At 45.7% G+C, this 143,645-nt stretch overlaps 4 protein-coding genes and 1 long non-coding RNA gene across 6 annotated transcripts; 2 read left to right on the plus strand and 3 right to left on the minus strand.

Moving 5' to 3' along the window:
* The first annotated feature begins 6,305 nt into the window (after positions 1–6,305).
* Positions 6,306–23,298, plus strand: LOC119781446 (proenkephalin-A-like). The gene is made up of 3 exons (XM_038281924.1): positions 6,306–6,439; positions 6,518–6,664; positions 22,571–23,298. Exons 2-3 carry the CDS (start codon positions 6,521–6,523, stop codon positions 23,147–23,149), a joined length of 723 nt encoding a protein of 240 aa, XP_038137852.1. The 5' UTR covers positions 6,306–6,439; positions 6,518–6,520; the 3' UTR covers positions 23,150–23,298.
* A 4,104-nt stretch (positions 23,299–27,402) lies between these two features.
* On the plus strand, positions 27,403–69,439 carry LOC119781487 (epidermal retinol dehydrogenase 2-like). The gene is made up of 7 exons (XM_038281974.1): positions 27,403–27,551; positions 36,241–36,570; positions 36,678–36,809; positions 36,974–37,073; positions 40,135–40,279; positions 50,673–50,798; positions 68,425–69,439. Exons 2-7 carry the CDS (start codon positions 36,250–36,252, stop codon positions 68,519–68,521), a joined length of 921 nt encoding a protein of 306 aa, XP_038137902.1. The 5' UTR covers positions 27,403–27,551; positions 36,241–36,249; the 3' UTR covers positions 68,522–69,439.
* Positions 69,440–80,978: 11,539 nt separating this feature from the next.
* Positions 80,979–113,240, minus strand: LOC119781495 (potassium voltage-gated channel subfamily B member 2-like). The gene is made up of 3 exons (XM_038281985.1): positions 113,049–113,240; positions 97,833–98,564; positions 80,979–83,229 (listed from the first exon to the last, which is right to left on the minus strand). Exons 2-3 carry the CDS (start codon positions 98,415–98,417, stop codon positions 81,439–81,441), a joined length of 2,376 nt encoding a protein of 791 aa, XP_038137913.1. The 5' UTR covers positions 98,418–98,564; positions 113,049–113,240; the 3' UTR covers positions 80,979–81,438.
* Positions 113,241–123,224: 9,984 nt separating this feature from the next.
* Positions 123,225–124,465, minus strand: LOC119781454. The gene is made up of 2 exons (XR_005280569.1): positions 124,305–124,465; positions 123,225–124,083 (listed from the first exon to the last, which is right to left on the minus strand). It is a non-coding gene; the product is annotated as an uncharacterized LOC119781454 (long non-coding RNA).
* A 1,111-nt stretch (positions 124,466–125,576) lies between these two features.
* Positions 125,577–140,171, minus strand: exoc3 (exocyst complex component 3). Of its 2 annotated transcripts, XM_038281997.1 has the most exons (16): positions 140,125–140,171; positions 139,800–139,950; positions 136,353–136,572; positions 136,109–136,281; positions 135,707–135,919; positions 133,354–133,532; positions 133,168–133,284; positions 132,979–133,096; positions 129,611–129,736; positions 127,069–127,169; positions 126,887–126,997; positions 126,611–126,752; positions 126,404–126,526; positions 126,171–126,332; positions 125,912–126,033; positions 125,610–125,814 (listed from the first exon to the last, which is right to left on the minus strand). In XM_038281997.1, exons 2-16 carry the CDS (start codon positions 139,941–139,943, stop codon positions 125,610–125,612), a joined length of 2,256 nt encoding a protein of 751 aa, XP_038137925.1. In that variant the 5' UTR covers positions 139,944–139,950; positions 140,125–140,171. The 2 variants fall into 2 exon arrangements, with proteins under 2 accessions (XP_038137931.1, XP_038137925.1); XM_038282003.1 differs by lacking the exon at positions 140,125–140,171 and having other exon boundaries at positions 125,577–125,814; positions 139,800–139,943.
* Positions 140,172–143,645: the final 3,474 nt, after the last annotated feature.

A 143,645-nucleotide genomic window follows, 5' to 3' on the forward strand; every position in this document is an offset into this window, starting at 1 on the left:
TTTCTTCTTCCTCTTTGGTCATTGGAAGGTTTTCCTCTGCAGAGCTGCTTCCTGGAACACAGTGGAGCTCCAGTTGGTGTCAGCACCAGATCCCAGACAGACTGACAGACAGACAGACAGACTGACAGACAGACAGACAGACAGAGACAGACTGACTGACAGATAGACAGACACGTACTGACGGCCAGTCAGAGAAAGACTGACAGACAGAGAAAGACAGACTGACAGACAGACTGACAGATAGACAGACAGACAAAGACTGATGGACAGAGACGGCGGACAGACAGACAGACAGACAGACAGACAGACAGACAGACAGACAGAGACAGACTGACTGACAGATAGACAGACACGTACTGACGGCCAGTCAGAGAAAGACTGACAGACAGAGAAAGACAGACTGACAGACAGACAGACAAAGACTGATGGACAGACAGACACCTTTTCAAAACATAAAAACAACCAAAAACCACCCAGATGATGATGATCAGTGACTGACAGCATTAGGGCGGAGCTAATGCCAAAGGCCAGAGGGATTAGTGGAGATTATGTGTGATTTTGATCAATTAGAGGTTTTATAAGTAAAGACAATAAATTATACAAATGAACCACAGAGAGGAATGAGAATGATAGGAGAAAAAAAAAGAGAATATCTGCAAAATAAAAAATATTGGTCAAGAACAGGAAGTCACTTTAAAAATCCAGTGAAGCGATAGACTGGTTAGTGTTTTTACTCTGGACAGATTGTGGATGATAATATTTACTGACGGTCTGCAGGCAAACAGACCAAGAGGGACGACGGACTCCATAAGCCTGATCCTCTTTATTGAGGTCTGAGATAATAAAAGCTGAAATAAAGCCAGCTGCCTGCAGAATAACACCTTTTCCTGATTAAAACACGTCAGGTTATTCCTCTGCTGATAAGTGACAGGAACCAGGATGCTGGAGCTCAGATAAAGAGTTATATAGTTTCAGTTATTATCTCATTTTAATGCATATTCAATTCAATTCAACTTATTTATTCATGACACATCATCTCATGGCAGAGACAGATCACCGGAGATCCTTTGATTGGTTTGGATCTCAGGAAAACCAGCAGAATGCATCCAGTCATTGACCTTGTAGGACGCGCTCTTCCAGGTGGAGTGAGTACACACCAGAATTTACATCAATCCCTCCCACCAAGCATGCATGCAGCAACAGTGGAGAGAAACAGCTCAGTTTTCACAGGAAGAACCCTCCAGCAGAACCAAAAAAGCAGTTAACAAGTTAACTTAAGTCTGGGGGCGGGGCCACACCTACAACACTGCAAAAACAATCTAGAAATAAGTGATCGAGTGTATTTACCCTCAATCTTGTTTTCAATCAATTTATTTACTGGGTAAATAAGATGGTTTGGCAGTTGAATGAGTATTTTACTCTTAAAATAAGGTAATTAGATGTAATAAGACAATGAAGTTGCTTTTTTTAACAGTGTCCTGTCTGGCAACGTGGCAATAAGAATAATTGTCTTGATGCCAAAAAGAGTCCAACATATTTTACTTTCACCAGTGGAGCAGTACGGCTATCGCCATAGGGTTCCTCTGGTTTATGCATATAAATATCTTTATTATGATTCATGCGGGGAGTCTAACAGATTAAATGGACACTGCAATGGAAGTAGAACAGGAAAGGAAAAACAGGAAAAAAAGGAGAAAAGATGAAAGAAAGAGGAGATAAAACGCAGATAATGATGAAACATCTTCAGTCTGCTTCATCACCTGCAAAGAGATGGAAAAAGAACAGAACAACCAACAGATACAAGAGATACAATAAATTAACAGTTAGATACAATCGCTGAAGTATAAGTAGTATTATTCAATCTGACATGTATAGTATGGTAGCTGAAGATCAGAATATGGGCTTTCTGTCATGATCTGGCCTGTTTGCTCTCCCTTAATTAGTCATTCCTTTCACCTGCCATTTTTCCCTCCCTGCCTCAATTATAATTTATTCCTCTCACCTGTTTCCTCTAGTTAATATTCAGTTCAGCCGCAGCATTCAGGGCCAGATCATTACTTGTCTTTTTGTTAGTCCGTTCAGTTTTTCATTTCATGGTTCATGTCCTGGATCCTAGCTGCCAGTGGAAAGAGGGTTTTGTGTTTGTCTCGTCTCCTGATTGTCCACTGTTCCTCCCCCGCGGAGTCCTCTGGGTTTTTGGCTCAACATGTGGGGAGGTTCAGTTTTTATCCAGTAAGCCTGGCTCCAGGGAGGAGACCAGTTTAAAGTCCTGCTTCAAGTTCTGGTTCCACGTCCTGTCTCGGCTACCCTCTTCCACTGACCGTCTGGTCATGCTTCAGAACTCTGTCCGACTCTAAACCTGTCCTGGAGCTCTGTTATAGCCTGGAAGCCTGGATCCTGCTACCTGTTCTGTTCCTGCCTGATCTGCATCCCTGATCAGGATCAGCTTCCTCTAACTCCTCCGGAGCTGCAGCACCGGGGACACTCTGGGTTCTGCATCCCTGATCAGGATCGGCTTCCTCTAACTCCTCCGGAGCTGCAGCACCGGGGACACTCTGGGTGACGGGAGCCGCGTTAGCTGTCAGCCCATCGGCTGGATTGCACCCCCCAAAGGGGTATGGACTGAACTGCTAAACCAGGTAAGTGACTCACTGAGAACATCATCTTCAGTCAGATGATCGTGGTCACTTACCTGTGTTGCTGTCTCTCCTTGAATACTGGGTCCCTCTGTTCGCCCTTCATGACACTTTCTGTGTGGAAGTGAATCTCTGAGTACCTGGAACCAAGCACCTGTAGTTGATTGTGAGAGAGCACTTGTGCATTTAAAGTTTATCCAAATTAAAAATGCTCAATAGTGGTTGTGAAGAGCCAAAGAGGCGCCCCTTCAGAGCACCGAGGCGAGCGCCGGGAGAACCAAAGCCCCAGATGCTTAAGGGACCCCAAGAGCAAAGGTGCCTAGGAGGGGCCAATCCAGGAAATCCCCCCCCCCACCAAGGGAGGAGGAGACACAGCCCCGAGAAAATGCCCCAACCACCGCAATGTCGGAGCCCCCAGGAGCCATGGAGACAAGCCAACGGGCTCCGCCGGTAGCCAGCCACCCCGAATGTAGAACTGTGACTCAGTAGAGTGAGATATTTGTCCTGGTAGTCTGAGGTGTTGAGGACCGCGGTGCATCTTCCTTTGTCTGCTGGTAAAATGGTGATGCTTTGGTCCTGGCTGAGGGATATTAGGGATTTGAGAGATTGGAAGGAGGTGGTTTGGTGCTGGACAGGGTAGCTGTTACTTTCATTCTGAGTTGCTCTGCCTCAGTTTCAGCCAGATTGTTGTTCCTGATGACAGATTCAGTGGCTGTGATCAGTTCCACAAAGGGGATTTATTGTGGAGAAATGGCAGAATTCAGGCCTTTACTCAGAACATCCATCACTGGCTTGGTTTGTTGACCTTATCAACAAACCTGGAAACTTCTTCAAAGTTTTAGGGAGAAGGTTGGACAGCTTCTGCCTTGTCTGATCTATTTTGTGAGAGAGAGCTTCAATGTTGAAGTAAGTCTGTCTTATCTTCTCACTAAGCAGCTTGTTGTGCGCAGTCCTAAGAATGTCTCCTGCCATGTGTCCTTTGATAGTAGACCTCAGCCTTAAGCTGTTAGGAACAATTCTTTGCTGTCTTTATCTCAAATTGAAACCAAGATGGTTCCTATAATCTGCAGGTTCCCTAAGCAACTTCTTATACGCACGCATTATTCCGAGGGTGTCCTTTCCAAAATGGAGTGCAATATGCTGATGAAGATTCTGTCATCCAGATAAAAGTCATTCCAAAAAGTTGAAGAATAATCCACTGGACTTTGTTTACCAAGTTGAAGACGTTTTGCTTCTCATCATAGAAGCTTTTTCAATTCAAAATGTCTGGATTAATCTCTTGTTATGGCTTAGAAAACATGTAATTCAACCGAAAGAAAAGGTCCATCCTTAGTAACGTGGAGTCGTAGAGGTCATTGTTGGCCTGCAATACCCGATACTGGCCTATGCCTCTGAAAAGGGAGTCGTTAGGAGTACTGTTGACCTGGATGACCTGTTGAGATGTTTTGGTACTGGGGCTTGAGATAATACCATTGATTTTTCTCCCTTAACATAAATGGCTTCCCTCGCACCCCTTTCAAACCACCTGTCTTCTTTGAGACAGGAGACTTGGTTGCAGACTGGAGACGATGGGTTCTTTAACCAGCCTTTGGAAGCACTTCATCATGATGGGAGTCAGAGCGACAGGCCGCTAATCATGGAGGGAGGCGACCTGAGGCTTCTTTGGGACTGGAATAATGGAGGCAGACTGGAAGCATGCTGGCACTATGGATTGGTCCAGCCAGGTGTTAAAGATGTCTGTGAGGACACCAGCCAGCTGATCTGACCACTCCTTATACACCTGCCCAGGTGTGTTATCCTTGGGTTGACTCTCCTCAGAGTTTTCCTCCCTTCAGCTACGTCCAGGTTTAGTGCCTCCTGCCCCTGGTGTGGAACAGCTTTCACTGCTGGAGGCTGTTTAGTGCCTCAAACCTTCAAAAGCATCTACCGGGGGGGGGAGGGTGTGTTGTAGTCTGATCACCCGAATGCCTTGCCACATCCTCGTGGTGTTAATGCACGTTTCAAGTTGGCTCTCGCTGTTCTCAGAGCCTCTCTGTCACCGAACCCCGTTGGGTCGTCGATTAGCCAGGGTGGTGATGTTCTTGGGGGAGCTGATATCCTCAGTGCATTATGGGGGGGTGGTGGCCTTGTGGTAGAGAGAGAGATTTTCCCCTAATGACCCACCTTTCAGAGCCATAGACAGGTAATGGGTATTGCTGGCCAACAAAGAACCCAAACTACTGTCCATTTCTAAGGGGCAGATCTGTTCTCTGTGGTTCTATTTGCATGTTTTCTAAACTAAAACCAGGCTTTGTTGGGCTGCTGGATAAAACCTGGAACTAAACGCTATTTCTGACATTTTGAATTGAAAAATCTTCCTGGATGGAAGAGAAACGTCTTCAAACTTGGAAACAAATTCCAGTGTTTTTTTTTTTTTTTTGCGTTTTTTTTTTCCGTAAAGTTCAGTAAAAGTCCATCAAGTACAGTGAGAGTGTCTCTATGTGGCCAATACGTTTTTATAGGGCCATTAGGAAAGCTGTAGTCTGGCCAGCCTCCCAAAATAACATAACTTCATAAGTTCTTCTTTCAGCAGTGTGATGTAGACCGAACTAGCATGTAGGCTTCTGATTATTTCATCCAGATACTGTAGATGTTTGTGTCTACCAATAATGCAGTATAGTGTGCCGACTCTGTTGACAGAGGGACCTACCAAAAGCTTGTGTTAGCACCTAGCTTACTGAAGACTTTTGCTCCTGCCAAGGATCCAAGTGTCTGTTTGACAGAGGGCATGGCATTTTCCCTGCAAACTGCTCCATTAAGGTGGGTGAGGTCCACACAAATGTGCACTGAGCACTGCGGCTGAGGGAGGACTGACCCGCCTCGGGGGAGGATTATGGTTAGTAGCAGGCTGTAACTGATCCACATGAAAGGAGATTTTTTCTGTAAATGTTAACACTAACTTACTCCGCTGTGCATCTAGTTGGAACATTTCTAGTTGCAACAATGCCGGCTGCTCCTCCTGTTTGTTTAGCCGTCCCTTCCGGGCGCCCAAAACTGAGACCAAGTCTGCTGGTTTCTGGCTGGTTTGAAGGAACCAAATGCAGACACTGAAGCTGAAGTGTCTTCTTCAAGATTTAATAACAATAACGATAACAGAAGCAAAAATCCAAAACATAAATCCACAAAAACTGAGAACCAGGAATCCTCACAACAATGATGACAGACCTGTAAAGAGTGACTGAACAGGAGAATATATGGGAGAGAGAAGATCAGGCTAATCTGCCGATTGGGAGCAGGTGAGGACAGAGGAGACTAGAAGGGAGCTAGAAGGAGGAGACTAACACTAGAGGGCAGCAGAGAGCAAACAAGAAATACCTAAGAACTCAAATACAATAAAATGAATAACTAGAACATGAGATCAATGAAAACTCAGAGATTTGAACAGAACCAGAACCAGAACCAGGACCAGGACCGGCGGAACCTCAGAGAACTTTAAAAAACACTAAACCTGAATCTGAGCCCTTCGTGACAGGAGAGTGGAAGGGTGGAGGTGTTGACTCCGTGGGTGGTGAGTGGGCTGCCTTGTCACGGACTGCACCCCCCCCACTCAGCCTTTCATCCTGTGACGTAGGACCGAGGCAGAAGTTTAAAAAGCTGGCGCCCCCCCCCAGCAGCACTGCATTGGCTCTTCGTGGGGAAAAGTTGCAGCTCCGTTCGTGTCCGTGGATCTGCTGCTTCTGAAACACCTGTGGAAAAACAGAGCCGCGTCCTTCTCCCTCCGTTGGTCAGAAGCAGAGAAACAGACTGTTTTCAGTCTATTGGAGGTAAGAGTCAATCGGTCTAAACATTTAATTCCACCTCAATCATTAGAAGTTGATTTAAAGGTGATTTCTGCTCCTCAGCCAATGGCTGTGATCGCTCTCAGCTGCCTGTGGATGCTGCTGCTTGCGGGCTCATGCGTGAGGCTGGCGGCAGCCGCAGAGTGCGGGACGGAGTGCGCGCGCTGCGTGTTCAGTCTGCGGGGACAGAAATCTGCTTTCTCCACTCTGGTACTGTCATCATTCCCTTTAATATTCGCTCTGCTTTAAACTAAATGACAAGTTTGCTTTTCCTTCTAAACTGGATCAATGAACAGAAACAGCAGCTTAATCTGGATTATTTAATCCTTTAGAAAACCAACATCCTGCTTTTATAATCTCCATTTATCACTTTATGACCTTTTTCTCTTCTCCTTTTTAATAAACATGCATCTATATTCATGTAATCCCATCATTTCATGATGTAAAACAACCAGATTAGATCAGCCATTTTAAGGATTATTTAAACATTTCAACAGTTTTTCAAATTAGCTGAATTATATCGTTACATATTATACTAATTTATATTTAGTTACTTTAACTGATTTTTTTCATGTCAGCATAATAGAAAATAAAACAGAAACGCAATATTAAGGTGATGCAAAAATAAAAACGGTTGCATAAAAAATATTTAGTTATTAGTTATTTATCTTCATTGTGTTTGAAGTTGTATATATATATATGTATATATATATATATATATATATATATATATATATATATATATATATATATATATATATATATATATATATATATATATATATATATATATATATATATATATATATTAGTGCTACAGAGTGAATTTTCTGCCAAGTTGTTGCACACAGATAAACTCAAATAAATCTTATTCCCAGTTTTACAAACTGGACTCTAACTTTACACTGAAAGTATAATTTATAAATTGTCACTGAGCACCAAATGATCTCTGCTCAAGTAACAGACTAATTTCTGCCAAAGATCACGTGATATATGAAGAATGGTCGTTCCTTCGAGGCGACAGCAGGGGGCGCAATCTTATCAAAAGATCTGCAACTCACAATTATTTTGCTAAACGAATAATCTGCGATTATTTTTTTGCAATTAATCAATCAGTAATTGGATAGCTAAAGGTTCATCTATCTATCTATCTATCTATCTATCTATCTATCTATCTATCTATCTATCTATCTATCTATCTATCTATCTATCTATCTATCTATCTATCTATCTGGATATATCTAAAGATATAGATAGATAGATATCTATCTACTGCATGTCAGCAGCTAGTTGAAGGTAAAAATCCAACCTTTCTGAAGCTTTAAGGTTTTTTTTGGACCTGGATTAGAATCAGAAGGTGAATAAATCTGCAGATCAGCCAAAGAAGAAGAAGGATCATTAATTTAAATAATTTCTTTAAAGAAAGGGTAGATGATGGAAAGCATTGACTGTTTTACAGGTTCTTTATTTCTAAACACTGGTAATTCAATTCAATTCAATTCAGTTTATTTATATAGCGCCAAATTCACAACACATGTCATCTCAAGGCACTTTACAGTTCAAAGTAACCTTTCCTTCTCACACATCCAACAACCACGGATCTTCTTTGCAGGAGATTAAAAATCTAGTTTTAAACATTTCTTCTAATAGAAAGAGTCGCCATGATCGGTCCGTACCATTCGTTTTGATCCTGACCTGCTTTTCTTTTCTCTTTCCTGTCATCCCTTCAACCCAAAGCCTCATTAATCAATGGATATTAGTAGGGATGAATCTAACGACTCTTTTGCAAATCATTTAATCTGTTGATTATTTTTTTTTAATTAATAATCTGATGGTGAACGTTTCCTTAAAGGAGATTTATTTTATGAAATTAAACCAGGTGAAAGAAAAGCTTTTCCACCTGAGCAGTTCTGGATTGATAGATGAAAAATTTACATATTTATAAAAGATATTTGATCATTAAATCAAAATGTTTAAATATTTTTTACAATCTTGGTAAAATTCCTGCTCTAACTGGAACTTTCTGTCAGATAAAAGCAGGTTTTAGTTTCTATACTATAGTTAATGACTTACTAAATTAGTTAACAATTAGTTCAACAATAGATTAATTAATTATAATAGTTTCAGCCCTAAATATCATGTTTAATTAGGAGTGTGATTCTTTATTAGTGTCGTATAAATAAAATGTTATCCTTATCAAATAATAATCATGATTTGGTCAAATCTTTCTGATTTCTTTTACATTAGTATAATTCTAAATAATTTTTTTCTGTAATAAAAACTGATTTTAACATAAAGTAGTTTTATTTCTGTGTCAGCAGGATTTTTTTCTAGGCAGCCTGTAGAATAAAGCTGTTAAATGAATGTTTTCCTGCAGGTATCCGTTATCCTCTCCTCCATTTTCCTCTCCATTAATTCGCTCTTCATGAGCCTGCAGCTGTGAAAGCTCAGCAACGTTTCTTCTGGGTCATCAAACCGATTATTGCACCTTTAAGTCAGATCCAGTCGTGGTTTAGATCCTGTGCAGCCGTCGGGGTTTAGTGGTTTCAGGTGCTGCTCTGGTGTAACGCAGACTGTCGCTGTTAAAGACCTTCTGAAACCTTTTTACTGAAATCAACAATAATAAACTGATAAACCTTCAACTGTTTGATTCTTTCCTTTTCTCCTAATTTTCTACTGAAAAAGGAACTAAATATTTTCCAACTCCAGCTTGGCGTCCATATTGGTTGGTACAATAATCTGATTTCCTTAAACCTTTGGACATGAAACCGCTTTAATGGAACGGCTGCTTTCTTACAGCTGATTGGCCAATAATGCTCCTAATCAGTCTCCAGACCCGCCCACAGCATGTCGGTTTAAGCAGACATTAAAAACCAGCTCATGTTTCCCAAAGTTGGCAGAAAAATTAATCTGCTAAACAATAAATTAGCTGCTCTATTATTTACTAGCAGCTGTGCCACTGAATCACATTATGAAGTTTGCCACAGTTTAACATCTGAAACCTTAACTTTCACTTTCTATTTATCTACTTTATTTACAGCATAGAAAAATACATTTTAAAGCTTTACTTTGAGTCATTTCCATGTTTTATTCACTCGGATTTAATGTGGTGTTTAACTCGGCTGACAGATTATTCAGGTTCTATTTGCATGTTTTCTAAACTTAAACCAGGCTTTGTTGGGCTGCTGGATAAAACCTGGAACTAAACGTTTTTTCTGACATTTTGGATTGAAAAATCTTCCTGGATGGAAGAGAAACGTCTTCAGACTTGGAAACAAAGTCCAGAGGATTGATTTGAACTTATTTGGAATGAGAGACATATTGATCAAATTTCTTTTTTTTTTTTACAATAGATGGAAAATAATTGAAATTATGTTCAGATTACACATAAATACTTGAATCAGTTCTGCAGTTAAAAAAGGAATTATTTAAAGATTAGGATTCATTCATTGATAACGACCTGCTTTGTTTCCACAGCATTTTATCGTCATTCCACTGTGACAATGAAATGAAATCAACAAAATGAACCCTCTGCATCTAACCCCTCCCCCTGGGGGAGCAGCAGGCTGCCATGGTGCGGCGCCTGGGGGGCAGGAGGTTAAGGGTCTTGCTCAGGGACCCAGAGTGGCAGCTAGTGGGATTGGGGCTTAAACTCAGAGCCTACTGACACAATGAAGCCGTTCTATAGGACTGATAGCCTCTAATAACAACCATTTAAAGGGGAACGCTGTTTCTTTTTCATTGGTTCTTGATTTTCCGTTATTCCATCATGTTCTACTCACCCATATGAGTTTAGTGTCATTTGGAGCCGTTCTGAAGATATTCCGTTAGGTATATCCAGTATCGTCTTCCTATGGGCAACGACTTGAAGGCACAAACTAAACTGTTCATCATTTATTCTTTATGGTACGCCAGCATTCAGAACATGGAGGCCAATCACTGGCCCCCCGATCCACGGTTACAACTTTTAAAAACAAAGCAGCGTGTGTATGACGTCATCAGCGTGCACCGGCTACCATTCCTTCATCCTGTCCTGAACTGCTGCTAGTTTTCCTCACATGCCTGGAAGATGTCTAGTGCTGCTACCACAGATGATCTCGCTCTCCAGATGAACGATTCAGATGAGCTAGAATGAATAGAAGGGGTAGAGCGTAGCCGCCTGTGGCCCAGGCTGCCTGTCACAGCTCCAGTCCGGCGCCGAGATGGCGTTCCCCTTTAATAGGATGATAACATCAGAAGAGGCGGGTCTAGGGAACCCCGGCACTGATCAATGTCTGTAGATCCCTGAAAATGTTCCTCTTCTTCAACAAAGTCGTTTTCTCAGTTATTTGTTTCAGTTTGGTTGCTGCAGTGAGAATCTAATATAGAAGCTCTTCTCCCTTAAACCAGTGATGATGAGATAAACGCAGGCGTGGAGCCATGGTTGGCGCCTCGGCTGTTGGATCAGGTTCATCTGACACGTCTTTTCTCTGGCGCTGTACTCAGCCAACGCTGTGGGGGACATGCTTCTAGCAGCAGCTCAGACACATTGTCCTGTAATGACTGGACTGAATGGAAGGTAATGCATAGATCTACGCTGACTGGCTGAACAGAAGGACCCACATTTGGACCCATTCTAGAATAGAACTCCTCACACTGCATAGTGCAGCAATTTCTGAACATTTTTTCTTTTTTTATCTGGAGCTTACATTTGTTCCTCCTCAGAGATTTCTCTGAAGGATTTTTAGTGACATCATTTCTGCGTAGTCCTTCTGTGGCGTCTGAAGGAGTCGACCATCTCATGCCTTTTAAAGCTTCTATCATTTGCTTCCAGGGTTCCAGTCCAGCTGTGTTTATCTGTGAAAAACCTTTTATAATAAAGCTTTAGATCATTTAAACAAAACTCCAAACCTGTTCAGTTTCTCCTCAACAGTTTCCAGTGATTACGCCCACGAGGTTTAATGAGTGAGCATGAGGTAGAAGCAGGCATTAGGGAGACGGACCCTTTGGCTGAACACCCCTATATGGAGCAGATCTATCTGAGTCATGTCTAGGACTGAATCTGCACAACATAACCAAATATTTAGTTATTTTCATGCTGCTTATTTCACTGACTGCCCTTTCTCCCATTAGCTGTATTACCTCGTTGCAAATGCTTTTCCTGTTCCTGAATTTCCATGTTTTTCAATCAGTTTTTAAAAAGGGGTCAAACTGGCGGATTAGCTCCATATAGACCAGTTAGTTTCCATTGTTTTTATCAGCGAAGCCTGGGCTGCTGTGTCAAAGTCGACGTTTGACCAACGCTCACATTCCTCATTGAAATAATCTCCATGGTTCCACATTCTGCTGACTGGTTAGCATATGCTAAGATGGCCACGCTGCGACGCTGGCTGCAGTTTGTGGTATATTTCCAATCTAAACAGCCCAAGTTGGCAAAGGATGATAGCTGATGGATGCTTTTATCAAATCTGTTTAATAATCAGAAATAATTCCCTGTAGCTGTGAGTAACATCGCCAAACTTTGTCAAAAATATCTCTCTCTTTCTGTAAAACAGGATTAAAAAACCTGCAGCAGTATGTGGTGGAAGTTTAAGGCTCTTCATAGAGCCGGGTCCGCCCTGACCCCCACATCCCTCCGTCGCTATATATGGTGGGGTCTGCCCTGACCCCCACATCCCTCCGTCGCTATATAGGGTGGGGTCCGCCCTGACCCCCACATCCCTCCGTCGCTATATAGGGTGGGGTCCGCCCTGACCCCCACATCCCTCCGTCGCTATATAGAGCGGGGTCCGCCCTAACCCCCACATCCCTCCGTCGCTATATAGGGTGGGGTCTGCCCTGACCTCCACATCCCTCCGTCGCTATATAGGGTGGGGTCCGCCCTGACCCCCACATCCCTCCGTCGCTATATAGGGTGGGGTCTGCCCTGACCCCCACATCCCTCCGTCGCTATATAGGGTGGGGTCCGCCCTGACCCCCACATCCCTCCGTCGCTATATAGGGTGGGGTCTGCCCTGACCCCCACATCCCTCCGTCGCTATATAGGGTGGGGTCTGCCCTGACCCCCACATCCCTCCGTCGCTATATAGAGCGGGGTCCGCCCTAACCCCCACATCCCTCCGTCGCTATATAGGGTGGGGTCTGCCCTGACCCCCACATCCCTCCGTCGCTATATAGGGTGGGGTCTGCCCTAAACCCCACATCCCTCCGTCGCTATATAGGGTGGGGTCTGCCCTGACCCCTACATCCCTCCGTCGCTATATAGGGTGGGGTCTGCCCTAAACCCCACATCCCTCCATCGCTATATAGGGCGGGGTCCGCCCTAACCCCCACATCCCTCCGTCGCTATATAGGGTGGGGTCTGCCCTGACCCCCACATCCCTCCGTCGCTATATAGGGTGGGGTCTGCCCTGACCCCCACATCCCTCCGTCGCTATATAGGGTGGGGTCTGCCCTAACCCCCACATCCCTCCGTCGCTATATAGGGTGGGGTCTGTCCTGAACCCCACATCCCTCCGTCGCTATATAGGGTGGGGTCCGCCCTGACCCCCACATCCCTCCGTCGCTATATAGGGTGGGGTCTGCCCTGACCCCCACATCCCTCCGTCGCTATATAGGGTGGGGTCCGCCCTGACCCCCACATCCCTCCGTCGCTATATAGGGTGGGGTCTGCCCTGACCCCCACATCCCTCCGTCGCTATATAGAGCGGGGTCCGCCCTAACCCCCACATCCCTCCGTCGCTATATAGGGTGGGGTCTGCCCTGACCCCCACATCCCTCCGTCGCTATATAGGGTGGGGTCTGCCCTAAACCCCACATCCCTCCGTCGCTATATAGGGTGGGGTCTGCCCTGACCCCTACATCCCTCCGTCGCTATATAGGGTGGGGTCTGCCCTAAACCCCACATCCCTCCATCGCTATATAGAGCGGGGTCCGCCCTAACCCCCACATCCCTCCGTCGCTATATAGGGTGGGGTCTGCCCTGACCCCCACATCCCTCCGTCGCTATATAGGGTGGGGTCTGCCCTGACCCCCACATCCCTCCGTCGCTATATAGGGTGGGGTCTGCCCTAACCCCCACATCCCTCCGTCGCTATATAGGGTGGGGTCTGTCCTGAACCCCACATCCCTCCGTCGCTATATAGGGTGGGGTCCGCCCTGACCCCCACATCCCTCCGTCGCTATATAGAGCGGGGTCCGCCCTAAACCCCACATCCCTCCGTCGCTATATAGAGCGGGGTCCGCCCTAACCCCAACATCCCTCTGTCGCTATATAGAGCTTGGTCCGCCCTAAACCCCACATCCCTCCGTCGCTATATAGAGCTTGGTCCGCCCTAACCCCCACATCCCTCCGTCGCTATATAGAGCTTGATCCGCCCTAACCCCCACATCCCTCTGTCGTTATATAGAGCTTGGTCCACCCTAACCCCCACATCCCTCTGTCGCTATATAGAGCGGGGTCCGCCCTAAACCCCACATCCCTCCGTCGCTATATAGAGCTTGATCCGCCCTAACCCCCACATCCCTCTGTCGCTATATAGAGCTTGATCCGCCCTAACCCCCACATCCCTCTGTCGCTATATAGAGCTTGGTCCGCCCAAACCCCACATCCCTCTGTCGCTATATAGAGCGGGGTCCGCCCTAAACCCCACATCCCTCCGTCGCTATATAGAGCGGGGTCCGCCCTAACCCCCACATCCCTCCGTCACTATATAGAGCGGGGTCCGCCCTAAACCCCACATCCCTCCGTCGCTATATAGAGTGGGGGCCGCCCTAAACCCCACATCCCTCCCTCGCTATATAGAGCGGGGTCCGACTTAACCCCCACATCCCTCCGTCGCTATATAGAGCTTGATCCGCCCTAACCCCCACATCCCTCTGTCGCTATATAGAGCGGGGTCCGCCCTAACCCCCACATCCCTCTGTCGCTATATAGAGCGGGGTCCGCCCTAAACCCCACATCCCTCCGTCGCTATATAGAGCTTGATCCGCCCTAAACCCCACATCCGTCTGTCGCTATATAGAGCTGGGTCCGCCCTAAACCCCACATCCCTCCGTCACTATATAGAGCGGGGTCCGCCCAAACCCCACATCCCTCTGTCGCTATATAGAGCTGGGTCCGCCCTAAACCCCACATCCCTCCGTCACTATATAGAGCGGGGTCCGCCCTAACCCCCACATCCCTCCGTCACTATATAGAGCGGGGTCCGCCCTAAACCCCACATCCCTCCGTCGCTATATAGAGTGGGGGCCGCCCTAAACCCCACATCCCTCCGTCGCTATATAGAGCGGGGTCCGCCCTAAACCCCACATCCCTCCGTCGCTATATAGAGCTTGTTCCGCCCTAACCCCCACATCCCTCTGTCGCTATATAGAGCGGGGTCCACCCTAAACCCCACATCCCTCCGTCGCTATATAGAGCTTGATCCGCCCTAACCCCCACATCCCTCTGTCGCTATATAGAGCGGGGTCCGCCCTAAACCCACATCCCTCCGTCGCTACATAGAGCTTGATGCGCCCTAACCCCCACATCCCTCTGTCGCTATATAGAGCTTGGTCCGCCCAAACCCCACATCCCTCCGTCGCTATATAGGGTGGGGTCTGCCCTGACCCCCACATCCCTCCGTGGCTATATAGGGTGGGGTCTGCCCTGACCCCCACATCCCTCCGTCGCTATATAGGGTGGGGTCCGCCCTGACCCTCACATCCCTCCGTCGCTATATAGGGTGGGGTCTGCCCTGACCCCCACATCCCTCCGTCGCTATATAGGGTGGGGTCTGCCCTGACCCCCACATCCCTCCGTCGCTATATAGGGTGGGGTCTGCCCTGACCCCCACATCCCTCCGTCGCTATATAGAGCGGGGTCCACCCTAACCCCCACATCCCTCCGTCGCTATATAGGGTGGGGTCTGCCCTGACCCCCACATCCCTCCGTCGCTATATAGGGTGGGGTCTGCCCTAAACCCCACATCCCTCCGTCGCTATATAGGGTGGGGTCCGCCCTGACCCCTACATCCCTCCGTCGCTATATAAGGTGGGGTCCGCCCTAACCCCCACATCCCTCCGTCGCTATATAGGGTGGGGTCTGCCCTGACCCCCACATCCCTCCGTCGCTATATAGGGTGGGGTCTGCCCTGACCCCCACATCCCTCCGTCGCTATATAGAGCGGGGTCCGCCCTAACCCCCACATCCCTCCGTCGCTATATAGGGTGGGGTCTGCCCTGACGCCCACATCCCTCCGTCACCCCCACATCCCTCCGTCGCTATATAGGGTGGGGTCTGCCCTGACCCCTACATCCCTCCGTCGCTATATAAGGTGGGGTCTGCCCTAAACCCCACATCCCTCCGTCGCTATATAGAGCGGGGTCCGCCCTAACCCCCACATCCCTCCGTCGCTATATAGGGTGGGGTCTGCCCTGACCCCCACATCCCTCCGTCGCTATATAGGGTGGGGTCTGCCCTGACCCCCACATCCCTCCGTCGCTATATAGAGCGGGGTCCGCCCTAACCCCCACATCCCTCCGTCGCTATATAGGGTGGGGTCTGCCCTGACGCCCACATCCCTCCGTCACCCCCACATCCCTCCGTCGCTATATAGGGTGGGGTCTGCCCTGACCCCCACATCCCTCCGTCGCTATATAGGGTGGGGTCTGCCCTGACCCCCACATCCCTCCGTCGCTATATAGGGTGGGGTCTGCCCTAACCCCCACATCCCTCCGTCGCTATATAGGGTGGGGTCTGCCCTGAACCCCACATCCCTCCGTCGCTATATAGGGTGGGGTCCGCCCTAACCCCCACATCCCTCCGTCGCTATATAGGGTGGGGTCTGCCCTGACCCCCACATCCCTCCGTCGCTATATAGGGTGGGGTCTGCCCTAACCCCCACATCCCTCCGTCGCTATATAGGGTGGGGTCTGCCCTAACCCCCACATCCCTCCGTCGCTATATAGGGTGGGGTCTGCCCTAACCCCCACATCCCTCCGTCGCTATATAGAGCGGGGTCCGCCCTATACCCCACATCCCTCCGTCGCTATATAGAGCGGGGTCCGCCCTAAACCCCACATCCCTCCGTCGCTATATAGAGCGGGGTCCGCCCTAACCCCCACATCCCTCTGTCGCTATATAGAGCTTGGTCCGCCCTAAACCCCACATCCCTCCGTCGCTATATAGAGCTTGATCCGCCCTAACCCCCACATCCCTCTGTCGTTATATAGAGCTTGGTCCACCCTAACCCCCACATCCCTCTGTCGCTATATAGAGCGGGGTCCGCCCTAAACCCCACATCCCTCCGTCGCTATATAGAGCTTGATCCGCCCTAACCCCCACATCCCTCTGTCGCTATATAGAGCTTGGTCCGCCCAAACCCCACATCCCTCTGTCGCTATATAGAGCGGGGTCCGCCCTAACCCCCACATCCCTCCGTCACTATATAGAGCGGGGTCCGCCCTAAACCCCACATCCCTCCGTCGCTATATAGAGCGGGGTCCGCCCTAAACCCCACATCCCTCCGTCGCTATATAGAGCGGGGTCCGCCCTAACCCCCACATCCCTCTGTCGCTATATAGAGCTTGGTCCGCCCTAACCCCCACATCCCTCCGTCGCTATATAGAGCTTGATCCGCCCTAACCCCCACATCCCTCTGTCGTTATATAGAGCTTGGTCCACCCTAAACCCCACATCCCTCCGTCGCTATATAGAGCTTGATCCGCCCTAACCCCCACATCCCTCTGTCGCTATATAGAGCGGGGTCCGCCCTATACCCCACATCCCTCCGTCGCTATATAGAGCGGGGTCCGCCCTAAACCCCACATCCCTCCGTCGCTATATAGAGCGGGGTCCGCCCTATACCCCACATCCCTCCGTCGCTATATAGAGCTTGGTCCGCCCTAACCCCAACATCCCTCTGTCGCTATATAGAGCGGGGTCCGCCCTAAACCCCACATCCCTCCATCGCTATATAGAGCGGGGTCCGCCCTAACCCCCACATCCCTCCGTCGCTATGTAGATCGGGCCCATGAACCGTGGTGCCGGCTTCCTGCATTCCACCCCTAAAGGTGGGTCGACCTTCTTACCCTCCTGATATTCAGGTGCAGTGACCATCAGGCGGTTAGCAGCCTTGGTCTGGCTGTCTGATGTTCTACAGATAGCTCTCCTAGCCCTCCTTCAGGCACGTCAAAGCGGATAACTGGCCGGCAAAACCTTCAAATCTTTTTCCTGGATGGTCAACACCGGTGGCTGAACACAAAAAACCAACATAAAACGGAGAGAGCCCATTGGCGCTAGAAGGAGCAGAATTCAAAGCTTATTCAATCTATGGAAGTTGGCGAGACCACTTAGCCTGATGACAGGCTAACAGAGATCCCCAGCATAGCACAGTATTCTTAACCATCATAGTCACCAGAAGCAGGAGATCTGGAGAAAGAGGGAGTCTGGTGCAGCTCAGCAGAGTTCTCCCCTCCTCTGCTGAGCCTGTCCTTTTACCAGACAGGTCTGCCTTAGTGTTCCTCTCCGCCCCTGCTGAGACACAGGTTCAGATGGTGACTTTGGTCCTCCTCCTTGGAGAAGTTTGTGCATCACAGCTGCATCGGTTCGTAATCTGGTGTTCGGGCGGGATCAGGAACTGCTGCAGGTGCAGAGGGAGCGGCTGAGGAGCTGGTCGAGGACTCGTTGAGGTCAGAGCTCTTCGTTCGCTGCGATGTTCCGTGAGACGTTGATGTATTCGTGTGGCCATGTCCTCCATCTGCGTCAGAGTCTGAGGGTAGTGGCGGGTTGAAAGTTCAACCTTAATCCTTTCATTAAGGCCAAAAATGAAAACGTCCATGAGGGAGTCCTCATTCTAGGTACTCTCAGAGGATAATAGGTGGATAGACAAATGGATGGTGATCCATCCGTGGACAATTAGACAAACTTTACTGTCATCATACACGGAGAGTTTACAAAACGAGATTTCATTGCATAAAGCTTTAAACACTGAATGAGCAGCTTAAAACAATGAAATGTTATTAAACAGTTCAGAATACAGAGCGACCGGAAAGCTGCTGGACCAGATTCTGTTTCTCCCCCCACCTTGAAGCTTTGTGCTGATCAGCCGTCTCCAGTGTTTAGACATTTTACAGACACCTTACTGGTGACATGTCACGTACCAACCTGCCTCAGATCCTCCGCTATTATCCCTGTTCCTAAGAAGCCAAGGTCCACACCTGCTTTCACACCTGAATGAGGTCACTGACCCCCCCCTGGACCCCCTACAGTTTGCCTACAGGCCAACAGGTCCGCAGACGACGCCGTCAGCTCGGTCCTTCTCTCCATCCTCCAGCACCTGGATTCTGCAGGTTCCTGCTCCAGGATCCTGTTTGTGGACTTCAGCTCTGCCTCCAATCATCCCAGCTCAGTGTGTCTGACTCCACCTGCAGGTGGATCACAGACTTCCTGTCTGACAGGAAGCAGCAGGTGAAGCAGGGAACACCTGTCTCTGACCCCCAGCTCATCAGCACTGGTTCCCCCCGGGGGCAGTTCTTTCTCCTCTGCTCTTCTCCCTGAACACCAACAGCTGATTGCTGAAATTGATGTCTAGTAACTGACTAGATGACATCTTCATCAGTTTTGGTGGAATTCTTTCACTTCATCCACATTCTGTTATCTCAGCCTGTCATTGCTGATATAAAAAGCTGATAACTTATTTAAAGTCTTTTGATGTCGGCGTTTTGGGATTTCTTGTCTACTTTGTTTCTAATTCTATTTCCAGAATTTCCAGCTATATGTTGAATTTTAGCCTAACGGAATGTTTCACAGTATTTTTCCATCTTAAAATTGAAACTGTTGAGAAAATGCAGCTTTCTGTGATCCTGGATCCCTTAGACCAGAATGAGGGATGATTTTACCTTCGGAGTACACAGATATTCTGCAAACCCAGAATCTTTGCAGGAAATTTTTCAACAAATCCACGTTTTTATCCTGTGAGGATCATCCTCCCCTTCATAAGCAGCGTCACCTCAGCTGGATGCGAGTTCCACCTTAGAGGATAAAGTAGGAAATAAGGAGCCTGGGATTCACTGAGCGAAGTGGAAATTATTTTCTTATTTGACTCGACTGAACGTTCATTACTCTCTGCTTTTATAACCTTTAAAGCTGCTTTCTGTGGAAACTCACTGATATCTAGAAATGAACAAAGCTTTCTTTTCCTTTATGGATCTTCCTTGAGCTCATCTGCAGATTACACATGGTAATAAAGATCTTCATTCTGTAGAATAAAGCAGGAAGAGTTTCCACTCCAGAAAATAGAACAATAGAGATGAATCACCTTTATATAGATTTCCAACCTGTTTTATTTAGATTTGTGGGGTTTATTCCAAACAGACTAATATTCCTGGCAGCGTCTGATTTCAATAATTCATTTTTTGTAAGATGTTTGTAGGTAGAGCGCTATTTCCTGCAAGATCCAATGCATCAATAACGTCTGACGGCTGAAGCTAATGTCAGATTAAATAATCCTAAATACTCACCGTCCCGGTGGGAATTAAAAACAGATGAACAGAGAAATGAGATATTTTAGAAACAGGGGGGCCTTCCAGGGTTAGAGTCACATACTTTGCTCTATTAGTGACACTTTATGTGGAGTGAAGATATGGCAAGATTTTTATCCTACATGAGGATGAGTCAAGGTGAGTTTATTTCTATAAAACATTTCAATACAAAGACAATTTAAGTAATTTACACAAATCCCTCCGTTTGGCACATTTGCAAGGAAATAACTGCAGCCTGTGATTTTTGGCAATGTTTACAGAAATGTTTGTGAGTTAGGTTGGTGTAATTTACGCCTGAAATTATACATCTGATCAAATCAAATGTAGCTCCAAAGCTATAAAGTGGAAATGTGTAAAATAATGTTGGTATGACACAAACTCATGGAAGAACATTATAAATGCAATAATTTATGATTTATCGGTGATCAAAAACAGATGCAATCTAAATTTTTGAGCCCTGCCAAATTCTTATCAAAATAAACACCTTGGAAACCGATTTGAAACTCTGAGTAAAGCCTCACTGTAAAGAACCACATCTTGACCATAACTGCTGTAAATTTGGACTGAATTGGTTGAAGAATATTTCTTCCAGAAAGGTTTAAGTGGAAAGAGAGTCAGGAAGACCTGTTGCTGAGTTTTTCCCCCCAGGGGGGTCGGCCTCTAGACCCTGGAGGATACAGGATGCATGAGGGTCTAAGAAAATGTTTAGTGTCTGCCCCTGTGTGCATCGCTGGGGCTGCCACACTATGGCCCCTGGGGTTGGGCTCCTCAGGCACTGGGTCCCTTTGGGATTTGGACCCCCGGGAGCTGGGCGGTGAGTGCTCTCGTCTGACCTTATCTGGTCGGGGTGTCTGCCCTCCTTGTGTCCCAATGAACTGTGGTGCCTCTGAATATCTGGGGCTGGCCTTGCCTCTTTCGGTCATGGGCCCTGTAGGCTGAGTCTGGGGCCTCGCACACCTGCTATTAAACATGCTCTCCTTCTAACGAAGCTTTGTGAATTCTTTATACAGGAGCATGCTAATGCATAAATACCCCAGGAGTTTGGTTCCAGGTGTTACAGCTACAGATCTATACCATCTATAATAATATTAAAGAAACAACACAGGTTCTGTCTTCCACCAATGGATCCAATGAGGATGTGGGATGGATGCTGTCTCTCTGAATCAGACCAGATTTCCCCATAAAGTTGCCAATTATGGTACTGATTGAACCAGACGACCCAAAGACAACAGATAGAATGAAACTGTTTATCTGAGGCGGGCTGCAGTAGTTCAGGAAGAATCACCAGTGTCAGAGGCAGGAACCTCTGGAAGTGGAGACATCTGGTTAGTGACCAGACAGAGTCTATGAGACAGTTCAACAGACATAACAGAGGTCCCTAACCTCACAATCCAGGAATCGACTTGTAAGGTGAGCCTAAACTTGGGTTATGTCTCTAATGATAATCTCCTTGATCAGGGTGGAATCAGGGACTGAACGCATGGCAGGCAGATAAGCAGCAGTAAAGCAACATGCACAGTCAGAGGCGGGTGATGAGAATATCCAGGAAAATCTAGAGCAAAGTATGTTGGTGTGACTCTAAACTATCAGGTCTGAGGGGGGTTTGGAGGCTCAGAGAATCTGGAGGAGAAACGGGTCAAGAACAGACGAACTAAGCTCTCTGGACTCACTCAGCAAACAGGTTTGAATAATCTGGCACCGAAGTCTGAGGACAGGTTACTTAGCGGCTGGTGCAGGTGGATCTGACGGGTTAATGAGAAACATGGTGGATTGATGGGGGTGCAGGATGAGGGATCCAGTCAGCATCAGATCAAAAATGATTAATGTAGCCCTCGTTTCCATGACACCAATTAGACAAGCGTGTACAGTTACCCAATCGCCTGGCTGCTCAGGCACCGTTGGAGGCCTTAAACTTCATGGATCCACATCTTGACTGGACTGAATCAGTTGATCACGTTTTTATCACAAAGCTTTTAGTGGCTTTGCTCCACCCTGTGCCCATTATTTCTAATATGATCACCCTGTTCCTCCTCCTATTTAAGCCACCTATTCCCCCCAGTGGCTGACGAACAGCAGCACCTTGTTTTAAATAAAGGCTTGTTTCTAAAACTGATCTGTCTGCTTCTATTCTGGGTCCAACTTTCAGAGTCTTCTAACAAAGAGATGCTGATGGATCTGGGATTTTGGCTCAGTTGTGCCAAAGGTGTTTTTTTACCTCATAAAAAATTTGTTTTTTTAACTGCTGATTTCCATGGATGGATGGATGGATGGATGGATGATAGATGATGGATGATGGATGATGGATGATGGATGAATTCTCTAAAACAACATTGTTAATATTAAAAGGTTTCTCTGATTGTTGCTGCTCCATGAATGTCTGCAGCGATCAGTGATTGAAAGGCAGGGAACTTTCTAGAAAGGCCCAGAGATCAACATGACAAACCAGCCTGGTCTCACTGACAGAGAAAGCAGCAGAGTACCCAGAGAGAACCGACACATGAACAGAGAGAACTTTCTAAATCCAGGATGAAGACGTTCGTCTGTCTGGTTGCTGCTCCAGTAGCCTGTGAGGGTCGCTGCCATAATGCCGTTTTTATTTGTGTTTCCTTCCAGAGTTGCTCACTGGAGTGCGATGGTGTGATGGATAGCCAGAGACTTCGCCTCTGCAAGGACTTTTTATTTGAGACTGATGAGGATGTTTCTGTGGACGCCGAGCTCCAGCAGCAGCCCGATCAGCTAGCCGTGGACCCGGCGATGGCCGACGAGGCCGCTAGCCCTCCTCAACACCTGATTGCCAAAAAGTACGGCGGCTTCATGAAACGTTATGGCGGTTTCATGTCTCGGTCGCTGTCTGCCCAGACGGAACCAAGAAATCTGAACGAGGAAGAAAACATTCGACTTGGGATCTTAAAGATGATCAGTGCTACAGAAGACCAGGGCATGGAGGAAGGTGATGATGACAAAGGAGCGGCGCAGAGGTACGGGGGCTTCCATAGGGTGGGGGAGGTGGTGAGAGGCAAACTGCTTGAGGCGGTTTTGGGTCATGGTCTTAGAAAGCGTTACGGGGGGTTCATGAGGCGCGTGGGGAGGCCTGAATGGCTGGTGGACAGCAGCAAGGCTGGTGGGACTCTGAAGACGTCCTGGGAGAACGGCAGCGGGCTGCAGAAGCGCTACGGCGGCTTCATGGATTAGAAAGCAAACCTAACATTGCTTCCCGCCATGTTGGACTGTGAACATGTTTATGCTTGCATTAACGTCGTAAACCGCTGCAGTGTAACTTTATGGTTTGTAAAATGTGTTCTGTAGACTTTATTGATTTTATTTCTGGAGTGTAATAAAAACAAATAAAAATATACACAAAATATTCTCCATTTTTCATGTAGATATACCAGCAGTCTGTTTTTATGATGAATATGACTTTAAAATGAGTAAGACCTGCTGTCCTATCCTCAGGGTTGTGTGCAGTCTATACGTGTGCATCTATGTCCTCCACTGATCACAGGTTGGGACTGAAGGATTCTCTCAGGCAGATGCCAGATTGTATCGTTGACTTTAACCAGGGCCGTTTCTCAGGTCACTAGAACACGAGTACGGACTCATCTTCTCGCCAAGTCTGTTCTCGCTAAGAACGAAGGAAAGTCGGAGAACGCAGAATAAATCTGGGTCACCTGGAACAGCAGCGTACTGATGAAATCACCACATTCAAAGCTCGTCTGGAGCCGCATTTCACCTCCTGTTATTAATAGTCTCTAGATAATAATAAATTATGACTTTTTTTCATTTAGTGGAGGAATAATGATGAACACTAAATGAAACCCTAACCCTAACCTCAGATAAACACACATCAAATTAAGATTTTACCAAATAAATCTAAAAAATCGGCATCAGAACCAGCGGTGCTTCACACACGGCTATGCAGAGAGAGGGCTGCTACAGACGGGCTAATGTTAGCATTAGCTGCTGCAGACGGGCTAACGTTAGCATTAGCTGCTGCAGACGGGCTGCTACAGACGGGCTAATGTTAGCATTAGCTGCTGCAGACGGGCTAACGTTAGCATTAGCTGCTGCAGACGGGCTGCAGCAGACGGGCTAACGTTAGCATTAGCTGCTGCAGACGGGCTGCTGCAGACGGGCTAACGTTAGCATTAGCTGCAGCAGACGGGCTAACGTTAGCATTAGCTGCTGCAGACGGGCTGCTGCAGACGGGCTAACGTTAGCATTAGCTGCTGCAGACGGGCTAACGTTAGCATTAGCTGCTGCAGACGGGCTGCTGCAGACGGGCTAACGTTAGCATTAGCTGCTGCAGACGGGCTGCTGCAGACGGGCTAACGTTAGCATTAGCTGCAGCAGACGGGCTAACGTTAGCATTAGCTGCTGCAGACGGGCTGCTGCAGACGGGCTAACGTTAGCATTAGCTGCTGCAGACGGGCTAACGTTAGCATTAGCTGCTGCAGACGGGCTGCTGCAGACGGGCTAACGTTAGCATTAGCTGCAGCAGACGGGCTAACGTACCGCTATAGATTGACACTCTGAGCTCTGTGAGCGCTAACCTGGAAGCTGCCGCAGTGCATGCTGGGACAGCTGTCAGTCTGCAGAATGGTCTGCTCTGATGCATGCTGGGTAAAGAGGGAGGGGCCAGAACATCATCCGGGGGCTTTGTCTGTTCTCGGTCTGCTGTTCTAGTGAATTGGAACAGTGCTATAGCTGAGGCTGATGACTTTTCACGAGGACGCACGAGTACACCTAGTGAGAAACGGCCCTGGCCTTCTTCATTATAGTTGCTGCATTCATCTGCTTCCTCTTTGCTCTGTTTTTAGGAAACTGATTTAAAATGTGACACTCTGCTCTAAATTCTCTTCCTCCTTCCCCTCATTTTGTTGAGGAAATAACTTCCAGACTTTGTCCATGACTCCTCCCACTTCTCCTCTTCCAGCTCCTCTGCTGTCAGGAGAACCTCAGCCCATCATTATTCACTCCGTCCCTCCTCCAGCTCTACAGGGCTTCTAATATTTTCTCCTGTAAGAACGGAGGAGATAATCCATTGGTTTGATCCTATAGCGCCTCAGTGCTGTCCTGGACTCTGACCCTGAAAGAACATCCATACTTCATCCACTAACTGTTCAAAATGCTCTTTGCTGCAGTCAAATCTTCAAATTGATGTTGTTGATTGATGACCAAATGTAATATTTTATGTCTTTTATTTCTGATAAAATGCTTCATATAAAGAGGCGCATTAACAGAGAGCCACGGAAATGTTCACACATAATTATTCATTCCTCTGCTGGGAGAAACAATCTGTCTGCTTCTCCCACAACCTCCAGTCAAAATGTCATTTCTTCTCTGGCTTCTGTAGCCGACGTCCTTCCTCCTTATTTGGATCTTTTTCAGTTGTGATAAAAAGTTAGTTTTTAAACTGAATTTACATTCTTGATTGTTTCTGAACAAAATCACAGAGCTAAAAAGCAGTGGAACTGGTTGCCTTTTGTTTCTACCTCTCCTCGCCACTCGGGTCCATATTTATTTCAGCGCTTTCTCATCCTTGTGTTTTATTGGTAATATTTCATGTTAAATGAAGTGAAAGGTAACTGAATTTAATTTTAACACATTCCCAGTTGATTCCCCGATTTAAAAGCAACTAAATAGAATTTAAAATGAGTTCTAAAATATATGTTAGGCAGTGGGTTGAGGCTAAAATGCGGGAGATGAGCTCATAGCAGCGTGTTCCGGTTAAAAGGCGTCCTGCAGCATTTAGAACCATCTGGAGACGGGAGATGGAGGAGGTTCTAACCCCCCACATAGCGGTATTGCAATAATAACAGAGGCCTGGATCAACATTACAAACTGTTGATTTAAAAGAATTAGCTTTATTCTGGCCAGCCGCCTCAAATGATAAAAACTTGTAACGTCTTTAGATCTGCCTCCATTTTTACCCCCATAGGTTAATGAGGCTTTACGGCTTTTCTTTCTGCTCCTCATTCTCCGCCTCAGCGTATTCAGTTATTTTTCTTTTTTCATCTTTTTTTTCCATGTAACTTTTTATATCAAACCAGCTCAACCAATAATCTTTCTAAATAGAATAGAATAGAAAACCCCTTTATTGTCCCACCGTGGGGAAACTGGTGCTACACCAGTAGAAGGTTATAGCAGCATTGGTCACACAATGAGGACCTTAGAAAGTATAAAAAATAACAAAATAAGTTAATCCCCATATCATTATAAATGGATATTAAGATTTATTTCCTATTTATAAAATGATTTGGATCCAGAGAATCTCTGTTCTGGGATTCCTTTTTTATTTCATGTTTTATTAATTCTATATTTCTTTCCCTCCTCTGAATAATCAGCAAAGATTAAAATGGTAGAAAAATGGTGAATAAATCAAATGTAGACAACAAAAACGGAATTTAAATGTTTGAGTTTAAAATAACATTTTCATGAATATAAACACTCAGATTTAGGAAATGAAAACATAGCGATGGAATGAGACGGAAAGGGAAAAATTAGTGACACAATAAATTAGCTTGTTTATTATCTCGTAAATATGCTTGTTTTTTTTTCAAGTAAATTTGCAGGTTTTTACTTGTAAAAATGTCACTTTAAACTCAACAATGTAAATTCCTTTTTTTTTATTACTCTAATACCCCGTCCAATAGGGCAGACCGTTATGACATTTATTACCTTGACTCAGTATTTAATCCAGATCTGAAATGCATTTCTTTCCAGTCAAAATGAACATTTTAGATTTCTACTATAAAATTCTTCCTGTCTAAAAATGAATTGTGACGAGGATGAATTCTAATTTCCCATCTCTATAGTAGAGTTACTGCTAGTCATAATTACTATTTCAGATATCAGAAATTATTATAATATTCTAGATATCCACAAATCCGATTCTTGGCATCTAACATTTATTTCTACTAGTAGAAATAAATTGGAAATTAGAATTCAGCGTCGTCAGATTTCAGTTCTAAATAGGAAGAACGTTTATTATAGATATCTGGCAGTTAAAGCCCAATACACATGAATGGGAAACATGACGTCATTGGAACCAGTAGGAATTACATTTCAGATTTCTGGAATGTTCATTCTGACTGGGAAGAAACGCATCTGAGACATCTGGAATATTTATTCAGTCAATCTAATACATGTCAAAAGGGAAACTTAAAATGAACAATAAACAAAAGTTTATTCTTGTTAGTACAATTATAATTTTGCAGCCTGAAATTTAATTTTGCTGAAAATAATGTAATTTAGGATCTATATGAACATTTCAGACTAGTAGAAATGTAGTTTCTGTAGATCAAGCAATGGAAGAATAGAGTGGACTGAGCTTCTAATAAATGTCTAAACGGCCTGCCATACTGGAAACACAGAACCGCTTCATGCATTGGCTGGGGGGGAGGGGGGGTCGACAGGTTTCTGACTAACAGAGGTGTATTGTTTCCGGACTCAAAGTACCGTGATGCTTTGCGTGCATCCGGCCCCTCCCCTGTGAGGCTGGATGTGATGACAGTCCTGTTTTTACGCCCCTGGGCTGCAGAAAACGCCTGGATCGGAGCAACAAAGTCCAGACTGAGGCTGATCCTGCTGCGCGGTATGTCCGACTTTCCTTTCATCTTATTGGGGGGGGGGGGGATCAAAGCACTTATTAAAGCTTTGATCCAGTACTTGAGGACCTGACTGCAGGTCTGCGCTGTGAGTTCCGGATCAGTTTTATTAGTTTGGCTGCAGGATCCAGTCCTGAGCGGCTTCTGGTTTGGAAGCTCTAGAACCTTCAGCCGGTCCAACTTTCCTCCCCAGGAAAGAAACCTGGGAGGAAAGTTCTGCTCATCCTGTCTGATGCTGAGTCTCTGTCTGTTCTGGTTCCGGACCGGATCAGCAGGTCCAAACCTCTGAGGAACCTCCAGAACCAAGAGTTATGTCAGCGTATAACTGTGAGGGTGACGTCAGAGGAGAGTCACGTGACGGAGAACGCTAATAACTTCCGGCCATTAATGGATCTTTTATCTGTAAAGTCTCCTTCCTCCCAGCCAGCAGCGCAGAGAGCTGCCCTCTGAGGTTCCTGCTGGGGCCCCTGAGGGCCGCCGGTCCTGCTGGGGCCCCTGAGGGCCCCCGGCCCGCTGGGGCCCCATTAGTCCAGCCTATGCTTTACAAACCTGCAGCCCAGAGCTTCAGGAGGAAGAAAACTGAACCAGAAGTGAAAACTTGCTGCAGCTGTGAGAACATTTTAAGGAAAGCAAAATGAAACCAATGAAATTGATCCAGTTTCTTCAGCTAAAGCAGCATCAGGCTGCATGTTTTACAGTTTGATGCTTTAATGAGATAAAAGATGAAAGTGAATCAGGTTTAACTTCACTATCTGACGCATCTATAAAGTGATGGGATGTTAACCGTAAACCTTCCTGTTCTGCCTCCGTTTCATCAAGCAGGTTTACGGAAAACTCTTAAAGTTTTCTAAACCTGAAATCAGAGAAACTCTGACTTCCTGTTTCCTCCTCCTCTGTTTCTGTTGCCATGGTAACAACCTCCCAAAACTAACCAGCTCAGCAATCTCCTCTGTCTCAGCTCTCCTTACAGCCAATCATAATGTTTTACTTCCTGATTTAGTCCAATTTTTGTCATAGTTTTGTGCAAAAAATTATATATATATATAATTAATATATATAAATATATAATATATATAAAATTTTATTTATTGTGCCGATTATTCTTTTATAAGATCCTCATCAAACGGACATGAAATGTTTTAAGTATGTTTTAAAACACACACACATATATATATATATATATATGTGTGTGTGTGTTTTAAAACATACTTAAAACATTTCATGTCCGTTTGATGAGGATCTTATAAAAGAATAATCGGCATTAATTCAGAGAATTAAATATTTATAGGGAGAATAAACTCTGAGAGGAGATTACTGGTTTCTGGTTTGTTTAATATGAGCGAGATGCGGATCATTTTATTTTTATTTAGTTATATTTACAGTATATAAATAACTACTGAGATTATTTTCAGATTACACATAAATAGATTAATTTCTTCTGCAGGGGAAACGGGTTCAGGATTATTATTCACTCGATGATAACAACCTGCTGAACCTGCTGGTCCAATCAGAAGCGCTGATAATAACGAGCATTTATTGGGATGATGAGATCTGAAGCAGCTACAGTCACTGAGTAAAAGAGACTGAATCAACCTGAGGAGGAACCCATCAGACGATGAACAGGTTCTATAGATTAGAACAACTTCTTTATTCTTCATCTTCACCTGCTGACAGAAGTTTTCACCTGAATAGATCCATTGATCTACGACCATTCAAGAAATAAACTGTAATCTTATCGCGGTAACTACAGGATATGGCAAGCCGTTATGATATTTATCAGTTTGACTGAATATGTATTCCTGATCTCTGAATAAAATGTTTTCCTTTTTATAATGAACATTTCAAACAAAATACACTCTTTATATCTAGAATAAACATCCTGGATGCTTAGAAATTAATGATAGATCTCCGTATTCCTGTTACTGCTCAGCATTAATATTATTTTCACTAAGAAGAAATATATTTCAGATATGAATACATTTTCAGTGAAGCTAATAAATGAGAAGGGCTTTCATTCTTGATACGCACGGGTTGATTTAGTTCCCAGCAGCTTTGAGGAAAGTAGAGCTCAGTTTCCACCATCAGGCCGCATCAATGTAGAGTTGAAGGTTTGAATCTGAGGATTCCAGGTCTGTAATCGTTTCTAACTGAAAAACATGGTCAGCAAAGTCCAAAAACCTCTGCTTCAGCTGCAGTCGATGCCTCTGAGGCGTGTCTGTTGGCACCGTTGTCATGGTTACCAGGGCAGGTGTTTTGCATGAATTTTTCCTGCTCCACCTGGGCAGCCTCACAGCTTCTACCTGCCATACATCTGTGCCTCCTGGTTTAGATCTCCCCGTAAGATGTTTGCTGCCCCGCACCCAGATCTATGTAGATAGAGTTTCTCCAGCTTTCTGCTGGAATCTCATTAAACTGGAACCCAGTGCTGAGTCTTTCTTTCCACCTCATCTGTTTATGGTAAACAGTTTGATGAAAAACACTCTGAGGGAAAGAAACACATTTTATTGGTCCAACATAACTTTAGAGGCATTAATGCTGATACTGACATCTTTTAGTTTATAAACCTAAATATAATTATTAACTAGACTTAATAACTTTTTAACTTTTCAATTTACTTTTTACTTTTTAACTTGTTAACTTTCTTCCAACTTAATTTCCAGTAGATAATCTATCGTTCATGTTCATCTAATTGGTCAAAAACCTAAATCAGATGTGCAGCCATGCAGCAAGATCTTCTGCTTCTAGATCTCACTGAGGGGGGGGGGGGATGCTAGTGATCAAAAACGCTAACTTGAAGAAGGCGTGTATCCAAGGGAGGTTCAGGTTCATAGAGATCCAGTTAAACATCACCTGCTAGAACAGAGGAGTGACGCGGCCGCTAGCATCACTCACACCTTTTAAAGGTGAGGCGCTGCAGCAGCCTGCAGAAGGAGGCGGGGCTTAGGAGAGACAGGTTTCTGAATACAGCTGGAAATATGATGATGGACAGCATGGTCTCTGTGATGGAGCAGCTTCTGTTTCCTGGTTAGCCGCTATTGGTCCAGTGTTCTAAACAGGGTGGGGCTGGTTATGCAGCAGGGCTGGAACAGACGGACACTGGATAAAACCTGGAACTAAACGCTATTTCTGACATTTTGAACTGAAAAATCTCCCTGGATGGAAGAGAAACGTCTTCAAACTTGGAAACAAAGTCCAGTGGATTGATTTTAAATGTTTTTAATATTACTGATATGGTATGTGGTGTAACCTTGCTGAGGACTCCTGGGTTTTCATTGTTTATTATTAACTTTCATGCTACAGAAACATCTGATTTAATCCAGTCAATGGAGATCTCTCTCTAAGGGTTAGCTGTTGTTGCTAAGCATCCGATCACCTAGGCAACCCAGTTTGCTGTGATTTAGTCAGCTGATGGTTCTGCTGGGGCCTACTGGAAGCTGTGGTTCCTTTAATGGTGGCCTTTAGGTTGGTTCTGCTGGGGCCTACTGGAAGCTGTGGTTCCTTTAATGGTGGCCTTTAGGTTGGTTCTGCTGGGGCCTACTGGAAGCTGTGGTTCCTTTAATGGTGGCCTTTGGGTTGGTTCTGCTGGGGCCTACTGGAAGCTGTGGTTCCTTTAATGGTGGCCTTTAGGTTGGTTCTGCTGGGGCCTACTGGAAGCTGTGGTTCCTTTAATGGTGGCCTTTAGGATGGTTCTGCTGGGGCCTACTGGAAGCTGTGGTTCCTTTAATGGTGGCCTTTAGGATGGTTCTGCTGGGGCCTACTGGAAGCTGTGGTTCCTTTAATGGTGGCCTTTGGGTTGGTTCTGCTGGGGCCTACTGGAAGCTGTGGTTCCTTTAATGGTGGCCTTTAGGTTGGTTCTGCTGGGGCCTACTGGAAGCTGTGGTTCCTTTAATGGTGGCCTTTAGGTTGGTTCTGCTGGGGCCTACTGGAAGCTGTGGTTCCTTTAATGGTGGCCTTTAGGTTGGTTCTGCTGGGGCCTACTGGAAGCTGTGGTTCCTTTAATGGTGGCCTTTAGGTTGGTTCTGCTGGGGCCTACTGGAAGCTGTGGTTCCTTTAATGGTGGCCTTTAGGTTGGTTCTGCTGGGGCCTACTGGAAGCTCTGGTTCCTTTAATGGTGGCCTTTAGGTTGGTTCTGCTGGGGCCTACTGGAAGCTGTGGTTCCTTTAATGGTGGCCTTTGGGTTGGTTCTGCTGGGGCCTACTGGAAGCTGTGGTTCCTTTAATGGTGGCCTTTAGGTTGGTTCTGCTGGGGCCTACTGGAAGCTGTGGTTCCTTTAATGGTGGCCTTTAGGATGGTTCTGCTGGGGCCTACTGGAAGCTGTGGTTCCTTTAATGGTGGCCTTTAGGATGGTTCTGCTGGGGCCTACTGGAAGCTGTGGTTCCTTTAATGGTGGCCTTTGGGTTGGTTCTGCTGGGGCCTACTGGAAGCTGTGGTTCCTTTAATGGTGGCCTTTAGGTTGGTTCTGCTGGGGCCTACTGGAAGCTGTGGTTCCTTTAATGGTGGCCTTTAGGTTGGTTCTGCTGGGGCCTACTGGAAGCTGTGGTTCCTTTAATGGTGGCCTTTAGGTTGGTTCTGCTGGGGCCTACTGGAAGTTCTGGTTCCTTTAATGGTGGCCTTTAGGTTGGTTCTGCTGGGGCCTACTGGAAGCTCTGGTTCCTTTAATGGTGGCCTTTAGGTTGGTTCTGCTGGGGCCTACTGGAAGCTCTGGTTCCTTTAATGGTGGCCTTTAGGTTGGTTCTGCTGGGGCCTACTGGAAGCTCTGGTTCCTTTAATGGTGGCCTTTAGGTTGGTTCTGCTGGGGCCTACTGGAAGCTCTGGTTCCTTTAATGGTGGCCTTTAGGTTGGTTCTGCTGGGGCCTACTGGAAGCTCTGGTTCCTTTAATGGTGGCCTTTAGGTTGGTTCTGCTGGGGCCTACTGGAAGCTCTGGTTCCTTTAATGGTGGCCTTTAGGTTGGTTCTGCTGGGGCCTACTGGAAGCTGTGGTTCCTTTAATGGTGGCCTTTAGGTTGGTTCTGCTGGGGCCTACTGGAAGCTGTGGTTCCTTTAATGGTGGCCTTTAGGTTGGTTCTGCTGGGGCCTACTGGAAGCTGTGGTTCCTTTAATGGTGGCCTTTAGGTTGGTTCTGCTGGGGCCTACTGGAAGCTGTGGTTCCTTTAATGGTGGCCTTTAGGATGGTTCTGCTGGGGCCTACTGGAAGCTGTGGTTCCTTTAATGGTGGCCTTTAGGTTGGTTCTGCAGGGGCCTACTGGAAGCTGTGGTTCCTTTAATGGTGGCCTTTAGGTTGGTTCTGCTGGGGCCTACTGGAAGCTCGGGTTCCTTTAATGGTGGCCTTTAGGTTGGTTCTGCTGGGGCCTACTGGAAGCTGTGGTTCCTTTAATGGTGGCCTTTAGGTTGGTTCTGCAGGGGCCTACTGGAAGCTGTGGTTCCTTTAATGGTGGCCTTTAGGATGGTTCTGCTGGGGCCTACTGGAAGCTGTGGTTCCTTTAATGGTGGCCTTTAGGTTGGTTCTGCTGGGGCCTACTGGAAGCTGTGGTTCCTTTAATGGTGGCCTTTAGGTTGGTTCTGCTGGGGCCTACTGGAAGCTGTGGTTCCTTTAATGGTGGCCTTTAGGATGGTTCTGCTGGGGCCTACTGGAAGCTGTGGTTCCTTTAATGGTGGCCTTTAGGTTGGTTCTGCAGGGGCCTACTGGAAGCTGTGGTTCCTTTAATGGTGGCCTTTAGGTTGGTTCTGCTGGGGCCTACTGGAAGCTCGGGTTCCTTTAATGGTGGCCTTTAGGTTGGTTCTGCTGGGGCCTACTGGAAGCTGTGGTTCCTTTAATGGTGGCCTTTAGGTTGGTTCTGCTGGGGCCTACTGGAAGCTCTGGTTCCTTTAATGGTGGCCTTTAGGTTGGTTCTGCTGGGGCCTACTGGAAGCTGTGGTTCCTTTAATGGTGGCCTTTAGGTTGGTTCTGCTGGGGCCTACTGGAAGCTGTGGTTCCTTTAATGGTGGCCTTTAGGTTGGTTCTGCTGGGGCCTACTGGAAGCTGTGGTTCCTTTAATGGTGGCCTTTAGGTTGGTTCTGCTGGGGCCTACTGGAAGCTCTGGTTCCTTTAATGGTGGCCTTTAGGATGGTTCTGCTGGGGCCTACTGGAAGCTGTGGTTCCTTTAATGGTGGCCTTTAGGTTGGTTCTGCTGGGGCCTACTGGAAGCTGTGGTTCCTTTAATGGTGGCCTTTAGGTTGGTTCTGCTGGGGCCTACTGGAAGCTCGGGTTCCTTTAATGGTGGCCTTTAGGTTGGTTCTGCTGGGGCCTACTGGAAGCTGTGGTTCCTTTAATGGTGGCCTTTAGGTTGGTTCTGCTGGGGCCTACTGGAAGCTCTGGTTCCTTTAATGGTGGCCTTTAGGTTGGTTCTGCTGGGGCCTACTGGAAGCTGTGGTTCCTTTAATGGTGGCCTTTAGGTTGGTTCTGCTGGGGCCTACTGGAAGCTGTGGTTCCTTTAATGGTGGCCTTTAGGTTGGTTCTGCTGGGGCCTACTGGAAGCTGTGGTTCCTTTAATGGTGGCCTTTAGGTTGGTTCTGCTGGGGCCTACTGGAAGCTGTGGTTCCTTTAATGGTGGCCTTTAGGTTGGTTCTGCTGGGGCCTACTGGAAGCTGTGGTTCCTTTAATGGTGGCCTTTAGGATGGTTCTGCTGGGGCCTACTGGAAGCTGTGGTTCCTTTAATGGTGGCCTTTAGGTTGGTTCTGCTGGGGCCTACTGGAAGCTGTGGTTCCTTTAATGGTGGCCTTTAGGTTGGTTCTGCTGGGGCCTACTGGAAGCTCTGGTTCCTTTAATGGTGGCCTTTAGGTTGGTTCTGCTGTCTTCATCCTGGTTAAACCAACATATTCTCTCTCCCTCCTCCTCACATATTGACGCCTGGTCAAGTCCCCTGAGCTTCAGTATTTGACATAAAGTCTAAATGACAGGATGCAGACAGTGGATCACGTGACCCCCAACAACAATTAAAATTAGGTTTAGCCTTCAAAGTTAGTTTAGTAGCTTTAGAAGGCTATGCTAACATGCTTTAGAAGGCTATGCTAACATACTTTAGAAGGGTATGCTAACATGCTTCAGAAGGTTATGCTAACATGCTTTAGAAGGCTATGCTAACATACTTTAGAAGGCTATGCTAACATACTTTAGAAGGGTATGCTAAAATGCTTCAGAAGGTTATGCTAACATGCTTTAGAAGGCTATGCTAACATGCTAACATACTGTTTCTCTAGGTCTAGTTGTTAGTTTTTACTTTCCAGCTCAGTTCCTGCCTCAGCCCATCATGAACGCCGTTATGTCCGTTTGTGACGAGTTGGGAGGGAGGATGCCTGATTAAACCCATCGACTCTTTAAAGCTAAAAATGAAATCTAACTTTCCATGGCCCCAGAAACTAAAAATAGATTCTAGAACTGTGGTTCTAGAATAGTGAAATACGTTATATCAGCTACTGTAGAACTGTGCGTATCTCTTCAATACACAACCTCAGAGGTAAGCTGGGTGTGTTGCTGCAGCAATGGCCGCCACCTCCTAACGCTGCATGTCGGTCTGGTCTTAGTAATGACCTAATCTAGCAAAGATGGATGACTGATGCTTGACAGAAGCTGCTGAGTTCTTTATCAGAGCGCTAACAAGCTTTGATCTCCTGCAAAGAGAGCGACCTTCCTGCAGCTTAGAGCCATCCAGAGTTAAACTGTTACTGCAGCTTAAGTTGAACAGAAACAGCATTAACAATGGATGCTAACGTAGAAGTAGTGACCTAGATAGGGTGCTTCCTGTCCTTAATGAAGTTGTACTGAACCAAAGCAATCTATTCTTTTCTATGAGAACTTTAATTTCTCTGTCTGTGGATGAGAGTTTGATTTCCTGATGCTAACCTGATGCAGAGCAGGAGCAAGGAGACGAGAGAGGGAGAAGAAATTGAAGTCATCTCTTCCTTCAATCATCACGGCCAATGTGAGATCTTTAGGAAATAATTTAGAAGAACTCCAAGACCTAGAAAGGACCAAGAAGAATCCAATCTAGACTTTTCATGGTTGTTCCAAGATGGCGGAATGACCAACAGAACGCTAAAAGATCAGCAGTGTCCCTGTTTAACTTTAGGAAACTCCTAAAGACGCAGCTCTTCCACGATCATCTGCTATCCTAACTATTACTCATAGCTCTATACCACTGATCCTGACTCAGATGTTCCTCCAGAAAACTCGTCATATTGATGATAACTGGAACGTTGTGTCTACTTTAAGTCGCTAAATGTATAAACATTATCCTGACGTCCTGTTTTTATGTCTGTGTTCTAAGTATTAAACATTAGATCGGGTTTTATTGTTGGAGCGCCTGATGGGCAGGAAATCATTCTTCTGACTGCCACATGTTGCTCTGCCCCTGGGCAAGGCACCTTCCCCCAAGGGGCCTGAGGAGCCTCATGTTGGCTCTAAGTTAGTGTGTTTGGGGTCTGGGGGAGTGGCGTCCATCGCCCTGAGCTGCTCTGTCCGCTCCGTCTCATAGCTGCTGGTGCTCGTTAGCTGATGGGTGGAGGTAATGGTGAAGGTGGAGGAATCTGCTGTTAAAGCTCCATTAATGTGTCCTTCTAAAACCTTCGATGAAGTCGTTTCTGCTCTGGAAATCACTGCGACCTGTGGCCGCTCCTTCTAATACGTTCTGTTCTTTCTAGATTCTCATCATGAACTTCTTCCTGGAAACAATCCGAGTCATCTTCCTTTCCTTATGGTTCAACATCGAAGCTCTGGTTTACCTCCTGGTCCCCAGGAAGAAGAAGAACATAGCTGGGGAAGTGGTTCTGATCACGGGTGCCGGCAGTGGAATCGGCCGCCTGATGGCCCAGGAGTTTGCAGCTCATGGAACCGTTCTGGTTCTGTGGGACATTAACCAGGAAGGCGTGAAGGAAACGGCCAGACTGGCCAAAAACGCCGGAGCCAGCCGAGTCCACCACTTCATCTGTGACTGTAGCAACAAGGACGAGGTGTACCGGGTGGCCGACCAGGTGAGCCTCTCTGGGTTTCATCATGCTTCACTGCGGGGGGTGGGGGGTGATTTGTTGCAGTCGGTTTTTAATGTTTCGGTTCTTCCGGATGTGCTGCTTGTTTCCAGGTTAAAAGGGAGGTGGGCGACGTCAGCATCTTGGTGAACAACGCTGGAATTGTAACCGGGAAGAAATTCATGGAAGCTCCGGATTCTCTGATCGAGAAGACCATGGAGGTCAACACCATGGCTCACTTCTGGGTCAGTCAAAGCTCTGTTAAATGCCCCGATGCATTCTGGGTCCATTTTCTTAAGAAACACGTGTCGAACACGAAATCAGAAAATGAAAGTCCAGTCAGTTCATGTTGGTAGAAACAGCTTCCCTTCCCAAACTGTGAAAATGTTCTTCTTCTCTTCCTGCTCAGACCTATAAGGCCTTCCTACCGGCCATGATCGCCAACAACCACGGACACCTGGTCAGCATCGCCAGCTCTGCCGGGCTCATCGGAGTGAATGGATTGGCAGGTGGGTTTCCTCTCACCATGGGGGGGTTAGTCTTTGACTCCTTCGTTTAGATCAAGAACCTTCGTTAGAAAGTAAAGCTCCTCAGGGAGGCACCAGTCGACTTTTTCAGGTTCCTCCTACTTAGCCACACATCATCGTCGTCGTCATCATCATCATCATCATCATCATCATCATCATCATCATCATCATCATCATCATCATCATCATCATCATCATCATCATCATCATCATCATCATCATCAGTATTAAACCAGAGCTACGCCATTTTTCCTTTCATTGTAAATTAGCCTCCACTGAGCAGTCCATAGACTTGGTTTTTGTAGTTTAGTTTAGATGTCTGATCTGTTCTAATCCTGCTGTCAGTCAGGAAGCATGAATTTCTCCACTGATGGACAATAAAGGATATTTCTCTTCTTTGTTGATATCAGCTTGAAAACTTTAGCCTTAGCGACGGCGCAGGGACTCTAGACGCCATCCCTGGTGAACATCATCACTCTTCGTGTGTCGCTGCCTTCTCTCATATCTGCCTTTATTCACAGCAAAGGTTTATTTCCATGCAGCATTTTTTCCCAGTTATAGTTTCAGCTGACGGTCAGTGAAAAGATGCTGCTTGGTGTAAACATCCTCTGGAAACATCCCTCTGTTCCTGCTGAAGGTGTTGCTGCAGGAAGCGGTCAGCTGTTAGCATCACCGCCTTGCTCAGCCGTTGCTTCAGACCCTTCTGTCTGTTTCTTCCTGGTTAGTCATTGTGAGCATGAACTACGTCGACCCCCCGGTAACATAACCATTCACCGTAAACATAAGTGCAAATGGAGGAAGCAGCGGTGAGCGGAGACGCCGCATTAATTTGACGGACGGGACCCAGAGGGAGTTAATGGCAAAGGAAGGAATCCATCAGGTCATCATTCATGATTAGGCTCCTTTAAGATGGACAAAATATTATCCTTCCTGCTAAACTCTGAGCGTCCGAGTGGCTCCTCACAGGAAACTGATGCTTCTCTATTAGCAGTAAACATCATTGATTAATTATAGATCTATATCTAATATTCCTTCTGCTCCAGAAAGTTAATGTGTGAGCACTTCCACCATAATGACCTTTCAAAAGAGTTTCCATCAGATTTTAGAGCTCATTGAAACTGCTTTGGTTAAAGCCCTGACCACTATATCGTGGTTACGCCATTTTAGATGAGCGTCCGACCGTCCGCCCTCACCACTACACTCAGCGGCCACTTTATTAGGTACTCCATGCTAGTAACGGGTTGGACCCCCTTTTGCCTTCAGAACTGCCTCAATTCTTGGTGGCATAGATTCAACAAGGTGCTGGAAGCATTCCTCAGGGAGTTTGGTCCATATTGACATGATGGCATCACACAGTTGCCGCAGATTTGTCGGCTGCACATCCATGATGCGAATCTCCCGTTCCACCACATCCCAAAGATGCTCTATTGGATTGAGATCTGGTGACTGTGGAGGCCATTTGAGTACAGTGAACTCATTGTCATGTTCAAGAAACCAGTCTGAGATGATTCCAGCTTTATGACATGGCGCATTATCCTGCTGAAAGTAGCCATCAGAAGTTGGGTACATTGTGGTCATAAAGGGATGGACATGGTCAGCAACAATACTCAGGTAGGCTGTGGCGTTGCAACGATGCTCAATTGGTACCAAGGGGCCCAAAGAGTGCCAAGAAAATATTCCCCACACCATGACACCACCACCACCAGCCTGAACCGTTGATACAAGGCAGGATGGATCCATGCTTTCATGTTGTAGACGCCAAATTCTGACCCTACCATCCGAATGTCGCAGCAGAAATCGAGACTCATCAGACCAGGCAACGTTTTTCCAATCTTCTATTGTCCAATTTCGATGAGCTTGTGCAAATTGTAGCCTCAGTTTCCTGTTCTTAGCTGAAAGGAGTGGCACCCGGTGTGGTCTTCTGCTGCTGTAGCCCATCTGCCTCAAAGTTCCACGTACTGTGCGTTCAGAGATGCTCTTCTGCCCACCTTGGTTGTAGCGGGTGGTTATTTGAGTCACTGTTGCCCTTCTATCAGCTCCAACCAGTCTGGCCATTCTCCTCTGACCTCTGGCATCAACAAGGCATTTCCGCCCACAGAACTGCCGCTCACTGGATGTTTTTTCTTTTTCGGACCATTCTCTGTAAACCCTAGAGATGGTTGTGCGTGAAAATCCCAGTAGATCAGCAGTTTCTGAAATACTCAGACCAGCCCTTCTGGCACCAACAATCATGCCACGTTCAAAGTCACTCAAATCACCTTTCTTCCCCATACTGATGCTCGCTTTGAACTGCAGGAGATTGTCTTGACCATGTCTACATGCCTAAATGCACTGAGTTGCCGCCATGTGATTGGCTGCTTAGAAATTAAGTGTTAACGAGCAGTTGGACAGGTGTACCTAATAAAGTGGCCGGTGAGTGTAGATCGTTGTTACACCATTTTAGATGAGCGTCCGATCGTCTAGTGGATTAAAAAGTAGTGGACTTGAAATTTGCCACAATGCACCTTGAAAAGTAGCGATCATCCATGGTGACTAGACGAACAGATATATCCCAGAATGCTTTGCGAGAGCTCTCCTCGCAATGCATTCTGGGACTTGTTGTGGTAAATAAAGATGGCGAAGGCGGCGTGTGGGGAGGCGGAGTCACATGACCAACGGGGAGTGAAAAGTAGTGATCATCGGGTCAGTTAACTGAGTTCACTATATAGTCTCCGCTCTATAAAGTGATGTCAGAGATCAGGGGTCAGGGCGGACGTTGGGAGACAGCCACAGCTTAAAGAGGATTCAGAAAACAGAAAGTTTGGTTTGGCTGCAGCTCGTTGTTCTGTTAGTGGAAGTGAAACTGGTTTCTTACTGGAACTGGTGGAAACTGGAACTGGTTACTTCCTGCTGATTACGGACAGAAGCTACTGGTGATTGATGGATCTGTCCCACTGTGCCTCAGATGTGTCCTTCGGTGCTGTGATGAAGGTAACGACTCTTCGGTCTCCCACTCAGCATGCTGTCGCTGACTTCCTGTCTTTGTTGATTCCTCTCCCTGCAGACTACTGTGCCAGTAAGTTTGCAGCTGTAGGCTTTGCAGAGTCGATAGGCCTGGAACTTCTGGCGACAGGCAAAGATGGGATCAAAACCACCATTGTGTGTCCCTACTTTATCAACACGGGGATGTTTGATGGATGTCAAACCAAGTAGGTCTCTTCATGTCAATCTATGATGGTGCTGATTTAATGTCACTCTGACACTTTAACAGGTATTCAAGCTCACATTTTTATGACGTTACGCCTCCAAAGAAAAGACCTGCACTGCAAAAAACATCTAGAAATAATTAAAAATGTCTTAAATTAGGTGTATTTACCCTTAATGTGAGCAGATAAATATGGAGAGAGTATTTCTACTCTTAGAATAAGATCATTAGATAACCTGCACTTGGAATAAGGCGATGTATTTGTTTTTCCTTATTTTAAATGTAAATTGTTTTGTTCCATTAGCAAAGATTCTCGCTTATCTTCTCAATTCATGAAAAAAAAGTCATTTAGATTTAAATTTTTAGCATTGTGTGCAGTTGCAGAGGCAAAAACCCTGAAAGCCACACTTTGCTGCTTCCACATGAATCCCATTTAATCCCTAAAGCAGCAGAATGTCCTCACTCTGATGGTAAACTAGGAGGAAACACACGCAGCCGCTTAGTTTTCCAGATCATTCAAGCATCACTCATTTGTCCAAAATGAGCGGCGCCGCGCCTTCTGCCCGTGGATCAGAGATCCATCATGATAACGGTTCATCGTTTCCACCTTTACTCCACTACCCTGCATGATGTAACCCGACCTCACCTTACATAAGGAACAGACAACCTGTTGGTCTTTTTCACAGCAGGAAACGGAGGATCAGCTTCAGTTTAACATTAGAGGAAATAGGACACATTAAATCAGGGCACCAAGGGGCCCCCAGGTTCACATGGGGCCCTCCAGGTTCACATGGGGCCCTCCAGGTCCACATGGGGCCCTCCAGGTCCACATGGGGCCCTCAGCATCTTCTGAAGCCAGAGCATGTGGCATTTTATGTCATTCTGTTGTTAAATCATTTATACAGATTTCAAAATGACAATATCTAAAATAAAATTGGAAATTGAAATTAACCATATAAATGGGTTAATTCTGTCTGAAGTTGAGGCGATGCTAAAGTTCAAAGGTCAGTATTGGAGGCCCTGTGAACGGTTCACAGCAGGAATCTGACTTTAACTACAAGCAGTCAAAGAAAACTGTCATTAAATATGAAACCAGTGGAGATAAAGGCTGCATGGAGAGAACTGCGATCAACAAGCAGGACGACTGAAGAAGAACGGATCTCAGTGTCAGATTCTCATTCAAACTTGACCTAAAGTTCAGGATCTGCAGACATGTTAGGAGGCCTCACATATAAAGCCTTAAATGGCCAAGCTCCATCTGATATCAGAGATCTGATTGTTCCTGATGTTCCTAACAGAGCACTTCGCTCTCAATCTGCAGGTTTACTAGTGGTTCCTAGAATTTCTAAAAGTAGAATGGGAGGCAGATCTTTTAGTTCTCAGGCTCCTCTCCTGTGGAACCAACTACCAGTTTTAGTCCGTGAGGCAGACACCCTGTCTACTTTTAAGGCTAGGCTTAAAACTTTCCTTTTTGATAAAGCTTCTAGTTAGAGTAGCTCAGGTTATCCTGATCTATCTCTATAGTTCTGCTGCTATAGGCTTAGACTGCTGGAGGACATAGGGACCCCTTTTTCATCATTCTGCTTCATTCTATCTCTATTCCACATTTTGTATCTATGCTTCTTTTTCTATGTCTGCTTCTGTCTCCTTGAACCCCAGTGGGCCTCAGCAGATGGCCGCTCACACTGAGCCTGGTTCTGCTGGAGGTTTCTTCCTGTTCAAAGGGAGTTTTTCCTCTCCACTGTCGCTACAAGCATGCTTAGTGTGAGGGATTGCTGAAGAGTCAATGAGTCGATGCAATCAGCTGGTTTTCCTTAGATAGAAAACTTTGAATCAATCTGACTGGATGATCTGGTTTATGTGGATCTATAAAGTGACATGATGTGAATTGGAGCTATAGAAATAAACTGAATAGAATTGATTTCAATCGTAACGTTGAATAAAGGCTGCAATTGTTTTAGGCAATTCATTAAAAATATGTTTATATCAGCCAACATGAGCAGGTTTATATTTTCAACATAGAATTGGACTCATATTCTTTGATATCATCAATAAATCAATTTAACTTAATTCAGCTCATTAAGATAGATTTAGATAAACCAGATTTAACCATGACATCCACTTCATTTTGTAGAATCACTGCATAGGAGTCTGATTTATAAAACTTTACACCTAGAATAGAAAGAACTAACGATGGTTGAGCTTTTCCTCCATTCTGGATTTAATCTCCTTTGGTAGAAAGAACGTTTTTTATCACCTGTTGGCTAAATATCTATAGAGATAGCTCTGGATAAGCTGAGCCACTCTAACTATAAGCTTTATCAAGTATGAAGTCAATTATGTTGTTATCAATGAAGGAAGGTAGAAAAGGAAGAAAGTAACGCTGCTTCACATCAACACATAATCACTGATCACTTAAGATGAAATGATGGATGGAACGCAGCTAAAGCTATAAAAGCTGCACAGTTCCAGATGAAACGGCTGTGAAAAGGAGCGGATCTCAGGAAGTGGAAACAGAATAACCTCTTTACAAAGTATCCAGCATTCAGAGACGATAAGCAAATCAGTGGAACAAACAGTCCAGCCCGCATATCAGGCCTTGAGGAAAGTACGTCCTCAGATAAAGTTCAAACCAAAGTTCATGGCAGGAAAAGAAACAGGCTGACGGTTCCAGCCGATAAATCCCATCTGACCGGCAGAAGAAACGGTCGTTTATCCAAGTTGAATGAAAGCATCTATGAGGCGCCGCCTGTAGAGTTAAGCAGTCAGAAATTAAGAGCAATATTTATGGTTATTTAGCCTGTTTTAATGGACAAATTATTTTTTCACTATATTATTCATTAATTTATAAAAATCTGACTTTGTTATTTAGCTCCAAACTAATTATTTAGTTTGTAAAATATTTATTTAGCTAATATGCAAATTGACTTGCTGAAAAGCGGAAGTCAACTTCAAAGTAAAAACCTTCGATCCTCTGGTCTTTACATTCGATCCTCTGGTCTTTACATTCGATCCCCTTGTCTTTACATTCGATCCTCTGGTCTTTACATTCGATCCTCTGGTCTTTACATTCGATCCTCTGGTCTTTACATTCGATCCTCTGATCTTTACATTCGATCCCCTTGTCTTTACATTCGATCCTCTGGTCTTTACATTCGATCCTCTGGTCTTTACATTCGATCCTCTGGTCTTTACATTCGATCCTCTGGTCTTTACATTCGATCCTCTGGTCTTTACATTCGATCCTCTGGTCTTTACATTCGATCCTCTGATCTTTACATTCGATCCTCTGGTCTTTACATTCGATCCTCTGATCTTTACATTCGATCCTCTGGTCTTTACATTCGATCCCCTTGTCTTTACATTCGATCCTCTGGTCTTTACATTCGATCCTCTGGTCTTTACATTCGATCCTCTGGTCTTTACATTCGATCCCCTTGTCTTTACATTCGATCCTCTGGTCTTTACATTCGATCCTCTGGTCTTTACATTCGATCCTCTGGTCTTTACATTCGATCCTCTGGTCTTTACATTCGATCCTCTGGTCTTTACATTCGATCCTCTGATCTTTACATTCGATCCCCTTGTCTTTACATTCGATCCTCTGGTCTTTACATTCGATCCTCTGGTCTTTACATTCGATCCTCTGGTCTTTACATTCGATCCCCTTGTCTTTACATTCGATCCTCTGGTCTTTACATTCGATCCTCTGATCTTTACATTCGATCCCCTTGTCTTTACATTCGATCCTCTGGTCTTTACATTCGATCCTCTGGTCTTTACATTCGATCCTCTGGTCTTTACATTCGATCCTCTGATCTTTACATTCGATCCTCTGGTCTTTACATTCGATCCTCTGGTCTTTACATTCGATCCTCTGGTCTTTACATTCGATCCTCTGATCTTTACATTCGATCCACTCGTCTTTACATTCGATCCTCTGGTCTTTACATTCGATCCCCTCGTCTTTACATTCGATCCTCTGGTCTTTACATTCGATCCTCTGATCTTTACATTCGATCCTCTGGTCTTTACATTCGATCCTCTGGTCTTTACATTCGATCCTCTGGTCTTTACATTCGATCCTCTGGTCTTTACATTCGATCCTCTGGTCTTTACATTCGATCCTCTGGTCTTTACATTCGATCCTCTGGTCTTTACATTCGATCCTCTGGTCTTTACATTCGATCCTCTGGTCTTTACATTCGATCCTCTGGTCTTTACATTCGATCCTCTGGTCTTTACATTCGATCCACTCGTCTTTACATTCGATCCCCTCGTCTTTACATTCGATCCTCTGGTCTTTACATTCGATCCCCTCGTCTTTACATTCGATCCTCTGGTCTTTACATTCGATCCTCTGATCTTTACATTCGATCCTCTGGTCTTTACATTCGATCCTCTGGTCTTTACATTCGATCCTCTCGTCTTTACATTCGATCCTCTGATCCTTACATTCGATCCTCTGGTCTTTACATTCGATCCCCTCGTCTTTACATTCGATCCCCTCGTCTTTACATTCGATCCTCTGGTCTTTACATTCGATCCTCTGGTCTTTACATTCGATCCTCTGATCTTTACATTCGATCCTCTGGTCTTTACATTCGATCCCCTCGTCTTTACATTCGATCCTCTGGTCTTTACATTCGATCCTCTGGTCTTTACATTCGATCCTCTGATCTTTACATTCGATCCTCTGGTCTTTACATTCGATCCCCTCGTCTTTACATTCGATCCTCTGGTCTTTACATTCGATCCTCTCGTCTTTACATTCGATCCTCTGGTCTTTACATTCGATCCTCTCGTCTTTACATTCGATCCTCTGGTCTTTACATTCGATCCTCTGGTCTTTACATTCGATCCTCTGGTCTTTACATTCGATCCCCTCGTCTTTACATTTGATCCTCTGGTCTTTACATTCGATCCTCTGATCTTTACATTCGATCCTCTGGTCTTTACATTCGATCCCCTCGTCTTTACATTCGATCCTCTGATCTTTACATTCGATCCTCTGGTCTTTACATTCGATCCTCTGGTCTTTACATTCGATCCTCTGGTCTTTACATTCGATCCTCTGGTCTTTACATTCGATCCTCTGATCTTTACATTCGATCCTCTGTCTTTACATTCGATCCTCTGGTCTTTACATTCGATCCTCTGGTCTTTACATTCGATCCTCTCGTCTTTACATTCGATCCTCTGGTCTTTACATTCGATCCCTCTGGTCTTTACATTCGATCCTCTGGTCTTTACATTCGATCCTCTGATCTTTACATTCGATCCTCTGGTCTTTACATTCGATCCTCTGATCTTTACATTCGATCCTCTGGTCTTTACATTCGATCCTCTGATCTTTACATTCGATCCTCTGGTCTTTACATTCGATCCTCTGGTCTTTACATTCGATCCCTCGTCTTTACATTCGATCCTCTGATCTTTACATTCGATCCCCTGGTCTTTACATTCGATCCCCTCGTCTTTACAGTCGATCCTCTGATCTTTACATTCGATCCTCTGGTCTTTACATTCGATCCTCTGGTCTTTACATTCGATCCTCTGGTCTTTACATTCGATCCTCTGGTCTTTACATTTGATCCTCTGGTCTTTACATTCGATCCTCTGATCTTTACATTCGATCCTCTGATCTTTACATTCGATCCTCTGGTCTTTACATTCGATCCTCTGATCTTTACATTCGATCCTCTGGTCTTTACATTCGATCCCCTGGTCTTTACATTCGATCCCCTCGTCTTTACAGTCGATCCTCTGATCTTTACATTCGATCCTCTGGTCTTTACATTCGATCCTCTGGTCTTTACATTCGATCCTCTGGTCTTTACATTCGATCCTCTGGTCTTTACATTCGATCCTCTGGTCTTTACATTCGATCCTCTGGTCTTTACATTCGATCCTCTGATCTTTACATTCGATCCCCTGGTCTTTACATTCGATCCTCTGATCTTTACATTCGATCCTCTGGTCTTTACATTCGATCCCCTGGTCTTTACATTCGATCCCCTGGTCTTTACATTCGATCCTCTGATCTTTACATTCGATCCTCTGGTCTTTACATTCGATCCTCTGATCTTTACATTCGATCCTCTGATCTTTACATTCGATCCTCTGGTCTTTACATTCGATCCTCTGATCTTTACATTCGATCCTCTGGTCTTTACATTTGATCCTGTCATTCAGAACTTTAAGAGAGAAAAGTTTGGTAGCCATGATGGGTTCAATCCAGGCCTGCTGCTTAAAAACTAGGTCTATAGTTGCTGAAGGAACGAGGCTAAAGCAGAGGGAAGATCTGCTCTTATTTCTGCCTGGAAAAACTTCACTTCATTGCAAAAAGAGTTTTTCATTGAGCTAAAGCAACATAATGACTTTAGGTTTAAAAAGTAAAGAATGAAGAACAGAAAGCTGAACTTGAGCAGCCAGATGGAGAAATATAGGAGGTGCTGAGTCCCTGCATGCAGCCTGCTTCTCTGAGCACAAATCAAACTATCATCTATTTATTGTCTTTTTCACTCAGTTAAAGGTTCATGTTTTTCTAATTAAAGCATTTTATCACAATCTGTCAAAGCTAAAACACAAAATGTAGATCCAGGGAAATAGAGCATAGTTTTACTGATAGAAGGTCTGATGTGTGACGAAGGGAGATCTACGGCTTTAAGGGTTATTTAGAAATGAATCGGTCTCTTCTGTTCAGAGAAATATTGGGCTGTAAATAGAAAAGTTTAATCAGCTGGACCTGCAGACTGCTGCAGCTATCGAACGTTAGCTAACCTGATAATCATAAGATTAGAAGTCAATGTTTAACTCAGTCCTGCTGGTTTAAAGGAACAGCTTTGTTTGTATCCAGGTAGATATTAAAATATAGAGCAGATAATTATTTGAACCTGTCCTGCTTAATCATCCACTGTAACAATGGAAGGAATCAATCAACTGCATTGAAATCTTTCAGCGCGTTTCTTTTCTGAGCTTCTATTGTTTTCTGTGCTTTACTCTAAATCATCCATAACGTGATATTTTGATAGATTTCTGTCTGAGTAATGATTGACTGTAGCCCCCCCCCCCCCCCCCCCCCCCCCGTCCTGGAAACAACCGTTGCATTGGGATACCTTTACCTCCAGGAAGCGCAGACCTTGGCCACGCCCCTCCTATCCTAGAGAAACACGCCCACTTTCTGCTCAGCCATGATGTCAGACAGAAGATCGAGACAAACTTTTGCTGTTTTTTAGCTAAAGTAGGAAAATTTGTTCATCGTAAACTCTTTTCAGTTTCCTACTTTTAAGGTGAAACAGAATTTATTCCAATTAACTGTAACAGGACAATTAATAAGGATTAAATCTTACAGAGAAAAAACTCCTGCTCCTCAAGCTTGGCCTCCCCTCCATCAGCAGAAGGAAAAAGACCCTAAAACTAAAACCGTCCCGCTTCGGCTCCGTCCGTCTGTCTGTCTGTCTAATGTCCAGGATTCTTATTTTCTCCCCCAGATCAGAGGATGCCCATATAAGGAAACCGAATGACCCTGCATGGGTCTGACTGTATCCGTACCGTTCAGAACCAAGACCCGACCCGTTACCCTGGGCTGGGACGGCACTGATCACTAAGAGACACGCAGCCTTTATAACAGCTTTTCATGCCTTCTTTTCAGGATCAGTCTGTAAGCTTGAACAGTTTGTTAGTCGTATGTGCTGAAAGCGATGAAGCAGTGGTGTTCTACATGTTTCCCTGGTTTCACTCTGCTGTTAATGGATCATTAACAGCAGCTGAGTCGTTAACGATCCATTAACAGCATCATGTGGAGGCAATAATTCAGTGTTTTCATCCAACTGTTTCGGAGGGCGGACGCATTTGGTGCGGAGCTCGCCGAGGACCTTCAGCTCCTGAAAGGAAGCGGTTTCTGTCTTCCTCCATGAAAGCTGTCTGTAGTTCACAGAAGATCTGACCCGAAGCATGAATGAGACTTTTAAAGTTTAGCTACTGACTGGACTAAAACCAAGTCAGCATCTAAGAAGTTACTGCAGAGGTGCTTCCTGGACACAAAGCAACTATTCCAAAGTATTAGTGCCACATGCTGCTGCAGCTGCTGCAGAAAGCCTTTAGCTAGCTGTTAATACGCCCTGAAAGCACTTTGGAAGCTTCATGTTGACTAACCGTCTGCTAACACACCCAGTTCCACTGCAGAGGGAGGAAAGATGACTCCTACACATGATATGAACATTTTAGCAGAGATATTGTTTAAGGCGAAGTTTTTGCAGCCATCTGAACTCAGATCTGCTTTATTCCTGACTGGCATTACGTCCTCCTGCAAAGATGAGCAGTAAGACAGGTAAACCTGCTGGTTGAAGATAAAGCTCTGAACCACGTTGGCTTTTTCACTGCAGACTTTAAAGGAATAGTACACCCAAAACATGATTAGCCTTCATTTTCTACTCACCCCCATGCTGAACAACACTCTGGAGTACTTTTTTGATATCTCAAATGCATCTGGAGATCTGGGAGGCTTCTTGCTGTCTGCTGACATTCAAATAATGGAGGTCTATGGCGCCCGAGGCAGAAAGGTCCATAAAAGTCCACAAAAAACGTGTCAATATTCCTCCATACTGCTCGTCCAATGTATTCCAAGTGTCCTGAGTGGGTAGCGTCCAGAATTTACTCGAAACGAAGTCATTTAGAATGTTTTTAGAGCATAAACAGTAGTGTATAGGATTTCCTGAAAGCGCGTTCACGAGTCTACGCGCTCACGAGTCTACGGAAACTCTTCAGCAATCCCTCACACTAAGCATGCTTGTAGCGACAGTGGAGAGGAAAAACTCCCTTTGAACAAGAAGAAACCTCCAGCAGAACCAGGCTCAGTGTGAGCGGCCATCTGCTGAGGCCCACTGGGTTCAAGGAGACAGAAGCAGATAAAGAACATAGAAGCTCTGATCTATAAATACTTTCTATGTTAGAACAGCTAACGGTAAACTAGCTCCACAGGCGGCCCTGAGTGTGAAAGAAACAGTTAATCAGGTGAACTCTGAGCCAGTTTCTAGGTTAAAAAATAAAGCTGTGATTTAGAATAAGCTGCCTGGTTTCACAGCAGGGTTGCTGTAGTTTTTAAATGTAGCGCCGACATGAAGATGAAAACCTGAACAGGAAGTGTGAAGGAAAGGTGGAGCTATGCGGTTCTCATGATGACTTCAGTCTCCTTTTCCCAGTTTAATTCATTTCAATCATTTGTATCCGGCGGTAGTTACTGGAGAATCTCACTGATAGTTTCTGTTTCTCTATAGCCTGTCATGAAATAAAGTGGAGAATCTTCCAGTAAAACCTTTAAGGCTCCCGTCACGCCTCGCTGATCTAACCAGCGTCTGCCTGACGTCCCAGAATCTCCTAAACTCTGGCAGACGCTGAACTTTATATGGATTCTTTCTATTCTGGGCGTAAACATAGAGTATTCATAATGAGTCCAGAACTTCTGTCCAATGACAGCCTAACTTCTGCATAATGCACGGCAGCATGATGCCCAGGAAATGATGCACAGTGTCCTGAGGGGGGCAGCGATGCGCCTTTATACCAAAACGCTGCCAATACGCCATTATACAGTAGCTGGAAGTTAGAAACACGTTCAGCGCTCGTCTGGAACACGTCAGATACGCTGATAAGTTGGAGAGAAGTTCTGGATAAGTTACGCAGAAGTTAGTCAGAGGTTTAGGATCAGCTAGACGCCACGACTGATGAGGAACTGATGCTGAACGGATGTCAACCATCAGATAACTGACCTGGAACTGATGGACCACGGATGGCGGATGCTGGCGTACGGCGGGACATTTTGAGCATCCTCAAAACTTCTTGTCATATTTGTGCTGGAGGTTTCTTCCTGTTCAAAGGGAGTTTTTCCTCTCCACTGTCGCTACAAGCATGCTTAGTGTGAGGGATTGCTGAAGAGTCAATGAGTCGATGCAATCAGCTGGTTTTCCTTAGATAGAAAACTTTGAATCAATCTGACTGGATGATCTGGTTGAACTGGAAAGTGACCTGAGATGATGTGAATTGGAGCTATAGAAATAAACTGAATAGAATTGAACTGAATAGTATTTTCTGCATGTCTACTTGTGCTAGCATGTTTCAGTGTACTTCAGTCTACTCATAACTTACAGAAAACGTACCCATAACTTTCACCACTAAACCAGCGTATTTGGCAGATATTTCGTACGTCAGACATTCGCTGGTCTAAATCGTCAAGGTCTGTCATCGGCTTTAAATCCGAGGTCAGGAGGTCACAGCGTGCCAGAGAACGGGTTAGAATCTGTGCCTTGTTTCCTGTAATGTATAGAAAGTGTTGATGCGTGACATGATGTGTGTGCTGCAGGGTTCAGAGCGGATTTTAATCTGTTCCATTTGTCCAACAGGTGGCCGAGGCTGATGCCAATCCTGAATGCAGAGAAGGTAACCAAGAAGATCCTCCATGCTGTCCTCACAGACCAAACCTACCTCATGCTGCCTAAGAGCATGTACCTAATGGTTGCTCTGAAGAAGTGAGTTTTTACTTTAGCATCCTACTTTTAAAGGAAGGATCTAGATGGGAATATTGGAGGAGTTTGAAAATGTTTTCTATCGATGAGGAATTCCATCCAGAAAGAAGCTGCTTCCTCTCTGCTGGTTTCCACATCTTCAGCTGATATCAGACGTTACACTGAGTTTATCCGCTTTGACGACGGTTCCTAAAACCCAGAACAAACTGCGTACGACTTTTTAAGTCCGATCCGATTGTTTTCCATGTCCCTCAGCCTGCATATAGAGCAGCTCTGACCAGGCAGGCTGAGCAGATTCTTCAGGTTTCGCTCTCTGTGCTACAAACACATTAATTCCCACATTTAGCTTGGAACTGATCAGGAAACATTTATTAAAATAAATAAATAAAAGCTGCTGGTGCATTCTATAAAGCAAAGCTCTACTTTTAACTGGTGTTCAGATGCAGGTGGTTCTTCTCACACCAGTCCACAAAGTTCATGATAAATATATTCAAGAACATTTTTAGTTTTTACTACTTTTTGGTTCCCAGTTCCTTTATCATGATGATGTTTAAGTTCTTAAATCCGTCTTCAATCAAAGACACGTCATGGTTTCCTGACAGCTGATTGGCTGATGGTCCACCATGAAAGCTAGCCGGCCCGTAGCGGGTTAGCCGATCAGATTACGTTACCATGGAGCTAAGTCAGGCTTAAACCTGAAGTTATCTGGTGATCCCAGTGATCCTGCTCCATGGTTTAGGGACTCCTGTTGATCTGCGCTTTAGAAAGCTGTGGTTCCTCTAATGTTCAGGAAGGATTCGCCCAGACTGGGTTCCTGGCTGCCAGGCCTCGGTCCTTACAGGTCTACTGGCTCTAGATCTAGGTTAGGCTTAATTATGCTCTGATAGAACAGAATACAATAGAATAATGGTTAGGTTGGGATTAGTTATGCTATGCTAATGGTTAGGTTGGGATTAGTTATGCTCTGCTAATGGTTAGGTTGGGATTAGTTACGCTATGCTAATGGTTAGGTTGGGATTAGTTATGCTCCGCTAATGGTTAGGTTGGGATTAGTTATGCTATGCTAATGGTTAGGTTGGGATTAGTTATGCTCTGCTAATGGTTAGGTTGGGATCAGTTACGCTATGCTAATGGTTAGGTTGGGATTAGTTACGCTATGCTAATGGTTAGGTTGGGATTAGTTACCCTATGCTAATGGTTAGGTTGGGATTAGTTACGCTATGCTAATGGTTAGGTTGGGATTAGTTATGCTCTGCTAATGGTTAGGTTGGGATTAGTTATGCTCTGCTAATGGTTAGGTTGGGATTAGTTATGCTCCGCTAATGGTTAGGTTGGGATTAGTTATGCTATGCTAATGGTTAGGTTGGGATCAGTTACGCTATGCTAATGGTTAGGTTGGGATTAGTTACGCTATGCTAATGGTTAGGTTGGGATTAGTTACGCTATGCTAATGGTTAGGTTGGGATTAGTTACGCTATGCTAATGGTTAGGTTGGGATCAGTTACGCTATGCTAATGGTTAGGTTGGGATTAGTTACGCTATGCTAATGGTTAGGTTGGGATTAGTTACGCTATGCTAATGGTTAGGTTGGGATTAGTTACCCTATGCTAATGGTTAGGTTGGGATTAGTTACGCTATGCTAATGGTTAGGTTGGGATTAGCTATGCTCTGCTAATGGTTAGGTTGGGATTAGTTACGCTATGCTAATGGTTAGGTTGGGATTAGTTACGCTATGCTAATGGTTAGGTTGGGATTAGTTACGCTATGCTAATGGTTAGGTTGGGATTAGTTACGCAATGCTAATGGTTAGGTTGGGATTAGTTACGCTATGCTAATGGTTAGGTTGGGATTAGCTATGCTCTGCTAATGGTTAGGTTGGGATTAGTTATGCTCTGCTAATGGGTAGGTTGGGATTAGTTACGCTATGCTAATGGTTAGGTTGGGATTAGCTATGCTCCGCTAATGGTTAGGTTGGGATTAGTTACGCTATGCTAATGGTTAGGTTGGGATTAGTTACGCTCTGCTAATGGTTAGGTTGGGATTAGTTATGATCTGCTAATGGTTAGGTTGGGATTAGTTATGCTCCGCTAATGGTTAGGTTGGGATTAGTTATGCTCCGCTAATGGTTAGGTTGGGATTAGCTATGCTCCGCTAATGGTTAGGTTGGGATTAGTTATGCTCCGCTAATGGTTAGGTTGGGATTAGTTATGCTCCGCTAATGGTTAGGTTGGGATTAGTTATGCTCCGCTAATGGTTAGGTTGGGATTAGTAATTATCTGCTAATGGTTAGGTTGGGATTAGTCATGCTCTGCTAATGGTTAGGTTGGGATTAGCTATGCTCTGCTAATGGTTAGGTTGGGATTAGTTATGCTCTGCTAATGGTTAGGTTGGGATTAGTAATTCTCTACTAATGGTTAGGTTGGGATTAGTTGTGCTCCGCTAATGGTTAGGTTGGGATTAGTTATGCTCTGCTAATGGTTAGGTTGGGATTAGTAATTCTCTACTAATGGTTAGGTTGGGATTAGTAATTCTCTGCTAATGGTTAGGTTGGGATTAGTAATGCTCCGCTAATGGTTAGGTTGGGATTAGTAATTCTCTACTAATGGTTAGGTTGGGATTAGTTATGCTATGCTAATGGTTAGGTTGGGATTAGTTATGCTATGCTAATGGTTAGGTTGGGATTAGTTATGCTATGCTAATGGTTAGGTTGGGATTAGTAATGCTCCGCTAGTGGTTAGGTTGGGATTAGTTATGCTCCGCTAATGGTTAGGTTGGGATTAGCTATGCTCTGCTAATGGTTAGGTTGGGATTAGTAATGCTCCGCTAATGGTTAGGTTGGGATTAGTAATGCTCCGCTAATGGTTAGGTTGGGATTAGTTATGCTCCGCTAATGGTTAGGTTGGGATTAGCTATGCTCTGCTAATGGTTAGGTTGGGATTAGTTATGATCTGCTAATGGTTAGGTTGGGATTAGTTATGATCTGCTAATGGTTAGGTTGGGATTAGTTATGCTCCGCTAATGGTTAGGTTGGGATTAGTTATGCTCCGCTAATGGTTAGGTTGGGATTAGCTATGCTCTGCTAATGGTTAGGTTGGGATTAGTTATGCTCCGCTAATGGTTAGGTTGGGATTAGTCATGCTCTGCTAATGGTTAGGTTGGGATTAGCTATGCTCTGCTAATGGTTAGGTTGGGATTAGTTATGCTCTTCTAATGGTTAGGTTGGGATTAGTAATTCTCTACTAATGGTTAGGTTGGGATTAGTTGTGCTCCGCTAATGGTTAGGTTGGGATTAGTTATGCTCCGCTAATGGTTAGGTTGGGATTAGTAATGCTCCGCTAATGGTTAGGTTGGGATTAGTTATGCTCCGCTAATGGTTAGGTTGGGATTAGTAATTCTCTACTAATGGTTAGGTTGGGATTAGTAATTCTCTGCTAATGGTTAGGTTGGGATTAGTAATGCTCCGCTAATGGTTAGGTTGGGATTAGTTATGCTCCGCTAATGGTTAGGTTGGGATTAGTAATTCTCTACTAATGGTTAGGTTGGGATTAGTTATGCTATGCTAATGGTTAGGTTGGGATTAGTTATGCTATGCTAATGGTTAGGTTGGGATTAGTAATGCTCCGCTAGTGGTTAGGTTGGGATTAGTTATGCTCCGCTAATGGTTAGGTTGGGATTAGCTATGCTCTGCTAATGGTTAGGTTGGGATTAGTAATGCTCCGCTAATGGTTAGGTTGGGATTAGTAATGCTCCGCTAATGGTTAGGTTGGGATTAGTTATGCTCCGCTAATGGTTAGGTTGGGATTAGTAATTCTCTACTAATGGTTAGGTTGGGATTAGTTATGCTATGCTAATGGTTAGGTTGGGATTAGTTATGCTATGCTAATGGTTAGGTTGGGATTAGTAATGCTCCGCTAATGGTTAGGTTGGGATTAGTTATGCTCCGCTAATGGTTAGGTTGGGATTAGCTATGCTCTGCTAATGGTTAGGTTGGGATTAGTTATGCTATGCTAATGGTTAGGTTGTGATTAGTTATGCTATGCTAATGGTTAGGTTGGGATTAGTTATGCTATGCTAATGGTTAGGTTGGGATTAGTAATTCTCTACTAATGGTTAGGTTGGGATTAGTTATGCTCTGCTAATGGTTAGGTTGGGATTAGTTACGCTATGCTAATGGTTAGGTTGGGATTAGTTATGCTATGCTAATGGTTAGGTTGGGATTAGTTATGCTCTGCTAATGGTTAGGTTGGGATTAGTTATGCTCTGCTAATGGTTAGGTTGGGATTAGTTATGCTATGCTAATGGTTAGGTTGGGATTAGTTATGCTATGCTAATGGTTAGGTTGGGATTAGTAATGCTCCGCTAGTGGTTAGGTTGGGATTAGTTATGCTCTGCTAATGGTTAGGTTGGGATTAGTTACGCTATGCTAATGGTTAGGTTGGGATTAGTTATGCTATGCTAATGGTTAGGTTGGGATTAGTTATGCTATGCTAGTGGTTAGGTTTATGGTTATTGCCAGTGTTGGGTTATTGACAGGGTTGTTAACGTAATGTCAGTGGAGGTCAATGGGAATCATTAGTCTCATTATGATTCTCATTATGAACAGGAAGCAGGAAATCTCCCTCCTCTCACCTGTTGGTCGCTTCTAGAGTCGCTAACAAACTTTAAAAGGCTTTGAATAGTTTTAACAGTAACAGCTAATAGCTTTTTATAGAATCAAACAATGAAACCGATTTAAGTAAATCAATAAAGCAAAGTACCTGGCTGTCGGTGGACATTAAAACAGCAACGAGTTTCTGCTGAACCGCTCCACATCGGTTCATCTCCATGGCAACAAGTCAATCTCCATTATGGGATAAAGAAACACGAGGAACACATCCACATGAGAAGTGATTAATTTTAATCTCAGCCATTTATTGTGTTAAAAAGACTTTGTCACATCCTTTATGTTTTCATCAAAGCTATTGTGTTTAGGCTGCTAACAGTGTTTTGTTTCTGCTGCCATTCTTTGCTGCCTCTCTGCAGACATTCTTTGTTATTGATGTTTATTAGTCACTGAAAAGCTGCTAACATGCTTTGATTTATGAAGAAACAAGCAAACAATAATTCACAACCAAGATTGTTTGTAAAACTGTTTTAGAAAAGCTGGTGAGATTGCTGCCAGCCTTAAACATTCTTTATGGATGGATGTTTCTACATAGAAAAACCTAAACAGAAGTCACAAACTATGCCGTAAAAATATAAACCAGTTTGGTGGTTCTTTATTTGCACCAAATGAAAACAGATTTATAAATAGAAAATGACACCAGGTCAATATAAAAATCAGACAGATGTTTAAACCATTTAAACAATCCAGATCCCGTTCAGACCTAAACTACCTCTGCTAACTTGAAGAGCGATCCATACGGACGTGCTGATTGGTCACCAGGGTCGGCTTTAGGCAGGGAGGGGAAAGACGGAGCATTTATGGAAAAACACATCGGACAGAGAGTAGATATGGCTGCAGGAACATGTGCAGGAAAGGCTTAGCAATACAGAGTACAGAACCAACTGGTTCAGCTGTAGGTTCTGGTGGTTCAGCTGTAGGTTCTGATGGTTCAGCTGTAGGTTCTGGTGGTTCAGCTGTAGGTTCTGGTGGTTCAGCTGTAGGTTCTGGTGGTTCAGCTGTAGGTTCTGGTGGTTCAGCTGTAGGTTCTGATGGTTCAGCTGTTGGTTCTGGTGGTTCAGCTGTAGGTTCTGATGGTTCAGCTGTAGGTTCTGGTGGTTCAGCTGTAGGTTCTGGTGGTTCAGCTGTAGGTTCTGGTGGTTCAGCTGTAGGTTCTGGTGGTTCAGCTGTAGGTTCTGATGGTTCAGCTGTTGGTTCTGGTGGTTCAGCTGTAGGTTCTGGTGGTTCAGCTGTAGGTTCTGGTGGTTCAGCTGTAGGTTCTGGTGGTTCAGCTGTAGATTCTGGTGGTTCAGCTGTAGGTTCTGGTGGTTCAGCTGTAGGTTCTGATGGTTCAGCTGTAGGTTCTGGTGGTTCAGCTGTAGGTTCTGATGGTTCAGCTGTTGGTTCTGGTGGTTCAGCTGTAGGTTCTGGTGGTTCAGCTGTAGGTTCTGGTGGTTCAGCTGTAGGTTCTGGTGGTTCAGCTGTAGGTTCTGGTGGTTCAGCTGTAGATTCTGGTGGTTCAGCTGTAGGTTCTGGTGGTTCAGCTGTAGGTTCTGATGGTTCAGCTGTAGGTTCTGGTGGTTCAGCTGTAGGTTCTGATGGTTCAGCTGTTGGTTCTGGTGGTTCAGCTGTAGGTTCTGGTGGTTCAGCTGTAGGTTCTGGTGGTTCAGCTGTAGGTTCTGGTGGTTCAGCTGTAGGTTCTGGTGGTTCAGCTGTAGGTTCTGGTGGTTCAGCTGTAGGTTCTGGTGGTTCAGCTGTAGGTTCTGATGGTTCAGCTGTAGGTTCTGGTGGTTCAGCTGTAGGTTCTGATGGTTCAGCTGTAGGTTCTGGTGGTTCAGCTGTAGGTTCTGGTGGTTCAGCTGTAGGTTCTGATGGTTCAGCTGTAGGTTCTGGTGGTTCAGCTGTAGGTTCTGGTGGTTCAGCTGTAGGTTCTGGTGGTTCAGCTGTAGGTTCTGGTGGTTCAGCTGTAGGTTCTGGTGGTTCAGCTGTAGGTTCTGATGGTTCAGCTGTAGGTTCTGGTGGTTCAGCTGTAGGTTCTGGTGGTTCAGCTGTAGGTTCTGGTGGTTCAGCTGTAGGTTCTGGTGGTTCAGCTGTAGGTTCTGATGGTTCAGCTGTAGGTTCTGATGGTTCAGCTGTAGGTTCTGGTGGTTCAGCTGTAGGTTCTGATGGTTCAGCTGTAGGTTCTGATGGTTCAGCTGTAGGTTCTGATGGTTCAGCTGTAGGTTCTGATGGTTCAGCTGTAGGTTCTGATGGTTCAGCTGTAGGTTCTGATGGTTCAGCTGTAGGTTCTGATGGTTCAGCTGTAGGTTCTGGTGGTTCAGCTGTAGGTTCTGGTGGTTCAGCTGTAGGTTCTGGTGGTTCAGCTGTAGGTTCTGGTGGTTCAGCTGTAGGTTCTGGTGGTTCAGCTGTAGGTTCTGATGGTTCAGCTGTAGGTTCTGATGGTTCAGCTGTAGGTTCTGGTGGTTCAGCTGTAGGTTCTGGTGGTTCAGCTGTAGGTTCTGGTGGTTCAGCTGTAGGTTCTGATGGTTCAGCTGTAGGTTCTGATGGTTCAGCTGTAGGTTCTGATGGTTCAGCTGTAGGTTCTGGTGGTTCAGCTGTAGGTTCTGGTGGTTCAGCTGTAGGTTCTGGTGGTTCAGCTGTAGGTTCTGGTGGTTCAGCTGTAGGTTCTGATGGTTCAGCTGTAGGTTCTGGTGGTTCAGCTGTAGATTCTGGTGGTTCAGCTGTAGGTTCTGATGGTTCAGCTGTAGGTTCTGGTGGTTCAGCTGTAGGTTCTGGTGGTTCAGCTGTAGGTTCTGATGGTTCAGCTGTAGGTTCTGGTGGTTCAGCTGTAGGTTCTGATGGTTCAGCTGTAGGTTCTGGTGGTTCAGCTGTAGGTTCTGATGGTTCAGCTGTAGGTTCTGGTGGTTCAGCTGTAGGTTCTGGTGGTTCAGCTGTAGGTTCTGATGGTTCAGCTGTAGGTTCTGGTAGTTCAGCTGTAGGTTCTGATGGTTCAGCTGTAGGTTCTGATGGTTCAGCTGTAGGTTCTGGTGGTTCAGCTGTAGGTTCTGGTGGTTCAGCTGTAGGTTCTGATGGTTCAGCTGTAGGTTCTGGTGGTTCAGCTGTAGGTTCTGGTGGTTCAGCTGTAGGTTCTGGTGGTTCAGCTGTAGGTTCTGATGGTTCAGCTGTAGGTTCTGATGGTTCAGCTGTAGGTTCTGGTGGTTCAGCTGTAGGTTCTGGTGGTTCAGCTGTAGGTTCTGATGGTTCAGCTGTAGGTTCTGGTGGTTCAGCTGTAGGTTCTGGTGGTTCAGCTGTAGGTTCTGGTGGTTCAGCTGTAGGTTCTGGTGGTTCAGCTGTAGGTTCTGGTGGTTCAGCTGTAGGTTCTGATGGTTCAGCTGTAGGTTCTGATGGTTCAGCTGTAGGTTCTGGTGGTTCAGCTGTAGGTTCTGATGGTTCAGCTGTAGGTTCTGGTGGTTCAGCTGTAGGTTCTGATGGTTCAGCTGTAGGTTCTGGTGGTTCAGCTGTAGGTTCTGATGGTTCAGCTGTAGGTTCCGGTGGTTCAGCTGTAGGTTCTGATGGTTCAGCTGTAGGTTCCGGTGGTTCAGCTGTAGGTTCTGATGGTTCAGCTGTAGGTTCTGGTGGTTCAGCTGTAGGTTCTGGTGGTTCAGCTGTAGGTTCTGATGGTTCAGCTGTAGGTTCTGGTGGTTCAGCTGTAGGTTCTGGTGGTTCAGCTGTAGGTTCTGATGGTTCAGCTGTAGGTTCTGGTGGTTCAGCTGTAGGTTCTGGTGGTTCAGCTGTAGGTTCTGGTGGTTCAGCTGTAGGTTCTGATGGTTCAGCTGTAGGTTCTGATGGTTCAGCTGTAGGTTCTGGTGGTTCAGCTGTAGGTTCTGGTGGTTCAGCTGTAGGTTCTGATGGTTCAGCTGTAGGTTCTGGTGGTTCAGCTGTAGGTTCTGGTGGTTCAGCTGTAGGTTCTGGTGGTTCAGCTGTAGGTTCTGGTGGTTCAGCTGTAGGTTCTGGTGGTTCAGCTGTAGGTTCTGGTGGTTCAGCTGTAGGTTCTGATGGTTCAGCTGTAGGTTCTGATGGTTCAGCTGTAGGTTCTGGTGGTTCAGCTGTAGGTTCTGATGGTTCAGCTGTAGGTTCTGGTGGTTCAGCTGTAGGTTCTGATGGTTCAGCTGTAGGTTCTGGTGGTTCAGCTGTAGGTTCTGATGGTTCAGCTGTAGGTTCTGGTGGTTCAGCTGTAGGTTCTGATGGTTCAGCTGTAGGTTCCGGTGGTTCAGCTGTAGGTTCTGATGGTTCAGCTGTAGGTTCTGGTGGTTCAGCTGTAGGTTCTGGTGGTTCAGCTGTAGGTTCTGGTGGTTCAGCTGTAGGTTCTGATGGTTCAGCTGTAGGTTCTGGTGGTTCAGCTGTAGGTTCTGATGGTTCAGCTGTAGGTTCTGGTGGTTCAGCTGTAGGTTCTGGTGGTTCAGCTGTAGGTTCTGATGGTTCAGCTGTAGGTTCTGGTGGTTCAGCTGTAGGTTCTGGTGGTTCAGCTGTAGGTTCTGGTGGTTCAGCTGTAGGTTCTGATGGTTCAGCTGTAGGTTCTGATGGTTCAGCTGTAGGTTCTGGTGGTTCAGCTGTAGGTTCTGGTGGTTCAGCTGTAGGTTCTGATGGTTCAGCTGTAGGTTCTGGTGGTTCAGCTGTAGGTTCTGGTGGTTCAGCTGTAGGTTCTGGTGGTTCAGCTGTAGGTTCTGGTGGTTCAGCTGTAGGTTCTGGTGGTTCAGCTGTAGGTTCTGATGGTTCAGCTGTAGGTTCTGATGGTTCAGCTGTAGGTTCTGGTGGTTCAGCTGTAGGTTCTGATGGTTCAGCTGTAGGTTCTGGTGGTTCAGCTGTAGGTTCTGATGGTTCAGCTGTAGGTTCTGGTGGTTCAGCTGTAGGTTCTGATGGTTCAGCTGTAGGTTCCGGTGGTTCAGCTGTAGGTTCTGATGGTTCAGCTGTAGGTTCCGGTGGTTCAGCTGTAGGTTCTGATGGTTCAGCTGTAGGTTCTGGTGGTTCAGCTGTAGGTTCTGGTGGTTCAGCTGTAGGTTCTGATGGTTCAGCTGTAGGTTCTGGTGGTTCAGCTGTAGGTTCTGGTGGTTCAGCTGTAGGTTCTGATGGTTCAGCTGTAGGTTCTGGTGGTTCAGCTGTAGGTTCTGGTGGTTCAGCTGTAGGTTCTGGTGGTTCAGCTGTAGGTTCTGATGGTTCAGCTGTAGGTTCTGATGGTTCAGCTGTAGGTTCTGGTGGTTCAGCTGTAGGTTCTGGTGGTTCAGCTGTAGGTTCTGATGGTTCAGCTGTAGGTTCTGGTGGTTCAGCTGTAGGTTCTGGTGGTTCAGCTGTAGGTTCTGGTGGTTCAGCTGTAGGTTCTGGTGGTTCAGCTGTAGGTTCTGGTGGTTCAGCTGTAGGTTCTGGTGGTTCAGCTGTAGGTTCTGATGGTTCAGCTGTAGGTTCTGATGGTTCAGCTGTAGGTTCTGGTGGTTCAGCTGTAGGTTCTGATGGTTCAGCTGTAGGTTCTGGTGGTTCAGCTGTAGGTTCTGATGGTTCAGCTGTAGGTTCTGGTGGTTCAGCTGTAGGTTCTGATGGTTCAGCTGTAGGTTCTGGTGGTTCAGCTGTAGGTTCTGATGGTTCAGCTGTAGGTTCCGGTGGTTCAGCTGTAGGTTCTGATGGTTCAGCTGTAGGTTCTGGTGGTTCAGCTGTAGGTTCTGGTGGTTCAGCTGTAGGTTCTGGTGGTTCAGCTGTAGGTTCTGGTGGTTCAGCTGTAGGTTCTGGTGGTTCAGCTGTAGGTTCTGGTGGTTCAGCTGTAGGTTCTGGTGGTTCAGCTGTAGGTTCTGGTGGTTCAGCTGTAGGTTCTGGTGGTTCAGCTGTAGGTTCTGGTGGTTCAGCTGTAGGTTCTGGTGGTTCAGCTGTAGGTTCTGATGGTTCAGCTGTAGGTTCTGGTGGTTCAGCTGTAGGTTCTGGTGGTTCAGCTGTAGGTTCTGGTGGTTCAGCTGTAGGTTCTGGTGGTTCAGCTGTAGGTTCTGGTGGTTCAGCTGTAGGTTCTGGTGGTTCAGCTGTAGGTTCTGATGGTTCAGCTGTAGGTTCTGGTGGTTCAGCTGTAGGTTCTGGTGGTTCAGCTGTAGGTTCTGGTGGTTCAGCTGTAGGTTCTGATGGTTCAGCTGTAGGTTCTGATGGTTCAGCTGTAGGTTCCGGTGGTTCAGCTGTAGGTTCCGGTGGTTCAGCTGTAGGTTCCGGTGGTTCAGCTGTAGGTTCTGGTGGTTCAGCTGTAGGTTCTGGTGGTTCAGCTGTAGGTTCTGATGGTTCAGCTGTAGGTTCTGATGGTTCAGCTGTAGGTTCTGGTGGTTCAGCTGTAGGTTCTGGTGGTTCAGCTGTAGGTTCTGATGGTTCAGCTGTAGGTTCTGATGGTTCAGCTGTAGGTTCTGGTGGTTCAGCTGTAGGTTCTGGTGGTTCAGCTGTAGGTTCTGGTGGTTCAGCTGTAGGTTCTGGTGGTTCAGCTGTAGGTTCCGGTGGTTCAGCTGTAGGTTCCGGTGGTTCAGCTGTAGGTTCCGGTGGTTCAGCTGTAGGTTCTGGTGGTTCAGCTGTAGGTTCTGGTGGTTCAGCTGTAGGTTCTGGTGGTTCAGCTGTAGGTTCTGGTGGTTCAGCTGTAGGTTCCGGTGGTTCAGCTGTAGGTTCTGGTGGTTCAGCTGTAGGTTCCGGTGGTTCAGCTGTAGGTTCCGATGGTTCAGCTGTAGGTTCTGATGGTTCAGCTGTAGGTTCTGATGGTTCAGCTGTAGGTTCTGATGGTTCAGCTGTAGGTTCTGGTGGTTCAGCTGTAGGTTCTGGTGGTTCAGCTGTAGGTTCTGATGGTTCAGCTGTAGGTTCTGATTGGACGGTCAGAGTGCTGCTGATGTCATACGTCTCGTGTGCTTACGGTCTTTGAGAAGAACGCAGGTCTGCAAACCGACGGTGAGGGAATCTGCTGCCTTAATACAGCATCTTTCTTCTCTTGGGTCACGTTAGAACGGTTATGATATCAGGATGATTAATTCACAGCAATCTTTGAATTGGTCTCATGTTTGTTCGTTCGTTTGGTCGTCAGACTCTCAGCCTGGATGTCTGAAAAAGAAAGAGACATTAGAGACATAAGTGGCTCCATGAAGCAGCAGATCCACTTCAGGATCCTCCTCCACATTTTAAATAACTTTGGAAAGTATATTAGTTTTATAAAAACTGCTGATAAAATAAAACATACAACTTATATATTATTATCATCATCAAAAAGAAATAAATATATATACATCCAAGCTGATAATAATTGTAAATCTGTGTGTTTTTAATGGATTGATTGATGCTGTTTGACTCATGCATCCAAATAATTGAACAGGAAGCTGAGATGCAAGAAGAAGTGAAGGAAACAAACATCTGAAATAAACATTTTGTCCATCAGTTGCACTAATAGTTCACACTCGTCTTTTCACCAGAGTAAAATACCGTTCAAATGAGAAAAGTTATTTCTGGACATTTTGATGGAAACACAATAAAAATAATTTTAAAACCGACTAAAAGGTGTTGAACAAAGATATTTGCAATGATGTCATCAGAGAAGTGCAGATTATAAAAGGAAGAAAATAAACTTCCTGTAAGTCTAGTTCATCCTGAGCAACGCGATGAAAGCAAAGGAACCATGAGGCAGATATCTGAATCAATCCAAAGCTTCTAGAAGCATCCATCCTCCTGGATGAATGAAGAAGTCGGCCAGCAGGTTGAGCTCGGCCTGCTGGGAACGCTGGGAATGTTTTAGTCGGTCAGCAGCATGGGCGTAGGTTTGCATAGGGACCATAGGGACATGTCCCTACCAAAGTTTTGAACCGACCTAATTGTCCCTACCAATAATTGGATGTGAGCAACATGTTTATAATTTCCAGCAGTAGTTGTTGCAGCAGTGGCTTCTTTTCCTCTCGCAGCTCCTCTGCCTGCTCTCTCCTGTCCCTTTCATGTAGCAGCGCATGGAACTGTGCTGCGCTGTTTAACTCTACTCTCATTGGTTGTTCTGCCTTAGGTTCCGCCTTCTCTCTCTCTGATTGGCTGTTTTCTAGTCCTGGCGTGCTTGGAGCACAAAATTTAAAATTTATTCACACTAGAATGCTGCGGTTACTACAATAAATATTACGCTACAAAACTAGTCCCAATTAAAAAAAAATTATATCATGTACACTAAAAAACAAAAACCTTTTTTTTTCTTTTATAAAGCGAAATATTCTGAGTCAGCCAGGAGTTCTGAAGACTGTTGGAAAAATGGGCAAATAAAGGCTGTAAGCCATCAACATTTCTGATTCTTATCCACAGCCAACTAAAAAAGAAAAAGTGAGGGTTTCCTTTTTACCAATATTTAGTTGCTATTACTGGTTTCATTTTTTATGACTCTTTGAGAAAGTTCAGGTATATATCAGGTATGTATATATATATATATGTATGTATATATATATATGTATGTATGTATGTATATATATGTATGTATATATATGTATGTATATATATATATGTATGTATATATATATGTATATGTATATATATATATATGTATGTATATATATATGTATATGTATATATATATATATGTATGTATATATATATGTATGTATGTATATATATATATATGTATGTATGTATATATATATATATATGTATGTATATATATATATATGTATGTATGTATATATATATAGTATTTTTACAATTTTGGTATAATTACTGATCTAAGTTGATTGCTCTATAGGGGAAAGGGACATTTATTTTACATTTATATTATGTTTTATAGTCTCCATTCTCCAATTAATGATTAATCACATACTAAATTAGTTGACGATTATTGAAATAATAAATTAATACGATTCATTTTTTCAGTCCCAGATAAAATACATGAATGGGCTACACAGAGTAACTAGAGCCCAGATGTTCAACTTTTATAGTGAAGTTAATATTTTATTGAATGTATTATTTTTGCTTGATACAGAGAGAGCATAGTAGGTAAAAAAATAAGAGTGGGGTTTAACTCTGCACAATTGTATATCTTCAAAAGAAAATACTGTATTTACCTTCTCTATTAGTCATGCAAATGAAACCATTTACAAAGTGGAAAACAGTCCTAATTCCACATTCATCAGAGCCGGTGATACTTCAAACATTGATAAACAGCATCTAATGAGTGTAGTGCTTATAAATGTTTTATTAATGTAGCAAAATGATGCTTTTCTCTTTTAACAATGAATTCGTCTTATCAGTACGGATGCCCACATCGAGCATAAAAAAGGGCATGAATATTGCAGCACCAATGACACCCGACCAATATAGTGTCCCTACCAAAGTTCAAATCAAACCTACGCCCTTGGTCAGCAGGAATAACTGGATCATTATTTAAACCTAAAACTAAAACGTTTGCTGTGATTTAATGAATTTAGTTAATCAGTAAAGAAATAAAAACAATAATTTTCGTCTCGATCACAGAGTCTGGGAGCGGCCATCTTTGCCCAAATAGCCTATAGTAGCCCCTCCCTCCTGCCATCTTCCAGCAGTGACGTCACGGTGCGGTAAGCCTAGCGCCATTCTCCCCGCTTTCCAAGCTAAATCAATGGGAACTACTAGACACATCTGCAATCAACAACAATTATTGAAGATTTCCAGAGGACTTCACCATTGAAATTCACCAGAGCTATAGTGAAACTGACAATGCCCACGTGCATGGCAGCTGGATGCTGGAATACATCGGGTAAAAGTGAAAAAAAGAATTAATCTTTCCGAACAGACCGAACTTTTCCTTTAATGTAGCTCTGCTGCCTCAGCAGGAAATTCCTGGAAAAGACAGATTGATTCTGAAGGTTTAGTCTGGCAAAGGAAGATAACAGTAAATGTGTTAATTTAGCAATGAATGGAGAGTTTTTCTACGCTGCTGCTGACCAGCTGAGGTTTAGCCCTCCCCGTTCCTGATGGCAGCGAATGTTGATAGAAAACAGCTGGAAGTCGTGATCATTAGGCATCAGCAGCGGGACGGCAGACTCCCTGTAATCCCTGCAGATGTGGAGCCACCGCTGCTTAACTGGAGGCTCAGAACCAATAGCTGAGACTCACAGAGAGGAGGAACCAGCAGCACCTCCTCCTAGCGCATCAGGTGGGGGGGGGACTTTGAACACTTCCCTGTGGATGAAAATTAACCTGCCTTCATTTTAGAGAAGTTACTGCTGAGCGCCCCCTGCTGACAGACGAGCAGCTCATTAGCCGTTCTGCCATCAGAAACATCACAGCTATTAGCATTAGCATCAGACACCAGGAGTCTGTCAGACCTGAAGGAAACGGCGCCTCCCTCCAAGATTATATTGATGGATTTTCTTTAAATATGTTTATTTTTTAACTCATTTATGTTTCACGTTTTCACAAAGCGACGACTTTCCTTTCAGAAGAGTAGATCATCTGCTGAAATACATTCCTGTCATCAGGAAATAATAATATTCTGGATTTTAGGTGATGCTGCAAACCAGAGGTCAGGGATTAGCGGACCGCGGTCCGGATCCGGACCCACTGGCTAATCTGGACCCAACCTGATGTAAAACATTTATAAATTACCGCATGTTGTCTGACGACAGAGTCTAACTTCCCTTGCTCCTCTTCTCCTGTTAATACGGTAAAGCCCTGGGGAGCGTCCGGCTCCAGGCTGCACGTGATCCAAATGAGCCAATGAGCTGTCAGTCTGGGTTGCTGCTGCTGCTACTTCTAGACACAGCAGGCAAACCTGTGGCAAGCCGGGCGATGGGAAAGAAGGAGAAGACCATGAGAAAAAGAGAGCAGAGAAAGTGTGGACTGCTGGAAGAACTGCGGTGAACTGGTGAAAGAAAAGTGAAACGGCGTGCTGAAAGATGACCCTGCACATTTAGAGGATGTTTGGCTCAACCTGCTGCTGTGAAGCAGGATTCTCCACCATGAACAGAATCAACAATAAATCTGGATCCAGGCTCAAAATGAGCTCCTTGATATGTGCTTGAGAATGGCTTAGTCTCCGGTTAAACCCAGGTTTAAAGCCTTGCAGGGCAGCCTAAAGCCCACTGCCAACATTAAGACAGAAAAAAGAAAGAAAATAACAAACGCTCAGTTCAGGAGAAAATATGGGAATCAGGAAATGATCTATAAACCAAACTGAACGATTGTTGTTCTCTACTTAAAAAAACACTTTAGATTATTTTTCAAATATTTTATTTTATTTTTTAATTAAATGTATAACATTTACGCATAAACACCTCATTATATTTCAGTGTTAAATTCTGTTTAAAGTAACAGAATATAATTAAAAATGTCTCCTTTAATGGTTGATGATTTTCTTTATTCGGACTCTGCTGAGGTTTTATTGGTCGCCGCTGATGTGGTCGATGCGTTCAGGACGCGGTTTCTGTGGACCTCATGATTCAGCAGAAGGAGTTTATTTATACAGGAGTTCTTCCTACAGTCAGGAAGATCTGATTGGTTTACTTCTGTGAAAGACAACCAGTGATTTAAAGGAAAAGTCGCTCATATTCAGAATCCAAACTTCTGAAAGTTCTTTAAATCTGAAATGATTCCATCCTGTTCAATAAATGATCAGTGTTTTTAATTCAGAGTCATTTTCATGTGAATGTGCTTTACTGGAGGCATCCATGTTTGTCAAAGAACACTACTGCCACCTACTGGTTAGTGACGTCACGGTGCGGTATCGGCTGTTGATCAAGTCCCAGTGCTGTATCTGGTGTTTGTCACAACGCGCTATTATCCAAGTCATCTTGAAAACATTCTTCTTCCAAATGTTGGCTACATATTACGGGTTTTTTCTCTGGCCAGTTTTCATTTCTACTTTGGAAGGATGTGAAACCCGATCATCTGCCCGCCGCCCTCAGCAGAACCAACCGGTTCCGGATCAGTCATGTGATCAAACATCTGCGGCCCTCAGAGCATCAGAACCTTCAAGGAGATTCAGACCCAGACCCTAAGGAGGCAGCTCCAGAACCATTCTCAGCTCGTGGTTCTTCATAAACTGACGGCTCCATGTTCTCCTGACAGACCTCAGGGTTCTGTTGGGTCACTGTCTTTAACACCTGGCTGGACCAATCCATAGTGCCAGCATGCTTCCAGTCTGCCTCCATTATTCCAGTCTAAAGAAGCCTCAGGTCGCCTCCCTCCATGATTAGCGGCCTGTCGCTCTGACTCCCATCATGATGAAGTGCTTCCAAAGGCTGGTTAAAGAACACATCGTCTCCAGTCTGCCGCCAACATTCCACCCGTTCCAGTTCGCCTACCGACGGAACCGCTCCACTGAGGACGCCATCTCTGCTGCTCTCCACCTGAGCCTGGCACACCTGGAGGAGAAGAACACCCACGATGGATGCTGTTCCTGGACTTCAGTTCAGCTTTCAGCACCATCATCCCACAGCATCTGATGGGCAAACTGGGACAGCTGGGCTTCAATACACCCCTCTGCTATTGGCTGCTAGACTTCCTCACCAACAGACCTCAGTCAGTCCGGCTCTGATGTCATCAGTCTAAGCCCCTCCCCTCAGGGCTGCGTCCTGAGCCCCCTGCCGTTCACCCTGATGACACACGACTGCGATAACAGCCTGATCCTGAAGGTGGAGAAGACCAAGGAGATCATGGTGGACTTCAGGAAGAAGCGGCCTAACCACGCTCCACTGAGGACGCCATCTCTGCTGCTCTCCAGCAGGACTACAGGGAGGAGGTGGAGCAGCTGGTGGAGCAGAGATAACAGCCTGATCCTGAACGCCGCTTTAATGTTTCCACAGAACATTGGTAAACATGTAGACGTTCAGTGAAAGGTTCATGACGTCGTCCCTGTAGCAGGTCTGGTTGGTCTGATCAGGTCATGTTTATATTTGACCGTCTGAAGCAACCAGCTGCGTTTCCTTCTGTGTGTTTGTGGTTAATGGATGCAGCAGATGAACATTCAAACCTTGCAGGACTCTAAATGTTTGCTGGTGTTTCTCTTCACAGCTTCCTGCCCATGAAGCAAGGCATCCTGCTGGGTCAGTACTTTGGAGCCTTCAACCTCATGGACACATTCAGAGGACGCTCCAAGAAGCAGGAGTGAGGAGGAGGCAGAAGAATCAGGAGAGCGTCTAAATGAAGGAGATATTAAACCTGGGAGGCGTCTTTATAATCAATAAAAAATCATCCAATGGTTTAATTTTACACAGAAAAGGGAGAACAGCTGTTTAAAGGACGGCTTTTTAATTCTAGAAAATCATTTTCATATTTCTAAACTTTTCTCTGGGTTTGGAGTTTCTGTTCATTTCCAGAAGTCGTTATTCTATTCGATAAAAACGATCATCTCTAAAGCAGGCGATAAACAAGTTAGCTTAGCTTAAACTCAGGCTGAACTGGGAAGGATTTTCCTCATTAATTTTCCTGTCCTGCGTGTTTCACTGAGCAGACTGAAGTTTTCCTGCTAAACGTCACTTTTGGGGACAAACGATGAAATCTGCTTTTCTAGGTGGATTTTCTTAAAATCAGAGAGAAACCAAACTGTTGGTTCTTGTGGGAAAAACGTCTGAATGTTTCCTGAAGGAATCAGAATGTTTTTCATGAACTCCTGATGAAAATTCAAGGCGCTGAAAGCTGCAGACTGACTGATTGATAATCCTGGACCCGGTTCTCCATTCACGCCGAGCAGCGCCTTCTAGAACCACATATTCTAGATAACTCTTCAGGAAGATGCGGATCTATGGGCATTTTTCTCTCATCCATGTATATAATTCCTGTTGGAAAAATGAAAAATAAAAATAAGCTTCTTTTCATGACTTCTGACCAGAAAAGAGAAATGTACATTTCATTTTTGTTTCAAAGTTAAATTAATAGTTTAGATTTTGTAATACTTTTAGAAAAGCTTCGATTAACATTTGTTCTGACAGTAAAATAAACATTTCAAAGTGTGTCTGAAAAATGAGCAGAGAAGATGTTCATCCTTCCAGCTCTTCATCCTCTCCTGACATTAAATCTTTAAATCATTTTTCTTGTGTCGTTGTGCTTTTATTATTTATTTATGATTTATTCGATGCTCTTTGCAGCAGGGCTGAGAAAAAACCTATAGAGTTATTTGCCCCGCCCACTTCCTGCTGCATATGCTGCCTACTGAATGTAGCGGCCATCTTTCTAACACTCACCATCGGCTCCTGCTCATCAGACTGGGACAGACTGGGACAGACCAGCATCAGAACAACAGCATCTTCCACCCGGGAAGTCGGGTCTAAATCTTTAGGCAAACCTGTTAAAAAGACAGATTTCAGAGGGAAGCGAGTTTCTGGCGTGAAACATAAACATGGCAGGCAGACATATTCATTTAAAGTCGGGCGTAAACTGTACGACTTTTCACCCTTTTTAGGCCGTTTCTCCAGTCGTGCGAGAATTTTCTGATCAGGCCGACTTCCAGCCTGATGGTGCGTGGTGTAGCTGTACAGGGGGTAAGGAGGCGATCAGCCCCTAACGACCCCCCCCCCATCAGGAATCAGAAGGTCGGGAGAAAATCAAACATGTTTGTAATTCAGTCGACCTTCATAAGGTGGCCGTGGGCGAATCGCTCAGTGGGCAAACATGGATTCTTCTTCTTCTTCCTCTCACATGTAAACCCAGCATCATGGCGGGGGGGCAATGAGTGAAATGGAGTTCTTCCTGTCAAACTGTCAGACCGTAGTAGCCACGTTAGCTCAGCCATGTCTTTGTCCAAATACATCGTCTCCTTTTCTCTTTAGGGCTTTCAGCACAAATCGCCCAAATATCCAAGGCAGCGCGTTTCACTCTAGTGAGCTTCATGTTCCTCTGCTACTGGTTTGGCTTCAGGATAGACGAGTCCCAGTAGCTCCATCTCACTGCGGAGCTGAGTCCCACCTGGTTTTTAGACGTACAGTGAGCAGGTAGATCGCATCAGAGCGTCGGGTCGCAGCATGAGAACAAACATGGTGAGCTGAGAACTTTTAAAGGCACACTATGCAACATTTTTCAGTTAATTAATGTGTTCCATAACGTTTTGGATGATTAAATGAGTCATTTCAGGTTGAACAAAGGTATTCTCGGCCGCCCTGGTGGTCTGTGGGGAAAAACCGCACTTGCAATTGCAGGAGCACCGACCCGCACCCACAGGCTCAGAGTCTCGCGAGAGTCGGTCTTGCTTTACGGCGAGAACTGCTACACGCCCCAGTTAAAAGCATGCTCGTTGCTAGCACAGTGGCGATCTTTGTGCAGTTATGCTACGTTCACATCGGACGCAGCAAAAGCAGCAAAATCGCGTCTGCTGCTTCATTTTTGCTGCTTGAACCAGTTAGTTCTGACGCGCGGCTGAAGCAGCTTTGCTGCTCTGGCTGCGCGGTGCAAAAGTGTGTCTGAGGCGCGTTGGGCGGAGCTACTCTATCCTTTCTCTGCCTTGCAGCTATATTTGCTGTGATCAGTGGGAATAAAGTAGTTTTAATATGTTTTTAAGTGAGAAAATACACCTGAAAACTTCATCAGTGCCGTCAGTTCATCCAGATTACAATCCTGCCTTCAATATTTTTTCTGTCGGAGCCGCTCAGACCCCCACATACCAGCGGGGCGCCGACAGTAGGAATCCCTTCATCAGCAGCCTCTGGCCGGGTCGCCTCCTCGCGGTTCACCGCGGCGGCTGGTAGGTGTTTTTGATCTAAATAATCCAAATTGCATATTCTGCTGGCAGATTTCTGCATTTTAAGTTAATTTAGGCGTCAATAAACTGTTTAAGAGGAGTGATCATCAGCGCTGTGTCTCTCTCCCTGCTTCATCTGCTCAGACGCGCTGCGCCTGCTGCTCGAAACGTGCCGCGGGACCTTTTGCTGCGCCTTGACGCGCGTCAACCATTGACTTTGCATGTAAACTCGCTGCTTCTGTCACGCCAGCTACGTCCAGTGTGAACGCAGCATTAGTCATTCGCTGCGTTCGCCTGTCTGCTAAGCTCAAAACAACCGCGCCTGGCTTGACGGAGAAACCAGGAGAACAGCTGTGCATATTTACGACAGTGCACTTTTACTTTCGCCCTCTGGGGGGAGCCTCGCTGGAAAATCAACACCGGTTGCATAGTGTACCTTTAAAGTCTGAGGTTTCATCGTACAGTTTGAGTTGCAGCTACGTAAAATGATTGAAAAAATCGTACAGTTTATGCCTGACTTTATCCGTTCAGGAACAAACCAATCAATGAGAGATTAAATTACTGAGCTCAACACGTGAAAGAAACATCTTAGTGGCAAATCATCTTATCGTATCTTTCCCTACTTTAGCTTAGAAAATGACAAACAGTTTAACTTCAATATAAAGAAGCTGAGTTTGGTGCTTTTAGTGATTTCTAAAGCTCTCCGTTCATGGTTGGTTGGCCCTGGCGGTGATGCTCTTTGTGATGCTGACTTCTTCACTACCTGTAAAGTGCCTTGAGATGACGTGTTGTGAAATGGCACTATAGAAATAAACTGAATAGAATTGAATTTAATTAAACGTATCTGTTGCTCTCAGGCGGTGCACACATGTCAGACAATGTTACTGATGTTTGTCCATTTTATGCCTATTATTGAAACATATCGACCATCTTTTATTTCCTTTTTGCATCCAAACTTCACGGAGATGAAGATCAAGATGGCCGCTCCCATTTCAGGTTAATTCAGTGTTAAGCATAGAAGCTATTATTTGATCTAAATGTTCTCAGTCATTGTAGGAAATTATTTTTGTCAGTTCTTTCTTCAGTTTGTTAATACTTCCTGCTCCCCGTCTTTCTAAATGAAGTTTCCATCTTTTCTAGGACCTTTCCATCAATCATTTCTCTAAAGGAGAAGCTCCTGCAGCTGTTTTCACGCACGTCATCTGTTTCTGCTTGATTTCTACCTCTTCATTCTGGCTGACAGGCAGCAGTGGTGCCACTAATAGGGAAGCCACCGGTGCAATGCACTGGCCACCCAACTGGCCTCCCCACTGGTCAGTGTAAATTGTAGCAGCATCAGTTCAGCATTTCCTCCCATTCTGCACAGCCAGCGACGTAAACATTAAAAATCTCACAGTAAACCAGGATCTGAGGAGTTTTACTGAAGTCTTTCTGATTTCTACAGGCAGGTTCACCACTATAGGAGATTCAAAACCCTGAAATTATGCCTTTAGTTTCAGTGGCCCCATCTGGCCCCCCCTCTGTGAAACATTTCTGAAGACGTCACTGGCTGACAGACCGGGTCCTTGAAGGATCCAGTCCAGGTAGACCGGGTCCTTGAAGGATCCAGTCCAGGTAGACCAGGTTCTTGAAGGATCCAGTCCAGGTAGACCGGGTCCTTGAAGGATCCAGTCCAGGTAGACCAGGTTCTTGAAGGATCCAGTCCAGGTAGACCGGGTCCCTGGAGGCTGCAGCCTCACACCAGTGACCAGCAGACGTTCCTCCCCTCAGTCCCTGCAGGGGGAGGTCTGCGGCGCTCCCAGACTATCAGAGATAGTCCCTCCATTTCCTTCATTCTCCTGATTCAAGTTCATATTTCAATAAGGAGCAGTGCAAAACTTTTCCATCTGTTGACACGTCACATGCGGTAATAGATCAACTGCGAACACGCCCATTAACTGCATGAGCAGTTTTTTGATCCTATGACCAATTTATTCTTTATTTGACTTTAAAACAGGAGCTTTCATTGGTTCTGATCTTTACTGTTTAGGATGTTAGCAGATGAGGGACTGTGAGTAATTTCAAAAGTTAAAATAAAACTGCAGGAGCAACACTCAGAATATCAACAATAATGATAATAATACACTTATTAAAAACATTCATTACTGGAAGCTTAAAAATGAAAAAGAAAGTAGCTGTTAACTGGAAGGCTGCAGATTTTTAACGAATTCTGTGATGGTTTAGTTTTTGATGCAGTGGATGAAGCTCAGAGTCTCTCCTGAAATAATGTTCCAGCTGCTTTTGCTCCTAACTGAACCAAAACTGGCTTCGCCAGAACAGCAAGCTGTGCCAACAGCGCCCTCCTCTGACAAGAAAAGGTTTTCATTCCTCAGCTTCTGAAAAATCCTAAATCTTCTGCTTAAAGTAGCTGAAAGGCAGCGTTTCATGGATTAAATGAAGCACAGAAGTTTGCAGCATAATTAAATAAACCATAACCTGCAGCAACCTGCAGATTTCTGCTAACAGACACCAATAAATGAGCAAGAGAGCAGCCGTCCATCAGATGACACTAATGGCTGCCTGTTCATTGCATCTAAAACAGCTGATTGGTTCAACTTCCATGTTTTTAAAGCACAGCAAAAGAACAAAAACCTTGCATGAATGAAGAGATTTATTTTCAGAATAACTTTATTTACATGGATGAAGTGACTGAGGGTTTCATTAACATTAAGATGAAGGAAAACAGAAGAAACAGGAGAATTCAAACAGTTCAGGAAGCAGCTTTGCTCAAACGCAGATGACTAAATGATCAATAATCTGCCAGAGATGATCTGATTTCTCTTTATAATCAATCATTTGTATGCTGAAACAGAAAAAAAAAAAACATCCAGACTGAACTCAAGTGAATCTTTGCAAAAATAACCAGAAATCAACCTTTGGCTGAACTTTGAGATGATAAAGAAGCACCAGGATCTAAAGATATTCTGTTAAAATAAAAGCAGAAAGTAAACCAAACAAACCCGACATGAATCGTCCTCATTAAAGATCCATATTCTATCACACGTCACAGAACACAGCTTTGGTTTATTATAAAAAATTAAAATAAAACAACCTTTGCATCAGTAGATAGAGGTCACTGAACTTTGACTCATTATTCACCTCCATCACCTCCAGGTGCAAATAGTTCCCAGCTCCAGATCCATGCAACTGTTGCCCTAAACTAGTTCCCAGCTCCAGATGCATGCAACTGTTGCCCTAAACTAGTTCCCAGCTCCAGATCCATGCAACTGTTGCCCTAAACTAGTTCCCAGCTCCAGATGCATGCAACTGTTGCCCTAAACTAGTTCCCAGCTCCAGATGCATGCAACTGTTGACCTAAACTAGTTCCCAGCTCCAGATGCATGCAACTGTTGCCCTAAACTAGTTCCCAGCTCCAGATGCATGCAACTGTTGCCCTAAACTAGTTCCCAGCTCCAGATCCATGCAACTGTTGCCCTAAACTAGTTCCCAGCTCCAGATCCATGCAACTGTTGACCTAAACTAGTTCCCAGCTCCAGATCCATGCAACTGTTGACCTAAACTAGTTCCCAGCTCCAGATGCATGCAACTGTTGCCCTAAACTAGTTCCCAGCTCCAGATGCATGCAACTGTTGCCCTAAACTAGTTCCCAGCTCCAGATCCATGCAACTGTTGACCTAAACTAGTTCCCAGCTCCAGATCCATGCAACTGTTGACCTAAACTAGTTCCCAGCTCCAGATGCATGCAACTGTTGCCCTAAACTAGTTCCCAGCTCCAGATGCATGCAACTGTTGCCCTAAACTAGTTCCCAGCTCCAGATCCATGCAACTGTTGACCTAAACTAGTTCCCAGCTCCAAATCCATGCAACTGTTGCCCTAAACTAGTTCCCAGCTCCAAATCCATGCAACTGTTGACCTAAACTAGTTCCCAGCTCCAGATGCATGCAACTGTTGCCCTAAACTAGTTCCCAGCTCCAGATGCATGCAACTGTTGCCCTAAACTAGTTCCCAGCTCCAGATCCATGCAACTGTTGACCTAAACTAGTTCCCAGCTCCAGATGCATGCAACTGTTGCCCTAAACTAGTTCCCAGCTCCAGATCCATGCAACTGTTGACCTAAACTAGTTCCCAGCTCCAGATGCATGCAACTGTTGCCCTAAACTAGTTCCCAGCTCCAGATGCATGCAACTGTTGACCTAAACTAGTTCCCAGCTCCAGATCCATGCAACTGTTGCCCTAAACTAGTTCCCAGCTCCAGATGCATGCAACTGTTGCCCTAAACTAGTTCCCAGCTCCAGATCCATGCAACTGTTGCCCTAAACTAGTTCCCAGCTCCAGATGCATGCAACTGTTGCCCTAAACTAGTTCCCAGCTCCAGATGCATGCAACTGTTGACCTAAACTAGTTCCCAGCTCCAGATGCATGCAACTGTTGCCCTAAACTAGTTCCCAGCTCCAGATGCATGCAACTGTTGCCCTAAACTAGTTCCCAGCTCCAGATCAATGCAACTGTTGACCTAAACTAGTTCCCAGCTCCAGATCCATGCAACTGTTGACCTAAACTAGTTCCCAGCTCCAGATGCATGCAACTGTTGCCCTAAACTAGTTCCCAGCTCCAGATGCATGCAACTGTTGCCCTAAACTAGTTCCCAGCTCCAGATCCATGCAACTGTTGACCTAAACTAGTTCCCAGCTCCAGATCCATGCAACTGTTGACCTAAACTAGTTCCCAGCTCCAGATGCATGCAACTGTTGCCCTAAACTAGTTCCCAGCTCCAGATGCATGCAACTGTTGCCCTAAACTAGTTCCCAGCTCCAGATCCATGCAACTGTTGCCCTAAACTAGTTCCCAGCTCCAGATGCATGCAACTGTTGCCCTAAACTAGTTCCCAGCTCCAGATGCATGCAACTGTTGACCTAAACTAGTTCCCAGCTCCAGATGCATGCAACTGTTGCCCTAAACTAGTTCCCAGCTCCAGATGCATGCAACTGTTGCCCTAAACTAGTTCCCAGCTCCAGATCCATGCAACTGTTGCCCTAAACTAGTTCCCAGCTCCAGATCCATGCAACTGTTGACCTAAACTAGTTCCCAGCTCCAGATCCATGCAACTGTTGACCTAAACTAGTTCCCAGCTCCAGATGCATGCAACTGTTGCCCTAAACTAGTTCCCAGCTCCAGATGCATGCAACTGTTGCCCTAAACTAGTTCCCAGCTCCAGATCCATGCAACTGTTGACCTAAACTAGTTCCCAGCTCCAGATCCATGCAACTGTTGACCTAAACTAGTTCCCAGCTCCAGATGCATGCAACTGTTGCCCTAAACTAGTTCCCAGCTCCAGATGCATGCAACTGTTGCCCTAAACTAGTTCCCAGCTCCAGATCCATGCAACTGTTGACCTAAACTAGTTCCCAGCTCCAAATCCATGCAACTGTTGCCCTAAACTAGTTCCCAGCTCCAAATCCATGCAACTGTTGACCTAAACTAGTTCCCAGCTCCAGATGCATGCAACTGTTGCCCTAAACTAGTTCCCAGCTCCAGATGCATGCAACTGTTGCCCTAAACTAGTTCCCAGCTCCAGATCCATGCAACTGTTGACCTACACTAGTTCCCAGCTCCAGATGCATGCAACTGTTGCCCTAAACTAGTTCCCAGCTCCAGATCCATGCAACTGTTGCCCTAAACTAGTTCCCAGCTCCAGATGCATGCAACTGTTGCCCTAAACTAGTTCCCAGCTCCAGATGCATGCAACTGTTGACCTAAACTAGTTCCCAGCTCCAGATGCATGCAACTGTTGCCCTAAACTAGTTCCCAGCTCCAGATGCATGCAACTGTTGCCCTAAACTAGTTCCCAGCTCCAGATCAATGCAACTGTTGACCTAAACTAGTTCCCAGCTCCAGATCCATGCAACTGTTGACCTAAACTAGTTCCCAGCTCCAGATGCATGCAACTGTTGCCCTAAACTAGTTCCCAGCTCCAGATGCATGCAACTGTTGCCCTAAACTAGTTCCCAGCTCCAGATCCATGCAACTGTTGACCTAAACTAGTTCCCAGCTCCAGATCCATGCAACTGTTGACCTAAACTAGTTCCCAGCTCCAGATGCATGCAACTGTTGCCCTAAACTAGTTCCCAGCTCCAGATGCATGCAACTGTTGCCCTAAACTAGTTCCCAGCTCCAGATCCATGCAACTGTTGACCTAAACTAGTTCCCAGCTCCAAATCCATGCAACTGTTGCCCTAAACTAGTTCCCAGCTCCAAATCCATGCAACTGTTGACCTAAACTAGTTCCCAGCTCCAGATCCATGCAACTGTTGACCTAAACTAGTTCCCAGCTCCAGATGCATGCAACTGTTGCCCTAAACTAGTTCCCAGCTCCAGATCCATGCAACTGTTGACCTAAACTAGTTCCCAGCTCCAGATCCATGCAACTGTTGACCTAAACTAGTTCCCAGCTCCAGATGCATGCAACTGTTGCCCTAAACTAGTTCCCAGCTCCAGATGCATGCAACTGTTGCCCTAAACTAGTTCCCAGCTCCAGATGCATGCAACTGTTGCCCTAAACTAGTTCCCAGCTCCAGATGCATGCAACTGTTGCCCTAAACTAGTTCCCAGCTCCAGATGCATGCAACTGTTGCCCTAAACTAGTTCCCAGCTCCAGATGCATGCAACTGTTGCCCTAAACTAGTTCCCAGCTCCAAATCCATGCAACTGTTGCCCTAAACTAGTTCCCAGCTCCAAATCCATGCAACTGTTGACCTAAACTAGTTCCCAGCTCCAGATCCATGCAACTGTTGACCTAAACTAGTTCCCAGCTCCAGATGCATGCAACTGTTGCCCTAAACTAGTTCCCAGCTCCAGATGCATGCAACTGTTGCCCTAAACTAGTTCCCAGCTCCAGATGCATGCAACTGTTGCCCTAAACTAGTTCCCAGCTCCAGATGCATGCAACTGTTGCCCTAAACTAGTTCCCAGCTCCAGATGCATGCAACTGTTGCCCTAAACTAGTTCCCAGCTCCAAATCCATGCAACTGTTGCCCTAAACTAGTTCCAAGCTCCAGATCCATGCAACTGTTGCCCTAAACTAGTTCCCAGCTCCAAATCCATGCAACTGTTGCCCTAAACTAGTTCCAAGCTCCAGATCCATGCAACTGTTGACCTAAACTAGTTCCCAGCTCCAGATGCATGCAACTGTTGCCCTAAACTAGTTCCCAGCTCCAGATGCATGCAACTGTTGCCCTAAACTAGTTCCCAGCTCCAGATGCATGCAACTGTTGCCCTAAACTAGTTCCCAGCTCCAGATGCATGCAACTGTTGCCCTTAACTAGTTCCCAGCTCCAAATCCATGCAACTGTTGCCCTAAACTAGTTCCCAGCTCCAAATCCATGCAACTGTTGACCTAAACTAGTTCCCAGCTCCAGATCCATGCAACTGTTGACCTAAACTAGTTCCCAGCTCCAGATGCATGCAACTGTTGCCCTAAACTAGTTCCCAGCTCCAGATGCATGCAACTGTTGCCCTAAACTAGTTCCCAGCTCCAGATGCATGCAACTGTTGCCCTAAACTAGTTCCCAGCTCCAAATCCATGCAACTGTTGCCCTAAACTAGTTCCCAGCTCCAGATCCATGCAACTGTTGACCTAAACTAGTTCCCAGCTCCAGATGCATGCAACTGTTGCCCTAAACTAGTTCCCAGCTCCAGATGCATGCAACTGTTGCCCTAAACTAGTTCCCAGCTCCAGATGCATGCAACTGTTGCCCTAAACTAGTTCCCAGCTCCAGATGCATGCAACTGTTGCCCTAAACTAGTTCCCAGCTCCAGATGCATGCAACTGTTGCCCTAAACTAGTTCCCAGCTCCAGATGCATGCAACTGTTGCCCTAAACTAGTTCCCAGCTCCAAATCCATGCAACTGTTGCCCTAAACTAGTTCCCAGCTCCAAATCCATGCAACTGTTGACCTAAACTAGTTCCCAGCTCCAGATCCATGCAACTGTTGACCTAAACTAGTTCCCAGCTCCAGATGCATGCAACTGTTGCCCTAAACTAGTTCCCAGCTCCAGATGCATGCAACTGTTGCCCTAAACTAGTTCCCAGCTCCAGATGCATGCAACTGTTGCCCTAAACTAGTTCCAAGCTCCAGATGCATGCAACTGTTGCCCTAAACTAGTTCCAAGCTCCAGATGCATGCAACTGTTGCCCTAAACTAGTTCCCAGCTCCAAATCCATGCAACTGTTGACCTAAACTAGTTCCCAGCTCCAGATCCATGCAACTGTTGACCTAAACTAGTTCCCAGCTCCAGATGCATGCAACTGTTGCCCTAAACTAGTTCCCAGCTCCAGATGCATGCAACTGTTGCCCTAAACTAGTTCCCAGCTCCAGATGCATGCAACTGTTGCCCTAAACTAGTTCCAAGCTCCAGATCCATGCAACTGTTGACCTAAACTAGTTCCCATCTGTGTTTAACAAGGAAAGCCAGTAGGGGGCAGCATAGAGTTCCTCCACAGCCTGTCCTGCAGGTTTTAGATCGAACCTCATTCAGATCAGTGCAATATCAAAGAATGTTTCTCAGAAGAAAGGGGGGGGGGGGGGGGGGGGGGGGGGGGGGGGTAGGATTGATGCAAAGAGTAGATGAGAGGTTCTTTATTGATTGATGACTTTATTGATCTCACAGTGGAGAAATTGACTTCAAATGTCTTTTGATGCTGTTGATAAGTTTGTGTCTGTTAAATGTGGCCATCTTCAAGGATCATGAAGCAGAGAAGAAGCATTCAGATTTCAGGATCAATGCACTGAGGGTAGGGGGGGGGGCTGTGGGATATCTAAGTCCCCCAGACGGGTAGACTGTCCCTGCAGAGCAGAACTCACACAATCTAACTGGCCTATTTCTGGACTGGGTGAGGAGGCAAAGAGAAATCCATGCATGCATTGAGAGAACATGTTTCCTCCATGCAGCATCAGCAGAGGAGAAGAGATCAAATAATCGGCAGCTTTCCAGACCTTTTCATGAAATAATCTGAGGCTCTGCAGCAGCATCAGGAAGAACCCGCCTGCAGCGCTTCTTCACAGGGACTCTGGGTCACATGACCTGAGCCTGTACTCCGGTTTTAAAGCGGAACGAAGACGTCTGCAATGGAATTACAAAAAACAGGCAGAGGAATGTTTAAAAAAGCCCCAGAAACCTGAACGTAATCAAGGTCAAAGGTCAAGTAGAAGCTCTGCAATGAGTGGTTCCCATCATTCCACCTTAATGTGAAGGTTTTTAGAGGCTCATTTAAAAAAGGGAAACTCAGGTTAATCTTTTAGACTTTTAAAGTTCGATGTCTGGAGTTTTATTACAAATATCAGAGAATAAAAGAGACAAAAAGCTTCGGTGAAATTAATCATCTTCCTCCAATATAGTCAAATTCAATAAATCTGAATATTAGTGAAGAGTTGGTTTAATTGAAGGATTCGATTCACTCAGTTAAAGACATAAAGCTGAGTTTGATACAGAATTTATTTCTCTTTAATTTTCTGTTTACATTTCAGACACGAATAAAACATCAGACCAATAAAAACAGTTTAATAGTCTGACTTCCTGCTCAGCGGCTGCCAGGCTGGTTCTTTAAAGGTTCTAATCTGACAAACGGACCTCAGAGGAACTAATTTTTTTGTTTGATCGTAGATGGTTGCTATGACGATGGTTGCAGCTTCCTTCTCCTCCTGTCGCTGTCAGGATTCAGCTGTTTTCAGTGTTACACATGAAAGATAGAAAAGTTAGAAAACTGCAATATGGATAAAGCAGATTCTGAATAATCCAGATGATCCTCCAGATGCAGACGTCCAGATGCAGACGTCCAGTGGCTGCAGACCACGGAATCAGACCCACAGGCGACTAAATCACAGTCGGACATGTTTCTACGTTTGTTGAAGGTTTATTTTAAAGGTGAATGAACAGAAAACTGCAGCTGTTAGCTCTGCATGCTAACCTAAGTAAAACCGTACGGAAGTAAACCAGCATGAAGACAAATTCACTCCAACATAAAATCATGACAGTCAAACATTTTCATTTTTCAAGGCTTTTTTTGTTTGCTTCCTCCAGCAGTTTGTCGCTTCTCTTTATTCTCCACAGATGAAGCAGAGAAACGGTTCCCTGACATGTGGAGCCGAGCCTCTGGATTCCCACGCCGAGGCCTCAGGTATGTTCGGTTCCTGAAAGCAGCATTCCCAAAATAAATCAACCAAATATCGTCTTTTTTTTTAACATAATGACTTCTATGTTTGTGCTTCCAGCGTCGGTATCAGCTAACGGAGATCTAAGCCAGGTCTCCGCCATCAGCTTCGGATTTCCTCAGCGTCTCTCTGTGGTTAGGCTGAGCTCACATACTGGTTTCACAGGGCGGAGTCAAACTCCCATCCAGTTCGATGTGGTTTTCCTGTTTTTCTCCAGCCTGTCGCTCGCGGGCCGCCGCCCCCTCGCCTCCTCCCAGAGCCACCAGCTCCTGGGTGCAGTTGAGTGGGCTGGCCTTAGCTGAGCTGGAGCTAATGCATGAGCCAGCAGCAGCCCTATCCATGTGATTCTTCCCCTGGTGCATTAAGCCGGCCTGTTGTCCTTCACCTTCTAAGCTCCTGATTATGGGACGCTCACCTGCAGACTCACGGGACGGGGACTGCGGTAAGGTCAGCGCAGATGTGGCGTCCTCTGGAGCAGCGGGGAACACCTCTTCAGGCGGAAGCTGCTGGACGGCGGCGGGGGCCGTTACTGGTGTCATGGCGGCTGTGAGGACGTCGCCCTCAGAGCCGATGAGGTCGACCTTCATGGTTTCAAAGCTTCCGGCTCTTCGTAGCACCAGGCTCGCTCCCTCTGCTGCCGTTCTTTGGGGAGTGGACACAAACTCATACAAGCCCTCTTTGATCATTGTCATGGGGGGGTCCCTGTCGGGGCCCCGGGTCGTTTCTGATGTGCTGATCTGACTTAAATCCAAGGGAGGGGGGATAGAGGACCTCAGACTGCTTTGACCTCCCCTGACCCCCGCTAACGCAGAGCTAGCCTCTTCCTGTTCAGCAGCAGAAGGTTGCTGGGTTGGACAGGAGGTGGTCTTCGTCTCCTCCTGGGCAGGTGGTTCTTGCTGCTCCTCTCTGGACTCGTACGGACGGTGATGAGGAGACGCCGTATTCAGCAGCGGTTTTAGGGCCTCGGGGGAGCTCCACTGTGGGACCTCCTCGTACCGCTGCGTCCTGGCTGGGCTGCAGACCTCCGTGTTGGAGTAATGTTTGTGGTAGCTCCAGCGACTCGGGGACAGGTGGTTGTCCGCCGGACATTTGTTCTCTTCTTTCTTCTCCACCAGGACATCTGTGAGTTCCATACTGCGAGCAAAGGCGTCTTTCAGGTTAATGGAGACGATGCTTCCGCTTCTCTTGGCTCTTTCTAGAGCCTCCCGTCTCTTGATGGCCTTCTCTTGCCTCTTCTGTTCTCGGTAGAATTCAGAGAAGTTGTTGACGATGATTGGGATGGGGAGAGCAATGACCAGCACGCCTGCAATGCAGCAAAGACCTCCCACGATTTTGCCCAGCAGCGTTTGTGGATAGATGTCGCCGTATCCGACTGTCGTCATGGTAATAGTGGCCCACCAGAAGGAGGCAGGGATGCTGGTGAACTTAGTGGAGTCCTCGTCCTTCTCTGCAAAGAACACCAAGCTAGAGAAGATCATGATCCCCATAGCCAGGAAGAGGATCAGCAGCCCCAGCTCGTTGTAGCTTCTCCGCAGAGTGAAGCCCAGGGATTGGAGTCCTGTGGAATGCCTCGCCAGCTTCAGGATCCTCAGGATCCTCATGATACGGAAAATCTGGACAACGCGGCGCACGTTCTGGAACTGCATCACGCTCTTGTTAGACTCAGTCAGGCAGAGCGTCACGTAATAAGGCAGTATAGCCAGCAGGTCTATGATGTTCAGCGGTGCTTTGATGAAGTTCCACTTGTTAGGCGCTGACAACAGGCGGAGCAGGTACTCCATGGTGAACCAGGCGATGCACACGGCTTCCACGTGGGCTAGGCTGGGGTTGTCATTGAACTGACCAAACTCATCCACTACCTGAAGCTCTGGCAGAGTGTTGAGGGACAATGAGATGGTGGAAATGATGATGAACAGGATGGAGACCATGGCCAGGACCTGGAGGAGAAGAACAGCCAGTCAGATGTTTGAATGATCCACCAAGTCAACCAACAACATGGCCGCCAGTTGATTGTCTGGAATTACATCATAATAGGAATAAAAACATCTTTTATTTCCATTAATTTCTTCCAAATCCAGTTTGTTTGCTTCAAATGTAAACCTTTAGTGGAATAAAGAATCAGTCTGAGCAGGAAATGTGGGGCCCTAAGCAAAGACAGGCAGGGGCCCCTCTGAATGGAGAAGACATAAACAGCCCCATTCTCCAGATATAGAAATGTTAATAGAATAGACATCCATTATCTGTTCTAGGTTGTGTCCCTCTCTTCTTGTCCCTTTTCTTCTTGTTTTCCTCTCTATGTTTTGTACTCAGCTGACTTTTCATGCTGTCTCTAAAGGAATGAAAGATTTTTTCCAAGCACTAAGCTCACTTAGCTGATTGCTCCTTCCTGTGTTTCCAAAAAGGCCAAAGTAAATAACCCAGTCCTTCTTTTCACTGTAGACAAGCCATGATCTGCTTATCTGTTCTCCATTTTTCATTTGGATGAAATAATAGCTGCATGAATCATGACAGCAGACAAGATAGAGGAGAGCAGGAGGCGGGGTTACCAATCTACTCGCTCTGGAGAGCAGAGTTCGCTGCTTTTAGATGTTGTCTCCAAAGTCTCCAGTAGCAGAAAAAAGTCTCTAGATTTGGCGCTAGGAGCTTTTTAGAAATCAAAGTGCTAGAGGGGTCTGAAAAGTGGCTAAATATAGCGACTAAAGCGCTAAGTTGGCAACACTGCTCTTTGCATGGTTTGTTTTCAAATGGTTTGCTGCTGTCTGTTTGGACCTTTCTGAACATGTGCAGCAAATGGACTGATCCAATATGGTGGACACTGAAGGGGGGGGGCTGAGACACACTTATTATAAGCGTTCTGATGGAATTTTAGCCAAAAGATTTTTATCAAAAAATAATTAATGAGCAGAAATAAGGAATAGTTGTATTAACCATACATGGAAACAGAATTTTATGGGGCCCCCAGGAACTTGGGGCCCCAGGAGCTGCCTAGTATTGCCTAATGGTAACCACCCCCCTGCTCTGAGGAGGCCAACAGGAAGTAAACCCTGATCTGTTTGACATAAAGCCACCTGGTGCCGTTCCTCATCGTTTTATGTTGAGAAGATAGAATAGAATAGATTTACTTTATTTATCCCAAGCTGGGAAATTGCAGTGTAGCAGCAGCTTTACACATAGTGACAGTCACAACACAATAAGATAAAGAAAAAGTAAAAAAAATCACATAACATCCACACGTATTTCCATTATAAAAGTACAGTGAACAGTCCTAAGGTGCAGTGAACAAATTATAAATAATGTATTAAAAACATGAAGTGCAGTACAGTGCTGGTTACTAGATATTAGGGATGGGACGATTTATGAAAACCGTCAGAACCGTTCGGTTCGACTGTCTCGGTTCGGTTCGACTGTCTCGGTTCGGTTGGCGTGTGTTTCGTTCGGTTCATGCGCTGCTCCTTTTTCTCATAGGCGAAGCGTTTACACTCCAGAGCAGAAGGTGGCGGTACTGCGACCAAAGCCAACCACCAGTAGTAAACAAGAAGAAGAAGCAGCGAAGCAGCGTAGCCGGGTGTAGCAGGGAAAAAAAATCAGTTGTTGTGGAGAATTGTGTGGGTATGGCGAGTGGGAAAGAACAGGAGTTGGAAGACGCGCCAGCAGCACTTTATAGGTCTGCTGTATGGGACCACTTTGCATTTAGAGTGACCTACGATGACGGCGGGAAGAAAGCTGCGGATAAAAGTGCAACAGTGTGCAAGCATTGTGCAACACGTTTTGTTTATGCTAACAGCAACACGACCAACATGTCAGGCTAACCCCGAAATCCCTCATACTCCATCAGCGCTCCGCCCCGCTGCGCTCCAGACCGGCTGCTCAAAGCAAAGCCTGCAGCCTCCACTGTGGCTCTGTCTGCTCCCCTCTGAGTTCCTTGGAGATGGTAGAGGGCATGCGCCAGATGATTAAATTCAAAGCAGCAAAACATACGGAAATGATCCAGGGTTTCTGCGGATCATTTAAAATAATTACAATCCATTATTTTTTGGGGGATTTTTTCATTAATTTCATAATTTTTTATGGAATTTCGGTGTAACAATCAACATGTATTGAATCGAACCGAAAACCGTGACCAGAAACCGTGAATCGAACCGAACCGTGGATTTTGTGAATCGTTCCACCCCTAATATATATATTAGGGTGACCAAACGTCCGTATTTCACGTCCTGTCCCGGGTTTTTTTTAGAAAGTGAGGAAATGTCCTGATTTCACTTGCGCAGGACGCTGCGTGTGACGTAATCCCTGAGCCGCGTCAGTGCGGGCAGCCCTGCTCTTAATCAGAGGCTCTGTTCGAAAACCTGGGCTGCATCCTCCAAGGACGCGGTCTACCTAGACTGGATCCTCCAAGGACGCGGTCTACCTAGACTGGATCCTCCAAGGACGCGGTCTACCTAGACTGGATCCTTCGAAGTCCTTGAAAATAAGGAGACCGGAAGAGTTTTGGCTGTAAATTCGAACAGGTCCTCCCTTCAGCGGGTTTTACCGCCGTATGCTCTGTTGCTTAGCAACCGTGAAAGTTGACACACAAAGCAGGAAAAGAATGAATACCGAAGTTTTCAAAACTGTTTGTTTATTTATTTATTTTTTTAAAGTTAAAGTGAACAAAGACTACACTCAAGAATCCAGAGTGGAATAAAGGTTCCAACCAGCGGGAGCAGGAACAAATAAAATCAAATGTAATGATAGAAACCTTAGTCAGTTAAATAACCTGCTGCTGTCATTCTGCACATCTCTGATGTTGCTGCTATTTTCAAATATCCATTCCTGTAAAAATGTTCATAGCTGCATATTGGTTATTTATTCCCCAGTTTTATATTGTTAAAACACTTTACAGGATTTTATTGTTTATATTTTAACTCTTCCCTATTATGTTATTCTTATACATTTTTCTAAGGTCCTCATCTGTTTGACCATTTTCAATAATCTTTCTGCTGCTGTAAATCTGCCCATTGTGGGACAATAAAGGGATTTTCTATTCTATTCTATAAAAGGGTTAGAAATACATAAGTAAATCTAAACAATGTATCTACAAAAGATATCTGCAAAATCTCTAATATTCAACAACAAAAAATACTTAGTTAAGCATATTGTGCAAAACAGCAATAAAAAAATTAAACTCCTATCAGATTTATAGTCTCCCCCCTGCAGATCTATTAGAATCTGTCCTTAAATTCCAGCCAAACCCATTTACACAATAACAGATAAAAACCTTTAGATAAACCAAACATTACCGCCACATATCTGACTCTATAACCATTAAAACAACTATTTTCATTCATTTCAGACGGAACTATTCACAGACTGGATTATATTAAACTGAACTTCCAATTTTCACCACTGTTCGGCGCCAAGTAACATTTCCTCTGATCACGGAGCAAATCCCGATGATGAGACTTTTGTTCTTTCAATCAACCCACCCACCCCCACCCCCCGCTCCAAGGTGTCCTGGTTTTCCCAAATGAAAATATGGTCACCCTAATATATATATATATAGATCAGTCTGAACGCGGCTCCACTTCTACTGTCCTCCTAATGAAGGTAACCCAGTGATAGAAATGCAAAGTCTAGATTTCCATTAGACTGAAGCTGCGTTCAGGAGACAAACGAGAGAAGAAACGAGTGTGGATTGTCACGCTGTGGTGAACTTCCTGCTGCAGACCTGACTTCAAACAGATGTTTTTACAGAGCATCTGGACCGTTCAGGGTGGAAAACATTTATTTTATCGTTCATAGAAATAAAGACAGAATAAGACTCTAGATAATCAACCCAAGATTGTTCAACAGCTAGAAATAAATAATTCATTCTTTGGCTCCCAAAAGCATTTTAACATCCCAAATTTGGCCCATAAAGTAAAAAGTTTGGACGGCCCTGAATAAAGAGCCGAGGTTTTCCAGCCTGATCCTGTTCCTCCTCAGACCTGCTTAAAGCTGCTCTCTGCAGGCTGCTGGGGGGGGCAGGGGGCCCTGAGACCCTCCAGAGTGATGGATGGATGACGATGATTGTGGTCGATCAGGTCAGAGCTCAGATGTTAGTGAACTCAGTGAATCCTTCATTCATCATGATGAGCTTTGGGAAAAGCTGAACTCTAAACTTTTAGAAACGTCTGGTTCTGCTTCCTGCTGGAATGATGCAACGAAAGCAGCCGGACGTTTAGCTGGTTTGGATCTAAATCCGCCCTCGCCGTCATCCTAATGGCGGCCATGTTGGAAAAGTGGTGGCTTTCTTTAATCAGATCTGGGACCAAACAGGACCTGCTGTTGCTTCACATCTGTAAACATCTGCCGTCCGCAGAGACCCTCATGGTCCACAGCAGTGGAGCAGACTGTTAAAGGTCTGAGGCGGTTCGTCAGATAATGATCCTCAGCCAGACGATGATGTGAGCAGAGGTCAATGAAAGATGACCTCAGATTATTTCTGATGACATAAATCCAGTGTTATTTGAGCTGCTTCCATTTTCCCCAAACAGCAGAGAGAAACATCCTTTTAGGACCGGCCCTCGGTTTAATGGGCGCCATTAGCACCGCAACGAGAAACAATTAGCCAGCGTTAGCATTAGCATTGATCCTGGCCCGTGGTTGGAGATCCGTCTGTTTTGGATCAAAGCGTTCACCGTTTCTTTCTTCTTATTTTTATCCTATCCAGCGTCTTATTCTCATCCCACCGTCACCATTACGGAGCAACCAAACTCCCTCCCTGCATTTAACCCCTCCCCTTGGGGAGCAGTGGGCTGCCATTGTGTGGCGCCCGGGGAGCAGGGTGGGGTTAAGGGTCATGCTTAGTAAGAATGGGTGTCTGTGGGAGTGGGGCTCAAACTCAGAACCTCTGGATTCCAAGCGCTAACCACTAGACCGCCGCTCCCTTAATGGCCGCTACCCCCTTAATGGGCGCCGCTCCCTTAATGGCCGCCGCTCCTTAATGGCTGCCATCTCTTCCACTGTGTTCAGGGATGATGGCTGCCAGGCTGTGTCTTTCTGCAGCTGAATGGTGCGTCTGGATGTGCTAATAGGATAGCATCATGTTAGCTGCAGGGCTGTGCTATAAAGCTACGGCTGTTTTTAGTGCCGTGATGCAGAGAGAGAGAGATTGATGAGGAAGGCATGAACACGGCTAACGCTAGCAGAGTGCTAATTCCTGCAGCTGAGGGGAAGCGTGATAAAAGAGCTTCTTGCTCAGAAAGCGACACCAACGCATCATCATCTAGTCTCCTGCACTCAAAGGATCAAAGCGTCGGATGTTAATAAAAACATTAACTGTTTTAAGGATACGAAACGCCTCGTTTAAATTCTCAGACGTTAAAAGTTGTATCAGTTTCAGCCTAAAAGCAAATGAAAAGCTAAGCTAACTGCTAGCTGGCTATGGCAGAAGCTCAGGGTGTTTGTGGCCTGAGGGCGTCTTACGCTGGATCCACCGCTTCTGATTTAAAGCACCTTTTCTAGAATATTTCAGGTCTACAGGAACAAACAGGCCTCAGGTCAGCTCTCACCCACTGGGAGTGAGACTCACCCATCTCAGTGTCACACTCTCACTCCATATTCAAAATTTCTCACACTAAAACATGACGGACATTAAAACTAAACTCCGTCATGTATAAAAACACCATGGTGGACATCCAAAGGTTTGGTTTCTCTACCTGCTGCTGTTTTTAGGCCCAGTTTTAGTCCATGTTTTGCTCACAGGTTAAATAATTATTGCTCAGTCTAGTTTAATAATCTCTCGTTGGAATTTAGGAATAATTAAACCAACATAAATATTTTAATTCTTAAACTTTCAGGTTTGACTCTCAAACCCATAGAAGCTCCAGAAAAAGAAGAAGAATGATTTTATTTAATTTTGATGTAGTCAGACCAACCAGAGAGGATGAGCAGAACAGCTCAGTCACCCATAGAGGAGGAACCACAGGGATGTTCTCATTTTATTATTTATTTTCTTATTAATGCATCCTTATTTTGGTCTGTTGAATATGTTAACTTTATTTCCATCACATTTTCCAAATGAAACATCCAGAGAAGTGTCTCCTGTCACTTATAAGATCTACAGCCTCCTAGAAGGTCTGAACTGTTCAGCTGTTTTATTAACTAATAACATAATGAATGAAGCTTTTAATCATTAGTCTGTTACCAAATATTCATACATGTTCTAGTTTGCATCGGATTCAATCTGGTTCCTGTTTCAGTGCCAGTAATAACTTATTCATTCCCCCATTGCTTATTTTACTAGAACTGCAGAGAATAATTAATGAACAAAGTTGTGAAATTCTTAGTTTTAAGTAAATTAAAGATGCAATTATTTTAGTAAGGCCCGTTCTGCTTTACTTCAATTCTCTAAAAATCACCAGAATATAGAAAATAATATAGATTGTGAGGAAAATGTTCCACATAACCACAGATCACGTGTTGTTCAGCATCATTTACTGTTCTCTAAAAAATTCCACGTTTTGCTGCTTATTTTCATTTGAATCCTCTGCAAACCTCCAACCTATAGCTGCACCTCACAGGGTTTCCTGTCCAAACTATTTCAAAATCTCTCCCCAATGTTTGGTGAAAAGTTTGCAGAGGGAGGAGCCTAGCTGCTTCTTCACCACATTTAGCTGTTTAGCATCAAACTGTGGAGATCAGAGGATTTATTCATGTTTTTCCTTCTGTCAGGCTTCCTGTGAACGTCTCTAACTGGACGTTTGCTTTAAACTCTGTTCCTTTCTGGCAAAGTAAAAACCTTCTTCCAGCCAAAGATGGCCGTCGGGCTTGTTCTGTTTCACAATATTTTATCCAGAGCTTTTATAATGTCTGAGCCCGGTGACACCGAGGCTTTTCTCGCAGCCTCTGAAAGGACACTTCAGGATAATTGTAATAGGATTGAGCTGCTATCTATAGAAAGGATAGAGAGAGGTCAGAAGTGGTTTTCGCTCAGGACAGAAAGAATCAAGCTGTAGATGACCACTGTGAGACCTGAGGGGTATCGGAGGAAGCAGGATGGATGCCGTCCTCTATCACCCAAAGCTCAAATATCAAACCGATTCCCATCATTCCTATAGCGCCGATCAGAGCCGGTCATCTCAGGACGCTTTACAGACACTATTCAGACGTTTCTGTCAAGGAGAACCAGTCCTCTTTGGTTTAACCTGATCTGTGCATCAGTGTCTGTTAAAATTAAGGGGATGGGAGATTTCCTAAAAGGCGGGATGGCTGCAGCATAAGCAGACCGTCACACATCTGAACACAGAGCATGTGTGACATCAGCCGGAAAACTGCACGGAGGAGACGGCAGCTCCCTGCAGGAGGAGGGAAAAGGACTTCAGCTGCTGTAGGGCCTGCAGAGCAGAGCCGACAGCTGGGTTTGTTCAGCATCATGCAGAACCGACTCCTCCTTCCCTCAGTGACTTCGTTTAAGGGCAGAAATCAACTCAGGGACACTGGAAAATGATCGGTATTATTAACAGTGTTTCTGAGAGAAATGGAAAGGAAACCATCTCAGAATCTTCTAACTTAAAGTCATATGAACGTCTCAGCCAACGTGGCCCAATAAGAAAGAAACCATGTGCTTTCCACTCCAACATTCTGGAGTACAGTATTCACTAGAAATGTCTCTACTAGATTAAACATCCTGTAGAGACGGCAAACAAAGCAAGAAGATGAGAAGAATGACAGAAATAAAGAGACGAAGCAGAAACCAGCAGAGAGCAGGGGAGGCGCCTGCAGGTTTGGCCACCTTGCAGCATCTTAATGGCTTAATGGCTGCCAAATGCTATGACCTTGGCACCCAGGACAGGTTCTAAGAATTACCTGGAACACACAAGCTGCTTTAGGAGATGGACGCTGGCACAGGTATTAAGGAATGGAGAAGGAACCAAGGCCCAAGAGTTGGGCTGCAGAAACCCTTCTCCATTTGACACATATATATATATATATATATATATATATATATATATATATATATATATATATATATATATATATATATATATATATATATGTATATATATATATAGGATCACGTTCCTGACTCAACAGATTTAGATAGATAGAGATTTAAAGAAGACTGGAAACTCAAAGGAGGTGGTTTGCAGTAGTGATCAACAGATGATGTCATCCAGATGTTACTGTGAAGATCCATCCCTGCAGCCCAGATGTTCAACTGATGGCCGCTGGTTTTCAGCCATATTATTTACCCAGAGAGGTCAGCAGTGTTCTGCTAGTAACCGTTTATACTCCACCTTCTGCTGTTGCCAACACTGCATGTGATGTCATCATTTCTGTTGTTGCTAAGCTACAGACACAACAGCCAAATACATTAGTGGGAATAACTGGAGATTTTAATCACATCTCTCTCTCTGCTACGCTGCCAATGTTCCAACAGTCTGTTAGCTGCTGCACCACAGAAAACTAAAAGCTGGACTTTTTTTATGCAAATGTCGGGGATTCCTAGATCTATGAAGTTAGACATCCTCTAAGGAAATCAGATTAGAATCTATTTTTATTTATTCAGATAATAAACCACTTTATAAGAAACAACCTGCATTAAAAACAACTGTCTGCTGTGGAGAGCCTTCCTCCATCATCATCATCATCATCATCATCATCATCATCATCAGAGCTCAAGCAGCTGATAAAGAAGGCCGCTCTGTTCTAGGAACTCCTCTAGAACCTCTGAAGATGAGGAAGATGATGGACAGCAGTGAGCATCCTCTTCATCAGACAGTTAGACCAACAGAGGGTCTTCAGTCAGGCTTCTCTGCAGATCTGCTGCAACACAGACCTCTACAGTAGATCTTTACTGCCCACAGCATCAACACCTATATGTTGGTGAATAAAGGCTGAGGAGTCAACAATAAATTCCCTTTAGGATTAATAAAGATTTTTAAGTTGAATTTAAACAGATTTTTATTGATTTTATCTGATTTAAGATGTTTTTTTATGAAGCGAATGGAGACGATGTGTTGGAATTTATAGCTGAAAAAATAAACTGAACTGAAAGAACTTTGATGGATAGTGATAAAGCATTTTCCTTTGATATTAATACTATAAAAATCATGTTTTACTCGGTTCTGTTAGTTGAGCTAACTGGTTTATCCCCACAGAAAGATTTTAGGTCTGACGATGGAGGTTACAGGAACAGAGTCCAGACTTTCCTGTGTTCTAGTCAGGAACAGACTTGGTGAGGAAACAAGTCGTGTTCCAGTGAACTGAGAACCGGATTAGACTTACTAAAGCTCTGAGTTAAAGTTGAACTCCTTTTGGAATCTGGTTTTCAGTCCTGCAGGATCTGAGATGTTCTCCTTATGGATGATAACATCATGGAAGCTGTTTCTTCTAACTGTTCCTCAGCTCTAGTTAAGTGTTTGGTAGAGGAGCTCTAAACCTGCTCTGGCTTCATTTAACTGACGGTCACGTCCCTCAGAAGCCTCCTGGTTACTCCTCTCTCCATCCTCCAACCAGCTGTGATAGAGTCATCATCCCATCTGCTCCTAAAAATGGCAAATACCCTGAAACACTTCATTCCAATCAATTCTTCATATTGGATCTATTTCTTTTCATCTTGGTAAATTTATTTAACAGATTTGCTGCATGATGAGGAACAGAGGAGGGATCAATGGGGGCCACTGCTCTTTACTTTGAACCAGCAGGGCGGCCATCTTTATTCCCACAGGAAGGAATTAGTCGGTTTCTCCAAAAGCGTCAGGAATATGTTGAGGACGTTCTCTGCTGTCAGGAGGATCAAATGTTCTCCATCTGGGTGGTGGTTTGATGGAGACTGATGGGCCGCTGATATTTACAGAGAAATTTATTCTAATCCAAGACTTTTATTGCATAAAATGAATAAAATAAGTTTATTAGTTGTCCATCTGGGCAGGTAGGTGGGATCATCAGCCAGAGGTTGGAGCATTTTGGCTCCTAAAATCTTTTTTAGACGGATCATCTGCTGACCTTCAGTTCCCTTTTCCAGCATACATTGGAAATATAAGTTTATTTGAGTCACTAAATAGGATAATCTACCAATGGAATTAGCATTTCTACTCTTAAAATAAGATAATTAGATAATATGAACTGGAAATAAGAAAATTCAATCGTTTTTTTTTCTTATTTTAAATGTAAATTTTCTTGTTCAGTTGCAAAATGTCTCCCTTACCTCCTCATTCCAGAACAAAAGACTCATTTAGACTCGTTTTTGCAGCTTCTGGTTTATCTGAAGCACAGACGGTGGAGCTCTGAGGGATCTAGAAATGATTTTCTTCACCTCCTTCAGTATCAGCTCAGCTTCTCTAAGTTCTGCTGAATCAGTTCAAGGTTTCCTTTGGTGAGTCAGGTGAGGAGGGAGGGAGGAGGAGCCGCTCAGGTGAGAGAGGACATCCTTCACAGCCACGTTATGATGGACGGGACCGAAATATGAGGCTGTAGAAGTAGCAGATAGAGTCTGACAGTGACTCAGACTCTCTGGTCTGGCCGGTGGGTCAGGTGGACTTTAAGCCCTTTTAATTATCTTTGTACCGAACTGTTGGAGCCTCTGGGCTCAGATGAAGCTCCCCCTCCCCCCCCCCCCCCTTACTGCCCTGAAAGCCTGAAGCTACCTTTAAAATAGTCCTGATTCAGTCAGACCTCCTGACATCTGAGCTGTCCTTTCAGCAGGACTTTCATGGTCCAAGCTTTTCCCTAAGCTCCGCCTCCCTTCTCTAAATTGGATCAGTTCTGGAGGACATGGAGGCTGGCGCTGGAGAGGGGAGGGGCTGCCCAGATGTGTCGGCCCTGCTGAACGCTTGGCTGCATCTGTTGGATCCCAGGAGAGCGAAGCAGCTGGAACCACAAACCTGAACTCCTCCAGCATCACAGCTCCACAGAAGCTCTGATCAGAGAGCAGGACAGGAAGTGATGCGACTGACAAAGGTCCTCTAGACCCAAACACACAGCTGATCAATAACTCTTCATTGGCTTCCTGTTAAATCAAGAATAGAATTTAAAATCCTCCTTCTCACATATAAAGCCTTAAATGGCCAAGCTCCATCTGATATCAGAGATCTGATTGTTCCTTATGTTCCTAACAGAGCACTTCGCTCTCAATCTGCAGGTTTACTAGTGGTTCCTAGAATTTCTAAAAGTAGAATGGGAGGCAGATCTTTTAGTTCTCAGGCTCCTCTCCTGTGGAACCAACTACCAGTTTTAGTCCGTGAGGCAGACACCCTGTCTACTTTTAAGGCTAGGCTTAAAACTTTCCTTTTTGATAAGGCTTCTAGTTAGGGTGGCTCAGGTTATCCTGAGCTATCTCTATAGTTCTGCTGCTATAGGCTTAGACTGCTGGAGGACATAGGGACCCCCATTTCATCATTCTGCTTCATTCTCTCTCTGTTCTCCTATTCTGCAGAATCTGTTAGTTCAATCTCTAACCTTCTGCTCTCTCTGCTTTTCCTCAGAGTAGCTTTGCCTCGTCTGTTCCTGTTTGGCTGTGACGTCATCCTGGAAAGAAACATCAGCTGTGCTGCTTCTATCAACACCCTTGTTTATAGATGTTGGAGATCTGCCTGTTTTCCAGTGTGGTCCTGTTTCTCTGACCGTGACTGAGTGGATGTGCTCTCTTCGTCCTCTGGCATGGGAGCTGCCTCGGAGCTCGTCTGCCTGGCTGTGTGTTTCCTGGACGGAGCCGCCTTTTACAGCTGCTTTTTGTATCTCTGCTTCTGTCTCCTTGAACCCCAGTGGGCCTCAGCAGATGGCCGCTCACACTGAGCCTGGTTCTGCTGGAGGTTTCTTCCTGTTAAAAGGGAGTTTTTCCTCTCCACTGTCGCTACAAGCATGCTTAGTGTGAGGGATTGCTGAAGAGTCAATGAGTCGATGCAATCAGCTGGTTTTCCTTAGATAGAAAACTTTGAATCAATTTGACTGTATGATCTGGTTGAACTGGAAAGTGCCTTGAGATGACATGTGTTGTGAATTTGGCGCTATATAAATAAACTGAATTGAATTGAATTGAATCAAACTGCTCCTCATTATCCTGATGTTAACATCTGGATAATGGAGAAAATAGCCTGAATTTCCTGTTGGAATCAGTAAAATGTGAAAAATAAACAGGATGATCAGGTCTTCAGTCGACCTTCTGGTTCCATGAAGGTCAGCTTCCCTGGAAGCTCCAACTAAAACTGAAGCGACGCCTCAGATCTCATCATGCTGCTTTCATTCAGTTTAATTTAGTAGAAAAAAGCAGAACAGACAGGAAACAAAATCATTTCAAACAGCAATCGTCTGGCTTTAAGAAGCACTAAAAAAATCAGGAAATAAAATGTGTTTTAATGAAAGACAAACAGGAATAATCATCAGAACTCTGTTGTTGTTTCCAGATCAGCTCTGCAGGTTGGATCCTCGTTCCGGGTTAGGCTTAGAGATCCAGCTATTAGCACGCCGTAACTTTGACCTGATGTGTCTTTTTAAGGAACGTCTTCACTTGTTTTGTCTATGGCAAGATGCAAACTGATTCAATCATTCTCAAGCATCTTTTCAACTTATGGGATAAGAAAAGTGTCCAAAACCTGAATGTGAAGTTGCTCATTGATTGAAGATGTAATGGCGGCCATCTTTAGCTGACCTGCAACCCAGAGCATCAGTGACTGAACATCAGCAGGTCCTCCTCAGGCGGTCCTCTTTAGAAGGCTCATTAGTTCCAGCATCATCGCCTCGCCCAGTGCAGACTGGAGATGAATGACTTTCATCCAGTCATCCTCAGTCCACCATTGCTTCTCCTCAGCCCGTTCTAACCTACTTTATTTCTGTTTAGGTATTAATGATGCTTTCCTTTAGCTTTCCTGGATGGAATCATTTCCTTTAGGCGCTTTCTAACAGTTCGCTCGCAGACACTGACTCCAGTTTCCTCCTATTTCTTCCTCATTTTGGGTTTTTTAAACATATTGCTTTAAGTTTTCTTCTCTTAAGGGGTTAAGGGTCTTGCTCAGGGACCCAGAATAGCAGTGAGAGTGGGACTCGTCTCAGAACCTCTGGATTGCACTCCCCCAAGGGCCGCCACTCCCCCAAGGGCCGCCACTCCCCTACCAGTAGGGGTGTCAACAATAATCGATTCAGCGATGCATTGCAATGCGGGGCATACACGATGCAGCAACGTGCCATAATCGATTATGTCACTGTTTATTTTCTGGCCTCAAATGGACAAGTTTTGAAGTTTCAATTACTTCTGGGGGCGTATCAACAACAATCAAGATGGCTGAGTCGTAGGGAGATGACCGCGATAGACGGGTAGGCCTAATTAAAAACGCACCAAAAGCTTGGAAAGCGGATATCCGGGCACATTTCGGATTTTACGAAGTCAATGGGATTTTGATGCTTGCAATGCATCGTAGAATCGTAACCGAATCGAATCGTCAGGGCAGTGCCAATGCACACCCTTACCTACCAGCCACCATTTCTTTTGCTGTTTCTGAAAGCCAGAGCGTTGCTGTTTGAAAGGACTTTAGTTTTGTTTCCAGTTGTTTTAATCTAATGAAAAACCAACTGAATGAACAGCGGCTGGCTAAGTGGTGATTCCATCATTTTTCAGGGTTATAGATTCATCAGAAAGTGCAGAGAACGATGACTGAATGAGTGGCAGTGCTTCTGATCCGTAATGGACTGAGTGCATCATCTCACCAGGCGGAGCTGTCATTTCCACAGACTGCTGAGACTAATGAGTCTTTAAACTCATTAAAGGTCATCTGGTCAGATAAAAGAGCTGATCTGCACTGAATGCGTCTCAGAGAGCCTGTGGCTCCATGTTTACGGCGTTCAAAAGGCTGCCGACACTAAAGGTCAGAAGCGCTACCGCTGCTGGAAACCTTCACCTACATTTCTACACCTCGGAAAGAGATGAAGGACAGCAGCCATGAGGGGCGGAGCTAAAACGCAGCCTTGTTGTTGGATCCGCCATGTATGATAGACAACAACAATCAGTCACTTGTTTCAGAAACATCGAGGCTTCCTCCTCATCGAGAGAAACAAAGATTGGCTCCGCCCCTCATGGCTTTTCACCTTCTATTAATCTGGTTCGAACCCGTCTCCACCTGATCCGTACTTGAAGCACGATCCTAACCATCAGCTCATCAACCAGAAACTCATCCGGGTCGCCCTCCATTTTCATTTAAAAAAAACACCTCAATTACATTTTTCCTCCTTAAAAACAGTTAAAGTGCTAAACTGTAAAGTTTAATCATTAATTTTCTGAGAAAATAAATGCATTAAATGCTTTTTGTTTTATCACAGGAAATGGGATCCTACGCTACTTCCACCTGTCATCTCCAAACCTACGGTTTCTAATTCGAATGATTAATCACGTTTTTATTTTTCTATCTCGGTCTTTAAAATGCTTTTTGTATTTTTGGACTAATAAACCAGATCAGTTACTCGACACTGAAGGATTGCAACCCCTGACCTCTGACCCCTGACTCCTGACCTCTGACCCCTGACCAAGACAAGTACACCTAACGGCCCAGGTTTTGCTCCTCAGCAGTGTGTGTGTGATGGTCGTTACCTTGGCAGCAATGGAGGAGCTGGGCTTCTCCAGCAGATCCCAGAGCTTCTGCCTTTGGTCCGGGCAGCAGCCCTGCTCCTCCACTTCTCCTTCCTCGTCTCTCAGCGTCTCAGCCTCCCTCCTCAGCTCCTCGTTCATCTGCTCCTTCTTCTGATGGTACCGAGCCTGGCAGCAGGACTCCAGGTAGATCTCATCGATCCCCCAGTAGTCGAGCTCCTGGCCAAAGGACAAAGCGCACATCTCCTCCATCATGTGCAGCTTCCCTGTTCTGTAGAAATTGAGGATGGAGGAGAAGGCCATGGGATGCCGATCAAAGAAATACTCGTTATCAGTCAGACTGTAGTCATCACAGATCTCTAGCAAAGACTCATGGGTGTTACAGTCCCTCAGGCGACCCAGACGCGTCCGAGGCAGGCGGTCCAGTGTCCTCCACTGTACTTCGTGACTCAGACCACCGACATTGAGCCGGACCCGGCGGGAGCGAGCTTTGGTGCGAATGATGTCGATCGGCTCAGGTGGGAGCAGAGGCGCCATGGCAGGACGGGGGTTGGCTTTGGGGGCACTAAAGTTCACTCTGTCTGTCATGCTGAGCCGACGGGCGCCGCTTCCTCCTGGGGAGCTGGGTCAACTAGATCAGGTGCTGGGAGGTCTCAGCGTTTCCACTGGCTGGATCGGGCCGACCGAGGTCACAGAGCTGGGCTCAGACTGTTGGACTGCTGAGGAGATCCATGTCTGCAGGAAGAGAAGAAACAGAAGTTAGACGATGACATCACTGCACCATCAGAGAGGAAGTTAGACCATGACATCACTCCATCATCAGAGAGGAAGTTAGACCATGACATCACTCCATCATCAGAGAGGAAGTTAGACCATGACATCACTCCATCATCAGAGACAAAGTTAGGTGATGACATCACTCCATCATCAGAGAGGAAGTTAGACCATGACATCACTCCATCATCAGAGAGGAAGTTAGACCATGACATCACTCCATCATCAGAGAGGAAGTTAGGTGATGACATCACTCCTTCAGTGGGGAGGAAGTTAGACCATGACATCACTCCATCATCAGAGAGGAAGTTAGACCATGACATCACTCCATCATCAGAGAGGAAGTTAGACCATGACATCACTCCCATCATCAGAGAGGAAGTTAGACCATGACATCACTCCATCATCAGAGAGGAAGTTAGGTGATGACATCACTCCTTCAGTGGGGAGGAAGTTAGACCATGACATCACTCCATCATCAGAGAGGAAGTTAGACCATGACATCACTCCATCATCAGAGAGGAAGTTAGACCATGACATCACTCCATCATCAGAGAGGAAGTTAGACCATGACATCACTCCATCATCAGAGAGGAAGTTAGGCCATGACATCACTCCATCATCAGAGAGGAAGTTAGACCATGACATCACTCCTTCAGTGGGGAGGAAGTTAGACCATGACATCAATCCATCATCAGAGAGGAAGTTAGACCATGACATCACTCCATCATCAGAGAGGAAGTTAGACCATGACATCACTCCATCATCAGAGAGGAAGTTAGGTGATGACATCACTCCTTCAGTGGGGAGGAAGTTAGACCATGACATCACTCCATCATCAGAGAGGAAGTTAGACCATGACATCACTCCATCATCAGAGAGGAAGTTAGACCATGACATCACTCCATCATCAGAGAGGAAGTTAGACCATGACATCACTCCATCATCAGAGAGGAAGTTAGACCATGACATCACTCCATCATCAGAGACAAAGTTAGGTGATGACATCACTCCTTCAGTGGGGAGGAAGTTAGATGATGACATCACTCCATCATCAGAGAGGAAGTTAGGCCATGACATCACTCCATCATCAGAGAGGAAGTTAGACCATGACATCACTCCATCATCAGAGAGGAAGTTAGACCATGACATCACTCCATCATTGGAGAGGAAGTTAGATGATGACATCACTCCATCATCAGAGAGGAAGTTAGACCATGACATCACTCCATCATCAGAGAGGAAGTTAGACCATGACATCACTCCATCATCAGAGAGGAAGTTAGACCATGACATCACTCCATCATCAGAGAGGAAGTTAGGCCATGACATCACTCCATCATCAGAGAGGAAGTTAGACCATGACATCACTCCATCATCAGAGAGGAAGTTAGACCATGACATCACTCCATCATCAGAGAGGAAGTTAGACCATGACATCACTCCATCATCAGAGAGGAAGTTAGGTGATGACATCACTCCTTCAGTGGGGAGGAAGTTAGACCATGACATCACTCCATCATTGGAGAGGAAGTTAGATGATGACATCACTCCATCATCAGAGAGGAAGTTAGACCATGACATCACTCCATCATCAGAGAGGAAGTTAGAACATGACATCACTCCATCATCAGAGAGGAAGTTAGACCATGACATCACTCCATCATCAGAGAGGAAGTTAGAACATGACATCACTCCATCATCAGAGAGGAAGTTAGACCATGACATCACTCCATCATCAGAGACAAAGTTAGCTGATGACATCACTCCTTCAGTGGGGAGGAAGTTAGACCATTACATCACTCCATCATCAGAGAGGAAGTTAGACCATGACATCACTCCATCATCAGAGAGGAAGTTAGACCATGACATCACTCCATCATCAGAGAGGAAGTTAGGCCATGACATCACTCCATCATCAGAGAGGAAGTTAGACCATGACATCACTCCATCATCAGAGAGGAAGTTAGACCATGACATCACTCCATCATCAGAGAGGAAGTTAGGCCATGACATCACTCCATCATCAGAGAGGAAGTTAGACCATGACATCACTCCATCATCAGAGAGGAAGTTAGGTGATGACATCACTCCTTCAGTGGGGAGGAAGTTAGACCATGACATCACTCCATCATTGGAGAGGAAGTTAGATGATGACATCACTCCATCATCAGAGAGGAAGTTAGACCATGACATCACTCCATCATCAGAGAGGAAGTTAGACCATGACATCACTCCATCATCAGAGAGGAAGTTAGACCATGACATCACTCCATCATCAGAGACAAAGTTAGGTGATGACATCACTCCTTCAGTGGGGAGGAAGTCAGACCATGACATCACTCCATCATTGGAGAGAAAGTTAGATGATGACATCACTCCATCATCAGAGAGGAAGTTAGACCATGACATCACTCCATCATCAGAGAGGAAGTTAGACCATGACATCACTCCATCATCAGAGAGGAAGTTAGACCATGACATCACTCCATCATCAGAGAGGAAGTTAGGCCATGACATCACTCCATCATCAGAGAGGAAGTTAGACCATGACATCACTCCTTCAGTGGGGAGGAAGTTAGACCATGACATCAATCCATCATCAGAGAGGAAGTTAGACCATGACATCACTCCATCATCAGAGAGGAAGTTAGGCCATGACATCACTCCATCATCAGAGAGGAAGTTAGACCATGACATCACTCCTTCAGTGGGGAGGAAGTTAGACCATGACATCACTCCATCATCAGAGAGGAAGTTAGACCATGACATCACTCCATCATCAGAGAGGAAGTTAGACCATGACATCACTCCATCATCAGAGAGGAAGTTAGACCATGACATCACTCCATCATCAGAGAGGAAGCTAGACCATGACATCACTCCACCATCAGAGAGGAAGTTAGACCATGACATCACTCCATCATCAGAGAGGAAGTTAGGCCATGACATCACTCCATCATCAGAGAGGAAGTTAGACCATGACATCACTCCATCATCAGAGAGGAAGTTAGGCCATGACATCACTCCATCATCAGAGAGGAAGTTAGACCATGACATCACTCCATCAGTGGGGAGGAAGTTAGGCCATGACATCACTCCATCATCAGAGAGGAAGTTAGACCATGACATCACTCCATCATCAGAGAGGAAGTTAGGCCATGACATCACTCCATCATCAGAGAGGAAGTTAGACCATGACATCACTCCATCAGTGGGGAGGAAGTTAGACCATGACATCACTCCATCATCAGAGAGGAAGTTAGACCATGACATCACTCCATCATCAGAGAGGAACTTAGACCATGACATCACTCCATCATCAGAGAGGAAGTTAGACCATGACATCACTCCATCATCAGAGAGGAAGTTAGACCATGACATCACTCCATCATCAGAGACAAAGTTAGGTGATGACATCACTCCTTCAGTGGGGAGGAAGTTAGACCATGACATCACTCCATCATTGGAGAGGAAGTTAGATGATGACATCACTCCATCATCAGAGAGGAAGTTAGGCCATGACATCACTCCATCATCAGAGAGGAAGTTAGACCATGACATCACTCCATCATCAGAGAGGAAGTTAGACCATGACATCACTCCATCATCAGAGAGGAAGTTAGGCCATGACATCACTCCATCATCAGAGAGGTAGTTAGACCATGACATCACTCCATCATCAGAGAGGAAGTTAGGTGATGACATCACTCCTTCAGTGGGGAGGAAGTTAGACCATGACATCACTCCATCATTGGAGAGGAAGTTAGATGATGACATCACTCCATCATCAGAGAGGAAGTTAGACCATGACATCACTCCATCATCAGAGAGGAAGTTAGACCATGACATCACTCCATCATCAGAGAGGAAGTTAGACCATGACATCACTCCATCATCAGAGACAAAGTTAGGTGATGACATCACTCCTTCAGTGGGGAGGAAGTTAGACCATGACATCACTCCATCATTGGAGAGGAAGTTAGATGATGACATCACTCCATCATCAGAGAGGAAGTTAGACCATGACATCACTCCATGATCAGAGAGGAAGTTAGACCATGACATCACTCCATCATCAGAGAGGAAGTTAGACCATGACATCACTCCATCATCAGAGAGGAAGTTAGGCCATGACATCACTCCATCATCAGAGAGGAAGTTAGACCATGACATCACTCCTTCAGTGGGGAGGAAGTTAGACCATGACATCAATCCATCATCAGAGAGGAAGTTAGACCATGACATCACTCCATCATCAGAGAGGAAGTTAGACCATGACATCACTCCATCATCAGAGAGGAAGTTAGACCATGACATCACTCCATCATCAGAGAGGAAGTTAGACCATGACATCACTCCATCATCAGAGAGGAAGTTAGACCATGACATCACTCCATCATCAGAGAGGAAGCTAGGACCATGACATCACTCCACCATCAGAGAGGAAGTTAGACCATGACATCACTCCATCATCAGAGAGGAAGTTAGGCCATGACATCACTCCATCATCAGAGAGGAAGTTAGACCATGACATCACTCCATCATCAGAGAGGAAGTTAGGCCATGACATCACTCCATCATCAGAGAGGAAGTTAGACCATGACATCACTCCATCAGTGGGGAGGAAGTTAGGCCATGACATCACTCCATCATCAGAGAGGAAGTTAGACCATGACATCACTCCATCATCAGAGAGGAAGTTAGGCCATGACATCACTCCATCATCAGAGAGGAAGTTAGGCCATGACATCACTCCATCATCAGAGAGGAAGTTAGACCATGACATCACTCCGTCAGTGGGGAGGAAGTTAGACCATGACATCACTCCATCATCAGAGAGGAAGTTAGACCATGACATCACTCCATCATCAGAGAGGAAGTTAGACCGTGACATCACTCCATCATCAGAGAGGAAGCTAGACCATGACATCACTCCACCATCAGAGAGGAAGTTAGACCATGACATCACTCCATCATCAGAGAGGAAGTTAGGCCATGACATCACTCCATCATCAGAGAGGAAGTTAGACCATGACATCACTCCATCATCAGAGAGGAAGTTAGGCCATGACATCACTCCATCATCAGAGAGGAATTTAGACCATGACATCACTCCATCAGTGGGGAGGAAGTTAGGCCATGACATCACTCCATCATCAGAGAGGAAGCTAGACCATGACATCACTCCTTCAGTGGGGAGGAAGTTAGACCATGACATCAATCCATCATCAGAGAGGAAGTTAGACCATGACATCACTCCATCATCAGAGAGGAAGTTAGACCATGACATCACTCCATCATCAGAGAGGAAGTTAGACCATGACATCACTCCATCATCAGAGAGGAAGTTAGACCATGACATCACTCCATCATCAGAGAGGAAGTTAGACCATGACATCACTCCATCATCAGAGAGGAAGTTAGACCATGACATCACTCCATCATCAGAGAGGAAGTTAGACCATGACATCACTCCTTCAGTGGGGAGGAAGTTAGGCCATGACATCACTCCTTCAGTGGGGAGGAAGTTAGGCCATGACATCACTCCATCATCAGAGAGGAAGTTAGACCATGACATCACTCCATCATCAGAGAGGAAGCTAGACCATGACATCACTCCATCATCAGAGAGGAAGCTAGACCATGACATCACTCCATCATCAGAGAGGAAGTTAGGCCATGACATCACTCCATCATCAGAGAGGAAGTTAGACCATGACATCACTCCATCATCAGAGAGGAAGTTAGGCCATGACATCACTCCATCATCAGAGAGGAAGTTAGACCGTGACATCACTCCATCATCAGAGAGGAAGCTAGACCATGACATCACTCCATCATCAGAGAGGAAGTTAGGCCATGACATCACTCCATCATCAGAGAGGAAGTTAGACCATGACATCAATCCATCATCAGAGAGGAAGTTAGACCGTGACATCACTCCATCATCAGAGAGGAAGTTAGACCATGACATCACTCCATCATCAGAGAGGAAGTTAGACCATGGCATCACTCCATCATCAGAGAGGAAGCTAGACCATGACATCACTCCATCATCAGAGAGGAAGTTAGACCATGACATCACTCCATCATCAGAGAGGAAGTTAGACCATGACATCACTCCTTCAGTGGGGAGGAAGTTAGGCCATGACATCACTCCTTCAGTGGGGAGGAAGTTAGGCCATGACATCAATCCATCATCAGAGAGGAAGTTAGACCGTGACATCACTCCATCATCAGAGAGGAAGTTAGACCATGACATCACTCCATCATCAGAGAGGAAGCTAGACCATGACATCACTCCATCATCAGAGAGGAAGTTAGGCCATGACATCACTCCATCATCAGAGAGGAAGCTAGACCATGACATCACTCCATCATCAGAGAGGAAGTTAGAACATGACATCACTCCATCATCAGAGAGGAAGTTAGACCATGCCATCACTCCATCATCAGAGAGGAAGCTAGACCGTGACATCACTCCATCATCAGAGAGGAAGCTAGACCGTGACATCACTCCATCATCAGAGAGGAAGTTAGACCGTGACATCACTCCATCATCAGAGAGGAAGCTAGACCGTGACATCACTCCATCATCAGAGAGGAAGCTAGACCGTGACATCACTCCATCATCAGAGAGGAACCTAGACCGTGACATCACTCCATCATCAGAGAGGAAGTTAGACCATGACATCAATCCATCATCAGAGAGGAAGCTAGACCGTGACATCACTCCATCATCAGAGAGGAAGTTAGACCGTGACATCACTCCATCATCAGAGAGGAAGTTAGACCGTGACATCACTCCATCATCAGAGAGGAAGGTAGACCGTGACATCACTCCATCATCAGAGAGGAAGTTAGGCCATGACATCACTCCATCATCAGAGAGGAAGTTAGACCATGACATCACTCCATCATCAGAGAGGAAGTTAGACCGTGACATCACTCCATCATCAGAGAGGAAGTTAGACCGTGACATCACTCGATCATCAGAGAGGAAGTTAGACCGTGACATCACTCCATCATCAGAGAGGAAGTTAGGCCATGACATCACTCCATCATCAGAGAGGAAGTTAGACCATGACATCACTCCATCATCAGAGAGGAAGTCAGATCGTGACATCACTCCATCATCAGAGAGGAAGTTAGACCGTGACATCAATCCATCATCAGAGAGGAAGTTAGACCGTGACATCACTCCATCATCAGAGAGGAAGCTAGACCATGACATCACTCCATCATCAGAGAGGAAGTTAGGCCATGACATCACTCCATCATCAGAGAGGAAGTTAGACCATGACATCACTCCATCATCAGAGAGGAAGTTAGACCATGACATCACTCCATCATCAGAGAGGAAGTAAGGCCATGACATCACTCCATCAATGGGGAGGAAGTTAGACCATGACATCACTCCATCATCAGAGAGGAAGTTAGACCATGACATCACTCCATCATCAGAGAGGAAGTTAGACCATGACATCACTCCTTCAGTGGGGAGGAAGTTAGGCCATGACATCACTCCATCATCAGAGAGGAAGTTAGACCATGACATCACTCCATCATCAGAGAGGAAGTTAGGTGATGACATCACTCCTTCAGTGGGGAGGAAGTTAGACCATGACATCACTCCATCAGTGGAGAGGAAGTTATGTGATGACATCACTCCCTCAGTGGAGAGGAAGTTAGACGATGACATCACTCCATCATTGGAGAGGAAGTTAGACCATGACATCACTCCTTCAGTGGGGAGGAAGTTAGGCCATGACATCACTCCATCATCAGGGAGGAAGTTAGACCATGACATCACTCCTTCAGTGGGGAGGAAGTTAGACCATGACATCAATCCATCATCAGAGAGGAAGTTAGGCCATGACATCACTCAATCAGTGGAGAGGAAGTTAGACCATTACATCACTCCATCATCAGAGAGTAAGTTAGACCATGACATCACTCCATCATCAGAGAGGAAGTTAGACCATGACATCACTCCATCATCAGAGAGGAAGTTAGGCCATGACATCACTCCATCATCAGAGAGGAAGTTAGGCCATGACATCACTCCATCAGTGGAGAGGAAGTTATGTGATGACATCACTCCCTCAGTGGGGAGGAAGTTAGACGATGACATCACTCCATCATTGGAGAGGAAGTTAGACCATGACATCACTCCTTCAGTGGGGAGGAAGTTAGACCATGACATCACTCCATCATCAGAGAGGATGACCACCCAGGGTGCAGACCAGGAAGCAGAGTTGTAGTTTAACACACATCTCTGCAGCTTCTCTACTGTTACCCACTCTTTACTCCATCCAGACAGTGTCTTGCCCACGACCAAAATCTAATAAATTAGCAAAGATTCCCAAAGGAGTAAATCATGATAATCTAATTAAAATCAAAATAACTCCAATTGGGGAAAAAGTTAAAACAATTAAATGCGGTCTGTTTAACATAAGATCGCTTTCCTCTAAAAGTCTACTAGTTAATTACTTGATTTGTGATAATCACATTGACTTGTTTTGCCTTACAGAAACCTGGCTGCAGCAAGAGGATTATGTGAGCATAAATGAGGCAACTCCTTCAAGCTGTTTAAATTTTCACATCCCCAGAAGTTCTGGGCGAGGAGGAGGAGTAGCAACAATCTTCGAGTCTGACTTACTGATTACTCCCAAAACAATTAATTCCTACAACTCTTTTGAACATTTAACCCTTAATTTCCCTGATCCAAATTTCAAGGCAAGAAAACCTCTTCTTTTTGTAACTTTGTATCGTCCACCAGGTCCTTAGTCTGAATTTTTAGATGAGTTTTCAGAGTTCCTTTCTGATTTGGTATTAAATACTGACAGGGTCATCATAGTGGGAGATTTTAACATCCATGCTGACATTGAAGGCGATAGCTTAAGAGCAGCCTTTAATGCTATCTTAGACACTATTGGCTTTGTTCAAAATGTGAATAGTCCCACGCATTCTCATCTTCATACTTTGGATCTTGTGCTGACATACGGCATAGAATGTGAAGAAATAACAGTATTTCCTCACAACCCTGTCCTCTCTGACCACTTTCTAATAACCTTCAGGATTACTTTAACAGAGTTCTCCTCCCCCAAAAGAAGGTTCAATTTTAGTAGATCTTTATCAGATATTGCAGTTATAAATTTTAAAGAATCTGCTTCACTTTCTCTCTGCTCTGTGTCGCTGAGCAGTGCTGCAGAGTGCAAAAGCTTAGCTTATTCCCCTTCACAGGTTGATGATTTTGTTGAGGGGGTTGCTAGTTCTCTGCGTATTGCCTTAGACAACGCAGCTCCTTTGAAAATGAAAACCGTTAAAAATAGAAAGCTTGCTCCTTGGTTTAATGCAGAGCTGCGTACTTTGAAGCAAAATGCTAGGAAACTGGAGAGAAAATATCGCTCCACAGGCCTGCGAGAGTCCTTCCTAGTCTGGAAAAATGGTTTACTGCTGTATAAGAGGACCCTTTGTAAAGCAAGAGCAGCATACTTCTCCTCATTAATAGAGGAGAATAAGAATAATCCTAGATTTCTTTTTAATACAGTTGCCAAACTCACCCAGAGCCATAGCTCTGTTGAACCGTCCATTCCACCTGCTCTTAGCAGCAATGATTTTATGGGATTCTTTATAAATAAGATTGATCTTATTAAAAATAAGATCATAAGCACTCCTCTATCCGCGATTGTACCTGAGGTAGTCATGGAATCTGAACCGGGTTTAGACTGCTTTGATCCAGTTGAACTCTCTGAATTAGCAAAATTATTGTCTTCATCTAAGCCTTCAACTTGTATGTTAGATCCAGTTCCAACCAGGTTATTTAAGGAGGTATTCCCTTTGATCTCCTCCTCCATTTTAGATGTGATTAATCTATCTCTGTTACAGGGATATGTACCTAAAGCTTTTAAGATTGCTGTAATTAAACCTCTGCTTAAGAAACCGTCTCTTGACCCAGATGACTTGGTCAATTATAGACCTATATCCAATCGTCCTTTCTTATCCAAAATTCTTGAGAAAGTAGTTGCCAAACAAGTTTGCGATCACTTCCACCATAATGAACTTTTTGAAGAGTTTCAGTCTGGCTTTAGAGCTCATCATAGCACTGAAACAGCTCTGGTGAAAGTCACTAATGATATTCTCATGGCCTCAGATAATGGACTTGTATCTGTGCTCGTCCTGTTGGATCTTAGTGCTGCATTTGATACAGTTGACCATAATATTCTTTTAGAAAGACTTGAATATTTTGTTGGAATTAAAGGAACAGCACTAGACTGGTTTAAATCTTATCTATCTGATCGAATTCAGTTTGTTCATGTTAATGATAGATCTTCAACACGCTCAAAGGTTACCTGTGGAGTACCACAGGGATCAGTGCTAGGACCAATTCTCTTTACTTTATACATGCTCCCAATTGGTAGAGTTATTAGACAGCATGGGATTAATTTTCACTGTTATGCTGATGATACCCAGCTATATCTGTCTATAAATCCAGATGAAGCTAACCCATTACATAGATTACAGGCATGTCTGAAGACATAAAAACCTGGATGACTCTTAATTTTCCGCTTCTGAATGCAGGCAAAACAGAAGTTATAGTCTTTGGACCAGAGTCTCTGAAAAAGAAACTGATTAGCCAGTCACTTCATTTGGATGGGATTAAACTGATTTCAGATAATAAAGTAAAAAATCTTGGTGTTGTTTTTGATCAGGACCTGTCATTTAAATCCCATATCAAAGAGGTTTCTAGAATTTCCTTCTTTCATCTGAGGAACATTGCAAAAATTAGAAATCTCCTGTCCAGGGGTGATGCTGAGAAACTAGTCCATGCATTTGTTACTTCAAGGCTGGACTATTGTAATTCTTTACTATCAGGAAGTCCACAAACTGTAGTTAAAAGCCTTCAGCTGATCCAAAATGCTGCAGCCAGAGTTCTGATGAAAATGAAAAAGAGAGATCATATCTCTCCTATCCTGGCTTCTCTTCATTGGCTTCCTGTTAAATCAAGAATAGAATTTAAAATCCTCCTTCTCACATATAAAGCCTTAAATGGCCAAGCTCCATCTGATATCAGAGATCTGATTGTTCCTTATGTTCCTAACAGAGCACTTCGCTCTCAATCTGCAGGTTTACTAGTGGTTCCTAGAATTTCTAAAAGTAGAATGGGAGGCAGATCTTTTAGTTCTCAGGCTCCTCTCCTGTAGAACCAACTACCAGTTTTAGTCCGTGAGGCAGACACCCTGTCTACTTTTAAGGCTAGGCTTAAAACTTTCCTTTTTGATAAAGCTTCTAGTTAGGGTGGCTCAGGTTATCCTGAGCTATCTCTATAGTTATGCTGCTATAGGCTTAGACTTTTGGAGGACATAGGGACCCCCATTTCATCATTCTGCTTCATTCTCTCTCTGTTCTCCTATTCTACAGAATCTGTTAGTTCAATCTCTAACCTTCTGCTCTCTCTGCTTTTCCTCAGAGTAGCTTTGCCTCGTCTGTTCCTGTTTGGCTGTGACGTCATCCTGGAAAGAAACATCAGCTGTGCTGCTTCTATCAACACCCTTGTTTATAGATGTTGGAGATCTGCCTGTTTTCCAGTGTGGTCCTGTTTCTCTGACCGTGACTGAGTGGATGTGCTCTCTTCGTCCTCTGGCATGGGAGCTGCCTTGGAGCTCGTCTGCCTGGCTGTGTGTTTCCTGGACGGGGCCGCCTTTTACAGCTGCTTTTTGTATCTCTGTATCACTCCATCAGTGGAGAGGAAGTTAGACCATGACATCACTCCATCATCAGAGAGGAAGTTAGACCATGACATCACTCCATCATCAGAGAGGAAGTTAGGCCATGACATCACTCCATCATCAGAGAGGAAGTTAGGCCATGACATCACTCCATCATCAGAGAGGAAGTTAGGCCATGACATCACTCCATCATCAGAGAGGAAGTTAGGCCATGACATCACTCCATCATCAGAGAGGAAGTTAGGCCATGACATCACTCCATCAGTGGAGAGGAAGTTAGGCCATGACATCAATCCATCATCAGAGAGGAAGCTAGACCATGACATCACTCCATCATCAGAGAGGAAGTTAGGCCATGACATCACTCCATCATCAGAGAGGAAGTTAGGCCATGACATCACTCCATCATCAGAGAGGAAGTTAGGCCATGACATCACTCCATCATCAGAGAGGAAGTTAGGCCATGACATCACTCCATCAGTGGAGAGGAAGTTATGTGATGACATCACTCCCTCAGTGGGGAGGAAGTTAGACGATGACATCACTCCATCATTGGAGAGGTCATATTCTAGCAGTCCATCTACGGGACCCTGAAGTCCAGGATGTCACCACCGTGGATGAGTCTGTCTGTCCATCCGTCCATCAATTCATCCATCCATCATCCGTCCATCCATCCATCCATCATCTCTCCATCCATCATCCATCCATCCATCCATCATCCATCCATCCATCCATCCATCATCCATCCATCCATCTATCATCCATCCATCCATCCATCCATCCATCATCCATCCATCCATCCATCCATCCATCCATCCATCCATCATCCATCCATCCATCCATCCATCATCCATCCATCCATCCATCCATCCATCCATCCATCCATCCATCATCCATCCATCCATCTATCATCCATCCATCCATCATCCATCCATCCATCCATCCATCCATCCATCATCCATCCATCATCCATCCATCCATCCATCATCCATCCATCCATCCATCCATCCATCCATCCATCCATCATCCATCCATCCATCTATCATCCATCATCCATCCATCCATCCATCCATCCATCCATCATCCATCCATCCATCCACCCATCCATCATCCATCCATCCATCCACCCATCCATCATCCATCCATCCATCCACCCATCCATCATCCATCCATCCATCCACCCATCCATCATCCATCCATCCATCTATCATCCATCCATCCATCATCCATCCATCATCCATCAATCATCCATCCATCCACCCATCAATCATCCATCCATCCATCCATCATCCATCCATCATCCATCCATCCATCATCCATCCATCCATCATCCATCCATCCATCCATCCATCATCCATCCATCCATCCATCCACCCATCAATCATCCATCCATCCATCCATCCATCCATCCATCCATCCATCCATCCACCCATCAATCATCCATCCATCCATCCACCCATCAATCATCCATCCATCCACCCATCAATCATCCATCCATCCATCCATCCATCATCCATCCATCATCCATCCATCCATCCATCCATCATCCATCCATCCATTCATCCATCCATCCATCATCCATCCATCCATCATCCATCCATCCATCATCCATCATCCATCATCCATCCATCCATCCATCATCATCCATCCATCCATCCATCATCCATCCATCCATCCATCCATCCATCCATCCATCATCCATCCATCCATCATCCATCCATCCATCCATCCATCATCCATCCATCCATCCATCATCCATCCATCCATCCATCCATCCATCCCCCCTGTTCCTGAGCTGACATGGATTGATTTACTGACCAAATATAATCGATTGTTTTATTCTGATTTAATGATAGTTTTCTGACATCAAACTTTTTTTTTTAAACACTGTAAGCAGAAGCAGATTAGTTTCTTTTTCTCATTTAGAGTCAGAGATCCTATTAAAACTAAAATAAATAAACAGGACTTAGTAAAGCCAGTCTGGATTTATGGAAGTAGGTCCCACTCACAGATCTCTCTTTTATTTCCTTTTTTTTAGGCTGGAAAGTTCAGCAGCATCCATGGTTCCTCCAGGACTGGACCAGGTCCTGGTTCTCTGGAGACCCAAACGGCTTTATAACCTGTTAGAGACATCTGGGTTTGATTTTATTTTTTTTAGATCAGGGAGGTTCTGCTGGCCCGGTACTGATCGGATGAGACCAGCTGCTTTGCATCTGAACTTTAGATTTCCTTCTGGTTGGAAACTTTTTGATGATTTGGTAAAAGTTCTGGTTGGTGGATGGCTGGACTGTCCACTGACCTTTAAATCAGATTGTGTAACTTCCCACTAATCCCAGGAAGAACCTGGACATCAGCTCCCATGGCTCAGGCCTGCCTCAGTTAATTTTAGCCCATCTATCTTCTCCTGGGACACTCTGCTACGTCACAGACCAGAATGCTACGTCACCATCGTAAAAATGCGTCCCATCTGGTCCTGTTCGAAACCAAAACCAGAACAGACTTTATTTTCTTCATCGGATGATGTTAAATATTATATTTCAATACTAAACAGGCCGTTTCTGATGGTTCCAAGAGGAGCTGAATAGATGCCATAACCAGGATCAGAACCAGGATCAGAACCAGGCCCAAAGTCCGATAAGAAGCACAGCAGAGCAGAACATCCCGTTAATCCAGCACACTTTAAAACACTGAAGGTCCTGGATGAACTCACCTCTCAGCCGAATCTCCTACCAGCCGAACTTTTTGCTTCCCAGGACCCCCCCGCTTCCAGCCGCTGACCCGCAGTTTCCACCCAGAACCGTTCGGCCGCTCAGAAGCCGCATCTCGGTCCAAAGTTCGGAGCACGAAGAGGAGGAAGCAGAGCCCACAGAAAGCGCCCGGTTCCGCTGACGGTCGGCCTGAGAAGAGAGGCTGGGGTTGGGGGTGGAGAGGCTAATTGGATTTAGCGATTCAGCACCGAGGACAGCTCCAGATCAACAGCTTGTTTCCAGCTGAACTTCAGCTCCACCCCCACCCCCCACTGCGCGCTGATGACCGTTTAGAAATGTTAAAGGAAACAGTTGAATGAAAACTCTTCATTCTCTCTTTGTAAAAACTGGATTATTGCATAAAGACGCGTTTCCAGCAGGTTGTTGCTCCACAGAAGGTCGCTGCTAGATTCTGTCTGCTGGAAAGAGAAAACCTGAAATGACTCCAACTTCAATCAGTTTGGTTTCATTTAAGATCATTTTCATTCTGTTGGTGTTTAAAAACTATAAAAACCATCAAAATAATTAGTTTCATCCAGACAATCAATTTCTTTGTGGTTGGATTCAGTGCTGCCCCAACTTGTTGCTCACCACAAACCAAAATAAATAGTTTTTCATGATTATACAAAGTTAAATGTGACTCTGTTACTATTAGTTATAAAACTAAGAAAATGAAGTCTAAGGAAGTTATCCAGAATTGTAGAAAAATGTTCCTTTAATAGAGTAGAGCAGTAAAGCTTCTGGCATTAACAGTTTTTCCTGCTTTATTTTTTACTTTTATACTTTAAGTAGTTTTAAAAATGGTACTTTTACAAGAAGGAAAGCCACATCACTTAGAAAAGCAACCAAACATGATGCCAGGAGAAAACCTTTGCTGTTCCTTCTCTTTTCAGGTGCATAGCTTTATCAGAGGCAGCAGAAACAGTCAGAAAACACGGCAGTGATTGCAAAAAAGTTCAAATCAGTCCTCTGGACTTTGTTTCCAAGTTTGAAGACGTTTCTCTTCCATCCAGGAAGATTTTTCAATCCAAAATGTCAGAAATAGCGTTTAGTTCCAGGTTTTATCCAGCAGCCCAACAAAGCCTGGTTTTAGTTTAGAAAACATGCAGATAGAAACGGATGAACGGGTCCCCCCCTTTGGAATGGGGGTCGTTTGGCTTCTTTGTTAGCCTGCAATGCCCCATACCTGTCTATGTCTCTGAAAGGGGGGTCGTTAGAGGGAATAGTTAGCCTGTAATGCCAGACAGTGACCTAAACAACAGGACTGATTCCAGTCCAAACCGGATCTGCTTCCTACTGGACCTTTGTCGTTCCACAACCTATTTCAAGTTCAGGGATCATTTCTACAGACGTGGATGTTATGATCTGTTTTCCTCTTTCTGCATATAATCCATGTTATTGGGAGTTTTTTGGTCGTCTATAGACCAACCTCAAGATGTTCTAACCTGTTTATATATTGATGCTTCTTTTCTTCTATCTCTTTTCTGCCCTCTGAACTCCCTTACTCTTCTACTCTATACTGTCCAGGAAAAAAAAAACTCAAAAATGTTTTAGTAACGTTTGGTAGATAAATATAACAAATGGAGGTCTATGAAGGAAGTCGTAATCCTTTGCTTATTGGACCTCATAGTGACTATAGTTCCACACGGGCAGAACAGGGCAAGAAAATCTATTTATTCAGTGTAACCTGGAATCTGTAGTGCAGCAAACATTCAACACTTATTCTTTAAATAAGTTTTGAAGAATTATAGCTATTTTTATTTCTTTTTATATTTTTATTTTTCATTGGAAAGTTCTGACTGTTTTTAGTTTTAGACAATTTTAAGATCTGTCCAGGAACAACAGATGAAAAACAGCCTTTAGGCTAATTCTGGTGCATTTGCAGGAATGTTTATTAATGTTTATTGTATCTGTCTAAAAAATGAATTCATCTAAATATCTTTAAAGTAGCTCAGATTTCTTTAGATGCAGTCAGTAAATAACTTGAACATGTTGTGAATGAGGATGATTTCAGGACGTTTCAGTGTTTTAAAATGTAGAAAACACCTGAGAGTGGAAGGAAAGATGGAGGAGCCTTGGAAAGATGGCACCGGTATCTGATAGGATGCTGGGACCAGGTGATGTCTGCCAACTGCCTCTGCATCTCCTGCATGGCTCCAGCCGGCGGCCTTTAGGACCGCACGTCTACTTCTATGTTGAAGAAGATTTCCAAACGACAGCGCAGAAGTTCTGCTGAATGAAAAGCCTGCAGATGTTTCCTGTTTCTACACACTGATCCAGATGCAGTCTGTTTATCTGCTATCAACTGAGATCCAAGTGTGAAAACTGAGAAACATCTAAGACCTGCAGGCCGCTGTGCCTGGAGGACCTGAAGCCATGAGGATGTCCAGAAGAGGGCGCCACTAACGTTTTAACCACTGATCTCTATTTATTCACTGGATTGCTGATGGTCTGAAAAAAGTGAAGCCACCGTCCGCCATCTTGGTACTCCCCACTCCCACTGAGACGTGCAGTAAAATGCCTCCCTGTGAAGCATCTGGCTGCTAAAACCAGCAGTTTTCTGGCTGCAGGAAGACGTTCCATGAGTCGCCACTGACATTTACTGAGTTAGCCACTGACACTGACTGAGTTAGCCACTGACATTGACTGAGTTAGCCACTGACATTTACTGAGTTAGCCACTGACATTGACTGAGTTAGCCACTGACACTGACTGAGTTAGCCACTGACATTGACTGAGTTAGCCACTGACACTGACTGAGTTAGCCACTGACACTGACTGTTAGCCACTGACACTGACTGAGTTAGCCACTGACATTGACTGAGTTAGCCACTGACACTGACTGAGTTAGCCACTGACACTGACTGTTAGCCACTGACATTGACTGAGTTAGCCACTGACACTGACTGAGTTAGCCACTGACACTGACTGAGTTAGCCACTGACATTTACTGAGTTAGCCACTGACACTGACTGAGTTAGCCACTGACATTGACTGAGTTAGCCACTGACATTGACTGAGTTAGCCACTGACATTTACTGAGTTAGCCACTGACACAGACTGAGTTAGCCACTGACATTGACTGAGTTAGCCACTGACACTGACTGAGTTAGCCACTGACACTGACTGTTAGCCACTGACACTGACTGAGTTAGCCACTGACATTGACTGAGTTAGCCACTGACACTGACTGAGTTAGCCACTGACACTGACTGTTAGCCACTGACATTGACTGAGTTAGCCACTGACACTGACTGAGTTAGCCACTGACACTGACTGAGTTAGCCACTGACACTGACTGTTAGCCACTGACATTGACTGAGTTATCCACTGACATTGACTGAGTTAGCCACTGACACTGACTGTTAGCCACTGACACTGACTGAGTTAGCCACTGACATTGACTGAGTTAGCCACTGACATTGACTGAGTTAGCCACTGACACTGACTGAGTTAGCCACTGACATTGACTGAGTTAGCCACTGACACTGACTGAGTTAGCCACTGACACTGACTGAGTTAGCCACTGACACTGACTGAGTTAGCCACTGACACTGACTGTTAGCCACTGACATTGACTGAGTTAGCCACTGACACTGACTGAGTTAGCCACTGACACTGACTGAGTTAGCCACTGACACTGACTGTTAGCCACTGACATTGACTGAGTTAGCCACTGACATTGACTGAGTTACCCACTGACACTGACTGAGTTAGCCACTGACACTGACTGAGTTAGCCACTGACATTGACTGAGTTAGCCACTGACACTGACTGAGTTAGCCACTGACATTGACTGAGTTAGCCACTGACACTGACTGAGTTAGCAACTGACACTGACTGAGTTAGCCACTGACATTGACTGAGTTAGCCACTGACATTGACTGAGTTAGCCACCGACACTGACTGAGTTAGCCACTGACATTGACTGAGTTAGCCACTGACATTGACTGAGTTAGCCACTGACACTGACTGAGTTAGCCACTGACACTGACTGAGTTAGCCACTGACATTGACTGAGTTAGCCACTGACACTGACTGAGTTAGCCACTGACATTGACTGAGTTAGCCACTGACACCGACTGTTAGCCACTGACACTGACTGAGTTAGCCACTGAAATTGACTGAGTTACCCACTGACATTGACTGAGTTAGCCACTGACATTGACTGAGTTAGCCACTGACACCGACTGTTAGCCACTGACACTGACTGAGTTAGCCACTGACATTGACTGAGTTACCCACTGACATTGACTGAGTTAGCCACTGACACTGACTGAGTTAGCCACTGACACTGACTGAGTTAGCCACTGAAATTGACTGAGTTAGCCACTGACACTGACTGAGTTACCCACTGACACTGACTGAGTTACCCACTGACACTGACTGAGTAAGCCACTGACACTGACTGAGTTAGCCACTGACACTGACTGAGTTAGCCACTGACACTGACTGAGTTACCCACTGACACTGACTGAGTTACCCACTGACACTGACTGAGTCGCCACTGACATTGACTGAGTCGCCACTGACATTGACTGAGTAAGCCACTGACACTGACTGAGTTAGCCACTGACATTTACTGTTAGCCACTGACATTGACTGAGTTAGCCACTGACACTGACTGAGTTAGCCACTGACACTGACTGAGTTAGCCACTGACACTGACTGAGTTAGCCACTGACACTGACTGAGTTAGCCACTGACACTGACTGAGTTAGCCACTGACATTGACTGAGTTAGCCACTGACACTGACTGTTAGCCACTGACACTGACTGAGTTAGACACTGACACTGACTGAGTTAGCCACTGACATTGAATGAGTTAGCCACTGACATTGACTGAGTTAGCCACTGACACTGACTGAGTTAGCCACTGACACTGACTGAGTTAGCCACTGACATTGACTGAGTTAGCCACTGACATTGACTGAGTTAGCCACTGACACTGACTGTTAGCCACTGACACTGACTGAGTTAGCCACTGACACTGACTGAGTTAGCCACTGACAATGACTGAGTTAGCCACTGACATTGACTGAGTTAGCCACTGACACTGACTGAGTTATTCACTGACACTGACTGAGTTAGCCACTGACACTGACTGAGTTAGCCACTGACATTGACTGAGTTAGCCACTGACACTGACTGAGTTAGCCACTGACACTGACTGAGTTAGCCACTGACACTGACTGAGTTAGCCACTGACATTGACTGAGTTATTCACTGACACTGACTGAGTTAGCCACTGACACTGACTGAGTAAGCCACTGACATTGACTGAGTCGCCACTGACATTGACTGTTAGCCACTGACACTGACTGAGTTAGCCACTGACACTGAGTTGGCCACTGACATTGACTGAGTCGCCACTGACATTGACTGTTAGCCACTGACACTGACTGAGTAAGCCACTGACATTGACTGAGTTAGCCACTGACATTGACTGAGTTAGCCACTGACATTGACTGTTAGCCACTGACAGTGACTGAGTTAGCCACTGACACTGCCTGAGTTAGCCACTGACATTGACTGAGTCGCCACTGACATTGACTGTTAGCCACTGACACTGACTGAGTTAGCCACTGACATTGACTGAGTTAGCCACTGACATTGACTGAGTTAGCCACTGACACTGACTGAGTTAGCCACTGACATTGACTGAGTTAGCCACTGACACTGACTGAGTTAGCCACTGACACTGACTGAGTTAGCCACTGACACTGACTGAGTTAGCCACTGACATTGACTGTTAGTCACTGACACTGACTGAGTTAGCCACTGACATTGACTGAGTTAGCCACTGACATTTACTGTTAGCCACTGACACTGACTGAGTTAGCCACTGACATTGACTGAGTCGCCACTGACATTTACTGTTAGCCACTGACACTGACTGAGTTAGCCACTGACATTGACTGAGTTAGCCACTGACATTGACTGAGTTAGCCACTGACACTGACTGAGTCGCCACTGACATTGACTGAGTTAGCCACTTACATTGACTGAGTCGCCACTGACATTGACTGAGTTAGCCACTGACATTGACTGAGTTAGCCACTGACATTGACTGAGTCGCCACTGACACTGACTGAGTTAGCCACTGACATTGACTGAGTTAGCCACTGACATTGACTGAGTTAGCCACTGACACTGACTGAGTTAGCCACTGACATTGACTGAGTTAGCCACTGACATTGACTGAGTTAGCCACTGACACTGACTGAGTCGCCACTGACATTGACTGTTAGCCACTGACACTGACTGAGTTAGCCACTGACATTGACTGAGTTAGCCACTGACACTGACTGAGTTAGCCACTGACACTGACTGAGTCGCCACTGACATTGACTGTTAGCCACTGACAATGACTGAGTTAGCCACTGACAGAGTTAGCCACTGACATTGACTGAGTCGCCACTGACATTGACTGTTAGCCACTGATACTGACTGAGTTAGCCACTGACATTGACTGAGTTAGCCACTGACATTGACTGAGTTAGCCACTGACACTGACTGAGTTAGCCACTGACACTGACTGAGTTAGCCACTGACATTGACTGAGTCGCCACTGACATTGACTTTTAGCCACTGACACTGACTGAGTTAGCCACTGACATTGACTGAGTTAGCCACTGACATTGACTGAGTTAGCCACTGACATTGACTGAGTTAGCCACTGACACTGACTGAGTTAGCCACTGACACTGACTGAGTTAGCCACTGACATTGACTGAGTTAGCCACTAACACTGACTGAGTTAGCCACTGACACTGACTGAGTTAGCCACTGACATTGACTGAGTTAGCCACTGACACTGACTGAGTTAGCCACTGACATTGACTGAGTTAGCCACTGACATTGACTGAGTTAGCCACTGACACTGACTGAGTTAGCCACTGACATTGACTGAGTTAGCCACTGACATTGACTGAGTTAGCCACTGACATTGACTGAGTTAGCCACTGACATTGACTGAGTTAGCCACTGACATTGACTGAGTTAGCCACTGACATTGACTGAGTTACCCACTGACACTGACTGAGTTAGCCACTGACACTGACTGAGTTAGCCACTGACATTGACTGAGTTAGCCACTGACATTGACTTTTAGCCACTGACATTGACTGTTAGCCACTGACATTGACTGAGTTAGCCACTGACATTGACTGAGTTAGCCACTGACACTGACTGAGTTAGCCACTGACATTGACTGAGTTAGCCACTGACACTGACTGAGTTAGCCACTGACATTGACTGAGTCGCCACTGACATTGACTGTTAGTCACTGACACTGACTGAGTTAGCCACTGACACTGACTGAGTTACCCACTGACACTGACTGAGTTAGCCACTGACACTGACTGAGTTAGCCACTGACATTTACTGTTAGCCACTGACACTGACTGAGTTAGCCACTGACATTGACTGAGTCGCCACTGACATTTACTGTTAGCCACTGACACTGACTGAGTTAGCCACTGACATTTACTGTTAGCCACTGACACTGACTGAGTTAGCCACTGACATTGACTGAGTTAGCCACTGACATTGACTGAGTTAGCCACTGACACTGACTGAGTTAGCCACTGACATTGACTGAGTTAGCCACTGACATTTACTGTTAGCCACTGACACTGACTGAGTTAGCCACTGACATTGACTGAGTCGCCACTGACATTTACTGTTAGCCACTGACACTGACTGAGTTAGCCACTGACATTGACTGAGTTAGCCACTGACATTGACTGAGTTAGCCACTGACACTGACTGAGTCGCCACTGACATTGACTGAGTTAGCCACTGACATTGACTGAGTTACCCACTGACACTGACTGAGTTAGCCACTGACACTGACTGAGTTAGCCACTGACATTGACTGAGTTAGCCACTGACACTGACTTTTAGCCACTGACATTGACTGAGTTAGCCACTGACACTGACTGAGTTAGCCACTGACACTGACTGAGTTAGCCACTGACATTGACTTTTAGCCACTGACATTGACTGTTAGCCACTGACATTGACTGAGTTAGCCACTGACATTGACTGAGTTAGCCACTGACACTGACTGAGTTAGCCACTGACATTGACTGAGTTAGCCACTGACATTGACTGAGTTAGCCACTGACACTGACTGAGTTAGCCACTGACATTGACTGAGTCGCCACTGACATTTACTGTTAGCCACTGACACTGACTGAGTTAGCCACTGACATTGACTGAGTTAGCCACTGACATTGACTGAGTTAGCCACTGACATTGACTGTTAGCCACTGACACTGACTGAGTCGCCACTGACATTTACTGTTAGCCACTGACATTGACTTTTAGCCACTGACATTGACTGTTAGCCACTGACATTGACTGAGTCGCCACTGACATTTACTGTTAGCCACTGACACTGATTGAGTTAGCCACTGACATTGACTGAGTTAGCCACTGACATTGACTGAGTTAGCCACTGACATTGACTGTTAGCCACTGACACTGACTGAGTTAGCCACTGACATTGACTGAGTCGCCACTGACATTGACTGTTAGCCACTGACACTGACTGAGTTAGCCACTGACATTGACTGAGTCGCCACTGACATTGACTGTTAGCCACTGACATTGACTGTTAGCCACTGACATTGACTGAGTTAGCCACTGACATTGACTGAGTTAGCCACTGACACTGGGTCTAATGTTAGAAAATAGAAAGTAAACAAAGTAATTCACTGTGAAATGTTAATGTATGAATTCTTTATTAAATAGATGATGTTGTCGTTTTAGCTGTTTTTTGTATTTCTCATTTGAAAAAGTCATGAGCTGAAATATATCGCATGTTATATTGACAGAAAAAAGCAACTGCTTTTTGTTGATAATATATATAAATATATATATAATAGCATGCATTACCAGACATGCAAGATGTTATTACCATAACAATGTAACAAATCCATGTATATTCATGAACATCATCAATTTAGCCCTTTTGGCTCATCTGTATTATTCTGCTCCATTAACACATTAATTTTATTATGATGGATTTGTATAATATGTTATATTACATAATTTATAGACTTTGACGTTATAATGACTCGGTAATGTGATGGGCCTACTGACACAGAGGAATCTACTGATGCTATAAAACAACCAGTCTCAAAGTGAGGAATTTATCTTTATTTTAAAAGTCTTAAGTCCCTGAAAATGAGAAAATCATTGTTGTTCGATGCTGCAGCGCACCGATTGTTTACGTGGAGACCGGTCTAACTAGGGAGTACCAATATGGCGGCCGGTGGATTCCCGTACTACCAACAGGCAATCAGCAATCAGGGAATAAACAGAGATCTGAGGTTTTAACTAACAGTCAGGGCGGGATGAGTTGGAGGATGGCAGATATTTGGACATCAGTGAGGTAGTGCTGGTTGTTAAAGGAGAAGTTTGGTCAGCTTTAATAATCCATGGATCATTATTTATACCTAAAACTAGTGTTTCGCCGATGCTATTTTTTGGCCCTGATACCTGACTGTGCATCATCAGCCGATATCATCTGTTTGAAATTGATGTGTGTATCTATGAAGAATTTTTGTCTAAACATAGTAGCCCCTCCCTCCTGCCATCTTCCAGCAGTGACGTCACGGTGCGGTAAGCCTAGCGCCATTATCCCCGCTTTCCAAGCTAAATCAAGGGAACTACTAGACACATCTGCAATCAACAACAATTATTGAAGATTTCCAGAGGACTTCACCATTGAAATTCACCAGAGCTATAGTGAAACTGACAATGCCCACGTGCATGGCAGCTGGATGCTGGAATACATCGGGTAAAAGTGGAAAAAAGAGTTATTCCACCTTTCTGATTCCTGATCCTCCACGGACGGGTTGGTCGTTGGATCGCCAACTTGAAGAGGGAGGATTTGCCATCGAACTTCTGGCCAGAGAAAAAACCCGTAATATGTAGCCAACATTTGGAAGAAGAATGTTTTCAAGATGACTTGGATAATAGCGCGTTGTGACAAACACCAGATACAGCACTGGGACTTGATCAACAGCCGATACCGCACCGTGACAATGTCACTAACCAGTAGGTGGCAGTAGTGTTCTTTGACAAACATGGATGCCTCCAGTAAAGCACATTCACATGGAAATGACTCTGAATTAAAAACACTGATCATTTATTGAACAGGATGGAATCATTTCAGATTTAAAGAACTTTCAGATGTTTGATGAATATGAGCGACTTTTCCTTTAACCAAGCGGATGATTCCAACCCTGGCGTTGTGGAACGGACTGGTGGGCAGTGAACCAAGCTCATCAGATGTGGAGCCATCAGGGTCGTTTAATTCCAGTCTCAGAGGTCCGGTGTCCTGCACGGCTCAGATGTGTCTCTGCTTCAACGCGCCAGAATCCAATCATAAGGTCATTAGCAGGACTCTGAGGAGGAAACTCAGCCGTTTGATGATTTGACATAATTCAATCCTGCTAACGGGGGGAAATGGTTCTCTGCTCAGACATCCTACAGAATCATTCACAGCCTCACAAACAGATGTGACAACTGGAACATGCTGAGACCTTCAGGACCCTCCATCCTCCCAAACCTTCTTCAGGTTGATCCAGTGATGTCCCATGGCGGTTTGGAAGGGATCCTGTCGTCCATCTTTAACATCCAGGTTTTCTTCCTCTCTCTGAAGCCTCTTCATTCTTTACCCAAACCTAGTCTCCAAGGAGACGAAGGATCAACTTACATTTGTTTAATCATCCTCTCTGTTCTTCTAGGTGGACCTCATCATCCATAGATACATCCAGCTGGACTGACATCTCATTCTGAGGTGATGCACACAATCAGACGGGTTCCTGCCCACCGAACCATCTTCACGCAGCGACGGAAGTGACGGAACGTCTTGGATTCGGTTCTGGGACCCAGAACCTTTGGTAGATCAGTGCATGAAGGCAGCAGCAAACCCAGGAAGACCTTCTGCTCAAAGATCTGCTCTGGTTCTGAGCTTTGGACCTGGATAAACATAACCTTAGACATAAAAACCTCAGCATCAACAACCCAACGTCACTCTGAATAAATGAGTCCAGTTCTTAACCTTCCAGACAGTAATATATTGGGACACATACCTGCTAATAAATGCAGTTAATATTTCATCTATCAGTAAAACATTTTCTATTCAGTCTGAAATAAGGAGCTCGTTAATATTTCCTAACCGTGACGTCAGTAATTCTCACCGTAAATCTATTAAATGGTCGTTTCTCAGAACCCATTTAAAACGGTGGGAAGTTATGAAGCTGAGGAAAGATTGCAAGAAATACGGTTAAAAGTTATTTAACGTCCTCAGAGAGAGAGATAGAGCTCTGACTGAGGCATTTCATCACATACATTTATACCTTACAAAGTCACAACCCCCCCCCCCCAGGGGAACCACCCCAGCATAAAGAACTTTCTCACACTTGACCTCAGATTCCAGCTTTCAAAAACCTCCAATGCAGCGATAGAGTTGATTCCTTCCCGCTATGATCGCAGCTCCAACACCTTTACAGAAGAACAGAACACCTCACCTATTCATCCAGGCCAACTATTCCACCTAACGACCTCATTTCAGAGACATAGACAGGTATGGGGCATTGCAGGCTAACAAAGAAGCCAAACGACCCCCATTCCAAAGGGGGGGACCCGTTCATCCGTTTCTATTTGCATGTTTTCTAAACTAAAACCAGGCTTTGTTGGGCTGCTGGATAAAACCTGGAACTAAACGCTATTTCTGGTGTGTTTCACTACGCTGTCAGTGGAGGATGGAGAAGATGTGGATTTTTGGTTTTATGATTCTCTGATTTCTCCTGTTGGGATTCTGAGGAAACCTGATGGATCTACAATGAAAGAGGATGTCAGCGGCTATTTGGGTGCTTTATCAAGTCTCACCTGGATGTAAAGCGGAAGGGCACAGAAGAACTGCCCCCCCCCGCGCCCCTCCTGTGGAGCAGTTTGAACTGAAATCTCAATGGAAATAGTTGATTGATTGTTCTAGTTCTAGATGCTGCACAGACTCGTTAAGTAGAGCTTTGTTCTATAGAATGAGACGGTAGTTTTTTATTTCATTTATTTTTAATAACTTTTCATAATCTGTTCCAGTCAAATGTGAGAAATTATTGTAATGTAGTGATAAAGCAGATAGAAGTGAAAAACATCAGCGTAGATCTGCAGATCCTGCCCAGTCAGAGCCTCTCTATACCCAGTGGGAGTGTTCAGGCCTTACTGGTTTAATGGGAGTACTGGACTGTTCCTGTCAGAGTGGACCGGCTAGGATTTTAGCCTCTGGGGGCTAACGGCATGTTAGCCTTCCACTGGTTAAACTGGCCGTTGCCGTGGAGAACCTGAACAGCATCTTCTCAGGTGGGTTCAGTGATTTCATCAACTTGTTGGACCCACCTAAGGTTCTGCGGTTCTGGTCCAGAACAGAACGTTCCCATCCAGAGCAGAAGAACCAGCAGAACCAGTGGGAGTTACTGGGATGTGTTTGTCACAGAAAGCTGGCTTTATTTCAGCAGCTTGGCGGTTGCCATGGAGGTCATGGTGGTCATGGTTGTCATGGTGATGGTGGGAACAGTAATGTCTTTGAAAATGGGCTGAGTGGAACCAGAGGGCGACACTTTGTTCTCGCTGAGGGTCCCGATGATCATCTGCCTCATTTCCCTGCTGGCGTCTCCGCGCACAGCCAGCAGCGCCTGGATGTGGTCCTCCCTGCAGAACCAGAACCAGAACCAGAACCAGCAGGTTACATCACAGAGCGGAGGATGCTTCAAGGCCGACCTGATGATGGCGTGGACGCTGGGCTCACCTGATGTCTGGGTATTTGGAGACCAGGGTCGTGACCTCCAGGAACAGCAGCGTGGGGTCAGTCAGCTTGAAGACCTCGGCCACGGCAGCGATGGCGCCGCAGAGCCGCTCCGTGTTCTCGCCCTACAGGAGAGAAGCAGCCGCCATCAGCGGGGACCTACAGACCGCCTCTGTCCTGTTCCCTCCTCCCTGCAGACGCCTCCTCCTGCTCCGCCCCCAGCAGCCCGCCCCTCCTCCTCCTGCTCCCTGCAGGAACTCACCGCTGCCAGTTTGTTGAACAGGAACCTGAACTGCTCGGCCTCCTTGATCATCCTCTCTGCTCCCTCTTTCCTCTCGTCGGCGTTCTTGAAGGTGATTCTCTTCTGCATCACGGCCTTCAGGTACTCCACCACAACCCTCCTCAGCGCCTCGTTGGTCATCTCCTGCAAACGCAACGCCAGCAGCGCTCAGTGGAGCTCCTGACCAGCAGGTGGAGCTCACGCTTCGGTCCTACCTCGTTGAAGGGCTTCTTGACCTTGTTGAAGTCGTTGAAGTAGTCCTCCACCGTCACACAGATGGTGTCCACGGCGTGAGAACCCGTCAGCCACTTCCTGGTCAGCAGCTCATTCAGGTGGTTCTGGTTTAGGTGGAACCAAAGGTTAGCAGCTAGCTAGCCAGGCAGGAAATGGACGCCTGCAGTCTGCTGCAGTTCAAGTCTTACCTCCAGGTCCAAGAAGACTTCGTCCAGCAGGAAGTGGCAGCCCTCCTTCACCACCTCCCCCAGGGTCCTGTCGATGGCGGCATCGCTGTCGAAGGACTTCGAGGACTGCGAGTACTTCCTCTTTAGACTGTTGATGGAATCCCTGATGAACGCAGAGCAGAGCAACGACTGAACAGAATACCTAGAACCGTCTCTGAGAACCGTCTAGTACCCGCCCCCTGCCGGACACGCCCCCTGCAGGACCCGACCCCTGCCGGACCCTCCCTGAAGCGTCACCTGAAGGTCTGGCAGTTGTTGATGATGGCGATCATGTACTGGATGTAGCACTGAGGCAGCTGTCGGTCCTTCAGGTGCTCCTCCTTGTAGGCCACCACCTCCTCGCGGTACCTGCGAGGAACAGCTGTGAGCGCCGCGCTCCTGCATCAGCAGACAGACGGTCAGGGTGCTGGAAGGATTACCTCATGAGGAAGGAGTTCATCTGCTTCAGACACAGCTTCAGAACCTCCTCCTTAAAGTCGCCGTTGATCTGGGCCGCCACCTGCAGGTTCTGCTCAAACATCTGATGAAGATCCAAGGAGGACAGGTCAGTCTGTGGGCTCAACTAGCGTCTTAGGCGCGGCATTTTCTCCACCCGCAGCCATTTCTGCTGTTCAACATCAGGGCGATCCACCGAAGCTCAACGTCCTTTGTAATCGTTAGAATTTTTGGCTTTGAAAACTGTTGCTAGATATAGTTAGAGTGGCTCAGGTTATCCTGATCTATCTCTATAGTTCTGCTGCTATAGGCTTAGACTGCTGGAGTGTAAGCCTTCATCCTCTGACATGGGAGCTGGCTCGGAGCTCGTCTGCCTGGCTGTGTGTTTCCTGGACGGGGCCGCCTGTGGAGCTGGTTGACAGTTGCCTTTTGTATCTATGCTTCTTTTTCTATGTCTGCTTCTGTCTCCTTGAACCCCAGTGGGCCTCAGCAGATGGCCGCTCACACTGAGCCTGGTTCTGCTGGAGGTTTCTTCCTGTTCAAAGGGAGTTTTTCCTCTCCACTGTCGCTACAAGCATGCTTAGTGTGAGGGATTGCTGAAGAGTCAATGAGTCGATGCAATCAGCTGGTTTTCCTTAGATAGAAAACTTTGAATCAATCTGACTGGATGATCTGGTGAACTGGAAAGTGACCTGAGATGACATGATGGGAATTGGAGCCAGACATGTTCACAAGTCATTTTTTGCAAGTCCAAGTCAAGTCTCAAGTCTTGAGAAGGCCTGTCGCAATAATCAATTAATCGCACAAAAAATTCTAATCACTTGATTAATTTAAAAAAGTGCAATAATTTTCGTGCTTGCTTGTTTCTCCTTGTGTTTTCATCTTCGTCACTGAGACAGTATAGCTTAAAGGTCGCTATTATATCTATGGAATTATCATTATCTTGAACTGCTAAATGAAAAATACAATTAAAAAAAGCACACGCAAAATTTTTTTCCAGATAAATTTTGCATTTTCTTACAGTATTTCCTGACATTTGTGGTTACAACTTTTTCTAGTTTTAGCAGTAAATGTCTGCTCTTTTATTGAAAATGAGGACTGTGGAAAAAAAAAAAACAATCACAATCCTGCCGTCCACGTACTGTTGCGTCAGTGACGTCAGTGTGTTGCACAGGGAAAAATATGATTTATGGTTTTCTTTCATTTTAATGTTAGTTTTATGCTTTGCATGTTTGGAGAGGAAGATATGATTTGTTTTTCTTTGTATTTTCTTCTTGAGCTTTGCATGTTTTGATGTTTCTTTTTTATATGATTGTTTTCCTTTATTTTAGACTTTTGAATTTTTCCTGCATGTTGGGTTGTTTTGGTTTGTTTTTCCCTTGTGACAATCCATGCGCACTGGACTGAAGTAGTTGTCTGAGGAGGCGGAGTGCATTGATTGCGCTGCGTAATTGCTGCGCTCAGGTGTGAGCAAGGGCTGATTAAAGCCGACATAAAAGGAGTCTGAAGGAAAGGAGAAGGAGAACGGAATCTGCAGGTGACAGAGACGGACGCGCTGCTGGGGGAGAGGCAGGCGGGATCCATGCGCACTGATGGCCCAGTAAGGAGTATTAGGGCAGAGGAGGAACCTCGCCTGTAAGTAGCCCTCCCCCTCGCTTAAAGCATAAACAGGAATATATCTTCCGACGGGGTTTTGGCGCGTGGATGCTGGCGTTCTCCTTGCTTCTCTTTTTAGCTGGATCGGTCTGGAAAGGGGTTTGGCACGCCAGGGAGTGGAACAGTGCCGGAGCGCCGCAGAGTCTGTGGATCAGCCAGTGGGTGCTCCAGGCCGATCAGTCGCACCAGAAGCAGCATAACAAGCGGAGCCCAACTTCCAGCCTCTGATTTTTAAGGAAAACTCTTGAATTTTAGGTTTTATCAGGAGAAGAAAAGGACTGTTTTATTATGCCACTTTTGCTGTGGCTTTTTCTATAAATAAAACACTTGAACTTGAGTGCTTCACGGTTTGGGTCTTTGAGTTTTCTTCTATGTGCGGGTAAGGCGAGCGTCGATCAGTCAAGTTAGTAGAACAAAAAACACTTGAATAAGTGTTTTTACACTGGAATAAAATATTGTTCACAAGTCGGAAATCACGAGTCTCAGTCGAGTCTGAAGTCCTTTAAATGCAAGTCTAAGTCGAGTCTGAAGTCATTAAATATGCGACTTAAGTGCGACTCGAGTACGAGTCACAAACTCGAGTCCCCATCTCTGATTGGAGCTATAGAAATAAACTGAATAGATTATTGGATCTGAACAGAAAGATCTGAGTCATCATCATCAGGTCCTTAACAAAACCAGGTCCAGGTCACCCATCCCCTCTGCTATCAGGCTATGGATGCTGACAGCTGTAGTTTGATTTGCTGAACCAATGACATCAGAGCAGAAGGTCTTATTGTTTCTCCTCATACAACAGCCCGTTACCAAGGCAACAGGCTCCTCCCACAGAAGGTAAAACCAGGATCTGTCCCTGGGATGAGTCCAGGTTACCTGAAAGACGATGGCTGGCAGCGTGGTCTGGTAGTATCCATCTTGGTCCGCCTCAGGCTCCGTTTCTTTCATCCAGTCTTTCTTATCGGTCTCCAAGGCTTTCCGCAGCCAACCGGTTATATTAGACTGGAGAGACAGAAATAGATAGATGAGCTGGGATCTACTGATAGGAACAACAGCAAGTCCTGCGGCTCACAGGGAGGTGGGCCTCAGGAGACGTTTATTAGTGATGGATCCATTAACAGCGGTGAGTCGGTGCAGGCGTGGAGCCCATAGACCAGAGGTCACGGATTATCGGACTGCGGTCCGGATCCGGACCCACCTGCTGGCTAATCGGGACCAACCTGATTTAAAACATTTATAAATTACGGTACTGCATGTTTTCCGACAGCAGAGTCTAATTTAACTGGCGCCTCTTCTCCTGTTAATACGGTAAAGCCCTCCGGAGCGTCCGGCTCATTTTATTTTAGTGTTAAATTCTGTTTAAAGTAACAGAATATAATGAAAAATGTCTCCTTTACTGATTGATGATTTTCTTTATATATAAAATAATAGAATATAACCTCTAATAACTTCAATGCTGTCATTGTTCAAGGTCATCAGATCAGTTCAGTTTATTCTGTCCAATCAGCTGCCTGTAGTGTCTTTAAATGTCCAGCAGGTGGCAGTATTCTGTCAGACAGAATCAAGACTTAACCATCACTAGAGTTTAAGTTAGGAGTCTAATCAGACCTAAAACTGAACAGAGGAGGAGACACTAAACCAGGAAAGGATAGTTTAAAGTCTAACTCCATTAATCTGAAAACATTTCATCATCTTTAACTACTTTAGAACAAGAATAAACAGGTTTATACAGGAATGAGCAGCTCTAATTTAATGCTCTTAGAGATCATTTTAATGCCATCAACAAGAACCCACGACTCTCATATTTACGCGGCAAATCCTTCGTCATCTTTACTGTCGACAGGCTGCAATTCCTTTTTTTCCAGCCATGTTTGTTGAAATTTGTATTTTCCCGTTCTCCAGCTATTTCTCCACCTCATGCGGCTTTAGGACCTGACAGAATTGTTTTTAGAAACTTTTTTTTTTTTAATAAAGCATTTTAAATGTCAAAATCACATTTAATGAATTTTAATGCCAATTCGGGCCTTAATTTAAAAAATAATTATTTAAAGACTCATAATGATCTTTAATGACCGCGGAAGCCCTGATAAATCAGGTCTCTGGGACTGCAGTAGCCGTCAGCCACCAGCAGGTGTCAGCATGAGATAAATCAGGTTTCTGGGACTGCAGTAGCCGTCAGCCACCAGCAGGTGTCAGCATGAGATAAATCAGGTCTCTGGGACTGCAGTAGCCGTCAGCCACCAGCAGGTGTCACCATGAGATAAATCAGGTCTCTGGGACTGCAGTAGCCGTCAGCCACCAGCAGGTGTCAGCATGAGATAAATCAGGTTTCTGGGACTGCAGTAGCCGTCAGCCACCAGCAGGTGTCACCATGAGATAAATCAGGTCTCTGGGACTGCAGTAGCCGTCAGCCACCAGCAGGTGTCACCATGAGATAAATCAGGTCTCTGGGACTGCAGTAGCCGTCAGCCACCAGCAGGTGTCAGCATGAGATAAATCAGGTTTCTGGGACTGCAGTAGCCGTCAGCCACCAGCAGGTGTCAGCATGAGATAAATCAGGTTTCTGGGACTGCAGTAGCCGTCAGCCACCAGCAGGTGTCAGCATGAGATAAATCAGGTCTCTGGGACTGCAGTAGCCGTCAGCCACCAGCAGGTGTCACCATGAGATAAATCAGGTCTCTGGGACTGCAGTAGCCGTCAGCCACCAGCAGGTGTCAGCATGAGATAAATCAGGTTTCTGGGACTGCAGTAGCCGTCAGCCACCAGCAGGTGTCACCATGAGATAAATCAGGTTTCTGGGACTGCAGTAGCCGTCAGCCACCAGCAGGTGTCACCATGAGATAAATCAGGTCTCTGGGACTGCAGTAGCCGTCAGCCACCAGCAGGTGTCAGCATGAGATAAATCAGGTTTCTGGGACTGCAGTAGCCGTCAGCCACCAGCAGGTGTCAGCATGAGATAAATCAGGTCTCTGGGACTGCAGTAGCCGTCAGCCACCAGCAGGTGTCAGCATGAGATAAATCAGGTTTCTGGGACTGCAGTAGCCGTCAGCCACCAGCAGGTGTCACCATGAGATAAATCAGGTCTCTGGGACTGCAGTAGCCGTCAGCCACCAGCAGGTGTCAGCATGAGATAAATCAGGTCTCTGGGACTGCAGTAGCCGTCAGCCACCAGCAGGTGTCAGCATGAGATAAATCAGGTTTCTGGGACTGCAGTAGCCGTCAGCCACCAGCAGGTGTCACCATGAGATAAATCAGGTTTCTGGGACTGCAGTAGCCGTCAGCCACCAGCAGGTGTCACCATGAGATAAATCAGGTCTCTGGGACTGCAGTAGCCGTCAGCCACCAGCAGGTGTCAGCATGAGATAAATCAGGTTTCTGGGACTGCAGTAGCCGTCAGCCACCAGCAGGTGTCAGCATGAGATAAATCAGGTCTCTGGGACTGCAGTAGCCGTCAGCCACCAGCAGGTGTCAGCATGAGATAAATCAGGTCTCTGGGACTGCAGTAGCCGTCAGCCACCAGCAGGTGTCAGCATGAGATAAATCAGGTTTCTGGGACTGCAGTAGCCGTCAGCCACCAGCAGGTGTCAGCATGAGATAAATCAGGTTTCTGGGACTGCAGTAGCCGTCAGCCACCAGCAGGTGTCACCATGAGATAAATCAGGTCTCTGGGACTGCAGTAGCCGTCAGCCACCAGCAGGTGTCAGCATGAGATAAATCAGGTTTCTGGGACTGCAGTAGCCGTCAGCCACCAGCAGGTGTCAGCATGAGATAAATCAGGTTTCTGGGACTGCAGTAGCCGTCAGCCACCAGCAGGTGTCAGCATGAGATAAATCAGGTCTCTGGGACTGCAGTAGCCGTCAGCCACCAGCAGGTGTCACCATGAGATAAATCAGGTTTCTGGGACTGCAGTAGCCGTCAGCCACCAGCAGGTGTCAGCATGAGATAAATCAGGTTTCTGGGACTGCAGTAGCCGTCAGCCACCAGCAGGTGTCACCATGAGATAAATCAGGTCTCTGGGACTGCAGTAGCCGTCAGCCACCAGCAGGTGTCACCATGAGATAAATCAGGTCTCTGGGACTGCAGTAGCCGTCAGCCACCAGCAGGTGTCAGCATAAGTGGGGATATTTTCAGACCCGTCCCTCAGAAACCCGGCCTGGCCTCAGAAAGGATAACGAAGCTTTCGGTCCTGAACACGGTTTAGTCCTCGGGCTAATCGGACCCTCCTCGCCGTCGGCCATCTTTACCGTGAACGTCTTCACGTATTTGCTCAGCAGGTCGTCCACCACTTCCTGCGGCAGCAGCGGCTCCAGCTGGTTGATGTCGAACTCTGAGCAGAGGTCCGGATGTCCCATCATCTCATTGCTGTGGAGGACACAGAGTCAGAGCGCGTTACCACGGCGACCTGCTCGCTGCGGGGGGGGGGGTCCACTCACCTCTTATAGGTGTTGAGGACCCAGGTTAGCAGGGACACAATTTCATTGGCTTCCAGGTCCTCCAAGGTCAGCTCCTTCACACGGCTGGACACGGCGTGATGGTAGAGGCTGAAGAACCTGGAGAAGGAGAAGGTTACAGGAAGCGGCTCCAGCAGGGGCCGCGTGTTCTGGGCTGGAGGCCCTCACCTGTTGAAGGTGTTGTAGTGGGGGGGGAAGCACTGAACCATCAGGTTCTTCACAACAATCAGGTCGTCCAGAACGTACTTCCTGGTGATCTCCAGCAGACGGACGAGCCACATCTTATCAGCCTCTCTGGTCACAGACTGGGTGCCCTCGATGCGGGTGCTGACGGTTCCCTCCAGAACCTGAGGGGGGGGGGGGGGGTGGGGGGGTCTCAATGAGGCTGACGCCAACATGGGGAGGAGTCAGACGGTCTGAGGGGGAGGGAACCCAGAAGGTTCCTCAGAACCAGAGGAAGGAGAGGTCCTAGAACCCCGAGACCTCTGGTTCTGTTGATCAGTTAGACTGGAAGGAGGGAGGGAGGAAGGGAAGGAGGAAGGGAGGAAGGAAGGAAGGAGGGAAAGAAAGGAAGGTAGGAAGGAAGGAAGGAAGCAAGGAAGGGAGGAAGGAAGAGGAAGGAAGAAAAAAAAGGAAGGAAGGAAGGAAGGAAGGAAGGAAGAAAAAAAAAAGGAAGGAAGGAAGGAAGGAAGGAAGGAAGGAAGGAAGGAAGGAAGGAAGGAAGGAAGGAAGGAAGGAAGGAAGGAAGAAAAAAAAAGAAGGAAGAAAGAAAAAAAAAGAAGGAAGAAAAAAAGGGAAGGGAGGAAGGAAAGGGGGAAAAAAGGAAGGACGGAAGGAAGGAAGGAAGGAAGGAAGGAAGGAAGGAAGGAAAAGGAAGGAAGGAGGGAGGGAGGAAGGAAGCAAGGAAAAAAGGAAGGAAGAAAGGAAGAAAAAAAAGGAAGGGAGGAAAAGGAAGGAAGAAAAAAAGGAAGGAAGGAAGGAAGGAAGGAGGGAGGAAGGAAGGAAGGAAGGAAGGAAGAAAAAAAAGGAAGGAAGGAAGGAAGGAAGGGAAAAAAGGAAGGAAGAAAAAAAAGGAAGGGAGGAAGGAAAGGGGGAGGAAGGGAGGGGAAGGAAGGAAGTAAGGAAGGAAGGAAGGAAAAAAAGGAAGGAAGAAAAGGAAGGAAGGAAGGAAGGAAGGAAGGGAAAAAAGGGAGGAAGAAAAAAAAGGAAGGGAGGAAGGAAAGGGGGGAGGAAGGGAGGGGAAGGAAGGAAGTAAGGAAGGAAGGAAGGAAAAAAAGGAAGGAAGAAAAGGAAGGAAGGAAGGAAGGGAAAAAAGGAAGGAAGAAAAAAAGGAAGGGAGGAAGGAAAGGGGGGAGGAAGGTAGAGGAAGGAAGGAAGGAGGGAGGAAGGAAGGAAGCAAGGAAAAAAGGAAGGAAGGAAGGAAGGAAGGATAAGGAAGGAAGAAAAAAAAGGAAGGAAGGAAGAAAAAAAGGAAGGGAGGAAGGAAAGGGGGGAGGAAGGGAGGGGAAGGAAGGAAGGAAGGAAGGAAGGGAGGGAAAAAAGGAAGGAAGAAAAAAAAGGAAGGAAGGAAGGAGGGAGGAAGGAAGGAAGGAAGAAAAAAAAGGAAGGAAGGAAGGAAGGGAAAAAAGGAAGGAAGAAAAAAAAGGAAGGGAGGAAGGAAAGGGGGGAGGAAGGGAGGGGAAGGAAGGAAGGAAGGAAGGAAGGAAGGAAGGAGGGAGGAAGGAAGCAAGGAAAAAAGGAAGGAAGGAAGGAAGGAAGGAAGGAAGAAAAAAAAGGAAGGGAGGAAAAGGAAGGAAGAAAAAAATGGAAGGAAGGAGAGAGGAAGGAAGGAAGGAAGGAAGGAAGAAAAAAAAGGAAGGAAGGAAGGAAGGGAAAAAAGGAAGGAAGAAAAAAAGGAAGGGAGGAAGGGAGGGGAAGGAAGGAAGTAAGGAAGGAAGGAAGGGAAAAAAGGAAGGAAGAAAAAAAAGGAAGGAAGGAAGGAAGGAGGGAGGAAGGAAGGAAGGAAGGAAGGAAGGAAGGAAGGAAGGAAGGAAGGAAGGAAGAAAAAAAAGGAAGGGAGGAAGGAAGGAAGGGAAGGAGGGAGGAAGGGAGGGGAAGGAAGGAAGGAAAAAAGGAAGGAAGGAAGGAAGGAAGGAAGGAAGGAAGGAAGGAAGGAAGGAAGGAAGGAAGGAAGAAAAAAAAGGAAGGAAGGAAGGAAGAAAAAAAAGGAAGGAAGAAAAAAAAGGAAGGAAGGAAGGAAGGAAGGGAAAAAAGGAAGGAAGAAAAAAAGGAAGGGAGGAAGGGAGGGGAAGGAAGGAAGTAAGGAAGGAAGGAAGGGAAAAAGGAAGGAAGGAAGGAAGGGAGGGGAAGGAAGGAAGGAAAAAAGGAAGGAAGGAAGGAAGGGAGGGGAAGGAAGGAAGGAAAAAAGGAAGGAAGGAAGGAAGGAAGGAAGGAAGGAAGGAAGGAAGGAAGGAAGGAAGGAAGGAAGGAAAAAAGGAAGGGAGGAAAGAAGGGAGGAAAAGGAAGGAAGGTAAGGGAGGACCTGAAACATCTTGTCCTTCCAGCGTTTGGGTCGTCCCGGGGGGATGAAGCCCGTCTGCTTCTTCCTGTCCACCATCCGGCGGTCCAGCTTCTCCTCTCGCTCGATGATGCGGATCACAGACACCAGCATGGTGGGGTCTCTGCGCACCGTCACCATGGACCTCTGCAGCACCATCCACAGCTGCTTGGCCAGCTCGTCTGACAGGCCCTGCACCTGGGAGGACCAGAGAGGAGGCGCAGCGTTCAGCTACATGTCCCACTGCTGCTCCTCCTGATACAGGCTGGGAGGAGGAGGAGGAGGAGGAGGCCACCGCTGCTCCTGATCCAGGCTGGGAGGAGGAGGCCACCGCTGCTCCTCCTGATCCAGGCTGGGAGGAGGAGCACGGCGGCTGAACTGACTGACCTCTTCAAAGTAGGAGGAGATGAGGTTCATGTCGCGGGTGTTCCTGCTGTCCATGCGGTACTGCTCGTACATCAGGTCGTCACGGGAACACTCCAGCTCCATCAGCTTCCTGTGGGCCTGCAGCAGCTGGCCCTGCTCGATCAGCTGCTGGGTCTCCATGACGATCTCTGGGACTGAATCCACAACCACACAACGTTAGCTGGGTCCAAACGGCCCGCCGATTCCGATGGAACGGCGAACCCACCAGAGAAGATGTTCTTCAGGTTCTCCACGGCGGCGGCCAGCTGGCTGTGCTGGACCACGGCGTCCTTCACGTCCTTCAGGCTCTCGATGGTGTTGATGCTCTGTCTCCAGTCTTTGCTGACGTTGGCCAGGGAGCTCTGGATGTCCTTCACGTCCAGCAGAGCGGTGTGGAGCTGGGTGAGCCCGGTGCGCACGCCGTCCAGCTGGGACTGGATCGCCGCCTGAACACCAGCAAACACAGAAGCAACCAGTTAGTCCACTGGACTGGGACCAGCATCGGCCGTCTTCACCATGGAAACAGGAGGAGCAGTGACTTCCTGTTTCCTCTCACAGCAGGGCCAGTTCTGCCCCTGAGGGACCCGACCTGCTGGACCTTCATCATCCCGGGTCATCACAGATGAGAAGCTAAAGGCCTGAACAACTCTGAGGGAAACATAGAGATAGGATTTATAGATTATACACCATGGAAGCAGCCTCAAGCTGCAGATTATTCCAGATCCACAATCTTGAATCCATGGAGATTAGGAAACCTATGGTGGTTCCTAGAATTTCTAAAGTAGAATGGGAGGCAGATCAGTTGTTGCACGCAGCTGCTGCTCACACTGTACGTCTAAAAACCAGGTGGGACTCAGCTCCGCAGTGAGATGGAGCTACTGGGACTCGTCTATCCTGAAGCCAAACCAGTAGCAGAGGAACATGAAGCTCACTAGAGTGAAACGCGCTGCCTTGGATATTTGGGCGATTTGTGCTGAAAGCCCTAAAAAGAAAAGGAGACGACGTATTTGGACAAAGACATGGCTGAGCTAACGTGGCTACTACGGTCTGTCAGTTTGACAGAAAGAACTCCATTTCACTCATTGCCCCCCCACCATGCTGCTGGGTTTCCAGAAGAATCCTCCTTTGCTCATGCGCCCTGAGTTATCACAACGGTCGGGAGAAAATCAAACATGTTTGATCATGATTCCTTATCGGGGCTGATCGCCCCTCATAACCCGCTGTGCACCACAACATGCACCATCAGGCTGAAAGTCGGGCTGATCGGAAAATTCTCGCACAACTAGAAAATCGCCCCGAAAATCGCACAGTGTACGCTGGGCTTTAGTTATCAGGCTCCTCTCCTGTGGAACCAACTACCAGTTTTAGTCCGTGAGGCAGACACCCTGTCTACTTTTAAGGCTAGGCTTAAAACTTTCCTTTTTGATAAAGCTTCTAGTTAGAGTGGCTCAGGTTATCCTGAGCTATCTCTATAGTTCTGCTGCTATAGGCTTAGACTGCTGGAGGACATAGGGACCCCTTTTTCATCATTCTGCTTAGAAATATAAAAATAAACCACATTGAATCTACATATAGAAAACTGATCCAGCTTCCATATTACATTGTATAGATATTTCGGTGTCAGCTCATCCAGATCTGCACCTTCTATTCTACTGAAAAGTGCCGGACGTTAACCTCCCTGGTTCCTACCGGACTTTAACCTCCCTGGTTCCTACCGGACTTTAACCTCCCTGGTTCCTACCGGACGTTAACCTCCCTGGTTCCTAGCGGACTTTAACCTCCCTGGTTCCTACCGGACGTTTACCTCCCTGGTTCCTACCGGACTTTCACCTTCCTGGTTCCTATCGGACGTTTACCTCCCTGGTTCCTATCGGACGTTTACCTCCCTGGTTCCCAGCGGACTTTAACCTCCCTGGTTCCTACCGGACGTTTACCTCCCTGGTTCCTACCGGACTTTAACCTCCCTGGTTCCTACCGGACTTTAACCTCCCTGGTTCCTACCGGACTTTAACCTCCCTGGTTCCTACCGGACTTTAACCTCCCTGGTTCCTACTGGACTTTAACCTCCCTGGTTCCTACCGGACTTTCACCTTCCTGGTTCCTATCGGACGTTTACCTCCCTGGTTCCTATCGGACGTTTACCTCCCTGGTTCCTAGCGGACTTTAACCTCCCTGGTTCCTACCGGACGTTTACCTCCCTGGTTCCTACCGGACTTTCACCTTCCTGGTTCCTACCGGACTTTCACCTTCCTGGTTCCTATCGGACGTTTACCTCCCTGGTTCCTATCGGACGTTAACCTCCCTGGTTCCTGCCGGACTTTAACCTCCCAGGTTCCTGCCGGACTTTAACCTCCCAGGTTCCTGCCGGACTTTAACCTCCCAGGTTCCTGCCGGACTTTAACCTCCCAGGTTCCTGCCGGACTTTAACCTCCCAGGTTCCTGCCGGACTTTATCCTCCCAGGTTCCTGCCGGACGTTAACCGCCCAGGTTCCTACTGGACGTTAACCGCCCAGGTTCCTACTGGACGTTAACCTCCCTGGTTCCTATCGGACGTTAACCTCCCTGGTTCCTATCGGACGTTAACCTCCCTGGTTCCTATCGGACGTTAACCTCCCTGGTTCCTATCGGACGTTAACCTCCCTGGTTCCTAGCGGACTTTAACCTTCCTGGTTCCTACCGGACGTTTACCTCCCTGGTTCCTACCGGACTTTAACCTCCCTGGTTCCTAGCGGACTTTAACCTCCCTGGTTCCTAGCGGACTTTAACCTTCCTGGTTCCTACCGGACGTTTACCTCCCTGGTTCCTACCGGACTTTAACCTCCCTGGTTCCTATCGGACGTTAACCTCCCTGGTTCCTAGCGGACTTTAACCTTCCTGGTTCCTACCGGACGTTTACCTCCCTGGTTCCTACCGGACTTTAACCTCCCTGGTTCCTACCGGACTTTAACCTCCCTGGTTCCTAGCGGACTTTAACCTCCCTGGTTCCTAGCGGACTTTAACCTCCCTGGTTCCTAGCGGACTTTAACCTCCCTGGTTCCTATCGGATGTTAACCTCCCTGGTTCCTAGCGGACTTTAACCTCCCTGGTTCCTACCGGACGTTTACCTCCCTGGTTCCTACCGGACTTTAACCTTCCTGGTTCCTATCGGATGTTAACCTCCCTGGTTCCTAGCGGACTTTAACCTTCCTGGTTCCTATCGGATGTTAACCTCCCTGGTTCCTACCGGACTTTAACCTCCCTGGTTCCTATCGGATGTTAACCTCCCTGGTTCCTAGCGGACTTTAACCTTCCTGGTTCCTACCGGACGTTTACCTCCCTGGTTCCTACCGGACTTTAACCTCCCTGGTTCCTATCGGATGTTAACCTCCCTGGTTCCTAGCGGACTTTAACCTTCCTGGTTCCTACCGGACGTTTACCTCCCTGGTTCCTACCGGACTTTAACCTCCCTGGTTCCTACCGGACTTTAACCTCTCTTTAAATTCTCAGCCTTCAGGAACTTTCATAATTCAGTCAATTAGCTGAATAAAGCTGAGATCGTCTCTGCAGCTCTGAGCTCCAGTCTGTCTGCAGCCAATCACTTCTGCCCCCCAGGTGATGGACGCTGTTAGCGGGTGGAGCTGCCCCCCCAGGTGATGGGTGCTGTTAGCGGGTGGAGCTGGGTTCGGATGGATACCTTCAGCCTGGCCTCCACAGACGCCTTCTTCCGGGCTTCTCTCCTCCGGTACTGCTCCACCTTATCCAGCTGGTCGGACCGCTGCAGCATGCCGGCCACCCGCTGCACCGCGGTGGCTACAGCCTCCCTGCTGGTCTCCTCCATGCTGCTCCAGGAGGAGAAAGAAGGAGGGGAGGTTAGCCTGAGCTGGGTCAAGAACCCGGAAGTAAGCAGCTGACAGCTGAGACAGGCTTCCGGCCTGTCAGTGCTATTCTAAGCTAACGGCTAAGCTAAGCGCAGAAAGTAGTAGGAAGCTGATCTCTGCAGCAACTAAAGCCTGCTTCACCTTCTGCTGCTTCACCTTCTGCTGCTGTTGCTGTTGTTGTTGCTTCTCCTTTATCTTCTTCTTCTTCTGCTTCTGTTGCTTCTTCTTCTTCTTGGCGAATCGCAGCCTCATGCGCACAGCGCCCCCTACTGCATATTACTGTAACTCTCCGCCTTTTCTGAAGTTTTAGTCTGTTTTTTAAATAAAACTAAGAACAAATGTCATCACTGATCAATCTTCCATGTTTCTTCCTGTCAGTGGGTCTTTATTCAGGCTGAGGAGCATCTGTGGATCAGATGATCCAGAATGGCTGCTGCAGGCGCTTCTAGGATCAGAGGTTCAAGGGGGCTGAGCACCCAGGGAAAAATACATTTCACTGTTTCTACAGTCAGACATTTTTAAAACGTCTTATCTCTGACGTTTGTTTTTTGCCTTTCTGTGTTTTTGTCTTTGTGGACAAGCTGTAAGGAAACCTACCTGGCTTTTCCTGACCTGACACCTCGCTCCTCTCCTTCCCATTGCAAACCTCTCCCTCTTTGGACTTCCTAAAATGGATCATATTTAACAAGCTAAATATGTACAGTTCTGCTTGAAAGTTTAAACACACTTCTGATAAAGAAAAAGATAAATTCACAATATCCATCCATCCAATTATTTTCTGTCACACTTCTGTTTATTTCTATGGCTCCAATTCACATCATGTCATCTCAGGTCACTTTCCAGTTCACCAGATCATCCAGTCAGATTGATTCAAAGTTTTCTATCTAAGGAAAACCAGCTGATTGCATCGACTCATTGACTCTTCAGCAATCCCTCACACTAAGCATGCTTGTAGCGACAGTGGAGAGGAAAAACTCCCTTTGAACAGGAAGAAACCTCCAGCAGAACCAGGCTCAGTGTGAGCGGCCATCTGCTGAGGCTGGGTTAGAATAAATGCTTATTCTGTAGTGGGATAAAACACTCAGAGCCCGGGTTGACAGAAGACTTTTACATTTTCGCATCTCCAGACAGATTTATTATGTTTTTTTTTGGCCTAATATGGCTCTTTGAGCAGTTCGGGTTTCTGACTCCTGATCTAAATGATTCCTAAATGTAACCTTTGGACACTTGATTAATACAACTATTCCTTATTTGTGCACATTATGTTTTTGATAATCTTTTCTTAAAATGCCATCAGAACACTTATATTGTGTCCCCCCCCTTCAGTGTCCACCATATTGGATCAGTCCATTTGCTGCACATGTTCAGAAAGGTCCAAACAGACAGCAGCAAACCTGTTTTATGTCAATCTATGGGAATATTTTTTTCCAGTAAAGTTACAAAATAGTTTAAAGCAAGAAAATGTTAATTTTACAACATCACAGCAGCTGTGCTGCCTGGCTTTAAAATGCCCGTTTGCCTTTTTCCATTTTCAGTGAATGTCTTCCACTGCACTGGGTCCACCTGTGCTGGAACCGAGAACCAGCTTCTGCTATGACCGAAAAAATGTGATTGACAGATGAGCGTTGATATATGATTGGCCGAATTTAGGTGTTCAGGCTGAGGTAGAACTAACTGGCCTGCAGAACGAAAAAAAACACAGATTTTAATACACGCTTTACTAACTTTTGGGACAATATGTTCTTTTAAAGAGTAGATTTATATTCATGTTTAAGCCAGAATGATTTGATCTTTAAATACGATTTCCCTACGACTTTGAACAGAAACTCTTCTGTGTTGATCATCTACAGAAGATGTGATATTAGCCGTTATTCTCATTCAGAGATGTACCGCTCTACTTTAGAATGACAAAAGCATCCACTGGAAAGATTAAACTTTTATTTAATTTATACTTAGAAAACACACATTCAAAAATTGTACAAACAGGTTCCATGAGGTTTGGTTCTTTTAAAACTGGCTGCTGTCTTGAAGCGAGTCAGTGATGTCGGAGGTTTCTTCCTCCTGCAAAAAGCAAACTGTTAAACTAGAGGTCAAACCGTCCCAAACCGTCCAGAGAGAAGAACCTTCACCTTTTGGTTTCCCTTCTCCGCAGTGTCCACTGTGAGCATCCTGCTGGGTAGACTGCCGATCTGCAGGAACAGAGAACAGCAGTACAGGACAAACCAAACCTCATCCGCTCTACAGGACAACGCGTCACCAACAGCACATTTACGCCATTTAACCCAGAGACTGGTGGTTGCAGATGGTTCTGGGGGCCGAAGGGTCACAAAGCAAGTGTCTTCTTCAGACATCTCTCCAAAAGGAACCGGGCTAAGCAGGAAGGGTCCATCCAAGGTTTCTGTCTGGGTTCAGCTCAGATCCAGGTTTCCTGGATTAAAAGGGGGAAAGAAGAGTCCTTACCTTGAGCCGAGCTCCTCCAGTTCTTCTTCTTTGCGTGTCCATTTCTGCCATCGTTTGTTCTCCTGATATCTAAAAGAAAAGCAGGTGTTTAAAAAAGAAACCATTTTCCTGGGAAGGAAAGGTTGCAGATCTCCACCTGTGAATCTGTGAGGATGTCTGTGGTTGGTTTCCATGCCCGTTAGCAACTCCTTACAGAAACACCTGCTGTCGTATTCATTGCACTGGACCCCACAGTCCACCAGCGCCCCCTTGGATGGCAAAGCTTCGGTGTTTTGGAGCATGGTCGGAGCGGTGTCCTCAGTGTCCGCCCCAGACTGGGAGGTCAGCTGGACGGCTGATGGGGCGGGCGTCTCTGATGCAGAACTTAGTTCTTCAGAGGAGGGAAGGCTGTTCTGCTGGTTTGGGCTGCAACCGGCCTCAGGTTCAGAAGACCTCTTTTCATCTCCATCCTTCCCGGCGGGAGCAGGCGGAGCTTCAGCCAGCGGGCCGCAGGAAGACGAGCAGGCATCATTTTCTGAGGGAGTCTCGCTCCGACTGGGTTCTGACCCGACAGGTTCATGGACCTCTTCTTCAGGTCCCGTCCTCTTCTCCCTGCCAGGACTTTGCTCCTTCTCCTGGATGCTGGAACACATGTTAAAAGATGAGCAGACCTTCCCCTCCAGGAGGTCCTTCCTGCTGCAGAGGCCTTCCTCAGTCATTTCACAGACGTCCGGTCCCAGCACGCCACTCTGCAGGAGCCACTCTCTGGAAGGGATGTAGGGAGGCAGCGACTCTACCGACCAAACGGACACGTTCAGCTTACAGCTGCCGGCCGACACGGCCACATCCGAGAGCTCCTGCAGATACGACCCAGCATCCGTTTCTTGCACCTCAGTCGAGACGTTGTGGGAGGAGTTCTGTAGATGTTTGACCTCATCTCTGAAGGTCAACGAATGTCTTCGTAGAAAACCTTCTTCTCCAGGGTCGTTACTCGTAGACTCCAGAAAGGCGTCTATTGTAGAATGAGGGAGTCGAAGGATCCTGAAGAGCCCCTCACTCACCTTCTGACTCTCCGTACCCCCAGTAGGACCAGTGCCTACCTCATTGGTATCTGTGGAACCACAGGATGGCGGCTGGACGTCATGTTTAGGAGATGGCTGCTTGTCAGACCCGTTTTTTTTCAGCAGGTGCGTCTGTGGCGTGCCGCCACCCCAGTTCATCAG

The sequence above is a fragment of the Cyprinodon tularosa genome, unplaced genomic scaffold (genome assembly GCF_016077235.1).
Source record: "Cyprinodon tularosa strain WSP-4 unplaced genomic scaffold, ASM1607723v1 ctg1038, whole genome shotgun sequence".
NCBI classification, from domain to species: Eukaryota; Metazoa; Chordata; class Actinopteri; order Cyprinodontiformes; family Cyprinodontidae; genus Cyprinodon; species Cyprinodon tularosa.

What these genes read in the sequence shown, in the direction of transcription:
- LOC119781487 (XM_038281974.1), top strand. Translation starts at nt 36,250, where the DNA reads ATGAACTTCTTCCTGGAAACAATCCGAGTCATCTTCCTTTCCTTATGG. An exon ending in ACACCATGGCTCACTTCTGG is followed by an intron (nt 36,810 to 36,973) that starts GTCAGTCAAAGC and finishes CTTCCTGCTCAG; the next exon opens with ACCTATAAGGCCTTCCTACC. An exon ending in CTAATGGTTGCTCTGAAGAA is followed by an intron (nt 50,799 to 68,424) that starts GTGAGTTTTTAC and finishes TTCTCTTCACAG; the next exon opens with CTTCCTGCCCATGAAGCAAG.
- LOC119781495 (XM_038281985.1), bottom strand. Translation starts at nt 98,417, where the DNA reads ATGACAGACAGAGTGAACTTTAGTGCCCCCAAAGCCAACCCCCGTCCT. An exon ending in GCTCCTCCATTGCTGCCAAG is followed by an intron (nt 83,230 to 97,832) that starts GTAACGACCATC and finishes CTTCTCCTCCAG; the next exon opens with GTCCTGGCCATGGTCTCCAT.
- exoc3 (XM_038282003.1), bottom strand. Translation starts at nt 139,943, where the DNA reads ATGGAGGAGACCAGCAGGGAGGCTGTAGCCACCGCGGTGCAGCGGGTG. An exon ending in TGCCAGCCATCGTCTTTCAG is followed by an intron (nt 127,170 to 129,610) that starts GTAACCTGGACT and finishes GATCTTCATCAG; the next exon opens with ATGTTTGAGCAGAACCTGCA. An exon ending in AACAACTGCCAGACCTTCAG is followed by an intron (nt 126,753 to 126,886) that starts GTGACGCTTCAG and finishes TGCGTTCATCAG; the next exon opens with GGATTCCATCAACAGTCTAA.
- LOC119781446 (XM_038281924.1), top strand. Translation starts at nt 6,521, where the DNA reads ATGGCTGTGATCGCTCTCAGCTGCCTGTGGATGCTGCTGCTTGCGGGC. An exon ending in AATCTGCTTTCTCCACTCTG is followed by an intron (nt 6,665 to 22,570) that starts GTACTGTCATCA and finishes GTTTCCTTCCAG; the next exon opens with AGTTGCTCACTGGAGTGCGA.